Source organism: Cupressus sempervirens, chromosome 7 (genome assembly GCF_028749045.1).
Source record: "Cupressus sempervirens isolate cs-2001-9-10 chromosome 7, ASM2874904v1, whole genome shotgun sequence".
Classification (NCBI taxonomy): Eukaryota; Viridiplantae; Streptophyta; class Pinopsida; order Cupressales; family Cupressaceae; genus Cupressus; species Cupressus sempervirens.
In genome coordinates this window covers 922,421,222-922,565,400 of record NC_143124.1, presented here as the reverse complement: position 1 = coordinate 922,565,400, position 144,179 = coordinate 922,421,222, and the positions used below count along the sequence as shown (strand labels likewise).

General features: G+C 36.0%; 1 protein-coding gene across 1 annotated transcript; it reads left to right on the top strand.

Moving 5' to 3' along the window:
* Nucleotides 1-27,916: 27,916 nt before the first annotated feature.
* Nucleotides 27,917-138,601, top strand: LOC149550560 (auxin response factor 4-like). Its single transcript, XM_089793551.1, has 13 exons — nucleotides 27,917-28,571; nucleotides 29,507-29,715; nucleotides 30,288-30,344; nucleotides 31,152-31,313; nucleotides 31,642-31,726; nucleotides 31,907-31,997; nucleotides 32,105-32,269; nucleotides 79,029-79,145; nucleotides 79,249-79,324; nucleotides 136,393-136,540; nucleotides 136,658-137,646; nucleotides 137,751-137,941; nucleotides 138,143-138,601. Exons 1-13 carry the CDS (start codon nucleotides 28,457-28,459, stop codon nucleotides 138,279-138,281), a joined length of 2,544 nt encoding a protein of 847 aa, XP_089649677.1. The 5' UTR covers nucleotides 27,917-28,456; the 3' UTR covers nucleotides 138,282-138,601.
* The last annotated feature ends 5,578 nt before the right edge of the window (nucleotides 138,602-144,179 follow it).

The window sequence follows — 144,179 nt, the reverse complement described above, 5'->3', positions numbered from 1 at the left end:
CTCGGTGAGTCAACATTTTCTTCATATCTAAACATGTATACAAATATTTATATTTGAATTTGTCTTAAATGTCATTTTGAATTATTAATTTGTAATATTTATCTTTGGCTTCTACATTTACATATGGAGATGAAATGACTTAATTTAATAAATATGACATGTGTGTCGTATTTAATTTTTATTTATCCATATCATTTATTTGTCAATGCTCAACCAATTGTAAATTTGTTTGTTATTTAGTTAATATGTATCATTTCTAGATTTGAAACAATCTAAATATATCTCCATGACACACATATAAACACATACATACCTATATGCATATGCATGCATACAAATATTTATATAGTTAAATTTTTGTCTCTATTTTTTTTGTGTTTATATATTTATATCCCCTTTTAGTAATTATCATTTTTATATTTATATAGTTAAATTTGTGTCTCTATTTTTTTTATGTGTTTATATATTTATATCCCCTTTTGGTAATTATCATTTTTTCCTTTGTGAATTTTTTCCTTTCTATTTTCCTTATCTTTATATATTATTTTATTTAATAATATTTCTCCATTCTTATTTTTTTCTATTCTTATTTGTTCTTTTAATTCCTATATTTTATTTTAACTTGTTTATTATGAACAATTATTCTTTCTTTCTTTCTTATTATTTTCATTATTGTTAATAGACATGGAGATTGAAATATGAAACCAACTAGGGGTTTTCTATAATTCGATGTAATATTGACCTTGACGATTAACATGTTGCAATAAAAAAACCTTAAAGGTAGAAATTCATTTTATGATCTTGTAGAAATATTCTTGGTGTGTATTTGTGTTCGGAAACAACGTGGTTTAAAAGAAAGGAAAAATGGAAGCCTGTTAAGAATATATGAAGATTAAATCGAGAGAGAGAGAGAGAGAGAGAGAGAGAGAGAGAGAGAGAGAGAGAGAGAGAGAGAGAATGTCTAATGCCAATTGAATAGAATGTAAGTTGAGTTCTATGTATGCTATGGTTTATTCAGGTTAATGTTTATGCTAGCTATGATCTAGACACAAATTATGAGCAAGGTTCTAACAATTGAATTGATTTATTTGATACTAATTGATATTGATGTGTGAGATGTAACTTAGAGTCTTCTATGATTTATTTTTATCAAGTTATTGTGTTTGATTATTAAAGTTTCTTAGGGTGATGTTTTGAAATACATCATCTAGATAAAGAAATTGAATCTTGTAGTATGCTTGTCAATGTTTAATGTTCATATTCCTAGATTGTTGGCCTTCAAATTAGGATTTTTGGATTTTTCAAAAAGTATACACGAAAATATTTCACTCGTGGTCTCAAATAAGAAGGTACGATGCTCAGAATAAAATTAGTTGTATTGACAAATATATGACACAACTTAAAAGATTCAAATAAACTCAATAAAAACACCCAAAATGCAAAAACAAATATTAAAATTACAACATCAAGACAACTCCACAAAACAAACATAAAAACTTTAAAATAAAATTAAGAAATATTATTTTTCCCTAAAAAAGTATACAATCGTCATAAACATACCTATATCCACAAGAACGATAAGATGAATGATTTCCTGTTTTTGAAACTGGGTCGCTAAAATCTTTTTCAAAGTATTTAATCCCATACATTTTTTTTTCAATATTATGCTCAAACAGCGGACTTGGAAAACCATTTATTCGCAAACCTGATTTGTTATACATCTACAAAGATGCCCTCACTGCAAACCAATGATGGAAGACATAAAGTAATATGAAACCTTATTCAAAACAAAAACAAAAAGCGTACCCCACAAATCTTTTGAAAGCTTTTTATTTGGTTATCACGAATCATGGAAGCTGGACAACTATACTATTTTATAAAATAATAAATAATAATAAACAAGTCACATGAGTACTTATTTCCCAAAAACTTTTTAAATTACTCCCGAGTCCAACAACCACTAAATGACTTGCATTTTCTCTTAAAGAAATTAATCCATAATTAGTTGTTCTAAGAGCCGTGTACATTCCTTTGTTTTCAAGATTAAATTTAATTATGGTCCGTATGTTTAATGGTTGGTTGGGAAATCATTCATAAGCAAGTTGTCATTGGAAGGAGACAAACTACTTATATCATCCTTAGCAATATAAAGATCATTGTTTTTATATGTAACCTTCATGCCACCATGCTAGCTCACAACTCACTCATTCTTCTTTGTTTTTGCTTTTGTCTACTTCTGAGGTGGGCCTAATGTGTTACGATGAGGACATACACTAAAGGAAAATGCCAACTAGTGATGTACCTTCAAGATCTAAAACTTTGACATTAATTGTAAACCAGATTCAACCTCCATAATGGCCTCTTTTATTGGGCCCTTGAGATATCTATATGGCCAAAATTATGGTTATGTGTTGTAATTTGTGTATATTTATGGATAATAAGTTGTTAATCGCTTATCGTATTATTATATGTTAATAAAAGATCATTATTGAACTAATTTTTTAAAATTTTAAAATATTTTAATTTAAGTGATGGTGGTGATGGTATATTCTCGAGGTCTAAACTTTACAAAAGTATGAGTAACGAAATTCAATATTTTGATCATTTTGATAAATTGAATTCTTTCTTAAGATGCAACTTTATCAAAGGATGACTTTTGGTTTAGATATATGCTCTATTATATAACAACATAAGTGTGTGTGTGTGTGTGTGTGTGTGTGTGTGTGAGATGTTCCTTTTATATAACAATACTACTATATAGTACACATAAACACACAACAAATAATTTAAATGTTCAATGAAAAAATAATATAACCAATAAACAATTAGGTTTGAAGTAATATGAGTTGAGACTAATGCATGTTAAAGAAAGAGTATTTCTTAGCTATTTCAAAGTGACTATTGAATTTTCTCTTGAATCAACAAATGTATTATGAGGAGTGATATAATCTAAGGCTTGATGTTAAAATGATGTCAAATTATGGATTTATATTAAATTTTTTTAGCATCAAAGATGTATATGTATTCACATTCTATTTGCCCCAACATGATAGTGTCCTTCAAGTGTGTTCCTATTCTCAATACCTACCGAATTTGTAAAGTTGTTTGTGTTTTCTTCTATCTATATCAATAATTTATTGATCTAAATGGATATTGAAAAATGACAATTCAAATACATGATTTTGAGTTGATAGTCATTTGATAGTGTTGCACATAGAGAGAAAAACATAGAGAATGTACCATGATTCTACAAGTCTCTTAGAAAATATCATACCTACAAAAGTGTCTATTGAGATCTATAATATGTCAAGATCCAAACAAACTCTTTATTGTTTCTATCTTATCAAAAAAATATTATTGGGCATAGGTGGTGCAAGAGCACCTAGGGGTTACATGTTTTCAACCCTCAAAATTTGGTTTGTAAGATCCAATGAAGATCATGATGTGAATAAGGGCTAGTCAAGAGTCCTCTAAGTGAAGTTTGAAGGTTTAGAAGTTGGTTTTTTGTGTTTCCCAAGGTCAGGCAAATCTTGTCAATATGTTGGCAAAAAGTTGCAATGTAAGCCAAACTTGGCCTAGTGTAGAAAATGGCTCAAAATGGTCTAGAAAGCCATGATTTAGATGTAGACAGGTTTGATAGGTGTTGAGACATCATTCTGCATCATTGGAGTGCAAATGTGTTGAAGGAGACAAAAATTTACATTGATAGCAAGAATTTGTCATGATAACTTTTACATTTTGCGATGTTTTCATGACACCATTTGAGCAACATTATGCATTTAAAAAAAAATAGTAATGGGTTTGAACTAATAGTTGGGACATGATGGGATGACATATATAAGGCTTAAAAGGCATTGTACAGAGGTTGGATGACATTTTGAAGTTTGATAAATATAGTTACAAGCATTGTTTTCTGGAAATTTGGTCATAGTCTCATTGCAACTGGTGCAATTTGTGCCAAATGGATTGAATCCTCAAGTTTTGCATTGTAAATAGCTAGAGTAGGTTGTTTTCTTTTATTGTGTGCTTCGGTGTTGGATCTTGTACAATTTTGATTGACTAAATAAAAATCAAACTCCTAATCATTGTTCATTGGTCAATTGAGGGTTTGGTCTAGAATAATACCTTAAATCTCCACCACGAGAATTTCAAGGTTATTGGAGGTCTGAAAGTGGGGCCTATGTACATAATGCTCCTTTTTGTTGGAGTCCAAAAAACCATGTTTTCTATTTTTAAGCTCTTGTCTTAGGCGAGCTCTACCACAACCCGACTAGGAAAGAAGAGTAACGAAAGTTAAATACTTGCAAGAGTTGATTGGATTTATCAATCCAATGATGTTAGTAGATGTAATAGGTCCTAATGAATCCTTGGTAGAGACTAGTAAGTTGTTTGAATCCATTTGAGGAATTTTTCAACTTCAAGATTGGTTGCTAGTCTATTTCCTTTCCAAATCACCCATATTAGGGTTTGGTGTTGTACAAATAGTCTAAAAATAAAAACCTCAAAAATATCAAAGAGAATAAAAAAGGGTATCTTGAATGGTAGTTTTTATGGGGTTATTTGGCATGTTTTCAAGCTAGAGGCCAAAAATCTAAAATAGGGGCCTAATTGTTGTCCTAAAAGGGCTAGTTGACCTAAAGAGAAAAACCAAAAGATTGGTAAGGAAAAGGTTGTGGAAGAAAAATAAATGGAGTGTTTCATGTTTGAATTGGTTGATTTGGAAGCCCTAGACTCTTACAAGGTAAATGTGGAAGGGATAGTAAGTGAAGCTTAAATTTATTATAGTGAACTTGAAGAATAAGGGATTGTGTTTTGAATTGATAGAGGAGGTTTGAGAGAGCAGGGAGAAAGTAGGTCAAGCCTCCTAATCAATAAAGTGTGAGACTTAGATTGAAGCCCTAGAGGATCCTAAAAGTGACCTAGATTAAATTATCTTAGAGAGCTTAAAGAGAGAGCCTCCCTATCGAATTGGTATTAGAGCCTAAAATATTTGGGCTAAGTTGATTGCATGTTGGTTGTAGAACCAGTGGGAGAAATGAGCATGGTGACCAATGTGGAATTGGCCAAGATGGTACAAGATGAAGAAGAGGAGAATAGACTCCTAAAAGAAATGATTAGTTTGTTGGAAAGTAATCTTGGTAAAGTGGATAATAAAATAGAAAGAGTGACAATGAAGGTCACTGAGAAAGAGGAAAAAGAAAAACATAAAGTGGTTAAAATTGAGGATGAAGTGCCTGAATCAAACCCTGTATTGCAAGTAGAACCCTTCCTTAGAGTAATAAAGACCTTTGGAGGAAAAAGATTAGAGGAAATGCCCTTGTTCAATGGAAAGATGGAACCTGATATGGTCATGTAGTGGACAAGGGGTCTTGAAAACCACTTTAAATGTGAAGGTGTGAGTGAGGCACAAAAGGTGAAGGTGGAAAAATCAAGATTGAGAGGGGTTACTTTGACATCATGGAAGTTTATTCAAACAAAAAGACAAAAGGAGGGCAAGAATCTCATAGCTAATTGGGAAGGGATGGTTCCCAAGATCAAAGAAACCTACATACCCGAAGACTATGAGATTGAACTTCATAGGAAAAGACATAATTTGAGACAAAAGGATCTTGATGTTAACACATACATTGAAGAGTTTCAATGGTTGTGTTTGAGATCTAATGTAGCAGAGGATGAGAGTATCAAAGTTTTAAGATAATTGAATGGATTGAGGTGGAGTATTTAATAAGATATTAGCTTGCTAAGTCCTACCATAGTTCAATGGTGTTATCAGTTGGCACTAAAGGTATAATAAATGACTAAAAATAAGCATGAGAAAGGTAGCATGGGTAGAGGTAGAGGAAGAGATGGTAGAGGTTAGTGAGGAAGTTTGGAGGGAGAAACACAAATCAAAGATACCAAGGGGAATCCAAGTTGGTAGTACAAATGTGGGATTCTGTTAGTGGAGGAAGCTACAAAATAAGCGGATCTAACAAAAATAGCAAAGGTAGGTTCAGAGGATTGGGGAGAGGGTCCTATTTCTCCACAATGAAGTGTTATAATTACCATCAACTTGGGAACCTTGCATATGGATGTCCTGAGAAGACTTATTCATCCAAAGGAGGGGATAGGAGAGTGAATTATATCCAAGAGGACATAGCAAGTGTGAAATCACTAGAGGTGAACTTAGATTCAAAGGTTGGAGAGAACCTCATGATAAGAAGAATTTTGATAAAAGAACTTGTGAAGGAGGAGTCAATCCAAAGAAGATTCTTTTTCAGGATAAACTAAAAGATTATGGGTAAAGTGTGCAAAGTTGTGATGGACTTAGGGTCTACAGATAATATAATTTCAGAAGAGGCAGTGAGCAAGTTGAAATTGCAAAGAATTCCACATACTAACCCATATAGAGTTGCTTGGCTTAACAAAGGGTAGCATGTTTTAGTGAATGAGATATCTTAGGTGGAGTTCACCGTAGAAGGTGACAAAGATAAGATACTATGTGATATTTTACCAATAGATGCATGCCACCTACTATTGGGTAGGTCATTGCAGTATGAAAGAAAATAAATCCCTAATGGGGTGAAAAACTCTTATGCTTTCCAAAAAGATTATGTCACATATAGGATCCAATCCTTAGCAGATGGAGAAGAGGGTAAGTTCGTTGGTCCTAATGTGTTATTGCTTGAAGAAAACAAATTCTTGAACACTTTAAAAGGGGGATACGGAGTTGAATTTTCTATAGTTGTAAAACCTAAGCAAAAGAATAAAGATAAGAAGGTGAACATTCCTACAAAGGTAAAACTTTGTTGGATTAGTTTAAGGACATTATTAGTGATGGAACCCCTACCACTTTATGACTATAGAGAGCCATAAGTTATTATATTGAATTTATTCTAGGAGTTTCCTTGCCTAATAAAGTTTCTTATAAGATGACACCATAGCAGAATAAAAAGTGCCGAAACAAGTCCATGAACTCCTTGCTAGTGGATTAATCAGGAAGAGCACTAGTTGATGTACAACTCCCACAATTTTTGTATCTAAGAGTGGGGAACATGGAGGTTTTGCATTGACTCAAGGGCTATAAATAAAATCACAATAAGATATAGGTTTTTGGTTCCTAAGATTAAGGACCTAATGGACTATTTAGGGAGAGTAAAGCTTCACCAAGATAAAAGTGGCTATCACCAAATTATAATTAAAGAGGTAGCTGAGTGGAACACATCATTTAAAGCCACAAAAGGACTCTATGAATGGCTTGTTATGTCATTTGGACTCACCAATACCCCTAACACATTCATGAGACTCATGAAATATGAAATCTTTAAAGATTGCATTAGTAAATTTGTAGTTGTTTATCTAGATGACATATTAATTTTTAGTAAAACTAAAGATGAGAATATCAAGCATTTAGAAATTGTATTAAGGAAGTTGCATGATGAATAACTAACCATCAATTTGGAGAAATGTGATTTTATGAAGCAAGAGTTTATTCATCTTGGCTTTGTGGTCTCAAAAGGTGATTTGAAGATAGACCCCTCAACGTTTGAAATAATACTCAGTTGGCCCACTGCAAGGACACCCAATGAGGTAAGAAGCTTCCATGGATTAGCTCAATTTTACGAGAAATTTATAAGATACTTTAGTGAAATTTGTGTTGCAATTCTCAACACAATAAAAGGAGGTGTAAAGACCAAGCTCCAATGGATAGAGATCATAGAAAAATGCTTTGAACTATTGAGAAGAAGGTGGATACACAACCTATGTTAGTGCTACCAAGCTTTGAAAAACTCTTCAAAATAGAGTGTGATGTCAATAACATTGTAGTTGAGGCAATCTTGAGCCAATATGGTAGGCTAATAGCATTATTTAGTGAGAAGCTTAATGAGGCTAAGAAAATGATTCATCCTATGACTGAGAGTTATATACTTGTGTTCAAGCACTTAGAAAGTGGAGGCATTACCTTTTATCATAGGAATTTGTTGTTTATACAAACAATCAAGCACTTAGTTTCCTTAATGAACGAGATAAGTTGAGTCATATACATTTCAAATGGGTAGAGTATTTTCAGTCCTATACATTCACCATTAGCACAAGAAAGGCCAATGCAATAAAGTTGTTGATGCTTTGAGTAGGAGGTTATTGACAGTCCAAGAAGTTATGTTAAAGAGTATTTGGATTGATAGCTTTAAGGAACTTTATAAAGAAGATGGAGATTTTGATGTAGCCTACAAGGTATGGAAGGAATTTGAATCACTTCCATAGTGACTATGAAGATTACACATTTCAAGAGGGTTTACTATTCAAAGGAGGGTAATTTTGTGTACCAATAGGGTCAATGATAGATAATTTGATCTAAGAAAAACATAATGGTAGTTTGAGTGGATATTTTGAGCTAAACAAGACCTTTCAATTGGTACAAAGATTCTACTATTGGCTAGAAGTGCATTAGGATATAAGGAGGTATGCAGAATAATGCATTGCATGTCAAAGGGACAAAAGGCCAAAGGAACTTCTTCAAATGTTGGAATCTATTAATGCTTTCCAATTCTCAATAGGCCATGGCAATGTGTAAGTATGAATTTTATTGTTGGATTGCCTAAGAGAAAGAATGGTTTTGATAACCTCTATGTTGTAGTAGATAGATTTAGCAAAATGATGAAGTTTATTCCTTGCAAGGTGACCCAGGATGCTAGTCAAATAGCTAACTTGTTTTTCAAAGAAGTGATTAGGATTCATGGTTAACCAGTTAGCATCATGTCTAATAGAGACACAAAGTTATGGGACTTTTTTGGAAAGCCTTGTAGAAAATTTTAGGCACAAACTTGCCATTTAGCTCTTCTTACCATCCCCAAATAGATGGGCAGACGGACATTGTAAATAAGACATTGGGTAACCTCTTGAGATACCTTGAGTATGGACAAGCTTGGAATCAGGTCATTCACCAAGAAGAATTTTCTTACAATGATACATTTAACATGAAAATAGAGAAGATTCCCTTTAAAATAGTGTATGGCCTACATCCCAGAGCTGTGCTAGAGCTTAGAGACCTTGGAGGCATGGAAAGGAGAAGTGGACATGTTGGGGATTTTACATAATCCATGAAAGAGATTCATGAGCATGTTATGGAACCTCTGATAGAAAATACCAAGAAGATTAAGGACAAGGTTGATGAAAAGAAGAAGGATGTGCAATATACAATAGGAGACTTGGTAATGGTGTATTTGAATAAATAAAGACTTCCAAAAGTTGAGCCTAGAAAATCTCAGATGAGAAGAATAGGTCCTTGTGAGATACACACCAAGTATGGAAGCAATGCTTACAAAATTGAACTACCAATAGATATAGCCTTATCTCCTATCTTTAATGTAGAAGATTGGGTACCATACAGATATCCCAATACAAAGGGAGGTAAAGGAGATCTCAATGTTATAAAGATAGTCACTAACATGACATTGCCTTCCCAATCCAAGACACAAGCTAAAAAGGTATTAGACTCAAGAGTTGCAAAGAAAATAATGCATGGGATTTACATGGAACATTTGAATAAGTGGAAGAATATTCCTAAAGATAAAGCCACTTAGGTTCCTAGAAGTGATTTCAAAAAGTTTGGCATTGATCATGCACTCTCGTCACCTGATGTGACTTGACTAGTTTTCTACTAGGGGAGACTAGTGTAAGAAAACCTAGGGGTTACATGTTTTCAACCCTCAAATTTAGGTGTGTTAAATCTAATGAGTATCATGGTGTGAATAAGGGATATTCAAGAGTCCTCTAGGTTTTGAAGGTTTAGAAGATTTTTGTTTTCTTTTTCCAAGGTTGGACAAATCTTGTCAATATGTTGGCAAAAAGTTGCAATGCAAGCCAAACTTGGCTCGTGTAGAAAATGACTCAAAATGGCCTAGAAATTCATGATTTCGATGAAAATATATTTGATAGGTGTTAAGACACCATTCTACGTTATTTGAGTATAAATGTGTTGAAGTAGACAAAAAGTTGCATTGATAGCAAAAAGTCAAAAAGTTGCATTGATAGCAAAAAGTTGTCATGACAACTTTTACATTTTGTAATGTTTTCATGACAATATTTGAGCAACATTATGCATTTCAACCATAAATATTCATGGGTCTAAACTACTAGTTGGAAGATGATGGGAGGAAATATGTAATGCCTTCCAAGGAGTTGTACAAAGGTTGGATGACATTTTGAGGTTTGAGCAATATAGTTGCAAGCACAATTTTCTGGTAATTTTGTCATAGTCTCATTGTAATCGGGAAAATTCATGCCAAATAGATCAAATCCTCAAGTTTTGCATTGTAAATAGGTATAGTAGGTTATTTTATTGAATTTTGGGCTCTAGTGTTGGATCTTATACAATTTTGATTGACTAAATAAAAATCAGACTCTTGATCACTATTCATTGGTTAGTTTAGGGTTTGATCTAGAATAATGGCTCTACCTTAAATCTCCATCGTGGGAATTTCACATATATTGGAGGTCTGAAAGTGGGGCTTATGCACTATTTTTATTTTTTGTTGGAGTTTAAAAAACCATATTTACTAATTTTACGCTCTTTCCCTAGGCAATCTATGTCATAGTCTGACTAGGGAAGAAGAGTAACATAGGTTAGATACTTGTGGGAGTTGATTGGATTTATCAATCCAATGATATTAATAGATGTAATAGGTCCTAATGAAGCCCTGGTAAAGAGTAGTAAGTTGTGTGAGTCCATTTGAGGGATTTTTCAACTTCAGGATTAGTTCCTAGTCTATTTCCTTTATAAATCACCCATAGTAAGTGTTGCAAGGACAACCCGAGACTTAAAACCTCAAATATCTTAAAGAGTATAAAAAAGGTATCCTACATGTTTTTATATGGGGTTCTTTAGCATGTTTACAAGATAGAGGCCAAAAACCTAAAACAAAGGCCTAATTGTTGTCCTAAAAGGTCTAGTAGACCTAAAGAGCAAAACCAAGATATCAGTAAGGAAAATGTTGAGGAAGAAAAAAAAAGGTGTTTAATGTTTGAATTGGTTCCTACAAGGTAAATGTGGAAGGGTTAGTAAGTGATGCTTAAATTTGTCCCAATGAACTTGAAGAAATATGGATTGCTTTTTGAATTGATAGACGATTCTAAGAGACGAGGAAGAAAGTAGGTTAAGCCTCCTAATCAATAGAGCGTGATACTTAGATTGAAGCCCTAGAGGTCCTATAAGTGACCTAAAGTAAAGCTTAGAGATCTTAAAGAGAGAGCCTCCCTATTAATAGGAGTACTCTTTTTTGCCTAGAAACATATAAATATGTGGTTTTATTGCTTGTAAGAAGACATGGGATGAGAATTATGTTATTTTCTCTCTTAGAGGAGGAAAAATTTATATGTTATATCTTCTTCTTCTATCATTTCAAAGGAAAATTATATACTACATTTCCATGAAATCTAAGAGTTAACGGAAAGGACTACCGAAGATAAAGAAACTAAACAAGTTATGCAACTAATAGAACAAGGGGGAGGGGTATGATAGTCATGGTCAATGTATTAACTAATTACCATTTTCATAAACTAATTTCCTTTCTACAAGTGGTTATAGAGCTCTCTCTCTCTCTCTCTCTCTCTCTCTCTCTCTCTCTCTCACACACACACACACACACACACACACACACACACACACACACACACACACACACACACACACACACATACACACACACACGCATTATAAGTAGCATAGTATTAAAAGTACCTATACTTTTAAAAAAGTTAGATCAAATCTTGACATAGAGCACTAATATTGTTTCTAAGTACCATTAGAATGATAGGATTAAAAAAATCCCTTTTACCTTTTATAATAGTAGTCAATATCCTACTGATAATGAATAAATTAAGGGTATCTAAGATATATATGAGTAATCCATTGATAATGTGTTTGCTAAATATTCTTAAATATGGTAAGCAATATCCTACAACTACTCTTAAATATGATAGACTAGGTTCTTCATATGAGTTATTTGGCAGGTAAGTTGATGATCTATGATTAAATTATTTAAAAGGTTGAACTCAATAAGGTAGGAATGCATGGTTTGAATTATGAAGAAAAATTCATCATTATGTTTATATCGAAGAAATGAATGCATGTTGATTTTCTTTTAAATTGAGTGGAAATTTTGCAAAGAGAAATCTCAGTCCTCTTTATAAGCTAAAGGGTAAAATATGTTGGAGATAGGTTCAATAATGAGATAATTTATATATAATAAATAAGTTAAATTTTTAAAAATGATGTTTCACCCCAAATGGGGCAATCGATACTTTGGTCGACTGGATTAAATCAATAAAGTTGGACGAGTACTCAAAAAGAAGAAGTATGCATTCAGATTAAAATGGGAAAAATCAGAGCTGCTAGTTATTCTTGAATTTTATCCAATTTAGTATGTATGTTGTTGGCATAATTGATCAATGATGATGATTGTTGGCATAATTGATCAATAATGATGAGTGTTGGCATAACTATTGGAGAAATTTCATGAGAAAATTGTTGTCTATGATTGATGATGAGTTGATGAAGTTAGGAAAAGTATTTGATTAAAAGTAAATCAAATATATGGTTATCATTGATTTCAACTATTTGACTAAGTGTTTTAGCATGTTACCACATATTCATTAGAGAAAAGGATGACTTACAATGTGAATTAAGTGTTGTTATTGTACAAGAAGGTTATGATATGAGCCATGATGTTATGTCTATGATAGAACCAATTAATGTGATAAATTGAGTGAGTAATGAGTGATGGAATCAAATTTGATTATTGCTAGAATAATCAATGGAAAACAATTAAATTATTTGGATGTTACTTCAGATCAGTAATGAATAAGTTGGATTGAACATAGGATATGGTTGGTGATGATGTCAAGATGATATGACTAAACACAAAGAAATGATTCATACGGGAAAGAAATATGGTAAACATAGAGTCATAATACCTAGGAAAACTACTAAAATTGTTGAAGGAATACAAATTCATGGTAGTGTTGGAAATATTAGTAGTTTCAAGTTTGCAAGATAATCAGATGGTGATAAAAGACACTCTAGCATTTCACTTTCATAAATTTGGCAAATACCCAAGTAATCTTAAGACTCACACATCAAATGTATTACTCGATGCACTAAATGCAAGACGGGATTTTGCTCCCAACTTGAGGAGAGAATAAGAGAAAGAAATCTCATGTATACAATGCCACATATGAATGTGAAGGATGTTGATGAATCTTTGGAAAAATATAAGAAAGGTTCAATAAAAATTAGATGCAAAATTGCTTGCAGATCTACAAAAATAAGTTGATATCTACCCAATTTATGAAAGTGAAATGCTAGAGAATCTTCAATTACCTTCTTATCATTATTTGGTAATATTGCAAACCTAAAACTGCTAATGTTTCCAACAAAATCATGATTTTTTATTCCTTTAACAATTTTAGTAGTTGTCTTAGGTATTATGACTTTGTGTTTACCATATACTTTAGGCAGACTTACCAAACATACATTATTGGCAAGAGATTCTCTAGAATCACTTGAGTTGATTGAGCACCACAAGCCTATAGATTTGGAGAATATGGATGAAATAGTTGTATTAGAGGAAGCCAAATTGCATGAGAAGTCTTTGATTAAGAAGGAGAAGGGAAGAAAGTTAATAACTAGGGTAGTTAAAATATTTAGAAATATTATGCTAAACATGTAGATTAAAATTGGTAGTTCCCCTCTTGATTAGTTAGAGGAGATAATGAACAATCTTGATAATTAGTTTGAGAACTTGGAGAAGTTTGAAAAAGGTAAAGTTTGAGTTCGAAGCCAAAACATTCAAACATCTTTGTTCATTAATTACACAAGATAACACATCCTTGAATTTAGAGATTGACCTGATAAAAATGTTTATTGATGAAGGTAGTGATATTTTGAAATCTTTTATCAATACATTTGGTAAAGTACTAGAGCTAGATAAGTTGATCAAGGAAAATAAGGAAGTACTAGCAAACAAAGCAAATGGATTTTATTTACCAAAGGAGTTTGGTTCTAATTTTATGGGAGAGATTGTAAGTTTACATGACAAGATTGAGACCTTGGAGATAGAGAAGAAAAGAGTGTTTAGAAGATTTTTTGAACTAAGAAATCTAATCATTCCTAAGTTATATGTTATTTAGAGGATTCTAGAGGAGGCAATAGTTTATGCATTATTTAGAAAAATTCAAATTTTAGATAGTATAAGAGAGATTTGGATTGCAGGAATTAACTCACCAAGGAGTAGTTTTTCAAATGTTTTCAAATTTTTGTAAGATTTTGGTTAAAACTAGTGCATATATGTACATGTAAATATTATAGGATTTTGGAAGACATTTTTGGTGTTTGTCTTGCCTTTTGCATTGATGTCAAGGGGGAGAGAGTGAGTGAAAAATGATACAATCTCTTAGAGGGAGGTCCTTTTTGACTTGACATATTCTGGAATATACACTTGGTGTTTTTCACTAAGTATTGCCATCAATGCTAAAGGGGGAGATTGTTGGTGAGAGTGATAGTTGAGCATGGTATGTTTTCGTTGATGGAAACTAACTTTCATTTATCTTGGTGATTTTGGAGACTACACACTTTACAAAAGGTTTTGGTACTTATGCATTATTAGTTTGTTGAAATCAAAGTTCTAGATAGTCGATTGGATAGTTTGGTTAAATTAGATGCATAAGAGTTAGAGGATGTGATTGTAAGGCATGAGTGTAGACATGTGATTATGTCTAATTTGATTATTTTAAGGCTTGAAGTGATTACATGCAAGAGATATTCACTTTTGAATAACGGTTTGAAGTATTTTGAAGAGCAAAGTAGTTCGGTGAATATTTACTAATATGTTTGATTAATTGAAGATAAGCTTTAGTAAATAATATAGTAAGTATTATTTTGGTGATTTGGTTAAGAATACTACACATTTCATTTTTCTTGGTCAGTAATAGTTTTTAATATATTATTAAAATATCATTTTTACAACATTACATCTAGGCTTTTAAATATTAGCATGTTACATATACATGTTTTATCTCAAAAAACCACCTTTCTAAACATTCTTAAACTCACATCATCCCCCCCAAGTCCTAAAACTTTATACAAAAATCGCATACATCTTGGCATTTCTTAACTGGGCAACAAAAAAAAAATCCAAAATGAACAGATTGTCCTTCACCTATCCTGCTATTCTCTTTCCCAGTCTTCCATCTGCAACTCCAATGCTTGGCCTTTACAACTATGTGGCCTCACTTCTACATCGTGACCTTTTTGCATCTTCCTTCTCAAACCTCAAAAAACTGCTAAAAACTTCTTCTTCTATATCACTGCATTGAGTTGCAACATTTCTATAGTTTCACCAACCCTTCCTCGTGATTTTCATTGGAAATTGCATGCTTCGAAGCCCATATTAATCAGAAAAAAAATAGTCCCTTTTTCTTTCCTCTTCCTTCTTCACTCCTCCACCCTAATTGGAAATTTGACCCTGACGACCCTCCTAATCCTTCTCCCTCCTGCACTTCTCTGCTTCCTTGGGTGGGAAATGAAAAAGCCCATAACCTTTCTACCCCTACTCTCTAAAAAAACTTTAATTTCTGCCACCAACTTAGCCCAAGCCATCTTTATCTTGGCTTTATAACCTTCCTTGTCCACCCCTGTTGGCCACCACATAAAAATGACCCATCCAAGTTTCCTGCCCTCTTCATAGTTCTCATAACATTAACTATAATTGAAACCTTTCCCTAGCCATGCCCACTCTAATAGGGAATCAATTTCCACAATTAAGTCCTCTAGAAATGTATTTTTCATAACCCATTTCACTTCTTCCGTCAGGCATGCAATCTCAAACCCCCATGCCATTATTATCACTGCTATATCTACATTTATCTTCCAGTGATGGGAGGAGTTTTGAAATGGCCCCCCCACTGTCTCCTTAATGACTTCTATCACACTTGGCGTTGAGCATTTGAATAGTAGTTTCAACCTCTTGTCTTGCATCGATCTAAACAATGCCTTCTATTGTCTACTTGCTTTAAAGGCAAATTTTGCTTCCATTCTACCTTTCAATTTAGTCACTATCAATTTTGTAAATTTGTCATTCTTATTTTTGGAAAAAGCCTTTCCACCTTTACTATATAATGCCCCCAAATAGTTTCCACATTAAAGGAAACATCACATCAACCTTCCTAAAAGATCATGCCTTCCTTGCTATTGCATCTTGTCATGATGAACACATTTATTATGGATTTTCCAAAATTTGTTCATCTGACTTTTCTGACAGTCCTTTATGATGTCAGTCATCTTTGCATCACCTCTTTTTATAAAACACTCAACCAATCTCAAAAAATGACCAACTAATAAATGCATGAAACATCTTCGTCAATTCCTTCCCAATGGCTACAATTTTCAAAAACTAACCTTCCATCCTCCCAACTACCCACTTTAAAAGAGCATCCACGTCTCTATTTGCTTCTCTAAAGACATGACAAATTTGAAATTCCTCAAATTCATTTAACTCTTCAATTATACACACTAACTAATTTTCTAAGTGCCATGCAAATATCAAATTATTGCTAACAACTTGCACAACCACCATTGAAACACCTTCTAAAATAATTTTATTTCCTTCACATCTTTTTGCATATTTTAATGTTAGCAATGCTGCCTAGAACTCTACTTCATTATTTGTTCAATCCTATAACCTTAAAGCTCCAAAGGCCAAAGTCTCCCCTAAATAATCCCTGATAATGCATCATGCGCCTGATTTTCCAGAGTTTCCTTTAGATGCCCCATCAAAATTTACTTTAACCAACCTTCTCTAGGAGCTTCCCACTTCGCATCTTCCCTTTATTGGTTTTAGAAGTAGATTTTCCCTTTGCCCCTACCTTTCCTATTTTAATCCCTAGCCACATTTTCTAAATAGCTCTGTCATAATTCATGAACACACATTTTGCCATATTTTTCCTAAAAATTGCAACATTAATAACTTCTTCACTAGAATAATCATTCCTTTCTAAAAGTTGATCAATTGTCTCTATTAGTTCCTAAAAAATCCTTCTATTCCTTTCCTTCTAAACCTCCCATATAACAATTGAGGGACTCACTCTCCATATGCATTCAAATAAATTTCTCCTTCCAACTCTTGGCCATGAGATAAAGAAGGCCTTAAGAGAGGGGTCCAAGGTCCAAGCCAACCCATTTCCCTTGAAGACACCTCCAACATTGTGTTGTAATGTCACAATTTAACAACAAATGATCAACACTTTCCTCTTCCTTTCCACACATAACACATTTTGTAGGGCCTTGGAAACCCAATTTTCTTCTCCTATCCCTTGTTAGGATTCTTCCTTGTATCGTTAGCCATGAGAAAGTTCCTACCTTTGGAAGTATTTCTTTACTCCAACACAAATCCATATTGTCTAAAATTTCATATCCAAGTTTAACTGAAAACTTACCAAAAGCTACTGTAAACCAAGTAATACTATCTTCTCTATTAATTATGTAGACCTTTCTTCTAGTAAAGATCTCCCTTAGGGATTGTTGCTATCATTTGGATAGACCTTCCACTCTCCAATCTTTTCACATCCACTTTTTCCCAAAAACTCCCTCACATTCCACCATATAGTTTCTAACATTCTTACCCCACAAATCACACAATATCTATTTCATTTCTCTATCCCCTATTTCCTCATCTAAAGATTTGTTTTCATTCCATGAGTCCTCCCAAAACTTTGCCCTGTTACCATTACCAATGACCCATGAAATATGGTATTTTATGACATGCCTACACAAAAGAATAAAGTTCCATATTGTTAAACCTCTAATCGGATTTTGAATAGTTAAAATCCTTATATTTTCATTAGAGTTTGAATATTTGGCTTTGAGAATCCTAATCCACATTTTCTCTTCATCATTTTCCATCTGCCACACCAACTTTGCCCCTAGAGCAATGCTCATTGTGTTCCAGTATCTAATTCTAACACCTCCAAACTTCTTAGGTTTGCAAATTTTTTCCCATTTAAGTAATGACCACTTTTTCTCTTCCTCCACCCCACTCCAAAAGAATTTTTGCATCCATCTTTCCACAAATTTAATCACCTTCTTCAAGATTTTTAAACACATCATTGAGAAAATAAGCACCATTGAGACCACTAATTTTAGCATTAGAATCCTTCCTGTAGAAGTTAGCCATTTACCTTTCCATCCATCCATCTTCCTCAAAAAAAAATTTTTTGCCAATCCCTTCCATACTTCACTTCTATTTTTTCCTTAGAATAAAGGAATTCCCAAATACCTACTTGGAAGATTTCCCTGCTTTATGTTCAAAATTCTTCCAATATCTCTTCTCCTATTAAGAGGGTTGTTAAAAAAGAAAATTTCAGACTTTGCCCATTTTATATTTTGTCCTGACACTTTTCCATAGATTTCCAGTGTCTTTTTCATCAATCTAGCTTCCTGCTCCGAAGCTTCACCAATTAGAAAAGTGTCATACACAAACTACAAATATGAAACTAGGTCCACTCCCCTTGCCACCTTTACCCCTTTCCATAGACCTCTAAACCTTTTTTCTTTAATCAACCTCCCTAACATTTCAACCAAAATTATAAATAGGAAAGGAGATAAAGGGTCCCCTTGCCTAATCCCTTTTTCTAATTCAAAAAAACCTTGGGGATTTCCATTAACCAACATAGAGAACCTTATAGAGGTTAAACAACCCTTTACCTAGCTAATCCAATCCTCATTAAAACCAAATTTCTTTAGAACTTTGAATAGAAAATCTCTATTTAGCTCATCATAAGCTCATTTAATATCCAACTTTACCATCACTTTGCTAAGCTTGTTTGTTCTGATCGAGTGGATCATTTCATGGGCAATAATCACCCCTTCAAAATGGATCTTCCTAGAGTGAATCCACTTTGTTCCTCTGATATTACATCATTCAACACCACTTTAAGCCTATTCACAACTACCTTTGAAATGATTTTATACACAATACTGCATAAAGAAAATGGTCTAAAATCATCAAAAGATATGGACTCATCCCTTTTTGGAACTAACACAATAAAAGTATTATTCAAATCTTTTAGAATAAAACTCCCTCTTTTGGATTCCTCCACCATCCCCCAAATTTCCTCTTCTATACACTCCCAAATGAGTCTAAGAAAACTACCTGTAAAGCCATCTAGCCTTGGACTCTTGTCTTTACCTAAACCCCATAAAGCATTTTTCACCTTTGCTTTCGGGACTTTATCATTTAACATTACATTTTGCCTTTCTATAATACAATCTTGACTGCAATCCTCAACTAAAGCCTCCTCCCCATCCTCTATTCTTCCTTTGTCTTTGAAAAAATCTACTGTTGCTTTCTTTATCATCTTTGGATCACTAATCACCTCACCCTCCCCATTCTTAATAAAGACAATTTTATTATGAGCTCTTCTTATTTTAATTGAATTATGGAAGAACTTTGTGTTTCTATCCCCTTCTTTCAACCATGTTTCTCTAGATTTATGCCTCTAGAATACGTCTTCTCTTAGCAAGATTTCATGGTACTCTTTTTTTAGCCTTTTTCTTCTAGGAAATCCTCCTCGTTCATCCCCTTCTGAATTATTCTTTCATTCAAAGTTTTAATTGCTTCTTCCAGTACACCTTTTCTTTTAAATATGTTTTGGAAAGATTCTCTATTCCACACTTTCAACTTTTCCTTTATATGCTAAAGCTTCTTAAAAAATTTAAAAGCCTTATTTCCTTCCCACTCAAGTGCCTTAATCCACCATTTTTCCATCATCTCCTTAAACCCATCTTCCCTCAGCCACATAGCTTCAAATTTGGAAGGGCATTGGTTAGGAGTATATTCTTCCTGAATTCTTAGACTGATAGGGAAGTGATCTGAGCCATGAATAGGCATAATTTCAGCTTCAACAAATCAGTCAACTCTTCTCCAATCCCCCTCTAAAAGGAACCTATCCAATTTTTCTGAAATGTTAACAAACCCTTGCCTCCTATTGTTCCATGTGAAATCCCTCTGTTTAAAGGGAATATTAATTAGGCCATTTTCCAGAACAAAGGTCGAGAAGTCCTCCTGTGTAGTTGACCTCCAACCTTTACCTCCTTTTTTTCTTTTGGGTAGAGTATAGCATTGAAATCTCCCCCTAAAATATTGATTTCACCTTGTAAGATTTCTAGAACCTTTGTTAGTGTCTTCCATAGTTCTCTCTTCTCTTTGCTATGAATTGGTCCATAAACATTCAGAACATTAAATTCATATCCTAATTGTTTTGAAGACACTTTTATCCACTACCAATTCTTGCCCATCTGCATTATAGTTCCAACCACTATCTCCTGATTCCATAAAACACACATTCCCCCTAAGGCTCCCTCTGCAGCCACCCACTCACTTTTCCATCTATTAAAATTTCTCCTCATCCCCTCCACACCATCCCTCTTTATCTTTGTTTCTTGCACTAAAACCACATTCAGTTTTACTTGATCAAGGCCTCTCTTGATCAAGCACATTTTGTTAGGAGCATTACATCCCTTGACATTCCATTAGAGGATCTTCATTTTTTCTGGGAGGGGTTCTCCCCCCTTCCTGTTCTCAATTTACTTTGACCGTTTGCACTTCCTGCAAATTGGATCAATGCATTAATGGTTCTTCTTCCCCTTTTTGACTCTCCCCAGTATGTGCTTTATGTTTTTTACTTTTTTTTTTTCTCTATAGTTCATTTTTCCTTAACGGTCATAGTTTCCTCCACCCCAAAGAAACCTTCTTCTCCATCAACATCCCTTTCCTCATCATCCTCATTCAAGATTTCCTCTGAGCTCAACTCTTCTGATCTTCCTTTCAAGTTTCTTATTGGAGAAATTTCAATATACTTAAAACACTGTCCAATCCCCCCTCCATTTCTCCTTCCAACCCAGTCATATACCCTTCATTTTCCTCCCAATCCTTCTATATTTCTTCTAGCCTTTCTGACAACACTACCACTTGACACCCTACCTCTTGAAACATTTGAGGTCCTTCTATGTCCTTATATCCCCTTTTCTCACTTCCATCCAAAGTTCTATCTTCAACCCCATCCTCACTAACTGGCCCTTGCCTTTGTTCCATTCTTATTTCGACATTCTCACTCACCAACCTCCTCTATTGATCTTCATCCTTATTTTTTCCACTTTGTGGTATCTCCTTTGAGCCTTAGTAACTTTCATCATCTAAAAATTTTTCTTGAACCATTTCCAAATTCTCAAATAGCCCATACCCTTTTTCTTGGCAGTTTTTTGCTCTTGTTTTCAACACCATATCATTCTCCACCTCTGCATTATCCCTTTTCATTAGATTTTCAGTCTCATCCTTCTTCACTTATTTTATCTAGGCCATCTCTATAACCTTTTGGAGTAACCTTTCCTCTTCTTTACCCTTATGAGATCCTTCTTGTTTACAACTTTTTGACTCATGTTCCTCACAAAAGAAAAACTCACACACCTTCAACCCTTCCTCTATAGACATTGGTTATCTCCATACTACCCCTTCATTAAGATTCTCAATCATTTTAGGGATTGGATGACAATCATTCCACATTATACATATTCTTGGGAACATATGCAGAGTTTCTCTATCCACCATTTCCACCACCTTAATGAATGTTCCTAGCTTGTTCCCAATTGCTTTATAACATTATTCCTACCAGTATTCCTGGGGCAGATTTCTCAATCCTACCCATAGAGGAAGTTCCTTTATTAACTCTTTTGTTGGATCAAATTTTGGGATCCATTTCTTCATATAAAACCCATATCCTTCCATAAAATAATGGCCACTATTCAAGATCCAATCCCTATCTTGCGGGTAAAAGCACAAACCTATGTCACCTTTTATAAAGAAAAGTGATATCAGAATGTGACAATTCAACATTAATGACAAAAAAAATGGTATTTGCATTTAAAATATGAAGATGATGTAAACTGATGAAATGTGTAGAATTGTATGAATTTTATGCCTATAATTTTTATTATTTTTTTGACTAAGAATTTGTTCATTTTATTTTATTTTGAAGTCCCTTTTTTAACTGTAAAAAATATAGGATGTAGTTCCCGTCAAACAAGTATGTGCAAATCATCTTTTTTTGTTATGATTTGAAAATATTTTATAGATGACATGTATAGCTAGTGCACAAAAAAAGAAATAATTATTTTTGATGTATATTTTCTTTGTTATAAGTACTCAAGTTCGACCTTGTCAGAATCCAACAATTTTTTTCCCTATCAAATCTATACCTTCTTGAAAAAAAATTACATATTCATGAAGAGGATTCTCTCCTCTAGTGATAAATATATTTTTAAAAAATTTTTGATATGATTTACTATTTTTTTTCATTTTTTGAGAGAGCATCTTCTGAAATGTTAAAATATCAACTTATAATATTTTTAGATTATAACATATTATAACTAATCAAAACACTCAAAAATTTATATAATGATGATATTGAATCTAAAATCTATAAAAGGGTATTTTTAGTTTTTTTTTTTAAATTGAGTTTTGATAGAGAAATGAGATTTGACCAAAACAGGTTTTTGTATCACAAACGGTGACACAGATCTGTGCTTTTACCCTTGCGCTATATATATTGTAACCATAAAAAAAAATCATTTTCTAATATTTTAAAGTCTTTCATTGCACTCCATTTCTCATCACACCAGGTTTTAATCTTACCTATTGCTGGCCTTGGACCTCCCCACTTAAGAAATAATGCATTACTCTCCATAAAGTCAATCTTCTCCTTTACCAAGCCACTTTCTAGCACCACCTTCTCAACTATGCACCGAGTCAATTGCTGATCTTTTATTATTTGCTTCTCCTGGTTTTCCACTACTTGTGACTTTCTCATTTTTTTTGCTATATTTTCAAAAACCACATTCCCAACAAGATTTACTAATGTGAATCTTTGCATCAAATGTCTTCTCCAACCATTTTCATTTAGCCTCTCTCTTCCATTTTGCCATTTTTCCCCATTGTTTTGTTCCACTTTTTTCCGTTGAGAGCTTTCTTGGTAGTTTCTATTCTTATTTTGCTATCTCCCATACCTATTCCCCCAATAAAACCTTCCTTCATGTCTTCTGAATGGCTCTGTGCCCTTTCCAAACCTCCCAAACCTCTCAATATTTCTATTACTCTCTTTAAACCCTCTTTGAAAACCATTTCTCCAGTGCTCTTCCATTTTTCATATCTTGCCCTTGAATGCAATATCAAAAAATATGGCTTCATATTCTACATGTTTCATTTTGGGAGCTAATAGACTTATCTTTTTGAGTTAGGAGTTCATATATGCAATCAAGTTTGGACTTTGAAGGGTATGCATGAAATATGGCTAGCATGTATATGAAGTGTCTATGCAAATTATGTTTTTAGAGATTATATTTGATGTAGAGGAATTGTCAGAGCTTCATTGAAACTATTCAAATATTGTTGAAGCTACTAGTCAGTTTGGTACATGACAATACATCTAATGTTGTTTGCATAATTTATTTAAAAATTTGATTGAGGGTTATATCTATTTTGTATATGAGTAGTGAGCTTCAGGTGAGTGCATGAATGCAAGTGCATTCCAATATTTTTGTTCTTATGCCTTTAATAGGACACTTATTACTAAAGTACTGAGATTATTGTGTGTATTATCCCCACCAAGTTTTTTTCCCCTTAATTGGGTTATCCTTGAAAATAAAATATGGTGTTTTGAGCTCCTTGATTATTTTTGTGTTGTGTTTTATTTTACTTTCTATATTATTTATTACTTATATGGTAATTTGTGCAATTAATTTAAAGTTAATAAAAGAGCTAGAATATTGATTCATCCCCCCACCCCCTCTTAGTAGTCTCCAATCCTAACAAAGGGCCCATGTAATTATTGGAGTCCTATTGAATTTGAATGCTTGACCTAGTTGGAACACTAGAAAAAGGTGGATTTGGGATTGGATTAGTTATTAAAGGCTTGCGATGAATGAATTTTTTATAGATGTTGAAATAGACATGTCTTGATGATGTGATCTTTAGATACTTTATACTGGCATAATTATGTCTAATATATAATTTAGCTTTGGAACCTATCAAACTTGTTTAATATTTTTGTTGACACATGTTGAGAATGTTGTTTGGGTTTCTAGCATATTTGAGTAATAAACAAGAGTAAGATAATTTAGAAATAAGAAAGATAAAAGTAAAATAACATGGAGATTTAATGTGGTTTATCGAATATGAGGTACATCCACTAGAGAAATAACCATCTTATTTTACTATCTAATGAAAAGAAAATTACAATATGATAATTTCACATCACACAATCACTTATTTATCAAGCCTTTTGAAATAGGTATACATTTGGTTAACAAAATTAGCCTAACCTTAATTTTTTTTCTCAAAGGTTGTCTCCCTTATACCCCTACTCGAGGCTAGACCCAACTTGACCTAAAACCTAAATGAGGATATATGATGAATGCACAATTAGCATGATTAGTGACCATACACCAAAAAAAGTATAATGTTTTTGATTAAGTTAAGCAGCAAGAGGGTGCTGGCCCGTGGTACAAACAACTCACACTATACTGCTAAATGCGATTAACAGTCTCAAGTGCCAAATCCAAGATCACCAAGGATCTACAATTAACTTACCTCCATCAATGACAGAGGTCAGAGAATAACACACCTTGGGACAAGCCCCCAAACAACTGTGAAACAAAACCAAAAATAAGAACCAAGGACTTGGATGAGCCCTTTAAAACTTCCAACATTCATCCAAACACAAAAACCAAAGGTTTGGAAGCGCCCTTTAAAACTTCCAGCATACCTCCAAACATAGGACAACCAGGACCAGGAAGTAGTAGGTCCTTTTAACATCAGCACATGAACAACAAAACAAGGCAGCAAGCTGCTTGCCTTTTCTTCTCTGAAACAGAGATCCAGACCCATCTTGGCCCAATTCTTAGGCCAGCACCTTCAAATATCTTTCAACTCACAGCAGTCTCCTTTCCCACCTCAATAGTGAAAGGGTCCCCCACAGCAGAAGCACGGTAATGGAAGATCAAAACAACAAAGTTGGGAGGATGGAACCTCCAACCCGCCCACCTATCAACAACAGCAACCAAGAAATTGTCCCCCTCACTAGGAGTCTCCCACAACTCACACCAGATCTCCACCTCAATAGGAGATAGCTTCACCTCCATAGAAGCCATGCAAGAAGGAGCAAAGACACGAATCCAAGCCCACCACCACTGTAACAACATTTTTTTCATAATGAGAGGACAAAGGGGAGTCCTCCCACAAACGATCCAAATATCAAGGTTAGGAAGGTGGAACCACCAACCCTCCAACCTATGAGAAGTAGCAGCCTTGACAATGTCTCCCTCACTAGAAGTCACCTCCACCCCCAACAACTCACCAGATCTCTCCACCTCAATAGGAGATAGCTTCACCTCCATAGAAGCCCTGCGAGACAGAGTAGAGACAAAAAACCAAGCCCACCACCTCTGTAACCACATTTTGTTCATAGTGAGAGGACAAAGCATAGCCCTCCCAGCCAAGAACCAACCACCCACTAGTGGTGGAACCCAAGCATGGTTAAACAACATTAGGACACAAGATCCTAATGCATGAAACTGGTAGTGTCCAAGAGAAGCCAGCCACATAAGCCTCCACAACCTAAGATTGCCCCAACAGTAGCAACCTGTCCTGATATCCAACAAATGGAGGGGGAGAGGAAACCTTCCAACCCGACTATTACCAGCATAATAGCTAGGAGAGTCATGCAGATAGTAAATCTCCACACCAGCACTTGGGAAGACAAAGGATCTAAAACCCTTGATAAAAAAAGAGAGTCATTCCCAGGTAAGATGAGCCAAAGAGAATGAGAGCCTTGCACCAAGCCTTGGAACCCCAAGCTCCCACCTTTGCCAATGTTACCATCATAACCAACTACGCATATGGGGGAACACCTCTCACCCCAAAAACATAGAAGGCCAGAGCTAGCTTTCTCAAAAACCAGAAAACAACCCTCGGAAGAAAGTTGTCCCCAGCCAGGAGCAACACCCAGAAGGAACCCGTCAACATTGTCACCAGCAGGAAAGGTACCATATACCCAACCCCGATCCTTGCATATCGTTCTTAGAAAAAGGCCACAGCCAAAAGGAGTTCCACCCCAAAGGAAAAAACTCACAGCTGGACTGCACTACACATGAGCACTTTGACCCCATGTTTTTTGACCAACAACAAGAAAGCGTTGAGACAACAAGACCGCCGGATCCAACTGTAAAAAGTCCTCCAAAAGCCCACAAAACCCTATACCCTCAACCCCAAGCTTTGCATCATCCTCATCTTCATCACTCCCTTCTCCCTCTCCAATCTCAGACGTCCCTGTAGTGCATCTGCGTATACAAAAGTATAATGTTAATGAGCACCACACAAAGACTTCTACAGAAGAGGAAAACCTTGTTCACATTCCTTGAAGATAATTAGAATCCTAGGTTGATTTGACATTATTAAAATATAGAAAACTAATAGTGGTTGATGTTGATTATTGCACATAATTTAAAATGTATTTTGGTCGTGGATTAGTTCTATGTGACATTTGTGATTTATATTATGGTTATCTCTTCCCTCTTCTCAAATTATCTTGATGAATAAGATAGGGCGATACCTATAAATACACAACCTTAGGAATACATTTAATTTTTTTGTGAGTATATTAAAAATTAGTGATTGTATTCTACTATCATTGGCCTTGGAAGCATGAATTTTGAATTTTGGAAGTATGGGGCTAGATTGAACACACAATCTCACCTAGGACATGGGGCCACAAGTGCGAAATTATATTAAAAATATAGAATTAAGTAGATTAGATATCTAAGTAGTTAACTTTATTCTTGATGTAAAATTCTTTGCTTAGGCCTCAAGAATTCATTCGAAAATGACTTTGCAAAGATGATCTTAATGAATCCAAATCTTATATCATGTGTTGAAGTGATCTAAACATTATTCACCTTAATTCTTTGATTGAGGAGAGAACATATGAATATTTTAAAGACAATTTAATAATATATATAATTTTTATATGAATTAATTTCTTAGAACATTAACCAAAAGATGGTTTAAGAGCTTCTTATGTAAAAATCAAACTTAACTCAAATATTAAAAAAACAATTCTACTTATGAACATGAATACTAACACAAGAACTTATGAACATGAATACTAACACAATAATCACTTATTGCTTATTAGTTCTTGCCATGGGATACTATTGCATCCATTAGATGCAATAGTAACTTTTAAATAGCCAATCAAAGTCAATAATTTTTAAGACATGTCTATAAACTATAGTTTAATTTTTTCATCTATTTAAATGATTCAAACAAAATAATTTATCTCTTCTTGATGGAGTAAAATTAATTTTCTTCATAGAAATTTAAGATATTTTGTACACTCTACTTTTAATACATTAATTATATCTTATGTCATCTTTTCTAGAAATCTTCTTCTATCATAGAAATTCATTTTAAAAACTATTTTAAACATAAAGATCAAAAAGTAATTATATCAATGACATGTTCACTATATTCTTTATATAAGAAATAAAACATAAATCTTAATATTTTTCAATATAGTTTTATTTTATTTTTAGAATTTTATATTATATTATTATGTTGATTTTCTATTTTACTTTTTCAATTATTGATTGTAAACTAGAATATTTATATAAATTATAGTTTTAAATTTTTCACTCATTTAAATGATTTAAACAAATTAATTTATCTCTTTTCTGATTGGCTTATTAGTAATAAAATGTTATATATACATTGCTTGAAAAACAACGTAAGTACAAATAATGATATAAGCCTGAAAAGTGGGCATAAGATTTAGGAGAGATTGGTATATTGTAGCTTGCGAGAAAAAAACACAATCTGTTTTTGACATGCACAACGGATACAGACAGAAGAACATGGTATATTGAGTTGTTGGGAAGAATTGAATAAACGCAAGGGAATGTCTGTCTGCTGTATTATAATATTTTAGTAACCTTTTAGGGTATATATGTCCAAAATAGAACACCAGTATACATGGTGTAAATTACAATGCAAAATAATGTGGGAGGTGGGTTGATTTGGTGATTCCATTGGCAAATGTTGTTATCAAGCAATATGTGTACCAAACTACCTTATTTCCGGATACATAAATTTACAGTAGTAACATTGCCTGACATTAGTTGCCGTTCAGACATTTTGTCAAACATGTCTTCGACAAACTTGATGAGAAAACGAGACTTATGAAGGACGACTGCAATGCAACTTATTCTGGGCTGTTGCTGTTGTGATGGAATGGAATGCTGCATTCTCACTGATTATCTATATGTTTCGCTGATGGGTTGTATTACGCAGGCATAGTTGCTGGGCTGGCATTAATGGAGGGTGATTTGAACAATCCACATGAATTTTCTTTTGAAACTATGGGTAAGGATAAGTTGCTCAATGTTCGGCAGAATTCAACTCGGATTCCCGATAATATTCCTGGAATAGGTGCGCAGGTCATCTCTCATTCCGTGTCTGGCATTGAAATGGCCACGGCGTATTTTTTTCCCTTGGTTTTCAAATAAATGTAGTTGGTTTTTATGTTAGTTCAACAATGCAATTTATAAGTCAATTTTGTCAAAAACTAGCCATTTGGTGAATGCTTTTTAATTTTTAGATGTGCATCTTCTATTACTTGAGCATGGAAACATATAATTACATCAATCTGACAGTAAGGGTATACGAAACCTAGAAAATCTAACATTTGGATTTTGTCTCTATAGAAACAGTTAATATTAGATAGTATAATTAGCTTCGGCGTCAAAAATCTAAACTCTATCAGCTTCAGACGGAAAGGGTAGGGTATATTATGCTACTGTTAATAATAATCAAACTTTCCCCAAGTAGGAGTCCTTCCCAGGAAAGGGTAATTCTGCACATCTGAGATTAATTTTGGCAAGAACAAAACTTCTTGGCAGATGGACCTTTCCTAAAGACAACCTATCACACAGACTGAAGGCAGATTTCTTAGCGCTATCTTTCAAAGTTAGCTTTAACAACATTAAGAAATATATGTTTTTTTTTTTCTGTCGGGGATTGCTTTGTTCCCATTAATAGCTATCTCAACTCACCGTACTTTTTAATACAATGAACTACTTTGGCTATTCGGAGACAGCCTTTATGCTCTTCGAATTTCAATGTTACGTAACTCCCTCATTCATGAAATGTAGCTTATTGCAAGAAGTTGACAGAGAATGGCGTATGCAATCACACATCGCTTAGTGTAAAAATGCATGTTATTTGTTGTTGATCACATTTTTGCTAAATGGCTTTAATGTTTACTCTATTAATTGAATTCGAGGAGTGATCGACCATTTCCAGTTCTTTTACATTGAAATTCATTTGCTATTATTGGTGTAACTGTTGTTTTACCTCTCAATTAGTTGACGGGAGCTCAGTTTGCTCGGAGCTATGGCATGCTTGTGCCGGCCCTCTTATATCCTTGCCTCGGAAAGGCAGCCTGGTGGTGTATTTTCCTCAAGGACACATAGAACAGGTAGCCCCAATGATGAACTGGGATGCAGATTTTCAAATGGCTTCTTATGATCTTCCACCCCAAATTTTCTGCAGTGTGCTGAACGTGAATCTTCATGTGAGTGTTCCTGTACTCTTAATTTTTGAGCATCTTGAGTATGTATTGTCAGCCCGAGCAGTTCAATGAGACCTCCAAATCTGCGTTTCTGGTTTTAATGTTACAATCACAGTTGAAAGAGAAAATAAGTCAGATGCGGAAGGTCGTTTGGGCTCAGCCAGAAAGCTTGTGTTTTTTATTAAGTGTGAAGAGTAACATGATATGAATTCTTTTCGTTGTTTTTGATGTATACATTCTTGCTACAAAAGCTGTAATATGTAGCTATTGTCATCTCTCTTGTAGACTCATCCTCTCTCGCGGACTTGCCCTCATCTCGTTTCTAGTACTCAGCAGATGAGCTGTGATGAGGGGAGACTCTGCAGGTCTAACAGTGATGCCTGTAATACATATTACTTGATTAGGTTCTTGGATGGAAACAATTGTATGACTAGAGTTTTTAAGCTGAGTTTGTCACATCTAAGATTAATTATCATATAAATTCTGAATATTTAAGTCAAATTAAAGTTCACCTTCTGTCAAGATGATGCAGAGTTTTAGTCCATGAATAACTTATCTTAAATGTATCTATGCAGGCTGATCAGGAGACAGATGAGGTCTATGCACAGCTTACTTTAGTTCCTCTATGCGAGGTATTCTTATATTCCAATGTTGCTGTTTGTTTGCAGAGTTTGCTCATATGAGTATCAACATGAGATCAACACAGGCTCTTGTGAGCTCAACCATGAGACTGATAATAGCTCCTTTCAACTGACCACACTAGAAACCATCTATGGAAGACCAAGTCGCAACTTAAATGAGAAACCAACATATTTAGAAACCACCTCTATATAAGAAGTCAACTATGGGAGACCAAGAGTCACAACTCAGATTCCATATTAGATGTCCCATTGGGGTTTGAACTTGGGTTTTCCACATTGAGAACTCAACACTTCAACCAATTGAGCTCAAACCCTTGGACGGGTACCGTGCTCTTTCTTCTTCAAGAGAAAATACTTATTCAACAACTTAGGTATGGTAATACCTGTTGTCATGTTTTTGGCGGAGAGGTAATGTTAGAAAATTTTCTGCACCTGATCATAGGTTGTGTCAGACATTAGAACTTGGAAAGAAATGCTACGCTGTTTCATGGAGAGATTTTGAAAGCTATGGAAGGCATCCTAGGGTATATAGTCTCACATAACTGTTCATGTTTATCTAGGCAGTTCCTGATGCTTTTTGTTCTCTCTTTATAAGGAAACACTAGACTGTTCTGTGTAAATTTAATTATTTTGGTCATTGTAACATGCTCGGCAATATAGAAACCCATAGCTAAGATTCCATTATTCTCTTTCTTTTATCCTTCTTATTAAGTGCAGATTGGAATTTTCTTATTTAATTTTGCCATGACTAAACATCCATTTGGAAATGTTGACAATTGGGCCAATCTATTGTTTCAGCCAACAGAGAAGTGCATAGAGGAGGAAGAGGATGATCTAGTGCCTGCACCTGCTATTTGGACACCCCACATGTTCTGTAAAACATTGACTGCTTCTGACACAAGCATACATGGTGGGTTTTCAGTTCCACGAAGGGCTGCAGAGGACTGCTTTCCACCCTTGGTATGTTTTAATTAATCAGATGACAATTGGAACACGATGGTACATTTTTGTCAGGTTTTAGTGATTATGTGGCAGATTTGGCATTTCGGTAAATATGTTTAAAGGCTATGAGAATAAGTTCTATTGTCATTATTTTCTTAAACAATTTACCTTTTTGGAAACTAAGTCCCTTACATTTTGACTCAGACTATGATATAGGATAAACTATGAAATATTATATTGTTTTCAATATTTTATTAAAGTCTATACTTTACGTTTAAACAATTTTCAGCAATCGATTCCATCAAGATGATTACAATTTAAAAGTTTGAAAAGCACTATAATGCAGAACTACAATCTGGAACGGCCTTCGCAAGAAATCGTGGCTAAAGATTTGCATGGAGTTGAATGGAGATTTCGTCACATATACAGAGGTAAGTAAACACGTGGTCTTTTAGGATGCATTATGATAATGCATCTGTCTTTTAAAATTTCTAAGGCTTAGGAAATGTTAAACTTATCGTTGTTTATTTATGTTTTAATCATTCATGTTTAAGATATTAGATATCCATGTGCATCAGAATCATTTTACTTGACATGTGACATACATTCAGGTCAGCCACGCAGGCATTTGCTTACAACTGGTTGGAGTGTCTTTGTTTGTCAAAAAAGGCTTGTATCTGGAGATGCCGTACTATTTTTATGGTATCAGTTTCTTGTTCCACTTAAGAACATTTTGTTACTTATCTGTGCTTTATAAGATGCTTTTATCGTCCTACAAATTAACTCTATCATGACAATATCATGGCCAGTGGTAATAATGGAGAATTACAGGTAGGAATTCGAAGAGCTGTTCAGATGCAAAGGAACATTTCAGCTTCAATGCTTTCTAATCAGACAATTCATCAGGGTGTGCTTGCGGCTGCTGCTCATGCAGTTGCTACAAATAGTATATTTCATATTTTTTACAATCCAAGGTAATGCCCTTTACTCCATATGGGTTGGAAACTTTTTAGGAAAAAAGCCACATATTACTGTAGATTGTCAGTCTAAGTGTTGTCAATGTGCCAAGTTAAATTCTTTAAAAATATGAAGTATCTTTCTCTTGCAAATTTGTTAGTTTTATTACCAAAAACCATTTTACATGTGCTCATCTTATCTTTGTTACTTAACTGTTGGTCAGAATCCCTGCTTTTGGAATCAAAATGTACTCAAATTCTATTCCTGTACAAAACCCCGTGTTTTTTTTATGCATGTTATGTGATTGTCCAAATTTGATTCCTGTAGTTTTCTTTGTATTAAATATAGAACATGCGAGATACATCATATGAGTTATAATAGACCTCTAGGTCATTGCTTCAGGCTGAGAAGCCAAAATAAAAGTCATATCAGAACCGGACATAAATTACGTAGACTTCCACAATCGACTAATACAAATAACCTATATAGTATTATTACACAGGTAATTTGGTAAAAATATTGATTGAATAAATGAATGTGCAAAATACTCATTTATAGTTTACAAAGACGATATTTCTATTACGAAAAAATTGTCATTAGAAAAACTCCATCAAACAACCAGATGAAAGTAAGTCTTAAAATGTTATTGCCACAAATCTCCAACAGGAAAACATTTTCATAAATAATATTTCATTGAAGTTCATCAAAAAAATCAGAATAAAATCCAATTGCAGATACAATAACTACAGCAGGATTGGATAACATAAAAGATGAATTTGGAATACAATGTGAGACACTCGCACGATGTCTCCAATTGTCAATGGGTTTCTGTCCTCACTTGCTGAAAGCTGAAGCTTTAGAAAGTAACTCTGTAAGAGAGAAAATGAAGTCCAAATCACAAAACCAAGTATGCTGAAAATGAACTCCCTCTTTCCTTTTCTAGCACAAGCAAGGGACTCTTCACATTCCCCTTTCTGTTTTCTTTATTTCCTTTTAAAATAATACTTTTCTCCCACTTGAGGAAATTGAGTGCCCATAGATAATAAAGTGACATTAACAATACGAACTTAAGTTATAAAGTCACTTTATAATAAATCAATTAAATCTTTAGGCATTAAAATCTCAAATTAGATGGACTTAGATATGCCTGTGTGATAGCTCGCCGAAAAGGTCTTGGCAAGATGCTCCTAGTCCAACCCTGAACTGCCAAGAATGATGAGCTTGCCGACTTATTGAAAATAGTGTTCGGAAACCCCACAATGACAATCCCAATTAGGCTGCAACTGAGATCGCCTAGGCCAAAAATTGCTCTTAGCTTATAGAAAACCTGGTTTTTCCATAGGACCAAGGCAAAACAGGCTAATGGTGTAACAAACTCACTGGCCTAGAAAAGGGGACATGATAGTCCTCCCTTCCTTTAGAATGCTTGCCCCCAAATGCTTGGATCACATTTGTAAGTTGGAATCAAATGCAATACAATGTGAAACACCCAGACAATGTCTCCAATTGTCAATTGTTTTCAGTCCACTGCCTAAGATTGAGGGTTTCTATTGTCTCACTTGCTGAAAGCTGAAGCTTTCGAAAGTAACTCTTCAAGAGAGAAAATAAAATCCAAACCACAAAATCAAGTATGTGGAAAAAGAGCTCTCTTTCCTTTTTAAGCACAAAAAAGTGACTCTTTGCATTCCCCTTTTTGTTTTCTTTATTTCCTTTTTAAAATAATACTCTTCTCCCACTTAAGGAAATAAAGTGCCCATAGATAATAAAGTGACATTAACAATATGAACTTAAGTTATAAAATCACTTTATAATAAGTCAATTAAATCTTTAGGCATTAAAATCTCAATTTAGATGGACTTAGATATGCTTGTGTGATAGCTTGCCGGAAAGGTCTCGACAAGATGTTCCTAGTCCAACCTTGAATTGCCAAGAATGATGAGCTTGCCGACTTACTAAAAATAATGACAACCCCAATTAGCCCGCAGCTGAGATTGCCTAGGCCAAAAATTGCTCTTATTTTATAGAAAACTTGGTTTGCCTAAGACCAGGGCAAAACAGGCCAATGGCGCAACAAATTCATTGGCCTAGATAAGGGGACATGACAATCCTTCCTTCCCAAAGAATGCTTACCCCCAAATGAATAGATCACATACCAAATGCAATACAATGTGAGACACCCGCACAATGTCTCCAATTGTCAATGGGTCTTTGTCCACTGTCCAAGATTGAGGGTTTCTGTCCTCTCACCTGCTGAAACGTGAAGCTTTTGAAAGTAACTCTCCAAGAGATAAAATGAGTTCCAAATGCAAAACCAAGTACGCTGAAAATGATCTCCCTCATTACTTTTTAAACACAAACAAGTGACTCTTCACATTCCCCTTTCTGTTTTTGTTTATTTCCTTCTTAAAATAACATTCTTCTCCCACTTAAGGAAATACAGTGCCCATAGATAATAAAGTGACATTAACAATATGAACTTAAGTTATGAAGTCACTTTATAATAAATCAATTAAATCTTTAGGCATTAAAATATTTAATCAAATGGACTTAGATATGCTTGTGTGATAGCTCGCTGGAAAGGTCTTGACAAAACGCTCCTTGTCCAACCTTGAATTGCCAAGAATAACTTACTAAAAATAGTGTTTGGAAGCCCCACTATGACAACCTGGTTTAGCCTGCAACTGAGATTGTCTAGGCCAAAAAATTGCTATCATTTTATAGAAAACCTTGTTTTCCCATGAGACCAAGGCAAAACGGGCTAATGGCCCAAAAAATTCACTGGTTTAGAAAAGGGGACATGACAGTCCTCCCTTCCCAAAGAATGCTTGCCTCCAAATGATTGGATTACATTTGTAAGTTGGAACCAAATGCAATACAATGTGAAACACCCACACAATGTCTCCAACTGTCAATGGTTGTTTATCCACTTTTCATGATTGAGGGTTTCCGTCCTCTTGTTTGCTGAAAGCTGAAGCTGAAGCTTTTGAAAGTAACTCCCAAGAGAGAAAATGAAATCCAAATCACGAAACCAAGAATGCTGAAAATGAGCTTCTGCTTTCCTTTTTAAGCACAAGCATGTGACTCTTCACATTCCCCTTTTATTTTTTTTATTTCCTTTTTAAAATAAGAGTCTTCTCGCACTTTAGGAAATAACTGCCGATAGATAATGAAGTGACATTAACAATATGAACTTAAGTTATATAGTCACTTTGTAATAAATCAATTAAATATTTAGGCATTAAAATCTCTAATAAGATGGACTTAGATATACCCATGTGATAGCTCGTTGGAAAGGTCTCGACAAGATGCTCCTAGTCCAACTTTGAATTGCCAAGAATAATGAGCTTGCCGACTTACGAAAAACAGTAGTTGGAAACCCCACAATGACAACTCCAATTAGCCCGCAATTGAGATTGCCTAGACCAAAAATTGCTCTTATCTTATAGAAAACTTGGTTTGCCCATGGGACCAAGGCAAAATAGGCTAATGGTGCAACAAATTCATTGGCCTAGAAAAGGGGACATGACAATCCTCCCTTCCCAAAGATTGCTTGCTCCCAAGCAATTCACATCTGTAAGTTGGAACCAAATGCCCAGATCCTAGATTTGCCTCAAAGCTGACACTCTATCCAATTGCTATGCTACATTGATGTAAACATCCATAATCCCAAAGTCCTGAAGCAACACAACATGAACCAAAACACCTGTTAACTAAATGCTAAGATCCCACAACATCTTAGGTGTATACATAGTCAGGGCAACTTGCTATGCTTTGCTATCATAATAAAAAATGTTCTCCACCCAATTGAGTACCTCACTCTAACTATAATTACATACTCCTCTAATATCAAGAGGTGGGGGAAGCTCAACAATATACCAGCCTCCATCAAGAAAGGAATGCAACAAATCACTCCTCTCAGTTCCTTGATACATAACCACCCACATGAATGCTCCATCGAGATCCCAAGTGAGGACTTGTGTGATGTCCATGATATCTCTAACCAACTCTTGTATTACTCATGCTAATGAAGGGGATAATACATGCCCAACTGACAGAATCACCATGCCACCATGTTGGAAATGGCAGAATGATCTAATAATACGTGTTGAAGGGGCGAACATATTGGTAGAGAGCAACTTAGAAGGCCACCCCATCACAACTCTGTCAACTGCGCAAGGGTATAGACCATAGCAACTATCCAAAGCTCACACACATTAGGAATCCATCATAATCAAAATGGGTCTAAGAAGATTATCGAACTCTTGTCGCTCAAATTTAACTTCATCTTCACCATGCTAGAAGTGGTGGAGCTCTGCAATGGAACCCACCCAAGCTATACTGCTAACTTTGTCAATACTTGAGTCCCAAAACAAACTTCTTTCACATCCATTGGTCATAAGGACATATAAACCACTGAAGGAATCTGCAACCTCACAACTACATCCAACCTTTGCAAGACCCCTAGGATGTGTTGATTGTGCAAGTAACCCATCTGGTAGCAAGTGACACCATATCACCCTGTAAACCTGTATCCGCATGAGACCTCTGTGACATAGAAGTAACCAACCATTTCAGGTACATATCACTATAGTGGAAAACTGACTGGAGCCCCTGTAAATGATCTCCCATCATCATCATCTGATTTAGATACTTGCAACCTCTAATATCATCTTCCAAAGATGATAGACCTTTGTTACATCCCAATTTTTGACCTAACTTGAAATATAGCCGTTGAGGTTTGCATGAAGTCAATTGGCAGTTTAATTTGTTATATCTGGCGAAATGGTAAGATAGATAGTCATTATGATTTCAAATGAAGATGACATGTTAGTTGATCGTTAATCACAAATTCATGGAATTAAGAAGATGGTTAACCGTTGTGATTATTTAAATAATTTATTATAATAATATAATTTAACGGTGGCGAATTTCCTCGTAGGGAGCATGTTAGTGGGGTGGAAGCATTGTTAGAAAAGAATTAGGCAGGAACATCACCATCACTGAGCAGATGGGTAGAGGACCTAGCTACTTGGAACAAAATACATCTGTGGGACCTGCATGAGTAATTTAATAAATAATTTAATTAAAATAATTGAGTTAAAATATAAAATGTATCTTAAAGGATTTTAATTTATCTTTCATCATATTATTTTAATAAGTATTTATATACGTGCATATTAATATAATATAAAAATGATTTGGCACCATTATCATTTAATAATTTAATAGAGTGATGTTTAGTTGTACATTATAATAATGTTCGAATTATAATAATTGAATTATTATAAATTTCAAATTATAATCTTCCAATTCTTCTTTCCAACTTCTTATTTTTCTTTTATTCTTTTCTCTCTTTATAGTTGATTTAATAGTTGGAATCCGAATGGTCATATTGGGAATTTGAATGGATTTCTTTTAAACCGAAGGTAGCCGATTAGACATGGCCGACCATTTATTTAGAATACCATGTTTCGATTTGGAGACACTTCTTTTCTTTATGCTTTCTTTCTCCATTCTTTCCAAAACTGCTACGTCCTGGCATTAGGGAATAATGTTTCGGCATATAGCCATTTCTTTTTCCAAAAACCAATTCATTATTCCGATTTTTCTTCTAAGACTAGTCGTGTTAGGAACAACTCTTTTCTTGCTGCATTGCATCTACTTTTCAAGCCGAGTACAATCTTTTTCAGAAGAATGATCATTCTGACTTTCCATAAACCATTATTGCCTTGTGTTACCTTAAAACCGCCAGTGAAGGAAATCTGCAACTGAGTCTTAAGTTAATGGGTGAATAGGAGTCCTATCCAGGGCAGGAAGAGCCACAATCTTTTCGCATGTCTCAGGTCTTGTTCTATCTTTGTTCTCTTTTCAAGGATAAGTTGATTGCAGTCGGGAGTTATGTTTATCATAAAACCCAAATACTGATACCACTGAACCATGTTGTGGTTTTTGTATTGCTATGCCAGTCGTGCGTCATGTTTTATTCATAAAAACCAAATACTGATGCTAACTTATTACAGACTGAATTGGAGTAGGTATTTATATAGTTTTCTAGTTCATAGAGTCTGTTTTCATGTCACTAATGTTCTCTAACTATAAGATTGAATCAACCATGGATATGAAAGAAAGAAAATTATAATGATAACCATGAATTAATGAACCTATATGAATATAATATTTGTGGTTGTTTTCACAGTTTCTTCATTCTTATTTGTTGTCGGCTACATATTGATAGAGCCGAGAATAAATTATATATGTTTTTCAATCCTTTTCTCTTTGAATGAGTATCCAACCATAGCCGGTTAGGAATGTTTAATAGAGAACAATTTGTAATACTAGCTATTTGCATTTTGAAATGTATATGAGATCATTCACTGAGTATCTCTGAGTGTGTGTCTATGTGTATATATCATTTGTGAATTCATTTGGCAGTTGTATTAAACTTGATTGAATACTTAATTCCACATCAATGCATATGTTTTTATAAATCTTCCAAACATATTCAGAGTATTTGTAACATTGAGGAATTTATTGGCAGAGAAGCCATGAAAAAGGTGAAGAGGTAGAGTTAATCTGCAAGAACGCGGTAGAGGAATCAATTATGATTAAATTAATTAAACATTCAACTTTGAAATCTTTAAAGAACATAATTATGTAATTATAAAGTGTGATATACTGGATGTATGTAATCTTCTTGAATAATTGACAGAGTTGTCTGCTCTAAGAATTCTGAATACCTAGGTTTCACCTGGCTGTGTAGCCAAGGAGATGGGTAATGAGGTGAGAGAAAGGAATTATCAATAATATGAATCAATATCAAATATGACCGAACAACATTTATCATTTTTAATATGAATCAATTAATAGCTCATGCATATTCCTGTTATTGTGATCTCCTGCTACCAAGTCGTATGGTGAGTTAATTACCAGGAAGCCTAATGGATGGCAAGATGTCCCTTGTCTGTTCCGGGTAGGGAGGGCCTTTCTCTTAGAGATCGTGTGGGGATAAGTTGTGGTTCGAGGTTGGGTGGTTAAGCTCCTGACAATGTTTCACCTCTCCCCAAGATGTCAGTCGTGAGTCAGACAGAGATAAGCTATGTAGTCAATTGTTTAACGGAAACAGGTAATATCACTTTTATTTATGAGGAGGTAAGATTAAATTGAGTTATTTCACTGTTACTGTTATTTTACACCTAGATATAAGAGAGAGATTCATGGATTGCTTTTCATTTATATGAATATTGAATATAAGCATATTTCTAATCTTGAGATACTATCATAGTTAAGTAATCGGAAGGAAAGGAATTTGAAGTCCTAATTGATTAAGTGATAGTTGGAACTCTAAATGATACAGTAGTATCGGAAGCCCTAATTGAATCCAGTGGTATCAGAAGCCCTAATTGAATCCATGGTATTGGAAGCCCTATTTGAATCAGTGGTTTCAGAAAGCCTAATTGAATCCATGGTATTGGAAACCCTATTTGAATCAATGGTATCAGAAGCCCTAAGTGATACAACGGTATCAGAAGCCCTAAAAGACTCCAATGATAATCGATGCCCTAATGATTTCAGTAGTATGTGATGCCCTAATTTTAAATATAGTGGTATTTAATTGTGATCATTTGATTTTGAGATAGCGGTTTTAGACGATAGTCATCATGTGAAATTGTTATAGTGTATTTGTGGACTAACCTGGGTGGTTGCAGAAGCATCCTTAGTTTGATTTCGATCTTAGTTTTCCGAGGTATGTGGTTTTCAATTTCTGTAGTAATTTCATTTGATGGTATTTCAAGTTTATAGTTAAAATTTTTTATCTAATTGTTTTTAATGGTAATCTTATTCACATGAACATGAATGCTATAATTGTCTTCCTATGAAACGAAGTAATAACTATATTCTTTGAGTATGATAGATGTTAATTTAGACTCGGAAAAACGGGATGTTACAACCTTCATCCCACAATGGATGATACAATCTTTGAGTCAACCCACACTTATGCCACATCAAGTCCTCCGCATGTGGATCAAAAGAAAAATGAGCTCTCCTCACTGTACAATCATGATAAATAACCCCAACCTTTGTCAATGACTCATCATAACATACAATTTGCCTGCTGGAAGTGGATGAATCCTACTCAACCTAATCAACCCTCACTCTATCATCACTGATAACCTCCTCAATGGTCATAAATGAATGTTGGGATGGATTAAAGAGTGCCAATTCTAATTTCCAATTTAGCTCAACAATCCAATTTTCTACCTCATGAAATGCCTATTGGATGTCCTTAGCATTTGCGACCTTGCGCAAAAGGATGTCCACTTCTTCCTTATTCGTTAATGGCTTGGAATTGACCTCTGTGAGATTTAAAAGATGATTAGGATTTGAAAGATGTAAATTGTCCGATTTCATTGCTTTCATTGCTTAATCACATGCAAATGTGAGAATTCCTCTTTGAGTCCTTTTTGTCTTTTCTCTAATTGTTCCCTCCAAAAATGTTTTTCAACCATCTCAAATATGTTATCAAAATGTGATAGACTTGCAATAATTTTATTTTTAGTTACTTTCATTTGACTCTCTAAATAAGGTGAAAGAGTAGGCATATGAAATACGTCAAATGCACATGTGGTGGGAGAAAGTGTTTCATCTTACTTATTTACATCATCAATGTTATCTTTCATACTCAGTTGTGAATAAGAATTAGGGGCAGTACTGTATTCAAAAATATTTCTGGTTTGTCTTTTTCAATAAGGGCTATCTCAGTGCAGAGTTGCTATTTCTTGAAGCTTACTAATTTTAGTGAGTTGGTTGTTTGAGCTCAGGATGTTTTGATATCCTCCTTGGAGGTTCACTTTGGATATATTAGCCTTGCCAGTTGTTGTGAGGTTTTCACACCATCGCCCCAAAATTTTTTGGGGACCCCCTTTTTTTTGATTGCCTCGGCAATAGTTTTTTAAAGTTGTCCAAAAGTTTTTTTGAGTTTTGAAAATTTTGAGCCTTGGACACCTTCAGGACAAATGTGGGAGAGACTTAGCTTATTTTCACTTGGTTTCGCTTGATTTTCCAGAGCAACCAATTTCATCCTTAGGTTGGATAAAATTCAATAGGCAACATTTGGCAGGATAAAATTGTAAATTTGTACTTAGACATTTTCTTTTGAAAATTTGGATATAATTGTATAAATTTGGATAATTTTCGAAAGAATGAAATTTTTGTTAAATTTGGTCTTTTGGAAAATCTTAATTATTTTTTGGTGAAGAAAATTAATTTTTGTGATGATGAAATCAGACTGCAAAATCGATTTTAGACTATAGAGAAATAATTTTATTTGTGTTAAAATGCTAAAATTGCATAGCAAAATCGATTTGAATTAAAATTGCAAAATTTGGCTTTAAATGGATTAAATTGCCTTGAAAATTTTTTAGCCTTTAATGAAATTAATAATTTAATATTGAAAAATGGCTTTTGGCTAGCCAAAATCCAATTTTAGTGACGTATTAATTACTAAATCTTCATTAAATGGAAATATTTAACACCTCTAAGGCATTATTTATTTTCTTTTTGCAATTTTGGTCCAAATGGCAATTTAAAAAGTTAATTTTCATCATGGCAAAATTAATTTTGGTTAAGTATTTAATTGTGGTCCATAATTTAGCATTAATTATTGTTTTTCTTGTTCCCATGGTCCAAGTCGGCCAGCGAGGAGGAAATTCGAAAGTTGGGTATAAGAGGACTCTCTCCCATTTCCTCCTCACTTCTCACTTCTCCTTCTCAAGGTGTTGGTGATTTTGCAAGAGCAGATCTGCACTCTTCTTGCTTGTCGAATTTTGTGGGAGCCGAAATTTGAGGGAACTGAATTTTGTGGGAGCCGAAATTTGTAGAAGATAAAATTCTGATTTTCAAGAGGGGCTATGATTTTTGCCCTAGGTTGGGTAATTTTATTTGGAGGTGAATTACATGATAAATTTCTGATTTGCAAGTGGATTTGAAGTTCTTGAGGTCTAGTCCTAATTTCGTAAAGTCGCTGTACGATTATTGGTTAAGGTGAATTTTAATCATTTAGAGTTGAAAGGGGTCTTTAAGCTGAAATCCTTTCATTCTAGTCTAAGGATTGCTTCCCTTGGTTCTACTTGCCTTTTGGTCCACTACTCTACCATTCCGTAATATGGCGACAAGTATGGAGGATGTTAGTGCAAGTAAGAATCTCAAGCAGACAAACACTAAGAAAGATAAAGAGGATATGATGCCCAAAACTCCCTTCTTCTCGAAAATGAAGCGAATAACTTACACCAATATCGGTGCAGTGGACATGATACGGATGAAGGACAGAGTAAAGGAAGGACAATCTCCCTTGGCAAAGAAGATATATAAAAGTGAAATTGTACACGCAACAAGCAGCGTGGTGAAGTCAGCGGAACTCAGGGCGAAGCACACACCTTGTCCTCTTATGGAAGGATTTAATGAAAGGCTAGCTAAGTTCATTGCCTTAGCTAAGAAAATGAAAGAAAAGGGAAGATTTATATTAGAAGATCATTTGATGTAAGCCCAAGTGGCAAATTTCTCTTTCTTTTAGAATAGGACAAGTGTCTATTTTTGATTGGCCACCATTTTGGTGCCTTCTCATTGGTTGCCACTTTTTGCACTTTTTTCATTGGTCCATTGATGAGGTGGTAGCTTCTCATTGGTTGATGGGTGACAACCTTAATTAGGGTTTTTAGGATCCAATCTAGATCGTTGATCTTGTTTTGATCTCCACCGTCCGTTGTATTTCTAGCTCCTATATAAGGCCATTTGCTCTCATTTGTAAAGTGTTGGAGAAATTGTTGCTAAGATAATACCAAAATTGCTCTCTTTTTCATTGTTGTGACTTGCATGGTGATTAAGAACATTGGGTATTATTGCATGTTTTCTACTTCCACATAGTTAGATTTCCTTTCAAGTTGTTAAAGTTGGTTGCATTTGAAGTTGTTTAAGTGAGGTTAAAGTAGATGGATCGTTGTATGGTAGATGTTTGATAGGGATCAATACTATACCACTAGCATCCTAGTGGCTGGTTGGGAAGCCTTGTGTGGTAAACTAGTTCATTTTTCTTAGAATCCTTGCATCTTTGGAGGTGGGGCCACTGGTTAGCCTTCATTAGATTTGATTCCCGTCCATTTGCTAACTTTCCATTCACAGGAGTAGGAGTAGAATAGTGAGTAGCTGGGTAGTCGAAGCTTAGAGAAGGAAGTTAGAGAAGTAAGTCAAGTATCAGAACACATCCATTCACCTTCCACCACCACCGCTTTCCCATCAACATCATTATTGGTAGACACATCCTCCATCATCACCACCATCAACATTATTTGCCCCTGCATATTTCACAAACCAAACCACCATCACCTTCATCCTACCAAAGTCCAAGTCATCCTCGAATGAATAGCATAAGGCCGCCTATGTGATTACCAGCAAATCATATTGATAAAATTGAGTGAGTATCCACAAGAGTAAGGAACATTGGAGTTATTCTCATATCCCATGAGCAATAGCTTTTCAAGAGAGGAATTGTATGTTTGATACTCCGTATAAGATATTCAATTACTAATATGTTATGTAAGTGATACAAAACTCGCATCGACACTAGTAAAGTTTCATTGCAAGATCAAGTATATTTTGAAGATATTGAATTTGTTTGGTAGTGGTAGTAGGGTATAAAAAATTTGAACTCAGTTTTGAAGGCTTTAGAGGCTCCTAAAAGGAGTCAAATCTCAATTGACTAGAGCTTGTGCGAGTAAGTGTTGTAGAACAATTTGTGGCATTTTTGAAATGGGATCATAATAGCCAATTGGAACAACTGACAATGAGTTATGGTTTCTAGAAGTTGTGCCACCTAAAAGGACCAAAGTGAATTTCCTTCAATCTTTTTTTTGAGTTCTGAAAGTTATTGGGGCCTACTCTAATGTAATAAAATATGAATGACAATATCTTAGGTTTGGTCGACCTCAAAATTTAGGGTTAAAATTTCTAGAACCTTCTTTGGTGGTTAAAAATTGCCCTTATAAGAAAGGCTCGTAGGGTTTTCTAGGACAATTTTGGGGATGTATATGGTGGCTCTGGCTTACAAAATCTTTTAACGAGAATGCCCATGTGGCTTTGCATTTCGTATTTCTAAAGATTATTCCATTTTTGTGGAGATAATAAGAAGCCAATTTTCTATTTTTGTAATTCATTGTTATTTCTCTATTTTGTTGTATGTGTTGTGTTAATAAGAGTACCCTTCATCAAGATTTGAGTTAGGACTCCTCTAGAAACCTTAATTGGTGAGGTACTTATCAATTTTCATGTACCATGCCCAAGGAGCTTGTTTAAGGCCATAAAGTACTTTCATCAATTTAAATGCCCAGTGTTATTTACCATCAACCTTGAATCCATGAGGATGCTTGATGTAAACCTCTTCTTGTAACTCACTATTCAAGAAGGTACTCTTGACAACTATTTGATTGTAATGTCCCCGTTTTTGGCAAGTCCATACAATTGATGGAGTTAGCTCATCATAGCAACCCTCGTGAGTTGATAAGGTGTTTTGGGGTTCTCAATTGTGAACTTACTATTTTTAGTAAGTCTATTATTGGCTGTTGCTATTTTTGTAGTGTAGTGGGTACTTGGCAGTTAGTTGTCACATGCAGTAAATTAGAATAATAATTGCACGAGCTCTTATTTATTTAATAATTATTAAGTTGCATTATTATAATGATATTTATATTATTATAATAATGACATTAAGAGATTTTTCTAAAAAGTACATTGGAAAGTTTCTAGTGTTGAGTTCTTTTGGGAAACTTCCACAATTTATGAAATAGAGTTTTTTAGGAAACTTTAGCCAACGAAAGATTATAAATGAGAGCTCATTTCATTGGGAAAAACACGCTTGATTATATATTTGTTTTTTATGCCTTTGTGGCTTTTTCCTGAGTTCTGAATTGTCAGCCCATGCTGATGTATAAAGGTTAAGTCTGAGAAGTTCTTGGCAATTGTGCTGAAGTATACAATTGGCCAACATTCTCCTATTGTATCTTCTGTAGCTAAGGAGAACAATCTTGAATATTATATTTTCTCAACTTATTATCTGACTGAGGGTTTTGTGAAGTTATTCTGAAGATTGTTTGAATCTGGTGGTGGAAGCAATTTGTTGTTGAGTTGTAACAAATTGCAATTGTCTCCTGTGACTACTGTGGCTTGGAGATTTTGTGTGTTAATACTCTGAATTGTGGTGGTCTACGATTTTCTTTGCTGTAGATTTTAGATCAGTTTTGGTGGATGAATTATACTGGGAAGTCTTCAAACATTGGTTGTTGTGATTGAAGTGTGGGCAGATTACATGATGGTAGTTGACGGTAGTATCCTTTGAGTCCTAGCCCTATGTTAGGAGTGAGACAGTTCTGGTGAAGCCAACGTTAGCAATTGCTGGGCCTACGTTCTAACATAATAGTTGAGTGGTGGTAATTGGGAGGTTAGGAGTGAGACAGTTGTGGTGAAGCCAACATTAGCAATTGTTAGGCCTACATTCTAACATAACAGTTGAGTGGTGGTAATTGGGAGGCACATCTAGCTCCAACCCTTACAACGTTGTCCTTCCAACATTTTGCATTTTCAGTGGACGGCTAAAGACAACCATTACCTACGGGTGCAAGTGGAGAATCTTGGATACATGGATTGATGTTTGTTGACTACCTACAGTTTACTTGAAGCAATTCGATTGGGCATTTGAACTTGGACATGATTCCTCCATTGAACATTGCAGTCTATTTTTCAAGCCAGGTTTATTGTTATTTATTTTGGTTGTATGAGCCAATTAAAATACTGCATACTTTATAATAATTAAATAAATTTTCTACAATTGGATAGCTGGTAGAATACAAGGAAATAAGAGTAGTGTTCTTTTACATTGATTAGACAAATTCCGGTTGGCTATGTGCATTTAATTGTTATAAGAAATCAAAGGAATTTGTATGTTTCAAGGAACCAAGAAGCAAAACCATAAAAATTTAAAAAAAAATAGACGAAATTCTTTACACCCACCTAGTTATTAGATTGAGCCAGGTTGGGCTTTTTACATTGATGGACCTTCTGGAAACCCTAATTGGTTAGGTACTTATCAATTTTCATGTACGCCCAAGGAGCTTCTTTAAGGCCATAAAGTGCCTTCATCAGTTTAAATGCCTAGTGTTCTTTACCGTCAACCTTGAATCCATGATGGTGTTTGATGTAAACCTCTTCTTGTAACTCACTATTCAAGAAGGCACTCTTGGCAACTATTGATGAACCTTTCAACTACACTGAGTTGCCATGGCTAAGACTAATTTTATGGTGCTCATCTTTTCTGTAAGAGCAAAGGTTTCCTCATAATCAATTCCTTCATACTGAGAGAAGCCTTTGACAACAAGATGAGCCTTTTTCTTAAAACTAAAGTTCCATCAACCTTGTATTTGACTTTGTAGACCCATTCGCATTTGGTGGGCTTTTTTCTTAAAGATCCAATGGAAGCCAAGTGTTAATTTTCAAGAAATTATGATGCTTAGTCTTCATAGTTTCTTCCCACTCAAGTATCTCTTTTTCCTTTGTGTATGTTTGAGGTTCATGCACACTATGAATGTTGGCCACGAGAGTAAAATTTATAGAATCAAAAGATTTGCTCTTGTTTTGAGCAGTTCTATCCTTGATGAGCTTTTCATCATGAAGACCGCCAATCATCTTAGCCCAACAACATTAGAAGCAGGAGGGGCGATAGGATGATCTCTATTGAACATAAGATCAGATGAATCTTGAGGAAAATTAGGTGATGTAGCTACATGTCTAGGTGACCCTGCAGGAGAAGGAATTGATGGAGAGGGAAGAATAGGAATAGTTGGAGCCTTCTTAGCTAAAGCTCTCCCATTAGGTGAACTTGTTATGACCTCCACAAAGGAGCCGTAGTGGAACAACTGGAGGTGTGACAAATGAGGGTTTTGAAGCCCTCCAAAGACAAGTGCAAGCATTGCAAGAGGAGATTCATAAATGAATGAATATTGCAATAAGAGATGAAAGCGAGGATGAATTCAGAGAAGGGCATGTTGAATAGGAAGTAGCAAAAGCGGCCAGGGATCTTGAGGAGGATAGTTTTTTTAGAGCCATTTCTAGGATTGGAAAAAGACTCAAGATTGAAGTCCCCCACATTTTCGGAAATCTTAACCCAGAGGAGGTGATTGGATCAATGATCTAGAAGAATATTTTAAGTACGAAGAAATCGAAGATCTTGAGAGGGTCAAGTTTGTGAAGGTCAAATTGAAAGGGCATGCAAAAATTTGGTGGTAGGACATTTAGTTGGAACAAAATAGAAGAGGAAAGGAGAAAATCACAAGGTGAGATTGAATGGTGGAGAGATTGAAGAGACAATTCATTCTTGTTGATTATGAGCTTGATCCACCAAAGAAGATGCAAGGGTTAAAGCAAGAGGGAAGAATAGTTTAAGAGTATATAGAGGAGTTCAATCGAGTTTTAATCAAGACAAGTCATGCAAAAGTTTATGAGGAGAAAATTGCTTGTTACCTTAATGGGTTAAGGCTAAGTATTTAGGAGGAGTTCGGTTTGGTTAGAATGACCAGTATTGAAGAGGCATACCAGTTTGCCTTAAGGGTGGAATAAAAATTGAACAAGAAGTTTGAAAGCAAACAAGGTGGAAGAGATCGTGATAGAAGATCCAACGGATGCTCTTATGGAAGCCGAAATGAAGATTGGAAAAAGAATGATGAGGCAAGCATCGATCATAATCAAAGGGGAAAGAATTTCAATCATTTTCACAAGTAGAACAATACGAATCAAAGAGGAAGAGGAAGAGGGCAAGGACCAAGAAGAGGAGGTTTTCGTGGAACTTGTTTCCATTGTGGTGAAGAAGGGCATCAAGCCTATGAATGTCCCCAACACCAAGGAAGGACATATAGGAGTGCTAAAGGCCAGGCAAGAGTTGCACATGCAAAAGAAGCCTAGTCTGTGCACTTAGATAATGTTGAGAGGGGAGAAACCCTCATTGTCAAGGGAACCTTGATAAATGAAGAGAGTTGGATGAGAGGAATAGTTTATCTTGCACTAGGCTCAAGTGTGAGGATAAGTGTTGTGATGTGATTATTGATAATGGGAGCATTGACAATTTGGTGTCAGAGAAGATGGTCACAAAATTAAAGCTCAAGAGAGAGACACCCACGTCCATACCATATTTCCTGGGTGCAAGATGACCACAACGCCATGGTCAACGAATAGTGCTCGGTGAAGTTCAAGATTGAGAGCTACTATGATGAGGTATTATGTGACATCATATGCATGGATGGATGTCATATGTTGCTGGGAAGGCCGTGGTAGTTTGACAGGCGTGCTATACATGATGGTCGTGCAAATACCGATTCCTTGACAAAGGATGGAGTGAGACATAAGTTGAAGCCATTGATGGAAATAGAATAAAAGGTATATAATAATGCAAGAATATGTTTAGTTGATGGAAGAAAGTTCCTAGAAGGTATGAGGCATAAACATATGTGATTTGCTTTAATGCCAAGAGCTGGTAAAGAGGAAGTAGAAGATGTGCCTATAGAAGTTGTAGATTTGTTGGCGACTTTAAGTAGATTGCATCTGATAATGTGCTTGATGGGTTGCTACTTGTGAGAAAGATTAGTCATTAGATGGATTTGATTATGGGAGCTAGTTTTTCGCGTAAGGCAACTCAAAATGACTCAAGCTTTGGATCAGAGAAGGAGATGAATGGAATCCAAGCTTCATGACAAAGTAGGGCTTATATGAGTGGTTGGTCATGCTTTTTGGGCTAACCAATGTACGAAGCACATTCATGCTGCTCATCAATGAGGTACTGAAAAAATTGTGGGTAAGTTTGTCATTGTTTACCTAGATGATATTTTGATCTTCAGTAAGACATTGGAAGAGCATATTACTTGTATCGTTAGGGTACTTGAGAGGCTAAGGGAAGAGAAATTGTTGATTAATTTGAAGAAGTGCAGTTTTGTGAAGGAATTAGTATATTTGGTGAAGGCTATCCTCGAATGGCCTACTCCAAGAAGTGTGAGTGAGGTAAGATCTTTTCATGGTTTAGCTAGCTTTTGCAAAAAGTTTGTCAAGAGTTTTAATAGTGTTTGTGGAGCCTTGACTAAAACAATGAGAGGGGATAGGAAAGAGTTTAAGTGGAGTACAAGAGCAAACAAGAATTTTGGATTGTTGAAACAAAAAGTTACAAAACAACCTGTTTTAGCACTTCTAGATTTTAATAAGGCGTTTCAAGTACACTGTGATGCTAGTGGTAAATCAATCAAAGTCGTTTTGAATCAAGTTAAGATAAGATAAATTTATTAATGTTCAACAAGAGACCAACAAAGTGGTCTAAGGGATTGAAAGCATACAACCAAGGAGATAGCCAACAACGGGAACATCAAATGGTGTTCGCAAAAGAGCAAGCAAGAAAGCAAAAGAAAGATCGATTGACTCTCGAGGCAAGGACTAGGGGTCCTTCCTTGACGAGAAGAAGTCAAGCATCGAAGGTACTGTTGAGGGTGATGGAGAGCCCTTGACTGTCTCTGAGTATTGTTGGAAGAGTGAAATTGACAGATGAGCCCGCTATGAAGTCTCACAGATCTAGAGTGGTAAGTGGTAGGAGTATTGGGTGGCCTCTTCATGCCTTGAGCTGCAGACATGGGTGAGGAAAAGGTGGGGATGAGCTGATCCAAGGCATGGCTCTGGGGGAGTAAGTAATATCTCCCTATGATCTTGTAATAGATGGGGCATCAAAAAATGAAGTGGGTCTCCGTTTTTGCCTTGCCAAAGTACACAGTTGATAGATTTGGTCCTCTCTGCCTATATCATGATTAGCTTGAATCCAGAGTCGGTGCGAGCCAACCTTGAAGGAACCCAAAGAGATACGTAAGGCGTGGCTCTAGCGGCAAGGCAAGTATCCTGGGCATGCAATGATTTCGTCTTGAATATCAAAAAAGTGCTCAACATAAAATACCATCCACAAATGTAAACCCCTCGGTCGATTAATCCATGTCATGGTAATGTACTGTTTATAAATATCAAGTTTGACATGCATGTTTAGCTCCTGTTGTGAGGGAGGAGGTGAGTGGGAGCATCTTGCAAGAACTAAAAGGGAGGGAGGGACGCGGGCAATCTCGATCCCGATTGACCTCAACAAAGTAGTGGCTTGAGTGTACCGATAATAGGTCTTGGTAACAAGATCAGAACTAGCAATATCAACTGAGGAGCAATAGGCTTGATAGGAGTATCTAGGGGGACCATTCATAGAGTTTGCAAAACCACAGAGGCGGTAAAGAAACTAAATCAGATTAAAGATGGCCCCAAGTCTAAAAGGATGAGCTTCAAACTCCCCAAGGATAACACTATACAGGGTTCACCGATGACCTCTGATGATGCACTAGAGGAAAAGAGTCTAGAGCCGCTCAATCAAGGTCCAACCCGAGTCTAGGAGAGAAGGTCCCCACACCATGGAGCCCTATAGCATTGCTGGCTTGACTAAGGAGTCCAGGAAGAATAACATAGTGGAGGACTGACTGGACATTTTGGTTGAGATAAACCTATTGCTCTGGTTGATGAGAAATATTACTGGCCAAAGTTGCAGTAAGATGTCAAGAAATTTGTACAAAGTTGTAGAGTATGTCAGATGGCAAAAGTAGCAAAACAAAATATAGGGTTAATTCAGCCATTACCTATACCTGAGAAGTCGTGGGAGGATATCAGTATAGAATTTGTTTTTAGTTTATCAAGGACTCAATGAGTTCATGATTCAATTTTTGAGGTAGTTGACAAGTTTTCAAAGATCACACGTTTTATTCCTTGGAAGAAGACTAATGATGTTGTTCATATGGCAGAATTGTTTTTCAGATAAGTGGTAAGACTACATTGTCTACCAAAGAGCATAGTTTTAGATTGAGACACCGAGTTTGTTGGATACTTTTGGAGAACATTGTGGAAGAAGTTAAAGAAAGATTTAAAGTTCAGCTCATCACATTATTCACAAATTGATAGACAAACAAAAGTGGTGAATAGAAGTTTGGGAAATTTGTTACGATGCTTGGTTGGAGATAAACCAAAGTAAATCACCATTTTAAATAGTACATGGAAGTAGTCCTAGAAATGAAATCAGACAAAGGGGAGATAAGTAGTGTCGAAGTTGAAGACTTTAAAGAACACTTGAAGAACTTGCATGAGGAAGTGAGGAATCACATTACTAAAATGAATACATAGTACAAGGCTAAGGCAGATGAGAAAGAGACATAAGTAATTTCAGATTGGAGATGAAGTCATGGTTCATTTGAGGAAGGAGAGATTTCCAGTGGGAACATATAATAAGTTAAAGATGAAGAAGTTTGAACCATGCAAGATACTGAAGAAGCATGATTCAGGAAATGACTATGAAGTAGAGTTGCTCAATGAATTGAATGTTTCACTAGTGTTTAACCTTTCAGCTTTGACAGAGTGTCTTAAATGAGGTGTTGAAGATGAGGTCATAGAAGCATAGTGGAGTATTCAGCTACAAAGGAGATTGAAGATATATTGGACAATCATGTTGGCAAAAGCATAAGAAACAAGACATATGAAGAATATCTGGTCAAATGGAAAGGAAAACATGTTGAAGATCCATCATGACCGACAAGGGAGGAGGTTAAGGAGGTTAATTGTCTTGATTTTCCTCTAAACACCTAAGATGTGACAAGGTCACATCTTAAATTACCCTGGGTGTCTGATGCATGAGCATCTTGGGTGTAAGGGCAATCTTGCATCACCTAACAATATTTCTAATTCGTCATTCAATAAGGGCTATATAAGTGCAAAGTTTTTTTTGGAAGCTTACTATTTTTAGTAAGTTGGCCGTTTGAGCTTAGAATGTTTTGATTTCATCCCTAGAGGTTTAGTTTAGATATTTCAGCTTACCAATAAAGTTTCATTGCAATATTGAGTCTATTTGTGAAGTTATTGAAATTTTTTGGTATTGGCAGCATGGTATAAAAATTTTGAACTCAGTTTTGAAGGCTTTAGAAGCTCCAAAAAGGGGTCAAACCTCGACTGACTGGAGCTTGCATGAATTAGGCATTGTAGATCAGGTTGTGGCATTTCTGAAATGGGGTCATAATAGTCAATTGGAGCAATTAGTGATGAGTTTTGGTCTTCGGAAGTCGCGTCACTTGAAATGGGTAAAATGAAATTTCATTTGAGTTTTGAAAGTTGATGGGGCCTACTCTAATGTAATAAAGTGTGAAAAATAATAATTTAAGGTTGGTTGGCCTCAAGGTCTAGGGTTAAATTTCTAGAATTTTCTTGGGTGGTGAAAAATTGCCTATTTGAAAAAGCCCTGTAGGGTTGTCTTGGACAGTTTTGGGATGTTGTGGTGGCTTTGGCTTGCAGAATATTGTAAGGAAAATTCCCATGTGGCTTTGCATGTTTTTAAAAAAAATTTGTAATTCCATACTTTTGGAGATAATAAAAAACCAACCTTTTGTTTTTGCAACTTGGTGTTATTTCTCTATTTCTATTATGTGTTTGTGTTATTAAGGGGAGCACCCTTCATCATATTCTCCTTCTCTTACTATTCTCCCCCTAACTTCTTTGTCTTACTCTTTTCTTCTCAGATTATTTCTCTTGCCATTCTCCCCTTCTTGTCATCAACGACAAAGATAGTTCACAAATTGTCAAATATGTCATTGAATTCTTTCTTGGCTCTTTCCATGGATGCTTCCAATGACTTCTTCAAATATGACAGTGTGATTAACTGTTTATGTAAATATGCTGCCAGTTCTTCCATCGAGTCCAATTTAATCATATTAGGTAGACTGAGTAGTCTTTTTGCATTCTTAACACTTCGCTATATTTTCTCTAGTATAGGGGCTAATTATGGTTGTAGCTCCAATAATTTAGTCATCATTTTCTTTTCTTCAGCTTGTATCTGCTTTATCTTTAGAGTGATCACTTTTACCTTTGAGTAGTATTCCAATGTTGAGCTTGATACCAAATCAAATTGTTCAATTAATGAATCTGTCTCCTTCAGTGTTGCATGTTTGCATTTCTCCAAATCATCTATAAATTCTGATAGTTTTGATACTTTGATCACTAGTTATCCAAATTCCTTCAATATTGTCTTTGCTTCATTGACCTCTTCAGATAAAGTTACCCTGTCCTTGTCTATTGCTCCCATTATCTTTTCTGTCTTCTCCCTCTCATAGTTGTCTTCTGCCATCTTCAGTGCTGCTGTCTCCAATTCCGTAACTTGCTTTACAATTGCTTTAATCAATGTGTCCATCTGATCAATTATGCTTGCATTAATATCATAGTCAACATCAAGAATTAACTCTCCAAGAATATCTCTGGTGTCTTCTATTGTCCTAGCTTTCTTCTTCTTGGTCTTCAACCTGTCCCTTGTTGCCTTTCTCTGCAGCTTCTTAGAATACTCACATAGCTCCTCAGGTTTTAGCTTTGTAATGTCAACATTCTCAAGTTATTCATCTTCTTCATTTATGGCAACCTTGGCAATAGGTCTGCTCCTTTTCCTTTCACTTGTAGTAGTGAAGCTTAGTTTTCTCATCCTTGTCACCGAACCTTCTGCAGTCTTTACACTTTGTTCTGTCATCGATTGAATAGGTTATGCTTTAGGGGTATGATCAATTTCCTCATAGGGTATGTCCTTTATAATTATTGTGTCATCATCAATTCGTTCTACCTCATGCTTGACCTGATCTTGTCTAGGTGTATCATCCTTGACTTGTCTTATAACTTCTGATGGTATGTAAGATTGAGGTAGTATAGGTTTATCCAGCCTACTCTCGCTGATTATGTCCATTTCCGCTTTCTCTTTATCAATTTCTTCCTATGCGAGTGTCATTTGTTTCCATGCTTTGACAGTTTCATCATATACACTCTGAGTATCTTCTATCATAATTCTTGCAACTCTATTCTTTACACTGAAGCCTTGACTGCTTGCTTCTACCATTATTTCAATTTTTTCACGGCTCAACTCAGAAGTTATCTACATAAGTATTCTTTCCATGATCTTATTTAGCTTCAATGCTGTTCTTTATCTTCCATCAATTAGCTTGTAAATCTCTTTGGGTATTGATTTGCAAAGTTCACTTAATGTCTTGCAAACGTCATGCATATATCTAAAAACTGCTTCCTCTATCTTCCTCTTGTCTTTATCATCATAGAGCTCATAGTTACCTTCTATATCATTCTGTAACATGACTAAAAATCTTAAACAGACAATGGCTAGAATTACAGATAGCAATAAGTAGATTTTAAATTATAACAAGAAATTACTCTACTTACATTTAGATAAAGTCTAATCCAGTAATAAGTAGATTTTAAGTTATAACAAGAAATACTCTACTTAGCATTTAGATAAAGTCTAGTCATGTTGATAAGAAAGAATGGAACATGACATTTATAACTTCAGAATTCTGCGAATAAAGACAATTTTTTTTTGTTGGAATTAAATATTAAAATAAAATGCTTTCCTAACTTAGAAAGAAATAGAAACTTACAAGGCTTGGAATTGCAGAATGTCCTTGATGACTTGGTTGAAGTTATCCAGGAATGGGGAAAAGGTATCACTGGGGTGTTTAAACTTTATCCACCCAACCATGTTTCATGCTTGATCCCCCTTGCCCACTTCAACTCCTAAAGCAAACCTGGCCCTCTGCAAGGGATGGTGCATGGCTGTGACAAGAATCTGGGATTTAGTGTTAGATGACCTTCAATTTTAGTCAGTCGTACCAGTTAGCTCATCTACCAATTCTGTGCGACATCTGAGTACAATTGTATCTGGTGATCTTATTCTGACTAACATCTACTAGTGTACCTTGGCCAAGGTTTTGTCTTAGATTATTGAATCAGCATCTCACCCTGCCCTCTTGCACAAAATTCTGACTATTCCCTCCTTGGATTTAGATCACGAAGATATTCAAAATTCAAATAATTCCTTTTAAGTTTGGGCTCAGTTTTCCAATATGTTCGACTAGTTGATTCGAGTCTCACTATTCTTGGACTCTATTGGTTCTTTTATATGAATGAAATAAGATACAGCTGTTGCTGATTATGAATTATTCTAAGTTACCGATTCGGATGCGGATTCCGGAAGTGGATATGAGATGCGGGGATTTTTATTTTTTTTGGATGTGGATGCGGGAGGAAACGTGTGTGTATATATATATAATATGCACAAAAATGCAAGAAATATCAAATATACTAATATATGCAAAGAAATGCAAGAAATATACAAAAACAAATCATTTGATATTATGACTAGGAATCTATGATACTTAACCCTTTATCAAAATTCAAGATATTTCAAAATTCATATGATATATCAATATCAATATGTGCTTGTTCAACATTAGCGTTTAGTCTTAAACAATAAGTTCAAATAGGTCATGTTCAAGATTCCAACAAAATAAAAACATAGTTAATGGTTGAAGTCTAAAGATTCAATCAATCAGAGTTTGGCTCTGAATCATAGGGATTCGCAAGAAAATCCACATTCTCATCATCATTTCCAACTGCTGAAAGATCATTTGAACCAAGCATGGTTCCACTTATGCTAGATGCACCACGTGCCATGCTATCATCATCACCGTCTCCAACTGTAATAAGATCATGAAGTGTTGCATCCAAACCTGCACACTTAGGGGCTACATCCCAAAGCTTTGTTGCCCCTTCCTTGTAATGATCATTCTTACGTGACAAAAGACTCAAGTTGGTGTAGACAAAGACCAAGTCCTCAGCTTTCTTGGAGCCCAACCGGTTGTGCTTGACTAAATGGATAAAGGAGTATGTACTCCAATTCTTTTAAGTAGCAAAAGAACTAGCAACCTAGATAGTTGTCACAAAACATACAAATGAAAAGCAAATTAATTTTAAAGAATGTGTGAAACACTAAATTCTAGAATGCAAGTGTAAACATAAAAGTTTAAAACAAATTTACAAAACAAAATAAAAAACTTACTTGTGATAGGACCTTGATTGCAAGAGGTTGAAGATGCTTGAAAGGTTGACCATACATGTACCACCATGTGATAGCTCCCATTCTATTTTGGTCCTTTAGTGCAAATGGAGAATGCCTTAACCCCGAAGCAAACAACCCAAATTCTTCCCTCACTTTTTCATGCATTTCTTCTAGTGGGAAGAGTCTTGTAAGAGCTTTGTGGCACCCCTCAGCAACCTCCTCATCTGCAAATGGTGCAACTCTACCCGGCATACCAACTACCTCCTCAGTATAGTACCTAGGAGCTAAGGCATATGCAAGGAGATACAATGGGGTAGTCATCTTATTCCAGCTATTGTTGATAATTGCTTGCACTTGTTTGCATAAGGCTTTGCATTGTGTGGGGTCACTCTCATGTGCTTGTAGAGAATGTTTTACCTTCTCAACCATGGTGTCCATGCCATCATACACATCCCCTAAGCAAGGTGTATCTGTATCAACAAAACAGAGCATAGTCATGATCGGCTTGGTGAAATCCAATACATATGCCACATGAGCCCACCAACTCTCATTCAAGATCAAATCCTTGATCCTTTGTGTTCTTTCTGAATTTGAGATCTTCCATACGCCCCCATTGATTATCGATGACCATTTGACTTAATGCATCTTTTACCTTGAGGAGTCGTCTCATAACAATTGTATGAGATGCAAAATGGGTCTCAACAACCTAAGCAAGTTAACAATATGTCAATTGACAATATAATTATAAATTTTTAATTTTTAACTAAATTACAAAACCACAAAACTTAGTAATTTAAAAAAATTAATTTACCTTCAGCAACTCCAATTTGGAGTATGTTCTAAAAATGGATTGTGACATGTAGTGGTTAGTCACAAACATCTGTATGTCCTCCCCCTCTTCATATATTTTCTTCACCCACTCTACTTCAGTGCCAATCCTCTACATGATCAAGTTAAGGGAGTGAACAGTGCAAGGGGTCCAAAAAATATGCTCATACTGACTCTCAATTAAAGCACCCGCACCCCTGCAATTTTTGGCATTGTCTGTGACCACCAGTACCACAGTTTCACTACTCACCATCTCGATGGCCTCGATGAGAATTCCAGAAATGAATTCAAAATCCTTCACTTGCCCCTCACAATCAATAGCCTTCAAAAACATTGCCCCTTTGGGGGAAATTGCAATCGCATTAATCTTCTTGTATCCTTCCAACCATCTGACACAATAGTTAGACCAGAAGTTTTCCAAGATTTTTTGATTGGTTGAAGGTCTTTCTCTATATGTGCCTTCTCTTGTCGCAATAGAGTCGTACACACCTTTTCATACCCTGGGCTTGTGTGGTCAGCTGGTGATTCTTTGATTGCTGTCACCATTTCCTTCCAATATGGCGATCTCACCAAGTTGAAAGGAAGCCCATTTGCATAGAGGCAATGTGCAATAGCTTCATTAGCGCGGTCTCTTGCCTCCAATTTAAATGCGGTGTGCAATGGGCCTCTTTTGCGGGTTGAAATTCCCACTTCTTCCTCATCCTCTCCTGGCACAGGTACTTCCAAGAATGGGTGTTGGGAGGATGCAATTGGTTCAGTGGGTGAATGCAGCTTGCTCTTTGAGGAAGGACCTTGATAGTAGCTTTTTTTTGATCTAATGATCAATGCATCAACAGCTTTTTGTTCTCTTACAAATGAAAGTATTTCTGCACTAGTCATCCCAGTACCATTTTTGCCTTTGCACATTCCAAATCCTTTGCCAGCAGGGCCCATAAAATGAAGCTTCACTCAGGAATATGAGCTATTGAAAGGTTTTCTTATGTTACTTTGACAATAATTGCACTTCCAATAGTATGATCCACCTCCTGAAACCTGTGATATCCGTGTTGTATGTCTCCACAAAAGAGAACCAATATCAATTTTGAAATTATTAGTCCCTTCCCCTCCTTGGCCCCCCACTAAACTTTGACTAGCACTACCACTGCTATCCATTCTTGCCTAGTTTTTTGCAACATATTCTATAAGAAAATCAAAATAAATAAATTTTAATTAGGTTCTAACAACTATGAACATCATGCATACAAGTGGAAAGAAGTGAGAAAAAACTACTAAAATAGATACCCAAAGTTGCTTCTACATATCTTTCAAAAAAAATAAATTTCAAAAAATACTTTAAAAAAATCTTCAAGAACTTGAAAAAATCATGAAAAACTCTAAAAAATTCATCAAAATACTCAAGAATGGGATTGATCACTTAACTTGAATGGTTTAAACTCCTTTGAGAAAGCTATCTCTCCTCTTCAATCGATCCTCTTCGAAAATGCTGAATTTGGCTTCACAATGACAATGAAAACTAGAGACCAAATGAGAAGTGGTTGTAGGTGCAAACAAAGTTCCAAAATGAGTTGTGAATGCTTCAATATTCACCTTTAGGGTTGTTTTAGGGTTTCATAGCAAAAAAAAACCTAAAAAAGTAATTACAAAACACGTTTAATTAGCAACTTAAGTGACAACAAATGTTTTTAATTGATTTTTTTTGGCTTTGGCCCGCGAATGCTCCCGGATGTGTCCGTAAGCCTTGCGGATGCTGGCCGGAAGCCAGCCGCAGGCTCCTGGATGCATCTGGCTGGTTGCAGGGCTTCCAGATGCATCTGAGAGCCTGCAGTTGGCTTCCGGCTAGCATCCGCAAGGCTTCCGGACACATCCTGCATCCGTCTGCCTCTGATGTGGAAGCCTTTGCCTCCCAGGACGAATCGGTATCTTAGGAATTATTGCTACTGCAACTGTATAATTGATTGGTATGTTACCTCAGCATCATGACTCCTCTAGACTAGTAAATGACGATTTTTCGTCTTCATTAAGTTTACTTCTCATAATTTTTATATGAATCATTCATTATATTTTCCTTTCCCATTTCTACAAGGTTGTCAGTAATTTTGATTTAGATTTATAATGTTTTTTTAAGTTCTTTGTCCGTAGTTATGGAAGGAGGTTGCTTCATCTTTTTAGTCATTTCTCAGGCTGTAACAAACGGTTTTTCATAACAAAAACAAAGACAGTTTATAAAGAGATTCATTGAATAGATAATTGAATTCCTTTTCATATGACATTAACTGTTTTAACTATCAACAATTAACTGAAATAACCATGTTCAACTGAGATAACCATATCAATGATCAACTGAAATAACTAGTTTAACGATCAATTGAAAATATCTATATCTATGATCAATTGAAATAACTAGATTAATGATTAACTATCTTTTCTAAATACAAGTAAGTAAATGCTTATCATGGAAAGAAGAAAAAAAAGCATACAAATATCATCGGGTGGGTCTTTAGCTGTTGTGCGAGCCTCGGCTTTCGGTAAGAGGAGAAGCATTGACTTAGGCTTAACCTTCCAACCTCAGACCATACTTATCCCCACACAATCTATTGAATTAGAAAGGCCCTCCCTACCTCAGAATCGGGCTTGGGATATTCTTAGTCCAGCCACCTGAGCATCATGGTGTTTAGAATGTCCACACAGTTATGGATGGACATGTCTGCATAACTGACACCACTGACATCAAGTGATCATTAGATGGCAAACATGCCTTTAAACTACCTTGGCCAAGGTTTTTTGATGGGTTCAATGACCCGATCACCACCGCTTGATTTGACAATAGGAAATATTATTAGGGACGAGCATGAGCTATTAAATAAGATTTAATGTATCAAGTCTGGTTTCACTTTCTTTATCCTTGCAGATTTCATCTCACCTCTTCACCTTTTCTATGGCTAAACTGCTGGTGAGTCCTAGGTGTTCGGAATTTCAGAGCAACTGGCTCTTATTGATTCATGAAGATTATATACTTCCAGCATTTCACAATTTGTGATTACATGATTATGTTCTTAAAAAAATAATTGCAGAAATAACTATCATCCGATTCCAAGGTCTATTGGCAAAGATAACTTATGATTCCATGTTATAAACACTTCACTATGCTTATTGGTAAGCAACTCCCTATAGTTATTTAGTTATAAATGAGGATAATCTACAGCTGTAGCTATGGAAATCGATTTGTAAAAACATTGGAATAACATTAATTTGGAAATGATTATCACATGACCTGATATAAATCCGAAACTGTCTGAAGTCTTGCTAATCGAGTGGTAATGAGCTCTTCTTCGGTTGCTTGTAGACGTAACCACATAGTATAAATAAACACTTAAATCCTCAGTAAGGAAAGAGCATATACAACAGACTGTAATAGAATGGCATTGCTTATGAAATGAAAAAGGTCTTTAGAATGGTCTTGCAGATATTCAATGGATTTATAGCAGAGTAACGATTGTGAAGGAAGCCAAAATAAGCAAGGAAGAATGCGATATTGAAAAGAAAACGGGAATGTATGCTCTTGCGTCTTTGTCTCTCCCGACTCATGATATAAAAAGGTTTTAAAAAGACTCTCTGGCTTTCTTAACTTAAAGAATATTTGTGAATTCAAAATGCCAAGTGTTCAATCGGTTTCAAACAAGGAAAAGAATAAAAGATGGAAAAAGAGTTGGAAGGTTATAATTTGAAAATATTATGATTTATATTTATATACGTACATGTAAATATATTGGTGAGGTGGCATCTATTATAAGAAAATAATATGATGTTGTCACTTCATTTTTATATCTGTGTACATACATAGATATATATTAAAATAATATGATGAAAGATCATTTAAAACCCTTTGAGCTACGTATTACATTTTAATTAAATTATTTTATATTTCTTGAATTATTTATTTAATAGCTCATGCGGGCCCTACAGATGTATCCTGAGTTCAAGTTGTTAGGTCCTTACCAAAGAAGTTTAAGGTCATACCTGTCAATCCTGTTGACTGGACTAAGCAAGTATCCCATTCCGTTGATCTCGTTTAGCAATGCTTCCCCCCTTCATCTTCTCCTGCAATCACCTGTGAAACACTTCCACATAATAACAGTTCCATAATAATTTTCATATAAACATTTAAAAGGCTTTTAAATTATTAACCATAATTCCAAAATCAAGCAACTACTAAACATCATATAACAATAATGGTTAATGACCATCTTCATTAACAATTAATACAACAGATATAAATAACTACCCACTTCACATGATCATGAAAGAAAAATCCGTTAAATCCAATGGCTATGAGCAATTTTAAAACTAGGTCAAAATTTGGGATGTAACATAGGCTTTCTTTCCTATAAACCAAGCTCTTTCTATAATATCCAGAACTGGTCACCTGCTGTCATTCCTAATTTTGCAGTCTGATTTAGTATCTATTCATCAATATTGTCAATACATCCAAGACAATCTCATGATGGTAAGGTGGGGAGACAATTCATTCAAGAAGAACTAGAAGATGAGCAATATATATCACAAATTATAACATTGTACGTGGTTAAGTCAGATGCTCTAGAATCACAGCATAATGATACAGGACTTTCTTGGATACGATTATTCACTTGCTATTGTTATTATTACTTTTCAGCTATTTGAAAGAATCTTAAAGAAGGAACTTGTTCTTATTTCTTTAATTTCCTTGCATCAAATCTTACAACTAAGGAGCCAGAGCTTCTTTCCATTTTGAGAATGACAGGCTGTAGCTTTCAGTGATCCAAACACTATGAGATTTAAGTTTTGTATTTCCTTCTTTCATTTATCATTCTCGCAGAAATATAGTCGCTAGAACCTTTGATTCTTGATCACGGTTACTTCCAGAATTTAAAAGACAGAATTTATTGCTAGCCTGTTCCAACAGAAAGCTAAGAAAAACTCAAGAGTTAACATGCCTGGAGATCAGTCCAATTCTTCTTAGTTGAAGATGTGGTTTTGGAGTCTATTCTGCTACCATCCTCAACTTCTACCTAGCTTGCTCTGGATATCCCCCCACCTTTTATGTGAATGTTTCTTCCTAATAATTCAAGAACGCAAGTATTGCAGGCCAAAACTGTTGTGAATGTTCCAACATAAGGTGGTGAACACTAATGGATGAATCTCCTTTTCAATCCACCTTCGTAACCTAATTCTCTCCACCGCACTCGGTAGCGGAGCAGATATGGATTTCTGCTGTTGGATGAATGAGGTGGTCCTACAGATATGCCATCCTCCCATTGTGCATAACACACATGACATTTCACTGATTTCAGACTTTAGGAATTCAACACAATAATTCTTACTATGGCCAGCGATTGATTAATAAATTCCAATGGTTAAGGTATCCAGCTGACTAGGAAAGACCCATTGGTAATATAATATAAGGTAATATTGAGAGGTGTGATTCAAGAGAGTGGAAGTCAACTCCACAAGAGCTCAGTTTTAATATTCAATGAGTTTAGGTTAATAAAGTTAATATTCTAATTGCTCTAGTTTCTAAATGTGCATGAAGGCTTCCTTGCTGACAAGAAGGCCTAATAAGATAAGAGTAAATAAAAGTAGTGAAGATCCTACTAAGGCTTTGAAGAGAGTTCTATTTTAACAATTTTCTAATTTGTGTTTATTTAATATCAAACTAATTTTATCTATTTATATAATATTAAAATTTACTTAGTAATGAAGGAAAACGAGACCTATGAGAGAAGGCTTGATAAAGAATACAATGTCACGATTAAGTCCTCGATTTTGAAAGAGACAAGGTTGGTAAGGAGTAAAATATTTTGAACAAGGAGCTTCAAGTTCCCTAGGAAGGACATACTGCAACAATCCTAGGACCTTATAACCTTGGCCAGCTAGTTATACTTTTTCCATGATGACAAGTCTTACCACCCCCAATCATTCTTGGTCTCAACCATACATTATCACCGGGAAATCTTCCCTTCATAATGGCCACCATACTCCTGTGTCCAATACCAAAACTAGTAGTTAGACTAATAGAATTTAAACAAATCATATATTACTTGACAAATATCTATTAATTGGTGTGCTTAGGTTCTCTACTTGCGTCTATTGGTGTGCTTGGTTCTGCACTTCGAAATCTGTGAGACGATATGCTCATCATCCTCTGAGACTTTCTCTTGATAACTAGTTTCTTCAGCTCCATTTTGATTTTAGAAAATGCTTCCTCATAAGTTCCAAATCTTTGAGCTATGACATCTATAGGTCTAGATAACAATTTGTTAGCATATGTCCTTATTATGTCTTCATATCCGATAGATGGTAACCAGAATGTCTTGCGTTGAACTGCTTGTATTATGCATGTATTGGTGTCAACTATAGAACACATATATTCATTGTATTCTTCAACTATGTGTGCACGGATTCTTTCCCTCTTATGCATTCTTGACTGAAATTATTTAAAACAACCCCACATAATACTATTGAAGAACTCATTATTGTGCTACCACAGGTTTGTCTTTTGACCATTGAACCATGCCTTTCCTTGGAAAGAAATTTTATAGATAGAAAAAGATACATACCAGGATGGCTCCGAACCTGAACGGTTGCCTTTTGTCTCTTGCGATCTTGTCTTTGTTTGTGATAAGTTGACTCCTTAGCATCTCACTTAGATCATAAACTGCATCTTCTTTTACCATTCTGAATGCCGCATGAATTGCTCCACTGAGCATGCTATTCAATCTACTGGATTGGTAAACTCTGTAACCAACTACCATTGGTGCATACCTTACCTCTACATCTTCAATGCTATTCATCCTCATAGCTCTATAATCAGATTTGACCTTAGTTAGCCATGGGATCAAGTTTCCAGCATTCATTCCTGTGGATGGTAATTCACTGGTTGTGCATAATCCTGTAACTGCATGAATGATCTCTTTGGTTATCACATGTGGCGTGTCTAACCATAACATTTCTTCATGAAATCTACTCAATACATATCTGACCCATTCGTGTTCGAAATTATTTGGAATATCGATCGTGTACGGAAAACTTTTCGCTTCCAACTGTTTGTGCATGTTCTTTAACCAGTTGTTTGCACACAATTGTTCATAGGTCTTGTTGATATCTTCCACTCCCAGTTCTTCAATCTTACATCGGATGTATGATCTAACATCTTCTATCAACAGTACTCTAGGTGGTATTGAAGATAAGACATCTGTCATGTCGTTCTCACTTGCTGCAATGGATGTAGCTTGAAAAATGTCAATCAGAATAGGGGTATCAACTTTATGCTCCATGTTTCACTGTGATTTCAGAATTTCTAACCTTATCACTGTTCACGCGGATAATCTTGGGCTTTGCTAGTCAAGGTCTTTGTAACTGAATCCTTCTTGTAAGTCTCAAGATAACAATCATGATATCTGTAACAAACAACTTCTCAAGAGTGTTTTGAGATAGTGTGAAGAATGAACTCCTTTTGGCCTTATTTATTCTCGAAAATAGTTGCTGCACTTCTTCCAATGGCTTCTTCCAATGGTTAACTTTACTTTCCCATCAGTTAAAGCTATTAGGCATTATAACCTTTACCTTTTATCGGTTAAAGTGCTTACCTTTTAATGCCATCTCTTTGTAATGCTAAAAAATCATTCATCTTAACTTTCCAAGGTCTAGTCATTGTATTACATCTTTCTAGGTAAATTTTAAATGATTCATACTTTTTGGGATCGGTTAAGGATATTATTTTCAGTACTCCCCCTAAGTCGAGTCTTGACTTCGTTTGTTGAAGAGTCGAACACACTTAAGGTTGATGGCACTTGATTCTGTTTCTTCTTGCTATCTTCTTTCTTTTCCCACATCTTGTTTCATCTCTATCCTTACTGTTTGCACATCAATAACTTTCTTCCCTTTGTTGTCCTCTGACGGCTTGGTTGACCGGTTATTGAACCTGCAGTCTTTTGCCAAATGGCCAATCTTGTGACAAACAAAATATGCCATACCAGTTGACCTCTAAGGTCGAACGTTACCTCTCATTGTTGTCATTTTGCAGTTGATTGCCATATGTCCATAAGGTCTGCATATTGAACATGTGACATCAAATTGTCATTCTCTAGCCAGTGTAATCACCAGTTTGACCAGGGACCAAGGAACCTGTACTCTTGACCTACAATCTTCAACTTTATGACCATACTTGCTGCATGCATAACTGTAACCATCAATTCTACTTCCACTTGACTTGCGGCTTATACTTGATCTACATTCATAAGCCATATGACCATACTTTCCACACTTGTAGGAATGACCATTAAATACTTGAGGCTTAGTAATCACCAGTCTACTTCTACAAATGTTAGCAGTATGCCCAAAATTTCCACAATTGAAACAAGTAGGTTTAGTTGGTCACTTACTAGTCATGATTGATTGTACCTTCAGATCCTATAGAGTCTCATTTGGCTTTGATGATTCTCCAACTTCAAATGTTCCTTGACTAGTGTAGCCCAAACCGGCTGTGTCCTTGTGTTTCCTTTGATTGTTCAATTGTTTATCAAGCTTCTTTGTGCTCTCATTTTACCTTTTCAGTCTTTCGTTGTTTTCCTTCTCAGTTTTCAGTGAATTTTTTCAACTTTTTAACTTCATCCCTCAACTTTTCATTCTCATCCACAACTTGTTGATTTTCATCAGTGGTATCCTGCTTATGGCTTTGTACCAATGCTAATTCTTGCCTATGCTAGTTGAGTTCTGCTTCTTTTGCCTTTAATGCATCTTCAACTATCTTCTTTGCATCTGCAACATGCTTTCTTGCATCTTCTGCAACTCTCTTTGCTTCAAGATTTTCACATATATTGATAACTTGTCCTTAAAGTTCTCTTTTCAGATTCTTGACTTTCTCCTTGAGCTTTCTGTTTTTCTCCATTAGTTTTAGAGCCTGCAATCACCATAGCCGATCATCCTAAAGACATCCTTGCCTACTAGGTGACCTTTCCAGCTAGATGCTGCACTGGTGGTTCTTGTGACTGATGTATACTACCCATAGCATAGCACCACCTCGGCCAAGGTTTCAAAACGTAAAAACGCATACCTTGTGCAGTCAATGTCACCACTAGACTCATTATATGGACCTCTTGACCTGATAAATTGGATATCCCCATTTCGATGCCATTGACTTTTTGAGGTATCACATGTTATAGTAAGTATATCCTACCCATTCTAGGGCCGTACCTACAACAACTATTAGAATTATTTGTAAGAGTTGAGGAAAAGTCAATTTCACAGCTCTCAGGAATCACCTACATGCAACCTTGTCACATAAGGAGAGAAGCAAAAAGCTATGGAGGCTAAGGTTCCACGAGCCACGAAAGAGGAGAGATTTTGATATGCAAAAGCAATAATGCAATAGAATGTTCAATGTCATAATTACGAGGGAGATCAAACCTAATATAGGTGATCAAAACCCTAAAAGGAAACCTAGGTTGCATAATAGTAATTAATAAAATAAATAATTATTATATGCCTAAAGTTTAGCATAAGCAATAAAAGAGGTAATAAGTGACTTCATAATTAAATTAACATGATTTAATTAATAAGAAAAATACTTTATTACTGTAACACCCCATCTTAAGATAAACTTAGAGAGTAGCTAAAAACCTAGAAACAACTACTGAAAGCAATTGGGTCCTACAACAAAGGCTTGATCAAGTATTCGAGTACAAAAGAGAAGACTAGAGAAGGACTGAAGCAGTGTTGAAATTAGAAATGTCCTAGAAAATAGGAACAAAGGAATGATCATGAAGGACTCCACTAAAGCATGAAGAAGCTGTAAACACTATTGAAGAGTAACTGCTGATTTGAAGAACCTCCACTAAAATAGAACATGACTAGGTAGAGAAGACTATAATCTATACAAGTTCTTTCAAATGATACTACTCGAATTAGGAGGCAAACACATGCAAACAACTGAACTTGAAGATATAGATGACATCAAACACCAAAGCTTGAAGAGATGATAAATCGAACCAAGGCAGCCTTAGTACCAACAGGAGACCCCCCCCATAATATAGGCAAGGGAGAGGTGACAGGTATGTTGAAAAGGATGGTCAACAAGAATTGCATGTCAAAGAACTAGGAACATCAAGGTGCAGAAAAAATACATAATATTGTCGTGGAAGGATCATTCTCTTGACACATATCATAAGGCTAATGTTGTAGAAGGAACACTCACTTGACAAAAGTAGATGACAACTAAAGGTGCACATCAACGCACCATGACACTTTACAATTTAGTGGATGTACAATAAGGCATAGGATGTGCTAGATCCCAAGTATACAATGCATAATGAGATTTTATCTCAGTGTGTTTGCATAGAATATGCTTACAAAAGATGTCTACAATGATTAGAAGAGACAAAAGGCTGGAAATACAATGATAACAATCAAAGACGAGTCATACGACTCCAAAAAAAAAAATCCCCAGACTTCAAACATCCAAGATATTCACCAGAGTGCTGAAATGTAAAAAGTAAATAAAATATACCTGTAGCAGAATCTGGAAAAAAGTCTTATCATCAGAAAGAGCACAAAACCAAGTTTCCAATGATGTAAATTCTTCAAAAAACGAAGAGTTTGGATGCTCAAGATATGCCTCTCAGAGTGCAATAAGGAACTTCTGGCTTTGATAGCAAAACCCGTCATCAAAAAAGAGAAAATAGAAGATCAAACCTCTAGAAATGGATAGAGCTCGGACAGAGCTTTCCGACAATATAAGATTTGTTGAAAAACCCCTCTGCATGCCTAAGATACGACTGTTTTTGTGAAAACACCTCTAGAAGGAAAAAAAATACTTTTTATAGCCCTCAGTGGCTTAAAATTTTAGCCTGTCGTCCTATTGTGACTAGGGGTTGGCGGCTGAGGGGCTAAACTGTTGGTGACTTTTTTTTTTTGATAGGTAACATTTTGTATTGTATTAATTAAAATCGATGATTCTTACAACAGTGTGCCATAGTGTGAAGAGGACACTGTAAAAGCCCTCAATTTAACCCCCATTAACAACAAAAAGTTAATGCATGCCAGTTACTAAAGGCATTAACACCTTCAAACTACACCCTACCCATTACATTTTGAACAAAGAAAAACTGGCAAAACCACCAGACATGCAGTAAACTACCTTGTTGATTCAAGCCTTAAACCAGGTTGTAGCTTCCTCCTTAGTGAAGTTCGGGATGGAACGATCATCCTCCACAGAGCGTCGTTGTTTGCCAGAGCTGCTCATTTCCACCTCCCCTATAAGAGACACGTCGACCCACATCCCATCTCTTGTGGACACCCCAGTAGCCTCCTGTCTCCACTTGCTCAGCTGGTAATACAACGAATCACCAAGTGGTCTCACACTCTTCCTTGGAGTTGTCTTTATGAAACCCTGCTTCCCTTCCTCCAAAACCCAAATCTTCTCCTGCAGAAATTTGACCATTTTCTGCCATCCTTCAGTCACTTTCAACATATGTACCTCACGGGGGGTTGCAATTGACCACACAACTAGAGGCTGCAACGATGAGTCACCTCCTCCAATCTGCCTCTAAGGTTCTTGCCCCATATCTAACCCTTCCCCCAACTCGGCCCTGTCAATGATCTCATCGACTCCCAAAATCCACCGCAGGTCGATACTCACTATTATGACCCGTCAAATTTCCTCTTTGGTCTCACCAATGAGCAATGCCAAAGCGACAAAGAGTGAAACAATGTCCAGATTGGTCCTCCTCCAGTAGTCGTCCAAATACTTTGGGACAAAATTCTCCATAATGTAGCTTATGAAATCCTGGTCCTCAATGAGGAAAACGTTCTTTAGGTGCTGCACTGAAATTTTCCCTTCATAAGCCTGTGTTTGATTGTCTGACTCCAAGGCAAAATTGGCCTCCATTTTTGAATACTCTAGTCAAATGCTTGCGAAAAATGAGGCCCTTCTCTTGCTTAAAAACACTCCCACGAAGGATTTGGAAGCACACATTTCAAAATCGTCTTGCATGTGGATCTTTGTCACGCGTATTGGATTGCTTGTTCATAAATGTCCTTGATCGGGGGTTAATAATTATAAATCACTCCTTCAAAAGGAGGCAAGTGGATATAATGCCACTAAAAACAAACCATCTCTAATCAAGTTTAAGAAGACCAAAGTCTTCAAAAATTTCATGCTGGTTCCCAAAGGGGGCATTCACTCCCAGGTTGGCCAATTTATCGGCCAACACATTTGCCTCTCTGTAGACATGGGAAACTCTGAAGTCCTCAGACTTCAACAACATGCACTTAATTTGGTTAATGTGCTTGTCCAAATGCCAAGACTCCAATTTGTCTTTTTTAATCCCATTGATGATAATCTCTGAGTCTCCTTCCAAGTGCAATCGCTTGATGCCTACCTTGGCTCCTAACAAAATAGCCTCTTTTGCTACTTCACATTTTGACACGTTATTAGTCCCATCCCTTAATCTTTTCGCAACAAAAGCTATAGAATTGCCTTCATGATCTCGTGCAATTCATCTTTATCCAGAAATGCCTGGGTTACCGCAGGCATCCCCATAAAAATTAATTTTAATCTAGCCTTCCTTTGGTGGCTGCCAAAAACATCTTTCCTTCCTTTGTTGAGGATTAACCCTTGAACGTCTATTAACGAGTCACTATTGGTGACTTTTTTAACAAAAACATTTTTTTAATTAAAAAATCAATAAAAACATGATTTGTTTTAATTACTTTTGTGTTGATTTCTGTGCTAAAGGGCCGCACAACCTTAAGTTAAATGTTTTTGCCTTAGAGGTCAATTGTGGCAGAAAAAACAAATTTTATATGGAAATATGGGTTATTGGGCGCTCTGAAAATAATCGCAAGGTTAGTTTCTGCCCAAATTACCCAGAAAAAAATTCAATCCCAAATCCAACAAATAATAGTGTTAAAAACCTTTGAAATCTGAAACCCTTAGCTTCAAAATTTTTTGTTAACAAATCTAAAGAAAAAAAGAACCCAAGAAATCGCATGAATAGAATAGGAGCATGCAACTCTGATACCATGTAAGAATTGAGGAAAATTCAACTCTATAGCTCCCAAGAATCACCTGCATGTAAACCTGTCACAGATGGAGAGAAGCAAAAAGCTATGGAAGCCAAAATTCCATGATCCACGAAAAATGAGACATTTTGATATGCAAAAGAAATAATGCATTAGAATGTTTAATGTCAAAATTACAAAAGAGATCGAACTTAATATAGGTGATCAAAACCCTAAAAGAAAACCGAGGTTGCATAATATTAATTAATAAAAGAATCAATTATTATATGCCTAAAGTTTAGCTTAACCATTAAAAGAGATACTAAGTGACTTAATAATTAACATGATTTAAATCAACATGATTTAATTAATAAGAAGAACACCTTATTACTCTACATTATTCTCCCAAATTGGTTTCAAGAGTGTTTAATTTTATAAACGACTTTAAGGCTCAAAATGATTTAGTTCAGAGCTTTCAAGGACCTAGATGCAAGTTTTCTAACATAAAATTTGGATTGACTGTTTAATGAGATGTCATACAATTCACCAATGCCTAGTTGGTTTGTGTATTGTTGAAATCAGATTAAAGACGCTTTGGACCTTCTGGCTCTTTCACAAATAGAGTTTGGATTACATCTACTGTTTGCATATCATTCTTATAGATTATTCATATCTGATATAATGAATAAACAATCTCCTAGATTGAACTCAATGCAAATTCAACATAAACCAATTTTCTTTTTGGTATGCATATATATATGAATATATCCTCCTAGTTTTGTTTCTATTAATATGAGATATACATATCTATTTTCATTAGCAAATATACTTAATTGAAATAACTCAAAATCATTAAATCATTATAATCACACTTAACATGAAATAGTAATTAAAAGTTATAAAATGAAATTGTCACAAGGAAAGGATGTAACATGGGGAAATTGATACTTTTGAGTAAGAGAATATGAGCCCACAAGATGACCATTACCGAAAATGTCCTTCAAAAATTTAATGCTTGTAAGAGACCATTTTTTGACCATGCACTTGAAGCAAAGCAAGGGGCTTCTGTTTATGTTTAAGGTTCCACCATATTGACCTATGTCCAAATTTATTATTATTATTTACTTGAGAGAACTTGTTGTTAACCATTTTGCATTTAACTAATTCCCAACCTCTCCATAGGCTATGAAACACCTTTGATCTTTCAGGGGTAATGTCATAACTATTGGCAAGAAGATCACTAAGTGGAAGACCCTTCAATGTTTGGCAACTTTGGTGGAGGAAAAAATAATATTGTTCTTGGCTAAAATCTTCTATAATATCCCACTAGGATATTTTTCTCCAGATTTTTCCGAAAATACGCTAGATTGAGATTCACACGTGTGTGTGCACGCACACGCGCATACATACATACATATTTTATACCCACACAAGTATGAGTATAGACATATATTACTATACTAAGACATGATAGTATTTGCAAGATACATTGAGATCCATCCATATTATGAAGATAATATTTCTTATTTGAGTTTTTATAATGTTTTTAATTTAACTAGTTAGCTCATGGTTGTCCATGGTATATTCTTGCTTGTCTAGCCGTTTACTCTTAGCCATGGTGGTTTAGGACTCATACCTATTTGGCCAATTATAGGTACATCAACCACAAAAATGTATATATCAACAATGAATGAAAATATAGGATTAAAGAAAAATATAGTAGTAACTTATATATATTTTTCTAATAGCTAAGTCTCTTCCATAGATGTAGCTTACAACACTTCCAATTCTACGGTCTCAAATAAGATTTCTTCCTTTTCCGTTTTTCTCATCACTGTTGTTCCTTCTAGTATTCTAAGTAGATGAAGTTTAACTTCCTCAATGTTTGTAATATTGATAAAACCCTCTTTTACTTTGAAAGATGTATGCAACAATTTATTTCATACTTAAGTCTTTTCATATCTTTTTAACATTCATTTAAATATAGATCTAGGAGTCACAATATTATAAATAATACTTACTATGACTAGGTGTTGTTCACCTTGCAAGTCCTAAGCATTCTCGTAATTATTTAATTGTCATCTATCTTGATATGTTGGGTTTGTATGGAATGGGTGCCATGCATTGTGTGAATCTCACGATTCCTTGTTTGGCACACTAATGCTTCACTTCATTTGTCTTATGATAGTTGTAAGAGCTGATTGAAGAGGGGATTACTAAGTGTACGAGGAAGAGCATCTTTTACTAACCAAATATAGTTGTGTAAGAGTTTTTTAAGTATAATTAATCCTCTTACATGAAGTTCTTGGGAGTTACACTTTGTTGGTATAATTAAATAATCACTAATTACACTTACTTAAGCTTACTTAGGATAATGCATTGCATAGTAGTTTATCATTGAGATACCTAGGAGTTTGCGCAACAACTAAGCACATGTCCACCAAAGGTGGATTATCCTCCATTGTGTAATGAAGTATGTGCATGACGAGGATGATAATGTGATGTGCACTAAAGGTGGATTGAGATAACAACTATGACCACCTGGAGTGGAATTCTCCTACACCATGTGCTTACTTGAGGTGCAAACTCCTAGGTGTCTCAATGATGAACTACTATGCACTGCATTATCCTAAGTAAGCGTAATTAGTGAATATTTAATTACACCAACACCCCTCTTAAGTTCAACTTAGGGGAATGCACTTAAAACTCACAATGCAAGATCCACTCCGGCTACTAGATCATTTTAGGTACTCTTGTACAATGATGCAAAGCAATACATCAAATGCAATCTCTCATAAAGTGGAGAAAGAGAGAAAATCTCATGGGAAAAACCCTCCCAAAAACGAGAGATGAAAAAAAAGATGCATGGATGGATGGAGTACTCAAGAACCCCCAAGAACTACATACATCATGTATATAAAAGCAATGATCCCTGCATAGGAGAAAACAAGTTTCCAAGTATGCATCTCTGAAGATTGAAGAGGTCTCTTCATTCACAAATATCCCATCACACCATCAAGATGACCTATGAGATGTGACATGCTAAGTGAGGTTGAAGAGTTGGGAAATCCAATCTCCAAAGAAGGTGAAAGAGTGTAATCAGTGAATATTTAATTACACCATCACCCCTCTTAAGTGCAACTTAGGGGAATGCACTTAAATTCACAATGCAAGATGGGTTCCGACTACTAGGCCATTTTAGGTACCCTTGTACAATGATGCAAAACAGTACATGAAATGCAGTCTCTCATAAAGTGGAGAAAGAGAGAAAACCTCATGGGAAAAACCCTCTCCAAAAAAGAGAGATGAAAAACAAGATGCATGGATGGATGGAGTACTCAAGATCCCCCAAGAACTACATACATCATGTATATACAAGCAATGATCCCCTCATAGGAGAAAAAAAGTCTTCAAGTATGCATCTTTGAAGATTGAAGAGGTCTCTTCAAGCACAAAGATTCCATCACACCAAGAAGCTGAGCTATGAGATGTGACAAACCAAGTGAGGTTGAAGAGTTGGGAATTCCAATCTCCGAAGAAGGTAAAAAAGTAAACCCCCTCAAATGTATTAACCAAATCTGCATTATGAGACTCATTTGAAAGGTCATCCAAGAATTCATCCCACAACAAGATCTAAAACAATATGATTATCCTGCTGAATAGTAGAAGTCATGGATGAAGAAGCAGGAGGTGGAGCAGTAGGATCATCAACATTTGTCTGAAGAACACAATGATGCATGTGTCCAAAGTTCTCCCCACTTACAAAATTCACCATTGGTATAGGGGTGGCTATGTCATGAATATCATCATCATCATCTACAAAATGTGAAAAAGAATACAAGCATGATGCATGATCAACAACTCCCATAGCTATGGCATCTCTAGTCTCCATGTCCCAAGTGTAGACATGATCAAGAGTGAATTCAACAATTTTACCTTGTGCCCCATGAGTAATTTGGTAAATGGAAAGGAGATTAGTGGTCAAGGATGGTACACAAAGAACGGTACACAAAGAACATCATTAAATGCCTGCTCTCCCATTGGAATAGAACCTTTCCCATAAACCTTCATGTATGTGTTGTTACCCATCAATATATGTGGAGAATGACAAGGCTCAAGAGAAGAAAACATATCCATAGAAGATGTCATATGATGTGATGCACCTGAATCAAGAAGCCATTTACCTTGCTTATGTTATATGGAAACAATGAGTGCTTGTCCTCAAATGAGCCGAGACATATTTCACTACCCATCTTGAGCTGAGACATATTTCACTACCCATGTAGTGTTGTCCCATCTTGAGTTGAGAGATATTTCACTACCTATGTAATTAGTGTCTCATCTCAGAACTGATGCATAGAGGTGGCAATTGCGCACATAATTCAAATTAGACCCACAAAACATGAGAAGTGGATCAAAATAGCACCCAATCCCACTTTTTATGCGATGACTTGCTTTGGAAATGATGCTAGGCTAAAACCACATCATTTTGAGCCCCTCCTAAGAGGTAACATATGGGTTAATGGAAACCAAATAGGCCCAAGCTATGTAACATGTGGATCTGGGCACAATCTTAGGGCAACTGGGCCCTCCCAATATGGGAAACATGTGGGCCTACATGGTTTTAACTTGAACTTGATTCAGGTGGGGACCCAAATGTAAGAAATGTGTGGCCTGTTTGGGGTGCATTCTTGATAAACTCTAGGACAAAATTTGAGAGAAGGATGCAATCAAAGTGCAATATTGACACTATATTCAAGGTTGTCGAAAAGATATTGGAGTGTTATTAAGTGCAGATCTGGGCACTAAATTGGATGCAAAAGTTGTTTATTGAAGTGAAAGGGAATTAAATGCAATTTATTTTAGCTATGATTTAGTGGGCACAAACACCGTTGCAAAGCCTTTGTCAATTCAAATCTTGCATCAAGTTTAGCAATAAAGGCTTTGTATTTAATGATTATTTGTAATTGAGAAGAGGGACTGAATTAAATGGCTTAGCAGGGAATTAAATTCTCAATGCAACAGTCATCTAATGGCAAATTTGCAAGCCTCTTCTATATAAATCAAATTGCTCAATGATGTGGAAAGCAATTTCATTGCAAACAAAGGCAAATTAGAAGCTAAATTTCTAATTGCAGGTGGTAAGTGGGGATTTTTGCGATCAACACCTACAGCAGGGGTCTGATCCACTTTTTATGCACATTTGCAATAAAGTGCAACATTGAAACACATTTTAATCTTTCAACATTCAGCTACAGGCAACCTTCGTCAAGGAGACTTCATTCCAGAGCATTCAAATTCTGATTTTGAAGTCTGAGACTCTTCGAACAGAAAATTTAACTTTGTTGCAGGTATGGTAACTGTTATAATTCCACACAAATTGCATCCTAGTTCAGGCCTAAGGGCTTCATGACTTTGTATAATGTAGCTAAGTGGAAGAAGTAATGTTCTGCTTATATAGGTGAGGTGAGCTATTATGAATATAGGCTTGGAGGCATGCCAAGTATCCCCATGGAAATGATTGGTGGAATTGAGTCCAGATTCATTTGAATGTCCTTATTTGGTTGTAGATTTGACTTTTTTCATCAGTCCAAGAAGGCAATGTAATATTCTAATTGGTCCACATGGTGGTGCTTAATTTTGATGGAGTGAGCATTTAATGCTTTTAGTGGGTATTTAGGGGAAACCTAATTGGGGGTTGTAGGATTTAATCTGGGCCATTGATTCTAGTTTAATCTTTGCCATTCATTGTATTTGAGCTCTCTATATAAGGACTGCTCCTCTCATTTGTTAAGGGAGATGTTCGTGAATTGTTGGAAGAATAATGCCAAATTTGCTCTATTTATCATTCTTGTGTTTTGCATGGTGATAGATGTGATCAAGTTTGTGTTATTGCATGGTTACCTTCATCCTCATTTAGAATAGATTTCATTTCATAGTTGTTTTCCAGGTTGAGATAAATATAATAGAGTTTGATTCAAGTGATTTAGTTTAGTTCAATGAAATTAGTCGTGCATGTTCACTTGCATGACTCGAACAAATCTGGTGCACTAGCTTCTTACGGATTGTAAGAGTGCCTTGTGTGGTAAGCTGATGAATATTAATACTTAACTTCAATAAGCATTGAGTCTTTAATTTGCATCCATTTGATGGGATTGAAAGGAGATGCCAATTTAAAAACCAAAAGAGTACACTGTAGAAGCTTGCACTAGGTGAGTTGAGTTGCTGATTAAGCTCCATCTAGTAGAGTCCAAGCCATTCACAACTCCTTGCATTGAAGCCTAGGAATAGAGTCAGTAGTCAAGTTTAAGTACGTTAAATAATAAAACGACAAGTGTTGAAAACAAAACAAACAATATTTTCGTTGCACATTGTGAAGCCATATCTTTAGGAGTGCATTGTCAAATCCTGAGAAACAGCATAAGTGCCCAAGTGTTTACTAGCATTTAACATCATTTCACCAAGCAAGTATCCTTGATTAATGGAACCTTGAAGTTATCACACGATCTTAAATTGCAAACTTAGCACGAGGGATGACTTTATTCAAGAGGGGATTGGGTATTTAATGCTTCACTGCGACACTGAGTATTCAATTCTGCATGTTTTAGTGGAATAAAACTCACATCAACACTATGTTGCTATATTGATTCCAGAATCAAAGTGAAGATATTCATTGGAATCAGTTAATTCGACATTGTATTCTAACCCTCTTCGTGAGACTAATATAGTCAGTGTGCTTTAGTTTTTGAGTGTTTCTTATAAGGGTTTTACTAGGGTATATATTGTATTCTCGTGGATTTTACTTCATTGAAATTTGTATAGATTTGTTCTTTCCTGCATTGTTCCATACATAGGATAATTGTGGAACTAGTCTGGCATTTTTTCAATACTGTTGCCTCTCTTGAAATTGTGAAGGCATAGCTTATTTGACATTTAATTTTCAAATCGATGCCTTTGGTTCAGTTCTAGAATGGGTATCCTTCCCCCCTCAAGTTTATATCTATTTGTGACATAGGACATATCTTCCTGAATCCTTCTTACCATATTTAGTTAGTCATGCTTATAATATTATACATATTCACAGAAAAAGAATGGTGGATATAAAATCAGAGTCCTAAAGTTAATACAGGGCTATTGCTTGGATTGGAAAACATGGAAATAGAAACAAGCTGCTAGGTGGCAACTGCAGTGGGCGGACGGGGGGGAGGAGGGTTTCAGTCCCCCAATTGACCCCATACATCAGCAGGTTCTGGGTTATCTCAGTTTCTTAGGATTTTGCTGTGCTCTCGGAATATAGCCTGTCTGCTTGTTTGTTAAGCATCTTGATGGCAAGATATTTTCATACAATGTTTTTTAAAGTTTCCGGAAGGCTGATTGTATACATATGAAATCCGTGCTAGATGCTCATGACGGACTCTAACTGAACTAAGATGGATTAAATTCCAACAGTTAAACCTGTGGTCATGATTTAAAGATGATAGATTGTATCTTCAACAGTTTTAAATCCATAGAACAAATTTATTAACAGTATAGCTTCTATTTGAGTATCTCAGTTTCTTAGGATTTCTCTGTGCTCTTGTAATATAGCCTGTCTGCTTGTTTGCTAACCATCTTGAATGCCAAGATATTTTCATACAATCCATGTTTGCACAAGACTCTCTATGAAATCTGTGGTAGATGATCACGATGGGTTCCAGCCCAATGAAGCTGGATTTAATTCCAATAGCCATACTTTAATCTTATTGGATCCAGATGATAGTTTGCTATCTTCAACAGTTTTGCATCTGTAGGATGTTTCTTATCATGCGAGAAATAAAAGAATAGCTTTGCTCTCATGAATACCTGCTTTTCTATTATTTCAAGCACCGTGTTTCATGAACCATGTTTTCTCACAATTATATATTCCTTTTAATAAATGCTGTATGCAGTCGCTAACCATGCTAGTAAAATGTCTGAAGTTTCTTTCAGTTTAAAAAATTTGTCTCTACTCTTACAAAAATTTCTTCTCAACTATAAAATTTCAAGTGCCTTTGTCCTCCTTTTAATTGCTGTCAAGTTTGAGAGCAAATAATAGACAAGCAGGTCACCTTTTTTTATTTTGACTATAGGCAATGCTATTTGTCTTTGAAGATAGTCACATCATATTAATAGTACTATTTTGTCCAGTCACCGAATGTTGGAATTATCCCTGTCCATGTATAACAGTGGTACTTTTACATTAATGCTGTATTAATTTGCAGAGTGATATATTAATGAAATCCTTCACTATCATTGCTTGTTGAATTTAAGATCACTGTATGTCTCCAATTGTTTGATTGCTGGAACCATTACTCCTTATAACTGTTCATAAACTAAATTGGTGTGCTTATAAAGCAATATATATCTCCTTAATTTGAACCCTTCCTCTTATGCAGTCTAACATTGATTTGGCATTTAATATTTCTCTTGATATCAACGACGAAGTATCGTACTATGAACTCTCAATTGATTTATTTTTGTATATTTCTTGCATTAAATATATACATACGGCCAACACTCCCCCAAAAAAAAATATTAAGTATTTCTTTTATTTGTAACATTTGTTTTTCGGATTAACAGAGCAAAATTTTAATTTTAACTCAAAGCTTAATGTAGTGTGCTACTAACTTACTAAGCTCATTCTTCACCTCATGTAGTTTATAAATGAATTCGAATTTGGCTTCCCATAACTCTCCTGAGTTTACATTGTAGTTTTGCATTATAATTGGCATTGAGAAATTTGTTACATAAAGTATTATTTGATTGATCAGGGAAATATAGATATTGGTGTGCACGAGCTTATTCCATTTTAGTTTAAGGAGTGCTAGAATTTTCCCATTTCATCCCTTAGTACTTCTCTTCTTATTTTCCAGGACTACGGCAGAGTTTGTGATCCCTTATAGAAAGTATGTTAAAAGTATCAACCAACCGCTGTCTGCTGGAATGAGGTTCAAGTTAAGATTTGAAGGTGAAGATACAGCTGAAAGAAGGTCAAACATAATTTGTGTGTGATTCATATCCTAAATATTCTTTTGAATGCAGATGTTGCAGTGAAGTTTCAGTTATTTAACTCAATGAAAACAAATCTTATAGGTACAGTGGCACAATCACTGGAGTAGGGGTCATTGATGACATCAGATGGCCTGGCTCAAAATGGAGATCCATTCAGGTACTTCAAAATTTAATGTATGTAGTCCACAACCATTAATTTATTCAATGTGATCGTGATGTGTGCAAATTAAAACCAGAAATATAAATAAGGAGTAGTTCTCTGATCTCTAGAGGAATTATTTGTGGATTTTCTTCTGATCTCTTCCTTGAGCAAATTCATATGATATTTTTTGAAGTTTTGAGTGCAAAGTAGTTTCCTTTGGTTGTTGTTAAATTTGTAATCATCCATGAATCAGGTGTAGAACAAAATTAAATGATGCACTTCCTCATCTAATATTATGCCAATTGAAATTAGCTTACTTACCCCATGTTCCAATGCGGTTGTTTAAGTATATTTTGTGCTTCAATTTTAACAGTTGAGTGTTTCAATGGAAATTTAGAAAGTGTGAGAAAAGGATAATTTGGAATCTTTTACTATTTTAGTGGAGCGGCTTTTATTTAGGAATTCAAAAGCGGCGCGGGGTGGTGGGGGGGGGAGGGGTGCTGGAAATAAGCGGTGACTGCATATTGCCTAAACACCATGTGGCTGCACAAATGTTTGCCCCTCTTTTTTTTAAGATTTCATTTCTATTGTAGTTTCTTTCTCAAATTTTAAGTGTACAAATTATTATTAAATTTAGTAATACAAATATATCAAGTTTTCTGCTTTAAAATAAGCACAAAATACATAATTCGTGGGGCCATTAGTTCCACAAATATTGCCTCAAATAGTTGAGCAGCCACTAGTAGCCAAAATAAGCTAAGCAGTGGCATGAGAGCATGCCCTTAGTTTTAAACTAAATGAATTGAGCATTGTTGTTGGATACTTGTCCTTTGTGTGTATACATGTATATGTGTTGTAGATACTTGATATTGATATGATACTTTTTGATATGGCATGGACACTATATCTAGACATATCCATAAAAAAACCTTATATTTGAGATTTATTTAATTCACCTGTATACAACACAAGACTATTTGGTGATGTATCTAATTTAGGGTTCATGTGGAATGTCCAAAACTTCCAAGATCAAGATCGTTCACACATTTTTTAAATCACGAGAGACAACCATTATAAGAAAAAATTGCAAGCTTACATTATAAAACCCAAAATATATGTAAATAAATATTTTAAATGCTGCATCCATTTTTGAAAAAAAAACAAAAAATTTAAATGCTGTTCTATCAAGATATATAGATATTGAATATATGCATATTGAGTGTAGAGTGGTAATATCACTCAAGTTCACAGATACAAAATAGCACAATTGATATACATATGCATAGAACATAGAATGTACCAGTAATACCACAATCCAGTAGGGCAAGGAAATGATTTCTTTATTAATACTAGAAAACCCACGCTAGTACATTGACAATCATCCAAGTACTTATAGAAGGGTCCATTGGTTGGAAACCAACCGACGCACTCCCTCACCTCCTAACTACCCAACCCGACTAGCTTAGCAAGTGCTAAACACAATAGTTACTTTATTCCGACTACATCTATCCCCTCCAAAAAAAGAAGTCATCTTCCAGACGACTGCTGAACATGAAAACAACAACAAAAAAGAACTTTGACTGCAAGAAGAGGGATGAGAGGACATCCCTGTGTGCAGATTTGCTTTCTCTATCTTCCAGGCTTCCTCGATGGCCACTTTTTCTGCTTCCCATTGATGAGAGGTGGTAGCCATAACCTGCCATTGCTCTCGCTGCCCTTTGCCATCTCCCTTATCTCTTCCTTTGCTTTCAGTGCCATCTCCCTTATCTCTTCTTCAATTGCTTGTATGTGCCAGCTGTACGACCCTGAACTTCCTCCTATCTGGGAATTGATAAGTACGGCTGCTTGTACTGTAGTTGACTCTACATGTACATATGTTATATCTGCCTTCCGTACTGATTTTGCCAACTGTCTCTGCCGTATGGATGTCACAGACTACCCATGTCGTACGACTTGTGGCTGCAGTACGAAATTCTTTAGTATGGAAGTTTGCCGTACAGAAATTTATCGTACGGTTTGCCACAGTACATAATTATGTCGTACGGTCTCTCCTCTGGAATGATGCCATACATAAGGATGCTGGAAGTGATGTTTCCATATGAGATGTTGCCGTACGGGATGATGTTGCCGTACTGGAAGTTGCCTTGCAGGATGTTGCTGTATGGTGTTGTCAAATGAAATTTGGAACTGCCAATGCTGTACGCTTGGTCCGTACGGTGGTTTGCCTGTTGGTCTGCCGTACAGTGGTCCTCTTTGTGCTACTCGACCGTACAAGTTCTTCTCGGATGACTGTACAAGTTCTCCGATGACGAGGTGTGGTCCTCTCTGTACAACTATTTTCCTGACTACTTCGTCCACCCTTCCCTCCTGTTGTACAACTGTCCGTACGACCACCCTTTCCTCTCCTATGGTGGCCATCACTTCGACTGCCTTTGCACTTTCCTGTTTGTCACTTCCTTCCCGGTAATTCCTTCTTTGTCACTCCGAGTAATTTTTTGGGTAATCTTTTGTGATTCCGTATCTTTATAAGGACTTGGTTCAGTTTTTTCTCTTTTTGCTTTTCATCCTTTTTCCTCTCTTATATTTATAAAATAGCTACTTGCCAATTTATTCCATCTCTCATATGCTTTTAACTTAGACCCATTTACGAGGTCTCGACCCATTTACAAGGTCTCTGATAGGTTTGTTATCCCAAGTAGATAACTTTACTGCCCCATTCTCTTTATGCTTCGTGTACTCCTTCGGGTCCCTTCCTTCTGACTGAGTCTTGTACTTGTAACATATTACATTCTACGTGGGAAACTTCATAGTCTCCCATTTGCTAGTGGAATAATCCATTAAGGGAATTTGTGTTGTCGTCTGAGCATTCCCCTAGTCTGAGCACCCCTTCCTCATCTAGTTCCATCCCTTCATAGTTTTCTCCTTCAGAATCTGATGCCAAGTCCTGACTTACTGACTGGTTCTTGAGATCTATAGTGTACTTCCTTCTGATTCAATAAAGAGGGTGTTTCGTTTCCAGTTGTGATTGGCCTTTGCTACTACTAGCCATTCTCTCCCTAATAAAGCATCATATCCTTTCTTCTCTAAGGTAATAACCACAAAGTCAAACAAATTGTTGGGTTCCTATTATTACCTTTTGCTCTATCAAGGTGCCAGTCGGTTTGATGCCATGCTGATTTGCTCCTACGAGCTAGAATTTGGGCGGCCACAAGGTAGGTTTCCCAATAGCCTTCCAAGTATCTTCTGATAGAACATTCACCTTGGTGCCTCCATCAATTATTGTGTTTCAGAGTTTGTACCCCATGATCTCCATCTCTACCACTGCTGGCGCTCTCCCTAGACCTATTGTAAATAAGGTGTTTTCTTCCTTTTCGACTAAAGTTTCTTCTTTTCCTACCCGCTCTACTGCTTTTGGTTCCACTTGTTCTACTGTTTCTGGTTCCCCTTGGGGATCCTGTTGAGTTGGCAGCGTTCCTTGTGTCAATGCGACTTGTAACTGGGGTAGTGTATCTAATACTTTTCTCATGATGTTAGGTATGCCCTTGTCCCTACAGGTCTTGGCTGGCTTAGCTGTTGTTTCCCCTCTCAACTCATGTTGGATGTTCTGCTTTGCCTCCTCAAATCTTTCTTTTTCCATGGTCACCTTCGGGTACATGGCTTTCTTGGCTTGCATCCTTGTTATTGCAAGTACCTCACTTTCTGATCCTGTAATATCCAACATGTTCACACCTTTTTGGCTTGGGTTATTCGCATCCTCATGGTTGCTAGGCCCACACCATTTGCAGAGCATTCCTCCATTCTGTCCCCCTCCGTTTTGACATTCTCGAGCAAAATGGCCCCATTCGTTGCATCTTCGGCATTGGATCATAGGCCATCCTGGAGAATCATATTGGATTGCCCGTCAGGGTGTGTTCGCGTTGCTATTGTTATTACTACTATTGGCATTGCCTCTTCAGTTATTCCTGTACCCCCCTGGTGAAGCTTCTGTATTATTGTTCTTTGGGGGAGTTACTGGTGGTGTAGATTGTTCTCTAGTAAACAGTATCTGGGTGTTCCTTGTTTTTAGGTTATAAGGGCAGTCTTTGATTGCATGACCCCCTATTTGGCAAATCTCGCAAAACATCTTTCTTGGGCATGCTCCTTTGGTATGACCCTCTTTTTCGCAGTCTGTACACTATAGGTCTTTACCTTCCTTCTTCTCATCCTTAGTTTGGCTACTTCCTTCATTAGCCGTTTGAGGTCCTTCCTCAAGGCTTGGATCGTTTTCGACTCTTCCTCACTCTCCTCCGAACTCTCACTAGAACTTCCGTGCCGTCTACTCTTTGAGGTTTTAATTTCACTTTCAATGTCCATGGCACGTGTACAAGCATCTCCAAAAGTGGATGGTGGGACTATCTTCCTTTTTTTTTTTTAAGGACGGGGTGAGTTCTTCAATAAACCATCTTTTCTTTAACCTGTCCATAGGCTTATTGTCCAATTTGCTGATGAGTTCCTTCAGTCGCCTGGTATAAGCCTTCATCGATTCCTTCTTGTCTTGCCTGGTGTTATAGATTTCTGTGACAATTTCATCATCATCTCTTAACAATTTGAATTCCTCCTCAAATGTTCGACGTAGGTTATCCCAATTGTTCTTCTTACCAGCATCCAAGTCTGCATACCAATCTATGGTGATCTTGCTGAATGTGGCAAGAAATGCCTTCAACCATTCATTACTATCATTCTCCCTGTTCGCTTGCCATATAGTTATATAGGTTTATCTAATCCATCCCCTGTAAATTTAGGCAATTTTTGTTTATCTAATGCCATTCTCTTTCCTTGTTGCCTCCTTCCCAATGGAACCCCTCCTCCCGAGGGAACACCACCACCGGATGGAACCTCACTTCTTGATGGAACACCACTTCCCGATGGAACACCACTTCCCACTGGAACTCCACTTCCCGATAGAACTTTACTTCCCGACGGAACACCACTTCCTGATGGAACTGCACTTCCTGATGGAACACTACTTTCGGATGGAACCCCACTTCCCGATGGAACACCACTTCTTGATGGAACTTTACTTCCCGATGGGACACCACTTCCCGATGGAACACCACTTCCCGATGGAACAGACTCTTGACTCTTTATCTCCTCTTGATGGAATTCTTGTCATGCAGGGGTTTTTGGGTCTCTGCATCCGAACTGCCTTCTTGGTGTTTATGAAATAACCAAATTGGCTAGTTCCTCAATGGTATGTTTAGTCCAACCTTCTTGACTTCAATGGGAATCCCCTTGTGTTCTCAAGTTACGGTGTCTCTCTTCTTGCTTTTGGAGACATAAGGTTCTTAGGACGACTTCCTCCTCAGTTTCATCCTGTGGTATTTATTTGGAATTAGGGGCATGAAGTAATTCCGTGCCTATCTTGCTTTCTTGAGTTATTGGGTTCCTCTAATTTGTGATCTCGTGTCCTCTCGATAAATTGTTGAACTTGTTGCCTTCTTCGTTCCCTCTTGATCTGTGCTCTTTCGTCCTTAGTATGTACCAAGTTCCTTGCTAAAAGCCGAGGAATTTGTTCTAGGAGATTATGCATTGCCGGTGGCACAAAGAGTTCGTTGCGTACCGTGCTCTTAGGAATCGTCCTCTCATGGGCTTCCCTTTGCATGTATTGTTCGACTACAACTTCCCACGTTGTCACCAGGTTGCATGTCAACTGATCCTCCCTAGTTATTTCCTCCTCTCCATCGCTGTTAGTAATTTGGATGCAAGGTATGAATGGTCTTCCCATTAGCTCATCTTGTTTGGTAAAATACCTCTAGATCTGAACTTAGGCAACAACGCCAAAAATGTAGAGTGGTAATATCACTCAAGTTCACAGATACAAAATAACACAATTGATATACACATGCATAGAACATAGAATGTACCAGTAATACCACAATCTAGTAGGCAAGGAAATGATTTCTTTATTAATACTAGAAAACCCATCCAAGTACTTATAGAAGGTTTCGTTGGTTGGAAACCAATTGACGCACTCCCTCATCGCCTAACTACCCAGCCTGACTAGCTTAACAAGTGCTAAACACAATAGTTACTTTATTCTGACTACATTGAGTTGCACAAAAAACTGTGTGGCATCAGATAAAGATGTGATGAAATTTCAAGACCTTTTGATATAGATATGGCTAGAGAAAATAGTTATAGAAGTATACATATATATTATATAAGGGATAGAAGGCATAACATTAATATTTATTTATAGATATTGTGTGTAATGTCCCTGTTTTATGCCATTTTGTTCTGTGAGTGTTGGCCAATTTTGTGAGCTTTCTATAAGTTTCTTGGTGATTTGGTAGAGTTCCAATGCTCTAGGAGAGCTTGGTTTCAATTTTCAATTTCTTTTGGAATCCAGTGATGGTTTGGAGTTCGATTGGCTTTTAGGGTTGCGATAATGCTTTTTTTAGTAAGTGTTCATTTTGGCACTTGGTATCATTCTTAAACATTAGTTCGCTCTTGACATGTTCAATTTCAATTTTCAATGGCTTGGTGGTGCTTTCCACAAATGGTTGGATTATTAAATTATGTAATGTCCAAATGTTTTATTGTTCTCAAATTTGGAAAAATAGATTCACAAATATTACACAAAATTTCATCAAAAATTTGGACTCGGCAAGGCCAACTCAACTTGTGGCTCAGGTACAACTCTGCAACAACTCCTTGAAATTATATATTTTCATAATTTAATGTATTATACATCATATTCCATGACCTAGGTCAAGTCATATAAACTTGGGAAGGCCTGCTCGGCTCGGTGACTTAGACTACTCACACGACTCATATTCCATAAGCCAAGCTGAGTCATTAAATTCTATCCAACCGAGTACCTCACTCCAGCTATAAGTACATACACCTCTAATGCCAAGAGGTGGTGAAAGATCAACAATATACCAACCTCCATGAAGAAAGGATTGCAACAAATCGCTCCTCCCAACTCCCTGATCCATAACCAACCAAGTGAATGCTCTACCTGGATCCCAAGCGAAGACCTGTATGATGTCCTTGATATTACTAACACCTGTAATCCATATGACAATGAAGATGATATGCCTGCCCAATTAACACAATCACCATGCTACCATGTTGGAAATGGTGTAGTAATCCAATAATACATGTGGCAGTAGTGGACATCTCAGTAGAGAGCAACTCAAAAGGCCAACCCGTCACACCTCCCTCAACTGTGCAAGAATATATACTATATCAACTATCCGAATCTCCCACACACGAGGAATCCATCTAAATCATTGTAGGTCCAAGAAGATCATCGAACCCTTGTCGCTTGACTCAGATCTCATCTTCACCAAGCCAGGAATGGCTAAATCCATCAATGGAACCCACCCAAGCTTTATTGCTAACTCTGTCAGTACTTGGGTCCCAAAGAAAATTGCTCTCACATCCATCAGCCATAAGGAGATACAGAGTTACAAACCATTGAAAGAATCTGCAACCCTAGAACTACAGCCAACCTCTGCAAGACCCCCATGGATGTGCTGATTTTGCAAGTTATCCATCTTGTGGTAACTGACACCATAATCACTGTGTAACCATGTATTTGCATTAGATCTCTGTGATATAGAAGTAGCTAACCCTCTCGGATACTTATCACTATGATGGAGAACTAGTTGGTGGCCTTGTAAGTAATCTTCTAGAATCATTTGGGTCAGATACTTAGTGCCTCTATTCACATATTTTGGAGATGGATGACCTCCATCCCACAATGGATGATACAATCTCTGAGACAATCCACACCTGTGTCTCATCAAGTCCTCTACGTGTGGAACAAAAGAAAAATGATGAGCACTATTACTCCATAGTCATGATAAATAACTCCAACCTTAGTAAATGGCTCATCACTAAGTACCATCTGCCCACTGAATGTAGATGAATCATGCTCATCTTCATCAACTCTCGTGCTACCATCACCGACAACCTCCACATTTCTCGAATCTGAATGTTGAGCTAAGGTAGAACATGCCAAATTTAATTTCTGATTAGTGAACAATCTGACTTTCTGCTCCATGAAATGCCACTAGGGCAACCTCTAGGGTGTCCTTAGTATTCGAGAGCTCGCAACTAAGGGTGTCCACTTCTTCCTTCTTCCTTGATGCTTCAGAATAGATCTCCATGAGATTGAGAAGATGATCACGATGTGAAATAAGATGTAGATAATTTTATTTCATTTTCCTCATTCCTTAATTACCTACAAATGCGAGAACTCCTCTTTGAGTTCTTTTTGTCTTTTTCCTAATTGTTCACTCCAAAAATGCTTTGCAACCATCTCATATATGTTATCAAAATGTGACAGATCTACAACAATTTTATTTTCAGTTACTTTCATTTGGCTCTCCAAATAAGGTGAACTAATAGATGCATGAGAAGTCAAATGCCCATGAGGTGGGAGAATGTGTTCGTTATACATATCCACGTGATCTTCCATACCCAACTGTATAAAGAATTAGGGGCAGCATTATGTAAAAAACAGTTTCATCACAAGAAGAATCCATACCATATGTAGAGATTGCGATGTTCCCAGATTTTATTGTAATAATTAAATTAATTAATTAACTGGTACAAGAATTTAAATTATATAATAGAAAAAATGGATCTGTAATCAATTACTTTAATGAATAAATGTGGGGCTGAAATTAATGAAATAACAGTTGTATTTGGGGTTCTGATTGGTTTATGTATATCTCAGGCCCATCTTTTATTTTGGTCATAGGTGTTTGTTGTTGTGCACCTTTAAATTTTTCCTCCGATGGGTATTTATGACTAACGGGTAGGATATTTGTGGCATGCAATTTGGATTATTTCTTTATATTGCGAATTCTTGTTGGAGCTCAGTATTGTTCGCCATTTTGGAAGTGGAAGCCTACTTGGCTAGTTTGGTTTCAGTGGGATTCAACCCTCACTCGATTCCGATTCTCTGTATTACTTTGTTTTGGATCTTGCACATCTAGAACACCATCTTTGTTTGAAAATATATGTTTTTGGATTAGATTGCAAATACTTTTGCTAACATTAATTTGTGTGTTTTGGCAAAAATATTTTATGTTATTGTCTCAGCTTACATATAGTCTGACATCACAAATTGTAGTTCAAACCGTGGCAAAGGAACATCTCCATTCGTACGAGTACTAGCGGCATTCATCTTCCTTTATCCTACCGTATATCCACCCCTCACTCATACCTCTGTACGATCACCGTGCAAGTCTCCAATCACACCGTAAGGCCACACCCATTCTCCTACCATACAATGTACGACACCCCTTCGGCACTTGATTCCACTTCCCTTTGTACACGCCATTTTCCCATACAACGTATGCCTATGACTGGATCACTATACGGATCCTTCATTCCACTTGCACCATTGCCTACCGTACGGTGTAGGACACCTTCAATCTACCTTCATCGTATGGACAACTTCCACTGTACAGACATAAATCACCTCTGGACAAGAATCACTTTCGGACAGAAATCAGCTCCGGACAGAGATTACCTCTAGACAGAGATCACCTCCAGACAAAGATTGCCTTTGGGAACATTACAGAGATCATTAAGACTGGATTGAAATCAGCATCAACACTTACAAAAGATTTGGATTCATCATCATTGGCTGATTTGACAATCCTCTCCAACACATTATCAATACGTCCATCATGAGTACTAGTGTAGGCAGCCCCACAAGAAACCTCTACCTCCATGCTACCTATCAAAATACCTGTGCCATAGTTAACATCCTTTACATGATCATGAGAAGGCTGAAAATAACTAATAGTTAGTTGCTCTTCTTTTTCAAGATCACCTCAAAGCTAGTTTTTGACTGCTGAAATCCCCTATGCAACTCTTTGCAAACTCCTTGTGCTAGAAATTCATGAGCTAGCTTGTGGTATTGTTTCTTTGCCATATTATTCTTGTTTTGTAGACTTGGATGAAAGTCCATGTAATCAGTGAAAGGTAAATCATTCTAAACCTATGGAGGGATTGTGTTATATTCATCTTACTTCTTGATTGCCTCTTTTCTTTTATCCAACTGCCAATTCTGAGCTAACTGTTGTGTACCTCAATAAGTTCTTTCCTGACTTTTTCCATCCCTGTATCTTCCCCATAGATAGATACTACTTGTCTGTAGTTATGGACAAAACGTTGTAGTAACCCCTGTCCTATCCGGCCTTAGAAGTTCTAAGTTTTCTGATTTTTGTGCATTGTTAATTTGCCAAACACTTGACTGCAAAGACAATCAGAATTCTTCATAGAATATGCATAGACATTATGACAAACAGTTTTCTTGCATTCCACTGGTTTAACATAGATCCTTGTTTTAGTTTGATCCTATGATTGTTTGTTTCTCACCAGATGTAAAGTTCATAGCATCAAACCATCTATATTTCCATGCATACACAAAAAAGCTTTCATGTTGATACATGCATATAAGTAAACTCTCACTACTAAGTTAATATTATGGTGGTCTTCAACAGAAATACAATTCTTGAAACAATCCTTTTTTTAAGAGATTTAGATTTAGTTTTCTTGATAGGAAGATTATCTAGGGGTAGGACAATCTTCCTTCTCTTCATAGTGATCTTGCCCAACCATGCAGGCAAAATAAAACCTTTATTTGCCGAATCAGGTACACTGACAACCATTGAAATTGATCCTGATTGTATTTCCGTTGTGATTGAGCATGCTTCAGTTTGCACGGCTGTACCGAGAGGTGCCTGATGAGAAGATTCTGTTATGAATGCTTTAAAATCAGTCATCGAAGTATCAAGTTGGGAAACTTGACCTTCTGTGAGTGTTGGGAAATCTTCAAACACATTTCCTAAATTCTCACACTGCTCAACTGTGAGAATAGGAGCTGCTGAAGAGATAGTAAGTGCTAATGTGTGTACTTCAGATACGAATGGTAGGTGTGAAAACAGTGGAGAATGAATCCACACAATCATTTATGACACCCAGAAAAGGTGTTCCCTGAATGGATGGACCTTGATGGTATTACGAAGTAATTGGTAAAATACTTGCTTGATATTAACAAAGACCGAGAGGTCTATATACACAAAAGAATAAAGTGATGTTTCTTTAGGAAACAATCGTAAAGAACAGAAACATTTTATTCTAGCTAAAAGAAAGCTAAAAAAACTACAACTAATTAAAGCTAACTAGATATTTACAATAGATTACCACTAACTAATAATAGACGATTATCCATTGTCTTAATACCCTCCCTTAATGGTTAATCTATCTAGAACGCCAAGCTGTCCTTTGAATTTGACAAACTTATTAGGACCAAGAGGCTTGGTGAAAATGTCTATAGTCCAATTTGTGGTAGGAACATACAGCAAATCTATTGTTTCATCTTCAACCAGCTTGTTAGTTATCAAAATCACCGGTTAGAAATCTACGAGCCTTGCCTGTTCGATGTTGGGTATCTAACTGATTTTGGCCAACTTGACAGGATTGATTCCAATCCTCTGCACTTTTGGTTCTGCTGGACCAAGGCCTGTTTACCTAAATCTTGGATGGCAAAACTCAATTCCAAGATGATTTATAGCGGATTACAACAATCAAATAAACTCCTCAATTGGCAAGCATCAAGGAAACGTTCTGAATTATAATTAATAATTATTTATCTTCGAACTTCAATCACTTTATTTAAGATTTTATGTGTCGCTGAAAAGAAAAAGGTTTAAAACAAATTACTATTATGAATATGATCTAATTTCCTTCAAAAGAAAATTTTTAAAAAATTGCCAGCATATAAGTCTTAAGGATTTATGAACGGATTAATGATTAGTGCCAAATCTTAATGGGTAATAGAGTCAAACGTATATTCCTTATATACAACTTGATGATATTAATGATATTGTATATGTTAATAACTTAATTATTACGATGCCAGGAACTGATTCAGCTTTGCATATTCAGATCAGTCTATAATAATTTAACCTTAATTTGGATAAAACATATACAAATAGAGGAAAGATAATATATCCTGCAATATTCGTATTGATCATATCTGAAGAACAATTCAATGCACTAATCGAAATATCAAATTATAAACATACAATCATCAAAATCATAAAGGACAAGACATATACCCTCCAACTCTAAAACAAAATAAGTTTCTTACTGATTTTATTGCTGCAGTAGTTCGTATTGAAGACTCTTAGAATTTGTTAGAGCTCTATCCAATACAAATCAACCACAGGCAATCTTAAAAATTAAGTTCAGTAATCCTCAACCTCTATCTACTTTGCTCAATATTTCAACACTTTCTCATTGAAGAGATTAAAAACGTATGCTTAAAGTATGAAAGGAATTCTTAACAATATGTGGTGTCCTCAAAAAATTGTATCTTTTACATCCTCCCATGCCTTATATTTATAAATGACGAAAGGGTGCTTGCTGAAACAATACATCTTTTTATTGCACCTAATCGCCATTTAACAACAAACTGAAAAATAATTGAAACTAATCGCCAACTAATTGCAGTTTCTCATGTTTTATTGACAACTAGTTTTGAATTTTGAAAAACCTGATAAGACAAACCATTTCTCTTGTTGCGGACTGGGAACAACGACGTTTGCTTTAGTTTCTCCTTCCAAACGCAAAATTCCTTTGGGATTATATTATTAGGAGTTGCTGAAGACATTGCGGTGAGATGGTTGGTGAAACTCCTGAATAACAACAGTCCAACATACCATCGTTTACAGTTCTGGATAATTTTAGAAAATCATTTCCGCCTCTGATCACTTTCATTGCTCGATTTTGCACTGACTCTGGCTTTTGCTGGCATTTCTTCCTACAGCAAGCGTGATATATCTGTAGATGATCGTTCTCAAATTGGAAGACCAGGAATGTTCGCATGTCAAACTTCCAGGCTGCTATCATATGCCTCCATTCAACACGTATGCATCTCATGTCCAGTGCTTCCGCTGCTTCGTGTATCATTTTTGACGTTCCTCCACGCGATGATTCCCTTATCGGAATGTACTCATAATATATATATCTGCTGTAATGGTTAAAACGCCTTGATGGAGCTCAAAATTTTTAGAGTCTCCATTTAAGAAATGATGGTGGAGAAGATTGTTTATTGATTATGATATATACGTTTCAATAATATACAAAACAAAGATGGGAATCTTCAGCACCTAAGAAGGGACAAAAGAACATGTATTGGATAGCCAACCTGCACCATATTAAGATACATCAGAGATATCATATGATAGTAAAGTGCGGCTGTATCATAAATATCAATAAACAAATGACAGGTTCTCAATGGTTTGAAAAACAGAGATGATCCGAAAGAAGCAATGACTGTCCCAATTGGAATTATTCCTACAGGCTCTGATAACTCCCTTGTTTGGACAATGTTGGGGGTTAGGGATCCTATCTCTTCTGCATTAGCTATTGTAAGGGGCGGTCTAGTAGCGACAGATGTTTTTGCAGTTGGGTGGGTCCAAGCTGGTGACATTCACGCAGGTCTTACAGTTGCATATTATGGTTTCGTGAGTGATGTTCTAGAGCTTTCAGAAAAGTACCAAAAGCATTTTGGTCAATTTCGGTACTTTGTAGCTGGTGCTCTTAAATTCTTTTGCTTGCCAAAGTACAACTATGAAGTTGAATATCTCCCTGTACCAGAACCAATGACAAGCAATGGTACTACTGGTGGAAATCATGGGTTTGCAATTGATGTATTAGAGAATCAATCTGATATGTTTGGAAGAAAATCACATATTGAAGGATTGCCAAGAGCCTCAAGTTTATCAAGTATAGATTCAATCCTGATGACACCAAGCCGAATGTCAACAGATCTTGATAACAGGTATTACCTATGCAAGTAGTGAACCTTTTGAATATGTTAGGGCTTTAGACGTAAAAACAAAGCACTTATCCTCTGGTAGGAATTATTTGCCACCTGAGCCTGAAGAAGTAGTTCACCCTTCAGTGCAAGGATCTGCAACTCCCACTAGACCCCGAAGACTGAAGTCCCGAACAGATAAAGGATGGACAGGACAAAGCACAACAAATGATTCTTCAAAATGTTCATGGGGAAATCCAGTAACTCTTAATCGGAGAAGCCGTCAAAGTCTTAGGAAAAATCACGTCACACTAGGTGCACGTAACATATGCGGATGAGTTGATGCTGTGGAAGCATTCTGTTTACTTTAGAACATCTAATATAAGTTGCCTCTAATCGAATGCATGAGGATCTATGCGTTTTCATTTTTGAAGTAATTTTCCTCTATGAATGATATGATTTCTGTATCATATGATGCAAGAAGAATTAGGACACGAATATATATCCAGTGCCGAGGGTGATGGCAATAACGTGTATGCGGTAAAGGCACGGGAGCGATCAAAATCAATTGAATATGGCTTCGAAATGTTATGGATATACTTGGCAATTGGGAACATCAACAAATATTGTATTCGGTCCCACAAATTGGTTAAGTGATTCTACAGTATTAATCTTGGCGTCTCTACAAAATTTCTAGGTGTTACATCTGCCATTGGACGGATGCTTTCGTTAAGAATGTAGTCTTATAATTCTGCATATTGTTACCGCAAGTCTGGGCATTATGTTAATCAGTCTTTAACAAATAATGAAATTGTTAATGCAATTAAAACAATGCCTTATCGATGTTTTAAATGAAATAATGAGAAGGTTCAATTTAATAAAAGATACAATGTTTCATATTGAACCATTACACCTATTTGTGAAGGATATAAAAGAGGAGCAGAAAGATACAATTCAGAGAGACAGATCCGAACATTCACACATTCATATTGAGAAGAGGCATTTTATATTTATTGTAAGGAGGAATAAGGGTTCAGTATGATTTTATATTGAAGTTCCATTATTTTATTATTTTATTTTAATAATAAAATAAAAATGTTCTTTGTTTATTATTAATGGCATAGAGATTTAAACTGAGGGGAATCGTCCTTCATAATTATATTTTTAAAATTCTGTATATGATTTTGTTATTAGATAAGTGGACATGGTCAGTTAAGCATTTTAAATTTGATCATCATAGGTGTTGTGAAATATTTAATTGTTTCCCCAGCTGTGTCCAGTTTGTCTTAGTGGAGTTAAAATTCAATCTGGACTAATTTAAGATTGCATTATAATTGGTCTGTCGCATCTGGATTATCAAAATTGTTGGCAGTACAAATGCATTGAACATTATGAAGTTGTATGTAAAAATTCTCTGAAGTTGACTCTATCGCCGGATGAGCAAAGGCACTGGTCTTTTTGTTGAAGTTAGAAAATCAATATATTCCTCCTGCAAGCATCAAATCACTTATTTAAAACCTTATACAAAAACATTCACTTAACAAATATTCAGCATCCAATTCCATTTTAATTGAGTTCGAGGACCTTGCCAGCCGAAGAACTCTAGAAGTTTAAATTCGCTATAGAAAAAACCTTGAACTGAGCAGTCAGTGTTCAAGGTGAAGGTTAACCCACCTAGGTGTAGCGGAGCCCGAAGTGCAGGGGAATGTAAGCGATTTTCGTTCGTTGGCCAGAATTGATTAAGAAGTCCTACAGGAGAAGTGGCAAGCTCTTGGATTTCTAATCTGCGGTTTTGGGAACCAACACGCCCTGTGCTTGACCTCCTTTTATTTCGCATCTTGTGCCTGCAACAACAAAACAAAGAGATAGTAAGTATCCATGCGAATGCAAAACGTAATGCATAATGTTTTGCTTATTAATGCAAATGCTTAGGGCGGGAGAATCTCAGCCCGTTAATAACACTTTTCCTGCATGAGCCTCCAATAAGTGGCACATCTTCTTTTGATCTCCTACACTTCCAACATCCATCAACAGTGATTGTCTCTAAGCAGCACTGACATACAGAGCATCCGAAATCCGCTTCATTTAAACTGCTGTTGCGTTCAAGATGAAGGAATAAATCTTAGACATTTGTTTAACACCCCTCATAACTATATTTCCAAGGCAACTCACCAGTGTAGTCTCAACAATAATTGAATATATGATACTCTCGAAACTCAATTCCCAATAATGCATACTAGCACTACCAAACACATGTTTGCCCAATATCTTCAGAGAGGGGGGCAAACCTCCACACTTCTTTACGAAGCTTTCAACCAAATCTTCATATCCACTGGTTGGATACGGTTGGTTGAAATCGTACCAACAAAAGAGCTCTATGACTTGCTGAACATTCATTTCTTTCATCTTATAATGACATTTAATAACTGCCTCTGTTAGAACTCTCTGATCATGGGTTGTCACAGTTATTAGGCTACCGGAGCTATCGAGCAAAAGATCCCTGACTAGCAAGGCATTCAACTGATCCTCATCATCGACATCATCCATAACAACTCGCAGAAGGGTTCATACAAGATGAGATCTGAGATGGCTATATCCCTCAAGAATACTTTCAGACTTCTGATTTTCCTGCTCCAAATTCTTGCGAAGCTTTGCTTGATAAGACATTAAAGAAAACCTCTCCACAACATTGTTCACATAAATAGAATGATGAATTTCTGGGCTCCATCAGTGGCTCTTGTTGGAGACGTATACCCCTTGCAGGTATAGAGAGATCTCAGCTATCTCTGGAAGAGCAAACTTGCCAACAAATTAAAGGGAATCATTTTACGGACTTGCATATAAAAATCTGAAAAATGAAATAAAATAAAAGAAAGAAAGAACAATAAGAATAAAGAAAATAAAGAAAAGCAGAATAACTTCCCTTTCAAGCTTATTGAAAAAATGGTTTGAGATACTATCCATGAACTGGAAAATCTTGTATACGACCCTCCATATCCTGCAAAAAGTAAGATTATTCTCCTGCTTTATCAAAAATAATAAATGGTCCGAGCCATAGGGCTTCAAACTTACCCTGCTTCCCTTTGTCTTGATCCTTAGCATTCCATTTCAAAACTCAATCACCTACTTTAAAAGATCGTTTGGAAGATTTTTTGTCATGAAGGAACTTCACTCGTTGCTACTTACTTATGTTTTGCTCCTGTGCTAATCTTCTCACTTCATCTAGCTCAATCAATGTATTCAGCCTATTTTCCATAAAATTGATATCTTTTAATTGTTCTTTGGTAACAAATTTGTATACAGGAAAGGAAGCTTGGCCTCTTTGCCATAAACGAAATTGAAAGGAGAGAAACCTATTGACCTTTTTACCGTGATGCTGTCTGCTCATAGCGCCAAATTCAGCTTTGAATCCCAAGCACGTTTGTTGTTAGCTAGCATTCTTCTGATGATCTTTAGGATGTTTTTGTTGCTAGACTCCGCTTGCCCATTACCCTAGGGGTGATAAGGAGACGAATATGAAACTGTAATGCCATATTTCCTACAAAACTCAATAAATTCGTTAGACCTAAAACACATTCCATTATTTGCTATGATCTTTTGAGGAACTCCGACTCTAGTCAAGATGTTCTTAGTAAGAAACTTAATAACCATTTTACTTGTTGACTGCCGAGTGGGTATAGCTTCTACCCATTTGGTAAAGTAATTGGTGGCTACTAAAATCTAGCTATGTCCACCACTTGACTTTTCACTAATCTCTCCTATAAAATTAATTCTCCACATTTGGAAAGATTCCTCTGCTTGTAACGTCTTTAATGAGAGTGCGCCATCATACTTCAACTTACTAGAAAATTTCTGACAAGCTTTGCACTTTCAAACATAGGCATGGCAATCCTTGAAAAGTTGAGGCCAATAGTAACCTGCTCGTAATATCTTATGTGCTATAGTCCTAGCTGAAAAATGACCACCACAAACCCCTTCATGCATTTCCTTGAGAATAACCTCTGATTGGGCAATATCTAAATAAAATAATAGAATCCCATCCTGATTTAACCAATACAAATCACCCTGAATTAAAACATATTTCGTAGCTTGTAACTTAATAGTTCTTTTTTGATTTTCATTCAAATTATCTCTACATTTAGTATGCTGCAAATAATTTACTATATCTTGTATACCAAGGGCATCTTCCAATACTAACTTTAGTGTGTTCATCATCAATTTGGTTAACTTGTACGACCTCCAAATTTGACTCTGCCATAAGCTTAGCTAGACCCTGCCCTCTAACCAATTTCGTGGTTTGAATATCTATATTGAACTCCTGGATTTGATTAATCCAATGACATTGCCGTCCACTAGTTTCAGATTGCCTAAATATATCCTTGATGGCAGCATTTGGCACATAGGCTATAACCTCAGCTCCTACTAAATAAGGTCGAAAAGATTTCACCGCCTTAACAAGAGCATAAGCCTGTTTTTCATTTATGTCATAATTTAATTCAGCTGCTTGTAAACTCTTGCTAAAGAACGCAATGGGTTGTTCATGTCCCTCCTCATTCTTTTGTAACATAACTGCGGCTATGGTATGGTAAGAGGCAAACGAAAATAATTGGAATGGCTTCTTAAAATCAGGAGATTTTAGAACCGGGGCTTCTTTTATAGCTTGCTTTATCTTAGCAAAGGCTCCTATAGCTTCACTATCCCAAGCAATCTTTGCATCTTTCTTAAGCATCTTGGCGATAGGTTTAACGATTTCAGCAAAGTTAGAAACAAATCTTCTCACGAAGTTAATTTGTCCAAAGAAAGATTGGATTCCCTTAGTCATTTTAGGTATCTGAATATTGTCAATAGCTGCTACCCTTTCAGGATCAATCCTTACCCCCTCCTTAGAGACGATATGGCCTAACAATTTTCCTTCAGTTACCCCAAATTGACAATTTTTAGGATTCAAAGAGATTTCAAATTCAAGGGCTCTTATAAATTTTCTCTCTAAATGCTTACAATGCTCTTCTGCTTTCTTTTGAATAAGTGGTAAGGTCATCTTGGTAAACAACCATAATTAAGTCAATTCATCCATCGAAAGCAACATCCATTGCCCTTTGAAAGGTAGCTCCCACATTTGTTAGCCCAAAAGGCATTCTAGCATAAACATGGGTACCCCAAGGTGTCATAAAAGCAGTCTTATATTGTTCGGATTCTTTAACTTTGACTTGATTATAACCTGAGAATCCGTCCATCATAGATAGTAATTCGTTACCAGTTACCTTTTGTAATAAAATTTCCATGTTAGGTAATGCATAGTTGTCTTTAAGAGACGATATATTCAAATTCTTGTAATCTATACATAACCGTATATCTCCGTTCTTTTTTCTTACTGGAACTAAATTCGAAACCCATGTAGAGTGTCTTATAGGTTTTATAATTCCAGCATCTCTTAATTTAATGAGTTCATCTTTCGTTTTTGGAGCTAAGTTTGGATTTATTGGACGTTGTCTTTGTCTAAATGGTTTGGCATCAGGTTTTAGAGGTATTTCATGCTGAAACAAATCTTCCCTATATGCTTTAAGCTTGTCATAACTCCAAGCGAAGACGTGCCTATATTTTTTTAATAAGGCAATTAGGTCAGCCCTTATTTTTGATGAGAATTTCTTTCCTATGTCAACCTTTTTGGGAGAACTTTCACTTCCCAAATTTATTTCTTCAATTTCATTTTGGATCTTAGTAGATTTGCTATTTTTTGGACTTAACTTTTCATCAAAAATTTGTTCTAAAGCAACTAGACCCTTCGGTATTTTATTAGTTTATATTGCATTGTCTCTTTTCCAAACAATGTTTCCTTACCGTCTTTTTCTTCTACACACCCATTCCAATCGATGAATTGATTTTCAAAATCTTCCTGGCAAGTTAAAAATTTAATAATATCCTTATCATCTTCAAAAACTTGCCAGTTTTGCACATTGTCTGGTATTGAAGGTCTGTTTTTCATTTCAACCTGAATAACTTCATCAAATGGGATATCTATTTGTCTAATTGCGAGGTTAGCCATTATATCAGCTAGGTAATTAGTTGATCTATCAACCCATTTGATTGAAAAGGCATCAAAGAATTCTAATAAATCCCATACATAATTTTGGTATTGTTTTAACCTTGGGTTCCTAGTTGAAAATTTATGTCTAATTTGGGAAACAATTAAATCCGAATCTCCTAAGACAACAAGCATTTTAATCCCATATGCTTTTGCAATACCAAGACCAATAATTAATGCCTCATATTTAGCAATATTATTAGTACATTCAAAATTTAGTAAGAAAGAAAATTTAAAAGTTTTACTCGGCGGCGAAACAAAAATAACGCCAACCCCATTTCCTTCCTTACTATAGGTGCCATCAAAAAATATTTGCCAAATATCATTACAATTTTCCTTTACATAAATTGAAATTGGATCAACAATCTTAGAAGTAGGTTTAGCTATACTTACCTGGAAATTGTCCATATCCGAATGGCAAAAGTTAACCTTAGGATCCGGAATATAATCCTCAACCAAATAGTATGACTGGGGTTCCCTTTCAATTCGGAATTCCTTGCCTCCCACAGGTATGGTAGCGTAAGACAGATCTAATTGCACATTACCTCAAACCAAATTCGACCATTGCCTAGATAACAACATACCATAACTTGTTGATATTTCAACTACCGTAATGTCAGTTCTATATGATATATCTGGAAATGATGGAAAACGAAATTTGACATTTTTAATGATTCCAACTACAGGTACAGATCTATTATCCATGGCATAACATTTTCCAAAAGGAGTATCAACTTTAAGACCTATTTCGTTCATTACATCAGCAGACATGATATTGATTGCTGCGCCAGAATTAATCATACAATTTTTTACCAATTTATTGTTTATCAATAGTGTTAAATAGAATGAGTCTACTTGATTTGACCTTTTATTTAATGTTGTTCCTAAATATACAATAGGTGTTTCTTTATTATTTTTAACATCATCCTTATAGATAATATCTTGCACACTAGATAATATCTTCATAGTCTCATCCCTGTAATCAGAAAATTTCATCATCTCCATTAGAGGCACAACAATTTTCAGCTAAGATAAAACATGACTCATAAAACTATGACAATCAGATATTTTCTTACCATTAGTTTGCACGACTAGTTGCTTGGTCATCCTATAAGATTGATTACCTTCCTTTTGTTTGGTTTGGGTTTGATTACCAGGCCTTTTAGATGCTTCAGTCCATTGCTGATTTCTCGCAAATATACCAGCTGGACTTCCTTGATCAGCATTATTGTCTTTCTTCCTTCTTTGATAAGTATGCTTAGTGTGCTCAACTGCTGCAATAGTACAGGCTCTTCTTTCTTCTGGTGTTAGTCTGCGAAAGGTAGGATTGTCTTCCTCATCTGAAAACACTTGTTGAGCACATCGCTGCTGGTTAGAACCCCTATAATAACAATCAGTGTTTTGGTCTTCATCCGTAGAGTTGTCTTCATCTCTCCCCCATAATGGTTCGGATGATATTGTGTTGACTATGGGTTTTTCTTCACTTTTCTGATTTTCTTCTTAAAAAATAGCTTGCGCAACAATACAATGATTAGGGTCGTGGAGCAGCCTACAAGCATCACACCATGGGCCATCATCAACAATATTGACTTTTTTTAAAGGATCAGGTGTATCTTTAGCATGAGTCGGTCTTTCTGGTTTTCCATCTTTCCAATTCGTGTTGTAAGGCATATCATGCAATCTTACCCTATCATTTCTATTAAAGGGTGGCCTCTCATTTCTGTTTTGTTTGACTTTTATCTCCTTCAACATATCCATTATTTCTTTAAGTTCGTCTTTCTTAGAGTTTTTTGGATTATATAGTTTTGGATCATCCCTCTTATTAACTCTTCCTGCTGCCTTCCTATCATTTTCAATAGTCATGGCAATTTTGAAAGCTTGAGGCAGCGAAGGTGGTCTTTGAGATCTTATTTCATAGTGAGTTTTACTGTCAAAAGCACTTAAGTAAAAATCAATCAAGAATGAATCTACCGGCGTAGTTTCCTGTGGAATCTTGTTGAGAACCTTATTAAACCTTTTGTTGAATTCTGACACCGATTCATTTGAATTCTTTTTAATGCTTGTTAATTCATGTGACGCAAAAGATGTATCAGTGTGATCTCCAAATTGCTTGATAAACTGATCTGCGAAATTACACTATCTAGATATGGATCCGTCTGACAAACTTCTATACCATTCCGCAGCATCCTCGGTTAATGATTGAACAAACAATTTCATGAATACATCTTCATGATCTTCCTCCAAATCTTCAATCACATTTTTTAGGTTAATAACATGTCTTTCAGCTGATTCAGTTCCATTTCCTGAAAATTTTGGGATGGCATTCCTTAAGTCATTTGAAATAGGATTCAAATATCCTTGAATCCCATTGAAATCAAGTTGTCTGTAGCGTTCAATTGCCATAGGTTGCCTCATCATTTGATTTCTATTGCCTTGATTTTGCGTCACATGTCCTTGGATGTTTTGATTATTGTTATTCTGATTCAGCCCATAAGGTTGCCTAGTATTCTCACCATTTTGCTGAATTCCTCTATTATGTTGTCCATTGTTCCATGCTCGTTGATTATTATGTCTATTAAAATTATTATCTTGATTTCTATCTCTTCTGTTCTCATGGAGCGGATTATCATGACTAGTAGCATATTGTGCTTCCAAATTCTTTCTGTGAGGCGGGTTGTACTTAGGCGGGGTATTTTGATCTAACTTTTCCTCCCTCCATCTATCTAATCTTTGTTCATTACAAGCTTTAGGTGGGGAAGTAATAAGATCTTTTGATATTCCTATTTTTGCTAGGATATCATCTGGTTGCATTTTTAATGTTTTTGCCAATATTGCGCTATTACCATTCGTAGTTTCAGCCATTTTCTTTATTATCATGTGCCATTGCATTATTTGTTCCTGTTCGTCATCATCCTCTATATAAGTTATTTCACATTGAGGCTCTTCATCAATCCTAGGAATGTGAAAGAATGGATTTTTCTTATCTTTTTCCGGGCTATTATGACTTGATTCACATACTTTAGGTTGTTTGTTGGCTCTTTCCTGAAAATTTCTATGCCCTGTGTAAAACATGTTTGCCTTTTGATTTTTTCCTTTCTTATTTCTTGGTTTCTTATCAAAAGTTAATTGTTTGAGTCATTTGGGTTGGGGATTTACTGATCTTCTACCCCACATACACTTCAAAATTAAACAAATACTGATTAAAATATATTATAGAGTCACCACTTTCTTTTCAATAGAAATAAATAAAGATTTAGGTTCTTTATCCAACAGAGTTAATGCCAATAACTTGAAAACAATTTGCTGAAAATAAGAGAAGAAATCTCACTTTAGTTGCTGATTAGTGTTTATGCGAAATATATACAACTTAGATTCAAGCCAAAACTTTAAGTTTTTTGAACACTTGAAATTTTTAGAAAAGATTTGTAAATTTTATCCAAATGTTGATTAGAGATCTAAATGTCAGAATCTGAAAATTATAAACAGCAAATGGAAAAAAAAAGCTCACTAATGTGTTTACGTTTGTATTGAAAGAATTTTTTTTTAGAGAATTCACCTTAAGGCTTATGCTTAAATGAAACTCTAGACTGGTCCTGGAGTAAGTAAACTTTACTTGCGACTTCCCCAGTAGAGTCGCCAATCTGTTGGTTATCAAAATCACTGGTTAGAAACCTATGAGCCTTGCCTGCTCGATGCTGGGTATCTAATTGATTTTGGCCAACTTAACAGGATTGATTCCAATCCTTTGCGCTTTTGGTTCTGCTAGACCAAGGCCTGTTTCCTTAAATCTTGGATGGCAAAATTCAATTCCAAGATGATTTATAGCGGATTACAACAATCAAATAAACTCCTCAATTGGCAAGCATCAAGGAAACGTTCTAAATTGTAATTAATAATTATTTATCTTCGAACTTCAATCACTTTATTTAAGATTTTATGTGTTGCTGGAAAGAAAAAGGTTTAAAACAAATTACTATTATTAATATGATCTAATTTCCTTCAAAAGAAAATTTTAAAAAATTGCCAGCATATAAGTCTAAGGATTTATGATTGGATTAATGATCAGTGCCAAATCTTAATGGGTAATAGAGTCAAACGTATATTCCTTATATACAACTTGATGATACTAATGATATTGTATATGTTAATAACTTAATTATTTTGATGCCACGAACTGATTCAGCTTTGCATATTCAAATCAGTCTGTAATAATTTAACCTTATTGGATAAAACAGATACAAATAGAGGAAAGATAATATATCCTGCAATATTCGTATTGATCAAATCTGAATAGCTGAACAATTCAATGCACTAAAAGAAATATCAAATTATAAACATACAATCATCAAAATCATAAAGGACAAGACATATACCTTCCAACTCTAAAACAAAATAAGTTTCTTACTGATTTTATTGCTGTAGTAGTTTGTATTGAAGACTCATAATTGGTTGGAGCTCTATCCAATACAAATCAACCACAGACAATCTTAAAAATTAAGTTCAGTAATCCTCAACCTCTATCTTCTTTGTTCAATATTTCAACACTTTCTCATTGAAGAGATTAAAAACGTATGCTCAAAGTATGAAAGGAATTCTTAACAATATGTGCTGTCCTCAAAAAATCGTATCTTTTACATCCTCCCATGCCTTATATTTATAAATGACGAAAGGGTGCTTGTTGAAACAATACATCTTTTTATTGCACCTAATTGCCATTTAACAACAAACTGAAAAATAATTGAAACTAATCGCCAACTAATTGCAGTTTCTCATGTTTTATTGACAACTAGTTTTGAATTTTGAAAAACCTGATAAGGCAAACCATTTCGCTTGCTGTGGACTGGGAACAATGACGTTTGCTTTAATATCTCCTTCCACATGCAAAATTTCTTTGGGATGATTTTATTAGGAGCTGCTGAAGCCATTGCGGTGAGATGGTTAGTGAAACTCCTGAATAACAACAATCCAACAGACCATCGTTTACAGTTCTGGATAATTTTGGAAAATCACTTCCGCCTCTGATCACTTTCATTGCTCGATTTTGCATTGACTCTGGCTTTTGTTGGCATTTCTTCCTACAACAAGCGTGATGTATCTGTAAATGATCGTTCTCAAATTGGAAGACCAGTAACGTCCGCATGTCAAACTTCCAGGCTGCTATCATACGCCTCCATTCAACACGTATGCATCTCATGTCCAGTGCTTCTGCTGCTTCATGTATCATTTTTGACGTTCCTCCACGCGATGATTTCCTCATCAGAATGTACTCATAATCTATATATCTGCTGTAATGGATAAAACACCCCGTGCTTGACCTCCTTTTATTTCGCATTCTGTGCCTGCAACAACAAAACAAAGAGATAGTAAGTATCCATGCGAATGCAAAACGTAATGCATAATGTTTCACTTATTAATTCAAATGCATAGGGCGGGAGAATCTCAGCCCATTAATAACTCTTTTACTGCTTGAGCCTCCAATTAGTGGCGCATCTTCTTTTGATCTCCTGCACTTCCAACATCCATCAATGGTGATTGTCTCTAAGCAGCATTGACATGCAGAGCATCTGAAATCCACTTCATTTAAACTGCTGTTGCATTCAAGATGAAGGAATTTAAGACTGGGAAGACATTGTCCGCTGGTTGAAATCTTAGACATTTGTTTAACACCCCTCATATCTATATTTCCAAGGCAGCTCACTACTGTAGTCTCAGCAATAATTGAATATATTATACTCTCGAAACTCAATTCCCAATAATGCATACTAGCACTACCAAACACATGTTTGCCCAATACCTTCAGAGAGAGTGGCAAACCTCCACACTTCTTTACAAAGCTTTCAACCAAATCTTCATATCTGCTGGTTGGATACGGTTGGTTGAAATCGTGCCAACAGAAGAGCTCTGTAACCTGCTGAACATTCATTTCTTTCATCTTATAATGACATTTAATAACTGCCTCTGTTAGAACTCTCTGATCACGGGTTGTCACAGTTATTAGGCTACCAGAGCCATCAAGCAAAAGATCCCTGACTAGCAAGGCATTCAACTGATCCTCATCATCTACATCATCCATAACAACTCACAGAAAGGTTCATACAAGACGAGATCTGAGATGGCTATATCCTTCAAGAATATTGTCAAACTTTTGATTTTCCTGCTCCAAATTCTTGCGAAGCTTTGCTTGATAAGACATCAAAGAAAACCTCTCCACCACATTGTTCACATACATAGAATGACGAATTTTTGGGCTCCATCACAGCTATTGTATGTAATGATAGTGAACATCCACATGCTTGGTTCGTTCATGGAAGACTAGATTTCGTGCTAACTTGATAATGCCTTTGTTATCAACAAACATAGTAGTCGGTCTTACTGGTGACATCTGCATATCGCTAAAGCATTTGGTGAAGCCAAATAACTTCACGTGCTTCCTTAACAGTCCCTTTGTATTACCTCTATAGAGGAGAGAGAAACTGCCTGGTACTTCTTACTGGTCCATGTGACTACACCGAATTCCAAACTAAACACATATCCAAAAGTTGACTTTTTATCATCAACAAAGCCTTCTTAATTTGAATCTATGAACCCATTGAGTTAAGGATTAGAACTTCGAGAGTACAAAAGTCTTTAATCGGAAGTGCCCTTCACATAACGAAGCACACGCTTTGCTGCCATCCAATGATCAGCTTTGGGAGCTGCCATAAAGTGTGAGATATAGCTGACTGCAAAGCTGATATCAAGCTTAGTAGCAAATAGGTAGATGAGTCTGTGTACTATTTGCCTGTATGTAGTATCATCAACGGAAGGAGAATCAAAGTTTGTGGATAACTTGAGACTTTTCTCCATGGGTGTAGATGCAAGCTTGCAATCCTGCATACATAATTTGTTTAATAGAGCCCTGGCATATTTGGACTGAGAAATGAATATACCAGAAGACTGCTGCCAAACTTCAACACTTAGGCAATAATGCATGAGCCCAAGGTCAGTCATATCAAAAGACTGGCATAAATTTTGCTTGATTCCCTGAATCAAAGATGCCGAACTGCCAATGGTGATCAAATCATCCACATAAATAACCATACAAATGATGTCACCGTCAGTAGTTTTGATGTACAAATTTGAGTCTGGAGAACTCCTCTTGAAGCCTTGATAATTGAGATACTTATCAATTTTTATGTACCATGCCCAAGGGGCATGCTTCAAGCCATAGAGAGCTTTTACCAATCTGAGAACTTGATGGTCTTTACCAGCAACTTTGAAACCAATAGGATGTGACATGTAGACGTCTTCATGGAGATCACCATTCAGGAAAGCACTTTTGACGTCCATCTGATGGACCTTCTAGCCAAACTGTGCTGCCGTGGTTAGGACTAATCTAATGTTTCTCATCTTTGCAGTAGGAGCAAAGGTCTCCTCATAATCAATGCCCTGATGTTGAGAAAAGCCCTTCGAAACTAAATGAGCTTTATACTTATCCAAAGTACCATCTGATTTGTATTTGATTTTGTAAACCCATTTGCAACCAATGGGTTTCTTTCATGGTGGAAGATCAGAAAGGACCCAAGTGTTATTCTTCAGTAGGCTTAGGTGTTTATATGTCATGGCCTGTTCCCACTTTGGAATTCTTTTAGCCTTAGAATATGTTTGAGGTTCAAACACATTGTGAATGTTGGCCATGAGAGAAAAGTTAACAAACTCTATAGGTTTGTTTTTTTTTTTTTCTGAGCAGTTCTCCCATCAATGAGATGAGCATCATGAAGATCAACTAGTGTCTTAGCTCACCACTTAGGCCGAAAAGGAGAATGACCAACATTAGTATCAGGAGATGCTTGGTGATCAAGTTCCTCGTTAGAAGAATCTGGATGAAACTCAGGTGAAGCATCTTCAAATCGAGGGAATCCTGCAGGAGAAGTTGGAGGTGTCTCTACAGGCATCACTGGTATAACTGTAGCTGCAGGAGCTACTGGAGCCCTCCCATCAGGTGGACCTAATGGAAGCCGAACTCCCAAATCATGAGCCTTCATAGGCTAGTTTGCTATATTAGGAACGAGAGAAACAAGCATGAAAGGTCCTTGCTGCTCATCAAAGACTACATCACGACTGTAGATGAGATGAGATGTCTCAACATCGATTAGGCAGTAGGCTTTGTGAAGACTAATGTATCTAGCAAACATGAGTTTCTGACTCTTGGCATCCAACTTGGTGTGTGACGCATTAGGGATCCAAACAAAAGAAAGGGAGCCAAAAGCCTTCAGGTTACTGATTCTGGGCTTACAACCTGACTAGGCCTCTTCTAGAATATTATTTTTGACTGCCATTGTGGGTGACTAGTTCAATAGATAAATTGCAGTGTTAACTGCTTCTTCCCAAAACTTCTTCGGAACATGTCTCTGTTCAAGCATGGATCGAGCCATCTCAGTGATTGTTCTGTTCCGATGTTCAACTACACTATTCTGTTGTGGTGTGTGGGGTGTTGTTAATTGGCTTTTGATGCCATGAGTATCCAAGAAGCTAGAGAAAACATTAGAACAAACCCCTCCCATTGTCTGATCTAAGAGTAATAATAGATTTCCCAGACACTTTTTCAACCGAAGGTTTAAACTTTTGAGATACTAAAAATGCATCTAATTTCTTTTAAAGAAAATACACCCACATTTTTCTACTGAAATAATCAACAAACAATAGAAAATATCTGAACCCAATAATAAGAGTGGCCATAGGGCCATAGATATCGGCATGAACAAGCTGAAGTACTTGAGAAGCTCGCCATGAATTGCCACTGGTGAAAGGTGTGCGATGTTGCTTTTGACTTGGCATGCATCACAAACTCCAAGCTGTTGAGTTTGAATCTCTGGCAATTCAAGAACAAGCTCATTCCAAGCAAGCTGTGAGAGATAATGCACATTTAAGTGCCTATATCATTGATGCCAAAGTGTACTAATAAAAGATTGTCGAGCAACCATAGCTAAGTCTCAAGAATCACCAAAATCAATAAGTCTGAAAAGACCATGATCCTCAAGACCCACTGCAACAGTGGACTGAGTCGCCTGATTAGTGATGGTGCACTGATGTGAGCTGAAGGTGACATCCAAGTGTGGATATTGTGGCAATAACTGACTGACTGAGAGTAGATTTAGTTCCATACCTGGAACATAGTACACATCGAGGAAAATGAGATTCCTTCGAGTAGACTAAAACTGAATGTTGCTTTTGCCGACAACAATGTACTCTTCTCTGCCACCAAAAATAACATAATCTGTTTAAGGCTGGTAATCAGTGAACTAGTCTTTATGGTAGGTGAAGTGACAAGAGGCACTTGAATCAATGTACCAGGCAGACGACTTGACTTGATCTGCAGGTCTTTTAGCCATGAAGGCGTAAAGGGTAGATTCGGTCTACCCAGTGTGCTCTGCACTATTTGCTTTGGGTTGCAAACCTAGATTGTGCGGCTAAGCGTCTTCAACATTCAACCTTCACGTGTCCAAACTTGTGGCAGTAGTTGCATTGAATGTTCTTTCGGGAGCCATCTGATGCTAGAGCAGAAGACTTTTGTTGAGATGACTGCTGAAACTTGCCTTTATCCTTCTGAAAGGATTTAGTAGCAAAGCTTGTTCTGTGGAGGTGGAGCTAGAACTACTACTGAACTATTGTTTCTGCCGATCTTGCTGAAGCAAAAGTGTGCAAAGATCAGTGAACTTCAAGTCAACACCAGAAGACATGATGTTGAGTCTCGATAAAATGCTCATAGGACTTTGGTAAACTCCGAAGAGTGATAACCTCAATGTCCTCTTCCTCCATCTTGCGACCGATGGCAAGCAACTGATCACTAATTTCCTAAATCTGATTCAGGTGTGCCTGGAGCGAGGTTCGCTCATCCATGACAATAGAAAATAGAGTGTTCTTCAAAAAGAAAGCTTTGCTTTTGTTAGAAGTCTCATGAAGACCTTTGAGATGTGTCCAGATCTCGACAGCTGTCTTGCCGAATGGAATCTGAGCGCTGATCATCAGTCACGGATAACTTGAGAATCGTCATCGCCTCCCGATTATTCAGATCCCATGTATCTTGATTAGGACTAGGAGAAGTCAGATGCTTTGTAACACCCAAAACAAGTTGATCGATGTTCCTATATTCAAAAATTGCGATGATTTGCTGCTTTCAAGTGCCATAATTTTGACCATTGAATTTGGAGTTGTGCTCAAGCAGAATGTTTCTCAGAGATGCCATGGCACGTTTGTGAATGAAAAAAACATAAAAATATGTGAAGACATGTTCTTCGAGGCAAAAAACGGAAGACCTAAAAAATTTAGAGAGACCCAGATAAGACAAGATAAGATAATGATATTATTGTCCAACAAAAGACCAAAAAGAGGTCTATGGGACTGAAAGATTACAATAGTGAGGCTGACACTAGCAGGAGCACACAAAGGTGTCCGAAAATAAGTGAAAACAACCAAAGAAATAGCAACAAAGAACAGAGACAGAGAAAGCACTAGGAGGCTTTTTTGGGTGAAAAGCAATCAGTCACGAATGATACACATGGCGATATGTAGAGGTATTGCACTGTCTTTGGCTAGTTAGGTCGAATAGAGCTAGATGGCCTTTTCACACCACGCAAAGGGGATAATGGTGTAAAAAAGGCAGTAATGAGCTGAGTAGACGAGTGCCGGTGTGGAATTAATGTCTAGATTGTGCTATCATGGAGCGTGGTGGCCTCACGAAGATACAGTGCAAGGCATCTCTGATCATAATAGCTGAAGAAGTCATAGAGAGAGAAGCACTCCCGGAAAAGACAAAAAGAATCTCCCTCTAATCTCATAATAAATAGGGCATTGAAAAAGAAAATGAGCCTCATTCTCAGCCTCCCCTAAAGTACAGAGTGTACAGATCCACTCCCCACTATCAATATGATGATCATTCTGAGCCCAAAGACGGTGAGAACCAACTTTGAAAGAACCTAAAGAGATCCACAGGGCATGAGACCAATGCCCTGAGAGATAGCTAGGACGGGTAATAATCCCATCAGAAATCTCCAAAAAATGTGCTGCATAAAAAGACATCCGTGGGCATAACCCGCCAGGTGGGTTAACCTAGGTAGTAGTAATATAACGTCTATAAATATCAAGACAAACATGCTCATTTAACTCCTACCGAGAAGGGAGAAGATGAGCCGGGGCATCTAATGAAAATTGAAAAGGGGGGAGACGATCAATGTCAATCCCAATCGAACTCAGCAAAGAAGAAACCTGTGCATACCAACATCGCATGCAGGAACCAAACTTAGCAGCCACAGTGGAAATAGAAGAGCAATAAGCTAAATAGGAGTAGCGGTCTTGGTCCCTAGCATTATCCACAAACCCATGAAGGCGATGAAGGAACCAAACTAAGTCAGAAATAGCTGCAAGTCTGAAAGGATGAGCATCGAACTTAGCAAGAATGATACTATGAGGAGTGAACCTGTGACATTTGATAATGTGCCTCAAGAACAAAGTCTGAACCAGCTCAATCGAGGCCCAATCAGATAACCATAGAACCATAAAGAGCAATCGGTTGAACAAGAGCATCTAAGAGAGAGATAGCTTAGACGAGGTATCTTGGAAGTGATGTTTGAAGCACTGTTTCTCAAGCAAAGCAAGAGAACCCACACCCTTATTAAGTCTGGGTTGAATAGCTGGTCTCATACTAAATTGCAGACCGAAAAACATAACCCCGAGATATGTGTAGGATGAAGTGATCTCAATCTCCTGATCCTAAAATATGAAGTGAAGATGAGAAGTCTTTAAACAATTAAAGATCATGACCTGAGTCTTACCCAAATTAACCACAAGCTGTCTCTCATCACAAAATAAAGCCAAGCCATTGAGAAGTCTCTGTAACCTATTTGGAGAGGAAGCAAGGAGAACAACATAATCCGCAAAAAGAAGGATAGAGATCAAAACTTGATGAAGATAACAACCATCTCTTGGGAGCGAAGACTTCAAGAGGAAGTCTTTAAGCTCATCAATATATAACCCAAATAAAGTAGGAGAGAGAGGACACCCCTGCTTAACCCCAATGGTGTTATGGATCGGATCCGAGAAGCCCTTAGGAGTTTGGAATCTGCCAACCATAGTCTCATACAATCTCATAATAGCGATACGTAGCATCTCAGAAATACCAATCTCCCTAAGTCTCTCAAATAGAGCCACCCTAGGAATAGAATCAAAAGCTTTGCGAAAATCAACAAAGCAACAATAGACCTTCTCCGATTTGTGTTTGGCCTCCTCAATAATAGCCCATAGTGTGAAGATGTGATCCATAGTCTAATGGTCTGCCCGAAAACCAGCCTGCCCTCTAGCCCTACAACCATTCCTGTCGAGCTCTGCATATAGCATAGTATTACGAGTTGTTGCATACAGTTTGGCAAAAGTGTGCCCATTCTGTAGTTCCTTGGATCAAAGACAGGGCCGGTCTTGTGAATGGAATAAATCAAATGCCTAGACCAAGAGGTTGGAAACCCAGTGTGAATCACTTTATTAAAAAGAATAGAGAGATAAGGGCCTAGAATTGAGGCACCGAACTTGAAAAGCTCAACTTGGAAACCCTCCTCATCAGCAGCTCTACTACACTTTATGGATCTGATTGCCTCAAAAATATGGGAAGGGGTGAAAAGGAAGATGAAAGAAGGTGAGGAGGGGTGGATGGAAGGCTGCCTAGGAATGTCATAAAGAGCCATAGTGTGCAAGGTAAGGGAGCGAAAGTCAAGGGTGGAAGGTGGAGGGGAATTATGGAGAAGAGAACTTGAAAAACCCAAAAATAATGTTGTCAATTTTTGGATCAGTTGGCTTGTAAATTGAGGCACGAAAATCGAGGCACCCAAAAAAAGGGACCACAACCCAGTTGAGCTCTTGAAAAACCCACCATGAATTTGAATAATTTTTCGAGCTCAATATTTAGGGTTTTGAAGAAAATCCTAGTCGGCAGCAATGGAGGCAAAAAATTGCAGTTTAAGATGATTTTAGACAAAAAAATGGTTGATTTCTTCTACAAAGATTGGTTTCCTACCAAAATGTCACAGATTATGAAGAAATTGACACCAAAAAGTGGTGTTACAGGCACTTTTTGAAGAAAAGTGACAGAGAAACGTGGCTGAAGAAAACGTCTTAAAAAATGCAGGAGTTTGCTTTAGATCATGACCATGGAAAAATGACAACCTTTGCTGTGTATAGGTGTGATTTGTTCTTCAAAGACAAAACTAGACAAACCCTAGTTCGAAGCAAATATTCTAGACAAATAATTTCGAAAATAGCTTATAATTTCGGAAAGGAAATTATTATTTTTGAAAAAATTTAAAAACGCTTCCTTTGATACTATATTAGGAAGTAATAGGTAAAATACTTGCTTGGTATTAACAAAGACCGAGAGGTCTATATATACAAAAGAATAAAGCCATGTTTCCTTAGGAAACAATTGTAAAGAATAGAATCATTCTATTCTAGTTGAAAGAAAGCTAAAAAAGCTATAGCTAACTAAAATTAACTAGATATTTACAATAGATTACCATTAACTAATAATAGAAAATTATCTTTTATTGTAATAGATGGTTTATCGGCCGTGGAAGGGAAATGATCATAACCTTGTTGGTTAACAGTTTGTTTTCCTATTAGATTTTATAATCCTAACTCTTTAGTACCCAATGTTTTGGAGATACAAAAGGATGTTACCAACAAATGGGTTAGTGTATATACTCTATCATTGCCCTCTGAATTACAAGGTACAACTCCCTTAAGACTTGCAATGATGCGCAATGAATATGTCTTTCTTAGATCAAAAGTTTTGACAGAATAAGCTCTTAACCTGAGAGTAGTAAAGGATAACCAAATTGTTTGTAGACAAACAATTCAGGCAAAATGTATTTGGACAACCTGTCACATCCAGTGGATTAAATGTAATAGATTATCTTGAGATTTTCTGACTCTAACCCATATTCTAAATGCAGATTAATTGTCTAAATGCAAAAGAGGAAAAGAAGAAGAAATGCAGATGAGGGCAAATGGAATTGCTTTATGTCATGTCCCCTTCTCAATTCTAGTACCTGGCGACAGGATTAATCTATCTCCACATCTGGATAGATTAATGGTATGAATTAATAGGATGTCTACCAGTCATGTCGGAGGGTTATTTCATATATTCTAGTATTTTATTAAAGTTACTTTATGATTATTAAGTCATTTACTTTATAAAGTGACTTAAGTGACTACAGGATGAAAATGTGTTTAATCCCACATTCCTTGTACGTAGTGCTTGGGACGAAATTCGAGGTTATAAAAAGGGAGCTGCATTGGGATTTACAACACACAAGAATTTATGAAAAGTTATAGTGTGAGTCCTGGTTGCTTAAATGTGACTGGCTTGAAACTGGAGGACGAAAACCCTCAAGTTTTGGAGTTCCAAGGAAGTTGGACGTCACCCCAATCTTCCTACATTCAGTATAATACAAGTTTGGGCAGGAAGTCAGCAAATAAGAAGTTTAGGAAATCGAAGTTGAAGAAGGTATGAGCTTTGGATAACTGGCAACCTTAGAGTTTTGACTTTTTTTTTTAATAGCTACGTTTTTACAGTGGTAGCCAGTGGTTTCGGAATGAGCTCAGATCACAGGAAGTAGTGGTGCAGATAGTTTATGCAATAGGAGGTATTGCCCAGGCCAAGTGTTGACTGTTGCACATTGAATTGCTTTGAAGGGCACCTCACAAGTTGAACCCAACCAATACTTCCAGGCACGGGTAGGAAATTGTGAGTCATGGAAAACTGAAGTGTGCCGCACCAGTTGGAAAAAAAATGTGTCTATCTTTCATGTCAGTGAGTGGCCTTCAAATAGGGAGGCTGAGGTTTTTATGTGCTGCCAACAACAAGCATTCAACGTTTGGATATCACACAGCAGTTACGGGTCGGGTGTTAGAATTGTGAGGAAGAAACTGTTTGGGGTGGAGGTATTATTACCCAACATGCATTACAGAGACCTTCCAATACAGGTCAGGCGTGGAAATCAGTAATCTATCCCTGTCATTCGCGGGTGCCAGTCAACTCCACTGAAAGTTCGAACTCAACTCCCAACTCGGCATTAAGAAATACAGGTCTGTACTTCTCTAGTTCCATTAGAGAATTTCTTATTGTCGTTAACCTGTGTATGCTATGCATTAAATCTGAGACACTCCATTTCTACACTAGTAGCAGATTGAGACATTTTATATTGACTGGATCATCACTTGATAGAAATCTGGGTGGGGTTAATATTATTTCTTCATACATTTGTTGAATACAAACAAGAAATGTTTATTCAATCACTGATGGAAAAGTATTTAAATGCATGACACGCTTTTGGTGCAAAGTCTAAACTCATTTATAGTGATATTAAACACACTAAGATTGCCTCAAAACTGTTTGACGAAATTCCCCACAGCCATACAGTCAGCATCTTACTCTAAATTTTGAGCCTCAGAATATTACACTTAAACTATTAGTCCTGAATGAAATGGAATCCAACAAGTTATTAATAGATTCATTCACACTTATTCTTCAATTCACAATGAGACTATCTAACATGCCATGAAACCAGCAAGAGGAGAAGCAAAATTACATATGAAAAAGCAAATGGGATTACGTACACTGTAAATACCATAATGAAATTGAATCCACATAGTTATGACAGGATCACATATAATTGTCCTTCAACTCTTAATGCAAAACTAAACTATGAATGGGCAACAAAACATGACAAGCAAATAGGGTAAATGGAATTAGAGAGCCAATTCACCATCAAGTTTGCTGACCTTTGTATTATCAAAAGGAATTACATTTATAGCTTTCTATCATTTTCTCAGTTCTAGTAGAGCAATAGTCATTCATTAGGAAGAAAATAAGAATAAAACATGAAAATATCTAATTTGCAGCATGGCAGGAACATGTGGCATGTTTTCCATTGATGATTTTGGTTTCATGAAACTTCTAAAAACACAAAATGATTGTCCATCTTCAAGTAACCTCAGGAATCTTGTAGAAATCTTTATTTTCTTCATATTTTGTTGTTTGGCGCCAAATCCATATAATTCATATTCCAACGGTCACTGTGCTTTTGAATGCTCACCATCGATCTGATATTCAACGATCATGATTAAAACATAACAAACTGTCTCATCTTTACCTTGTCACTCCTATATCTTTATTCAATGCAATGGATGCGACGATCGATTCTCATTGTTTCACTGCACTGACTCAAGATTACACTTAACCCTTTGCGAACATGTGAACGCCCAGGTCTTTAATTGCTGTGGTTAACTCTTTATCGAAAGAACAAAATGCTACTTCTTTCGATACCCTTACTCGATACAATGATACGATTAACCTTTATCATTTTCGTTGGATCGCAACTTAACATGTCTCCCTTCTACTAACTGCAACAACTTAGCGACAACTGCACATTAACTGTGATTGTGATTTCGCAACATTAAACATAACTGTTACTTCTGACCTACGACAATGTGACCTTAAGCGTTTTGTTGTATTGCAACCTTAACCATAGGTTACTCTTAACCTCCTGTGATGATGCGATTCCTTGGTTTTTGTTTTGTTGCTGCCCTAACTCTAGGTTACCTTCAACTACTAGCGATCATGCGGTGGTCATTGATCTTTAGGATCTGATGGTTGAGATTAGAAGACTTAATTCCCTGATTTGCTCTGCAGTGCGGGTTCATCTGTTCCATGTGTCAAGCTCTCGTATTCCCGCATTGGTTATCCTTCATACATCTTTGGAAAATGGGAATACGAGCATCGTCGATCTTTCAAAATTTGACGGTTGAATGTATCTCTTCATTCATGTTGCACCTTCGCAACTGTCTTTCATACGATGTCTTCTTCCGATGTGATGATGCGATGATTGCTTACTAACATGATCGCGCCTTCGCAACATTAAAACTAATTGTTATATCACACTTGCGATGTTGCGGCAATTGTTTGAATTCAACTGTTTCTTCATTCGCGGGTTCGCAACTAAGATCTTCAACTCATTATTTAACCCTGCGATGGTGCGGATACATGCTTTCGCCTTATCGCTACCTTAACTCTGGGTTACTTCTAACCACCTGCAACCATGCAACTGTTCAATATTTGAATGCCTTGGGTTACTTTTCGCAGCTTCACCACTCTAAGTCTAGGTTAACTTTAATTGCTTGCGATGTTGCGACAGTTTAAACTTTAACCGTTATGTTAACCTTTCGCATCATCGCAACTTGAATTCCTTTAGACTAGAACTGGGTCGCGATCATGCGATCTTTAGCATTCATGGCTTCACAACTTGCAAACCGTAAACTACATGATTACCTGCGAAGATGTGATCATTGGCTAGAAGACTATTTTTGCTTTGTCGCAACCCCAACTCATGGTCAACTTAAATTGGCAGCGATGATGCGATAAGCATTGATCCTTAAGATCTGACGGCTGTGATTAAAGGTAATTAACTCTCTTGTTTACTTTGTGGTGCGGGTCCACTTTCCACATGTCGAGCTCTCGTATTCCCGCATTGGTTATCCTTCATGCATCTTTGAAAAGCAGGAATACGAGCGTCATTGATCTACTTAGATTTGACGGCTAAGAAGACGCATCATTGGACACTTATAATTCCATCTTAAAACACACCATCTGTCGATTTGGTCTTCATTTGACGATCCAGACTTAATCTCTGAGCCATTTGACTGGTCAATTTTGCAATGTAGATGCGTGGATTAAATATAAGCCGTTAGTTGAATTTCAAAGAGAGTCATACCACCTTTGATCGGGTTATTTCACCATTTGTGAGATTTTATCTGCTTCTCCTGCATTCAATTCGTCTTCTCTAATTTTTATGATGTTCCTGTGATTTGCACCTTGGTCTTGAGCCTCGATCCAAATGTCTGAATGTAATGTGATCTCTCCCTTTAGATGTATCAAGCCTTCAATGAGATACTTGATTAAACATTAGGATTTCAGAACAAATCTCTTCTCATTTGGGAAAAGCGTAAACTTACCCTCCCTAACTTAATTACCTAGCCTTGGACTATTGCATTGCTCGCATGATTTCCCACTTCAGGTTCCCTCAAAGCAGTGATGAGAAGAGAGGCCATCCTATGGGCATTCTAGACTCAGACTCAAGACATTAACACTTTGATTTGACTTAAACCTAAAGCAAAAAGGGATGAACCAAAATTTGGGCAACAAACCTCTCCTTTTCATCCTTCTCATCGGGTTCTTCTCCAGATTCCTCCTCATTAGGTTCTTGAGCTTGCACAGATGCTTGTGAGGGTTCTTGAGGTGATTTAGACCCCTTTCCACCTTTCAACTTAAAATTGAGGGATTTAGCTGAAATGGAGGAAGATGCCCCATCTTTGCTTGAAATTTTGAGTTGGGATTTCCTTCTAGGCAGTCCAAAACTACCACAGTCTACCCCGAGCTTAGGATTCACCCTTTTAGGCCTTTGATTTTTAACCACTTGTTGGTATTTGCCAATATAGACTGAAATCTATCTAAGATAGATACGCCTTCTTTCTGCTTCCACTGTATGGGAAAAGGGAACTGCTTGTCAAAACCAGCACGATCGTATTCTGGATCGAGAATATTGCTATTATGTTCAATCTGGAGATTGGATGGGATTTTGAGCATGTTAAGATCAATGATCTGTTGCAATGTGAGTCTGCAGTAGTCCATCCTCATGATGTCCAGTTCCGCGCATAGGTCAATCCATATGTCCTCTATGTGATGAACATGGGTGAATGCTTTTTTGATCATTGAGTGCATTTTGCAATAATCAAAATCTTACCTAGCTTTGAACTTCTTCAGTATGATAAGGTTGAAGTTCTGCCTCCATATTTTTTGCCTTGTGGACTAAATTGATCATATATTGATCAATTACCAAGGGTTTGGCTGTAGTGATACCAAATCTTGGCCTATGTTGAGTATTTTGATACGATTGCACTTTTGTGAGTTGTCTGTTTAATTCCATTAGTATGATTTTTTCAGTAGCATATCTTGACAGAGTATATGCTTCTCCTTTGAAATAGCCAACTCTCAAAGAAGTGAAAGTTGGAAACTGCAAAAAGATTGCAACAAATTGATTTACCCTATTCCAAGCTTTATCTGATACTCTCTTGATTACTAGCTGTTTATTAAACCGACACCAAAAATGTCCAAAAAATGCATCTTGGACTCTCCTATAGTGGTATTTGCTATGCGCCAAGGTGATTTGATCATAATATTCCCAAATAGGAACTTGGAGTCGATCTCCTTTTCTTGAAAGCCTTGAGAAAGATCTTATGGATGCAGAAATTTAGACAAAGTAGGAGTTTATGTAAACTGGTGATAAGGCTCCCACATTGAGCAATTGTTCACAAAGTGCGGTACCAATAAGCTCTCCCCAGAAGATAGGTTCTTCATTATCAAAGATCTTGAAAATGAATTTGTATACCCATGGCTCGAAGTTAGTGGAATCTTTGAGGCCGCATACCTTGCTAAGGAGAGTTATCAAGTCCTTACATTCTAGATTGAAGTTAGATTTGTGAATGGTTTTTGGCCATCTTGAAAAATTGTTTCTTCTGAGCTTCAACCAATATGCATTTATATACTTCAGATAATTTGCCGCCTTCTCATTCCATAACTCCAAAGATGTCTCCTTTGACAAATCTACAGACTCTGCATTCTGAAGAACTTTAAAGATTTATTCAATAACCTCTGGGTCAAGGCTACTAATGACCTTTCCATCTGCATCTTTGATTGTCTTGGTCTTTGGATTGAAATGCTGTGCACATCCTAAGACGAATTTAGGTTCCAAGGCAGCCATAGGTAAAGTAGACACCAAATGAATATTACTTTTCTTGATGCATCTCATTTCTTGATTTGAAGGAGCTTCGACCCTTTGTATGAAATCAGCTGTGTCAACATGCTTGATCTCTGTGTTAGAACATTATCTAGAGGAAATGAAGCCTGAGATTGAGTCACATGAGCTAACTCTTTGTCAAATTGGTACTTCGCCTTTCCTTTGGATTTCGTAGATGAGGGCATAGCTTGTGCCGCAACATGAAAATTCCAAAATGTGAACACATCATCAGAGGATATTGATTCCATAAAGATGTTGATTCGTGATTGGCAACAATGGATCTATGAGGGGCAATATGCTGAGTATCAATTCAAAAGGTCTTATGCAATGACTTTGAATGGAAATGGTAAGCATATGCAAAGGGCTGAAATGAGATTCAGAGAGATGGAATACATGTGGGTGAAGGATGAGTTCTTATATAATTTTTTTGAGAAATGAAGGCTAGGCACATGGGAATGCATGCAAATGAAGACTTTTGGCTTTTAAAGAGTGACCTTTAGCCAAAATTGGGTTCTTTGGATGCAATTACAAGTAAAGTGATTTACATCTAATCGCTGTTTTTATGCAAACATGCAATTAGGTTCGGAGGATGGAAATGCATGTAAATGAGAATGAAGAATACATGTAAATGCATATGGAGAATGAGATGCAATGTGCTATGACATGTAATGATGGATGTGGAATGAAACGATGCACTTGCATGAAAAGGTAAAGAATGGAATGAAGGGAAATGATCTCACGTTCTTGGGAAAGAACTTGCAGCTTCTTCGAAAGAAAGAGAAACAAAATAGACAGCAAACAACCAACAAACTAAGCACAAAACAAAAACATACCTTTGTTTTTTGACTCAAACATGACAAGAACAAACTTGCTTTCTTATGCAAATTTGAATTTAGAATTTGGGGAAATTCTTAACACTAAAAAATGAAAGTTCTTATCTTGTTTAAACAAAAAATGAACTTTACATTTCACATCTTGAGACAAACATACAAGGATGAATGAAAAGATGCACTGAAATAGTAAGGAATTGAAAACATCAACTTACTTGGTAATCAAAGAGCCAAATGTGGAGGATTGATAGGTTTGGAGATAAGTTCTCAAAATTCGAATCCATAAACAACCTATTTTGACTCCTTCAACTTTGCAATTGATGGACATAAATGAGCAATGAATGGACATTTTTGCATGGATATGCCAAAAACATTCTCTTACCTCCAATAACAAACTGTTTTTGCTAACAACCGAGTTTCAAGCCGTTTTTTTTATAAAAATGTGGTCTCAAGATGCTTGACATGAATAGTTTTTGGCTTTGAAAGACAAAAGCGTGTTAATGAAAAGAAATATCAAGGATTAAAACCCCAAAAAGACTCCATCTTGGTCAAAAACGTGATCTAAAAACTCCAAATTTGGACTTCATTTGCAAAAAATATGGCTTCAAAATACCATGAAATGTAATGTTTTTTGCACGAGATTCAATATCTAGGACATGAGAATGCATAAAAAGGAAAAAACGACCTTGGTCATGAATTTCAAGCCATACAATGAGCAAATCTTGAGTTCCTTAGCAGAAATGTGTTCTTGGAGTGCAAGAACATGAACAAATTTGCCCTCTTTTGGAAATTTGTGGTCTTAAGATACATTTGCATGTGTTTCAAAGGAAAATTGCTCTCTACAACGGAGCTTGCATGTTTTAACAAGGCCTTTAGATGCAAATCAAATTCTAGGAGACCCATTACGTGTTTTAAATTACATGCATTTAGAGTCTAGATGGAAACCACATTCTAGGAGGGTCATTACATGTTTTAAAATTTGTCCAAACAATGCATGTAGTTCAAAATTGCACTTTTGGAGGGTCACTGCATGTTCTAAAAAGGCCTTTAGATGCAAATCACATTCTATGAAACCCATTACATGTTATAAATTACATGCATTTACATTATTTCAAAATGCCTTTTTAGTGCAAAATCGTAGTCTCTAGAGGCATTTACACGTAAACATGTAAATAGGTTGAAAAACATGTATATGCACAACTTACATGATCAATTAAGCACATGTCTAATTGATTCTTGAGGAAATATCATTTAATTGGGTAAAAAATAACATTTACACTATATAGTTTAATTACTATGTGCATATATCATTTCAAAAAGTAATATTTAACTTAGATGTTTTAAATAAAACATTAAGTCACTCAAAAATAAATCAAACTATATAGTTAAGAAGTTAATTAAGTGAAAAATTAAAAAAGCAGCTCAACATGAAAATATAACATTAAGTGCACTGTAGTCACTTGAGTGATAAATAAACATTAAGTGCACTGTAGTCACTTGAGTGATAAACTAACTTAACAACATAACATAAAGTGAATTTATGTTATATTTTTCAAAAAGTGAATGTAATATGAAAATATAACATGATTTTTTAAATCATGCAATTGCATCTGGAGAGTCCACTTTTTGGGCACTTATTTGGTCATATCTTTGATTGCCAAGTCTGATTAAGCCCTAAGATAGACTGCATCGAAGGGAAAACTGAAAGCAATGATTTGAGCAAAAGCCAAAAGAAAACAAACACACTTAAAAATAGGAAAAATGACTTTAAAGGCTTTAAAAATCAAACATGGGCTCAACAAACAAAAAAACTAAAAGGACTTAATGAAAACCTTCAGTAAAAGGAATCATTATATCAATTGGGGTCAGTTGGTTGATGTAACATCACGATTTCCCAGGTCTAAATCAACAACTAACGTCTCCAAGAAATATAGTTATTATTTCATTTTCATAGGAAGGCAGTTAAATCAGTTTTGTTCATATGAAGGGGATTGACGGTTAAAAATCAGTTAAACAAAATTTCTTAATGAAGAGCGGAAAAACACCATCAATGAAAATTACTATAGAAGTTAAAAATCACATACTAGGAAATTTGAGATCGAAATCAAAACTAGGGATGCTTCTGCAACCACCCGGGTCAGTCCACAAATACCACTATAACAATATCACATAACGACTACCATCTAAAAACCACTATCTCAAAAACAAATGATGATTACGATTAAATACCACTATATTTAAAATTAGGGCTTTTGATACCACTGATTCAATTAGGGCTTCCGATACCGCTGATTCAATTAGGGCTTTCGATACCACTGTATCATTTAGGGTTCCAGTTACCACTAAATCAAATTAGGGCTTCAAATACCATTGTAACATTCATTTCCTTCCAATTACTTAACTGTGGCAATAACTCAAGATTAGAAAAAATGCTCATATTCAATATTCATAAATGATAAACAATTTATAAATCTATCTCTTGCATCCAAATGTAAAATAACTATAACGATGAATTAACTCAATTAATCTTACCTTCTTGCACATACATCATAAAAGCGATAATACCTGTTTTTCGACAAACAATTGAATGTATAGCTTATCTCTGTCTAACGCACATCTGACATCTTGGGGTGAGGTGAAACATTGCCAGGGGCTTAATAGCCCAACCTTGGACCACAACTTTATCTCTACACAATATCTAACGAGAAAGGCCCTCCCTACCCAAAATAGACAGGGGTCATCTTGCCATCCACTGGGCATCCTGGTATTTAACACACTGTTAGTGAACAGATTGTCTTCTGGAGAAATAAACACAAATTAACTCTAAATGCCTAGATAGGAAGATAGAATCAGCACTAATAGTTGGATAGGTTATCATTGAATTGATAAACTTTCTCTGAATTTTATTGGGTACAAGTTCTCGTACATGATTTACAATGAATTCAAATATGGATGCTTTTAACCAGAAAGCATGAAAGGTTTACAAACATCCAATCATAAACACGAAATAGATGTGAAAGATTAACTAACTAAAAGAAATTGAACAACAAATAACACAAATTTCATTTGCCAAGATGCTGCATTACAAAGCGAAAACGAAGAATGTATCTTCCATCCTCTTGAGAAAATGGAAAATTAGAACTTTTAAAGATATCTTGAAATGATAACGTAATCAGAAAATAGTGACATTAAAATGTATTTTAGAGAAAACTGAAAACAATACAAAGATCGTGATCAGTGGAAAGAAACTGCCTCATAATCAAAGTTTTGATGCAATTATCCTCCAGTCTCCCTTCTCTAAAGTGTAAAAGACAAAAAAGATCCTCTTACACATTTACAGTCAAGTCACTATCTAAAGAAAACTGAAGCTCTTCTCTTGCATTACGTAAAACAAATCAAAATTTATCCCTTTCTCTAACACACAGCTCAGAAAACACAAGCTTTGCCCTCTCTTCCTCACAAGAACTGGAATAAATTTGAAAAAACTCTTTCCCCTCCTGCTGTAGCACACACTCTGCAGTCTCGGGAAGAAAATAAGTGGAACCCCTTCCCTTTGGCTCTCTCTCCCTTATATAAGTTCTCATCTTTTTGACAGGTCTTATCAATTATAATAACTGATTCTTGAAAGAAAACCATCTCCCTCTTTTCGCTTATACTTCTATATGTGCGTAATGTTTAATTTATAATTAAACATTTTATTATGATTCACTTTTAGCATTACATTAGCTTCTTTTGTATGGAATGGATAGTCATCTTCAGATTTGTATTTGGTTAGGAAATAAGCAATAACACCTGCTTAAAGGAATCTCTACACTTTGCATATTAACCTCCACATGTCATTGTTTATTGACACCACATCTTCCCTTCACCACATCCCTCGGATTTCCATAGTTTCTAATTCGTGACAGTCATCTTTTGATGAGCAATACAAGGCTCAACTTTGGTGAGGGTGAATTCTATTCTTATCTTGTTCCATAGATCATGATTCCTTTGAATCTTTTAACAACTTGACCTGTCAACATCAAAGCCTCCTATCTAAATGCCATGGCTTTGAGTTTTTATGTGTTGGCTCGGTATTCAAGCGTCTTGACTAATAATTCATATGTGTGTTCTGCATATCGAATTCAAGAAGGCTTGACTGGTTTTAGCCTAGGTGAACATCCTATACCTTCTTCTATCGTGGCTTGAATACCTTCCTGCTTTACATGTTTACATTCACAATGAAATTCGGTCTCCATTTATTCCAAAGCTTCCATATCTGCACACGTTCTTATTATTTTGCTCGCAGGTTAGAGTCTTCATCTTGTTTATGCAAGGCTCGATCCAATTCCATCAAGGAAGAGTGTACGCTGCTGATATTTGAAAGAAGAATCATCATAATCATTCTTTGCCAAAGTTCGATTTAATGATCTTTTTCTGCACTTAGGTTACTGGCTTTGTTTTTAAACCTGTGGCCTTATTTTCTAAGAACGGGTTATGATTTCATTGTTCACCACCATCTTACGGGAGTGGTCGATACATTAGGGGAATCACTCCAAGTGTACAAAGCACCAATATCCCATTACCATCATGTTTGGCTCTTTGATATTTAAGGATTTTGTCGAGCCATTATCATATATCTCCTGCATGTTCTATCAAACAACTTCTCAATTGGCATTAGACTTGCCTCTTTATATTTTGCGGGTCTCTGTGTCTCCCTTGCATTTGTAGGCTGACAGAGCTTGAGCCAACACCTTCAACATTAGCATTAAGATGCTTTTATCAACAACGTTGCCAATGATCAGAATACCGTTACAGATCACTATGTTACACCACCATAATGCCATGCGGGTTCTATGATCTATCTGCTTATTGATGTGAATGGCTTCGTTCCTTTCGTAACCGACCCTTATCTCATGTGTACATCCTTTCGTGTCATTGTAGAAGACCCAAGGATGCAATTGGGTCTTATTATGGGGGGGCCCGATCTGTTTTTGAACATTGGGATTTGATGAAACTTGCCAAATCTCCCTTTCTCAGATTTTTTAAGAATGAGGGTAAATTGAGGAATAAGTAAATGCAACAAATAGTCTCTCACCACATGCTATCTGGATGCAGACTTGGAGTCTTCTATAAGTGTTGAAGAGGCATTCGAGAGTTTTCACAATCATCTCTTTTACTGAACCCACCTACATTCAAAGCGTCGTGCCCAACTCTAGCTTTTGCAATTCTTTGAGATTGACATTCCTTATTGTCTGCAACCCACGAATAATAGCTTTAGTTTCCACAATAATTGCATTATTAATGGGATTGTCATCATTTGAATCCTTGATCTTTTCAATTATAAGATTGTCCTCTACTTCCACTTTGGTTAATCTACCAATTGAGTTCCCATTATTTAAACCATCATTGAACTCGACCCAAGTGGTAATGGATAATGTTGGAGCAGAGAGAAGGAATGGCTTAAGAGCAACTTCATTTTGCAGCTATGCCTTGACATAATCATTTAATTAATCTTTTGTCATTGCATGTGTTGGTGCAGTTTCCTCTTCTTTGTAGCCAAGAGAAACAGAGTCAACAAACAACAATGGATCATCCGTAACAGATGAAGATATGCGGACAGTGGTGCCAAGAAACTTTGATTCCTGCCATGGTTGTGATATAGACATGTCCAAAGATAAAATATTTTGCATCTGCAGGTTATTAATAGTTACTCTGATGTATAATGTGTGGCTTCGAATGTTGGATCTTCCATTAGCAACCAGAATGTACAATATGAAAGACCTTTTGAACACGAACCAGAAATTTTCATGTAACTTGAACTGCGAACCTGAATGCTGACTGCACTTCCATCTTGGATATCTAAACCCTTGAGATTCAATTGATCACTTACACCTCAAAATCTGCATTTGGAGTTACTAGTTTGAATTTGAGAAATTTGAAACTGCATTTCAAAATCTGATTTGGATCTGCATCTGAATTTTGAAGTGTTGAACCATATTGAATTAATGAATCCATTTCAAAAGGCTTATTGAACCAATTTGAACCATCAAACCACTTCGAACTACTTTGAACCTTAGTTCAAAGCGGTTCGAAACCATAAATTAAATTTTTTGAAACTGTGTCCATATTGGGTACCAATAGGGGCTCTAACTGTGGGACTGTTTTTGACCGCAAAAACAGAGAACTCCAGCAATCTTTGGCAAAGGACAAGTGCCTTATCCATTGGGCAAATAGAGTCACCAAGAATAGATAACTAGGAGCTACTTGCAGAGAGGGCGGAGGGAAGTAGGGCAAAGCCAACTAACCAAAACACCTAAACTAAACACAAAACAGCAGCAAGCTAAAACAAGAAAAGCTAAACTACGCACCACAAAAACTTATTTACAAAAAGACAGGCTAGCAGCCCGTACCTTTGAGAATGTGCCCATCCACTCATGCAAAGCCATCAACAGGCTGTGAAAAATATCTTCCGGCTCGAAAGAGTGGCTGATATGCACGTATAACCACTCCAAATAAATAGAGTATGACTGGTGCGAAGAGAAACCCATTAGTTACATTTTCAAGAAGCCTCATAGGTGACATGTCAATACCAAGAAAACCATCAGCATATCTTTGTGTAGGCCAGCTCTTGTTAAAATCTGATTTTCCCTTTTTTGAAAATCCGCATTCTAAGAAGTCACAATTGACATCTGTTTCTAAACAAAGGAGTTTCAGCATAGGATCACTTTTAATCAACTCATTTCCATCATCAAACATAAATACTTCAAAATTATCAAAGTGAGTGTATGGTATCCACATAGAGATCTTTATTCCATCTTTCTCATAGAATGTATGAAGCCTGATTTCTAACTCATCTATCAGCATATTACGGCCAACTTTAGGATCAGCAAAGTAGATATCTACATCATTAGTTGCAGAAATCAAAGGTACTAAACTGAAACTATGTTTTACCTCAGCCACACTTGTATGGTTTTCATCATGTATCTTTGTAGTCTCTTGGAAATCACTAACCATCCTTCCTTCAATTTCTTTGAAGAGTCGAGAGTCATTTATAAGGGAAGGTTTTAATGGACTGTCATTTGTTGAACACAGTTCCTTGCTGAAATCTTCCATGATTTCTACGGGTGAGCATAATATACTCCCACTGTCTTGCATACACTCATCATTTACATCCTCTAATTGATTCCCTACCACTGCAATGTTGTCCACATTTTCATTTTCATTTTGGCACATAAGAGAGAAATCAGACCTTTTACTCACTTCTTGGGTATCAAAAGATGAACTATCCTCATGACATGAAATCATAGACAAAGACTTGATACAAGTCTTCATAGTCATAGAAGCCAATTGAAAAGAGACATCATCCTCTTTCTGAATACACTCAAAATTTTCATTAGAGGAAAATAATGATGGGCAATCTAAAGTCTTTACCTCAACTTCAGGACTTACTAGAGGTGATGTGGAGACAGGAATCGTGTGTGGCTGATAGGCGTCTAAATATTCATCTTTTGGTCGGCTCCTAGCTCCTTCTTCAGGATCTTTCTCCTACTTGTATTCCACTTTAGCCGTTTCTTCTTTTTAACATGCATGTCCTTCTTTATCTAGATCTTGCATTTGGGATCTCTTCTTTATGAGGATGACACCATAAAAAGATTTCAGCTAGCCTATTTGTGTTGCAACTTCTTCGGTAACCTCTCTGACAGGACTACCTTTGAATGATGGGATAAAGATAGACTTCAGAGGTATCTTCATCTCTTGTCAGAATCTAGTCTTTAAGATTTCTTTATATATAATGAAGGATACTGGGTATCCTTCTTCAACAAAGCCACCAACCTCCATTCTTGGGGAGGTATCTCAAATTCTGAAAATGAAAACACTGGACTCTTTAACCACGAATTCTGAAAGTTTATAATAGAGTTGCCAATCCCTACTTGGAGAGATAACAAATTTAACTGAGGAAAGAAAAACATTGATCCATCATTTCCGATTCCCCAGCAGAGTCGCCAAAATCTGTTAGTGAATAGATTGTCTTCAGAAGAAATAAACACAAATTAACTCTAAATGCCCAGATAGGAAGATTGGATCAGCACTAACAGATGGATAGGTTATCATTGGATTGATAACCTTCTTTTGAATTTTATTGAGTACAGCTCCCTGTACATGATTTACAATGAATTCAAATATGGATGCTTTTAACCAGAAAGCACGAAAGGTTTACAAACATCCAATCGTAAACACGAAATAGATGCGAAAGATTAACTAACTGAAAGAAATTGAACAACAAATAACACAAAGTTTATTTGCCAAGATGCTGCATTACAAAGCGAAAACGAAGAATGTATCTTCCATCCTGTTGAGAAAATGAAAAATCAGAGCTTTTAAAGATATCTTGAAATAATAACGTAATTAGAAAGCAATGACATTAAAATGTATTTTAGAGAAAACTGAAAATAATACAAAGATCGTGATCAGTGGAAAGAAATTGCCTCATAGTCAAAGTTTTGATGCAATTATCCTCCAGTCTCCCTTCTCTAAAGTGTAAAAGACAACAAAGATCCTCTTACACATTTACAGTGAAGTCACTATCTAAAGAAAACTGTAACTATTCCCTTGAATTACGTAAAACAAATCAAAATTTATCTCTTTCTCTAACACAATTCAGAAAACACAAGCTTTGCCCTCTCTTCCTCACAAGAACTAGAATAAATCTGGAAAAATTCTTTCCCCTCCTGCTGTAGCACACAGTCTGCAATCTTGGGAAGAAAAGAAGTGGAACCCCTTCCCTTTGGCTCTCTACCCCTTATATAAGTTCTCATCTTTTTGACGGGTCTTATCAGTTATAATAACTGATTCTTGAAAGAAAACCATCTCCCTCTTTTCTCTTATACTTCTATATGTGCGTAATGTTTAATTTATAATTAAACATTTTATAATGATTCACTTTTAGCATTACATTAGCTTCTTTTGTATGGAATGGATAGTCATCTTCAGATTTGTATTTGGTTAGGAAATAAGCAATAACACCTATTTAAAGGAATCTTTGCACTTTGCATATTAACCTCCACATGTCATTGTTTACCAACACCACATCTTCCCTTCACCACATCCCTCGGGTTTCCACAGTTTCTAATTCGTGATAGTCATCTTATGATGAGCAATACAAGGCTTGACTTTTTGAGGGTGAATTCTATTCTTATCATGTTCCATAGATCATGATTCCTTCAAATCTTTTAACAACTTGATCTGTCAGCTTCAAAGCCTCCTATCTGAATGCCACGGCTTTGAGTTTTTATGTGTTGGCTCAGTATTCAAGCGTCTTGACTAATAATTCATATGTGTGTTCTGCATATCGAATTCAAGAAGGCTTGACTAGTTTTAGCCTAAGTGAACATCCTATACCTTCTTCTATCGTGGCTTGAATACATTCCTGCTTTACATGTTTACATTCACAATGAAATTCGGTCTCCATACATTCCAAAGCTTCCATATCTGCACACGTTCTTTTTATTTTGTTCGCGGGTTAGAGTCTTCATCTTGTTTATGCAAGGCTCGATCCAATTCCATCAAGGAAGAGTGTACGCTGCTGATATTTGAAAGAAGAATCATCGTAATCATTCTTTGCCAAGGTTCAATTTAATGATCTTTTTTTGCACTCGGGTTATTGGCTTTGTTTTTAAACCTGCGGCTTTATTTTCTAAGAATTGCTTATGATTTCATTGTTCACCACCATCTCACCGGAGCGTTCAATACACTATGGGAATCACTCCAAGTGCACCACCAATATCTCGTTACCATCATGTTCGGTTCTCTGATATTTGAGGATTCTGTCGAGCCGTTATCATATATCTCCCGCGTGTTTTGTCAAACAACTTCTCAATTGGCATTAGACTTGCCTCTTTATATTTTGCGGGTCTCTGTGTCTCCCTTGCATTTGCAAGTGGACAAAGCTTGAGCCAACAACTTCAACACTAGCATTAAGATGCTTTTATCAACGATGTTGCCGATGATCAGAATACCGTTACAGATCATTATGTTACACCACCATGATGCCTTGCAGGTTCTATGATCTATCTGCTTATTGATGTGAATGGCTTTGTTCCTTTCATAACCGACCCTTATCTCACGTGTACATCCTTTTGTGTCATTGTAGAAGACCCAAGGACGCGATCGGGTCTTATTATGGGGGAGCCCGATCTGTTTTTGAACATTGGGATTTGATGAAACCCGCCAGATCTCCCTTTCTCAGATTTTTTAAGAATGAGGGTAAATTGAGGAATAAGCAAATGTAGCAAATAGTCTCTTAGCACATGCTATCTTAATGCCGCAGACTTGGAGTCTTCTATAAGTGTTAAAGAGGCATTCGAGAGTTTTCACAATCATCTCTTTTACCGAACCCACCTACATTCAAAGTGTCGTGCCCAACTCTAGCTTTTGCAATTCTTCGAGATCGGCATTCCTTATTGAATGCAACCCATGAATAATAGCTTCAGTTTCCACAATAATTGCATTATTAATGGGATTGTCATTATCTGAATCCTTGATCTTTTCAATTATAAGATTTGATATGAAGATGCGCATTCTGGATTCGATTGTGTGCCATTTTTTTGCATCAATTATAAGATTGTCCTCTATTTCCACTTCGGTTACTTTAACAATTGTGTTCCCATTATTTAAACCATCATTGAACTCGGCCCAAGTGGTAATGGATAATGTTGGAGCAGAGAGAAGGGATGGCTTAAGAGCAATTTCATTTTGCAGCTATGCCTTGACATAATCATTTAATTAATCTTTTTTCATTGCATGTGTTGGTGCAGTTTCCTCTTCTTTGTAGCCAAGAGAAACAAAGTCAACAGACAACAATGGATCATCCATAACAGAGGAATATATGCACACAGTGGTGCCAAGAAACTTTGATTCCTACCATGGTTGTGATGTAGACATGTCCAATGATAAAATATTTTGCATTTGTAGGTTATTGATACATACTCTGATGTATAATGTGTGGCTTTGAATGCTGGATCTTCTTTTAACAACCGGAATGTACAATATGAAAGACCTTTTGAACACGAACCAGAAATTTTCATGTAACTTGAACTGCGAACTTGAATGTTGACCGCACTTCCATCTTGGATATCTAAACCCTTGAGATTCAATTGATCACTTACACCTCAAAATCTGCATTTGGAGTTACCAGTTTGAATTCGAGAAATTGAAACTGTATTTCAGAATCTGATTTGGATCTGCATCTGAACTTTGAATTGTTGAACCATATTGAATTAATGAATGCATTTCAAAAGGCTTATTGAACCCATTTGAACCATCGAACCACTTCGAACTACTTTGAACCTTAGTTCAATGCTGTTCGAAACCATAAATTAAAATTTTTGAAATTGTGTCCATATTGGGTACCAACACACACCATACAACTTGACAGCAGGAGATTACAAAAATAGGATTATGCATGAGCTATTAAGGTTTTTCATTACATAGTTACTCATATCTGATCTCATTCTTGGTTCTTGCAGTTTAACTCCACCTCTTCACCATTTGTGGCTTCTTTGCCAGTGAATTCTTCGGTGTTAGTGGATACAATAAGTATTCTGATTATAAAAACATGATCATTGATATTGGTTCATTCATACATTTAAGTTTTACAGTTATCATGAGGTTAATTAATGAAAAACTTCAATGAATTCTATATTAAGCCGAAAACCAACAGCAAGGTGTTATACTCTAGTCTCATTTTATTAATGTATAGCCAGCTATGGTTTTTAACATTCAGATCAGGAAAGAAAAGGTTATCAATATGCAAACCCCTTTGCATTATTTTCAGCTCTATCAATATGTACCTGATAGTAAGCAAATAAAGAGGAACTATGAATCACAAACGCATATAACATATTTCTTATAGTTTCCATCGTCCATATCCATATCCAAGACATTCTCATGGTTATTTGGTAGTAGGTAAGTGACATGATATTGGTTCTTTATGAAATTCTGACTAAGGAAGCTACATTTAATATATTGTAAATTACATTCAAATCAATATACAAATCCGACTGCAGTATTTACATTGACAAGAACAGATGTACCAAACAGAGCCTATACTTGGTGTAACATTAAGAATAGAAGAAAAGGATAGAGCAGGGAACAACGGAATTGAAATTAACATGACTCATGTGACCCGCAGCTGGATACTTCTTCCTCCCGCGGCCGGAATTATTGAACTTCCATGGCTTCCTAATCTCTGTACTCATGGATGGATGGAAAAGAAATGAAGGATTCAATTTGGAATGATATGATATAAATTTGATGTCGTTCTGGAATTAACTCGGCTTGCTAAGCATCAGGCAGATGTAAGGGTAGAGGTAATGTAGTAAGAAGGGAGTTGTCTCAAATACGATCAATGGTATTCTATTAAATGGACGGCCTTGACTCTTCGGCTTCCTACGGTTATCAAGAAGGCCATTCGAATGTATCTCAAAATCAAAATATAAAAGAAAGAAATAAAGAGGGAAAAAGAATAAGGAGGTGAAGAGTTTTTAATTTTTAATTTATTATTATTATACGCTCTTATATACGTTCACGTGTATATATTGGTGAAATGACATCATTAGATTATTAAATTATAAGTTATTGGTGTCACTTCATTTTTATATATATGTGTTCATATTTAAGGGTTTATAATAATGATAAGATAAAATTTAATAAACAATCTTTAAAGGTATGCATTATATTTTAATTTAAATTATTTTATGTTTTTATTATATTGTTTCCTTAATAGCTTATGCGGGTCCCATAGATGTATCCTATTTTTGAGTTGCTAGGTTCTCAACCCATTTGCTCAGTGATGGTGATGTGCCTGCCTAATTCTTTTTTGACAATGCTTCCACCCCTTCGACATGCTTCCTACAAGGAAATTCTCCATAGTTAAATTATATTATCATAATAAATTATTTAATTATAAATAATCACAATGGTTAACCATCTTCTTAATTCCATGAATTCGTGATTAACGATCAACTAGCATGTTATCTTCAAATGACTAACTATCTTACCATTTCGCCATATTAAATCAAATTAAACTGCCAACTGACTTCGTGTGAACATCAATGGCTATATTTCAAATTAGGTCAAAAAATGGGATGTAACAGTTGATCAATGTTGGCCAATTAAATAATGAACTGAACCTAGAGAAAAACAAAACTAAGTTGAAAAAGTTTCATATTGTTACCTACATTTTGTGGTCACAAAATGCAGGACAACAGGTCTCTTACGTTGTTATGATGACAATGTGAGTTTCTATTTTTGCATATTGCTCTGTCATTCTTGTTGTGAGCATTTACAAGCTGTCTCATTGACAAAAACACTCTATTCCGCCATTTTGATCTTCAAATCATCTGTTGAGTAATTTATTGTATCTATTCCTTACACTAGGTCTTAGTTATTGATGTTTGAAAAATTTGACATATTAAACTCTTGCATGATTGAGTGTAATTTTTTGTTAGATCTAACAAGAATTATCTTGACTTGCAAGATATGTGTCATGAATCCATAATGATATATGAATAATGTAAATACAGATACTATTTTAAATATAAATATATTCAATTCATTCTAAATAAATTAGTGTGACCCATTAATAATTATTGTGTCAACTATTTACATAATATGATATTGTATTGATTTAGTATCAATACTTTATAATAGAAAATACATATAATAACAAACATATTCAATATGATAAGAAAATAATAATCATACTACATATAATAATAATTCTTATAACTCTTATAATAATCCTAGTTATTTTCCACTTATAAATGACTTACTCATAATAGTGGGTCAAGTGTCGGGACCCCACAACCATTAAGATTATTAATCAAAGAAGGGGCATCAAATTATGGATGACCTCTTTCACATCAAGCAAAAAAGGTTGGAAGTTAAGTGCTCTGTCAGGAGTATTGTAGGAATGTGACAAGAATATATTGCAAACATCCACGTGGATAGCAGACTAGATGGGGAGTACGAACCGAACCACATCGGGTTTCAGGAAGGAGGCGTGGATTGTATGCATAGTCAACACTATACCAAACACTCCAATTAAATAATGTGACTTGCAATGAAACATTGATGCGTGTAAGACAAGCCCACCATCCATGTGTGTCCATAGGGAATGATAACGGAATAGTGCGATCGGAGCAAGGCATCATTTAAGAAGAATTAACGGATCCTTACTAATATTAAAGGCATCAGATCCTATATAAGGGTGTGCATATGTTTTGTGTTTTGAAATCAATTCATTAAGAAACTAACACACATGTGATATATAATGAAATTAATAGATAAATTTCTCCGTTCTAATGAGATGATGAATGTTATACATACATACATACATACATATATCAAATCAATGATTAAAAGAAGTAATGTTAGAATGAATTTAATATCTTTGTCTTTGATCCAAGTATAACTTGGTGGAGGGCGTTCATTTTGAATGTCATAACACGATCCAATTTAAATTGGTGGAGGGCATTTGTTATGAATGTCATGATATGATCCAAGTGCACTTGGTGGAGAATGATCCAAGTTTAACTTGGTGGAGGGCATTCATTGCCAGTGTCATGGAATGATCAAGGGGCATTCTTTATGAATGTCATGGAATGATCCAAGTATAATCTTGGTGGAGGGCATTCATTATGAATGCCATTGATGGAGAACATTTACTACAAATGTTTATTATTTCAAGTTAGACAACTTATTAAAGATTTGAAATATTCAATTAGATCTATTATGAACTTACTAATTTCTTGCAGTCATTATGGTCCCAAAACTAACCCTAGTAGTGGGGACATTACAATATGGAAGGAGTTTTTGCTATTTAGACAAGTATTTGTTGCTTCCCATGCTGAAAATTAAATTTCCTCTTCTAGAAATATTGTGTATAGCTATTTGGATAATGGATCACTAAAGCAAAATTTTGGTATGAGTGGTGGCAGGTTTAACAAGGGCCAGCTTATTTTGAATTTTTGTTTTATTTGCATGCAGTTTCTATAATTTTTCATGTAAAAACCCTCATTTCTAGTTAGACTTTATTAGCAGAAAACAATTAAAAAATCCTTGTGTTCTTTGATTAAAATGTCTAATATTTGGAGGAGAGGATGGGCCTCTTGCCTCCAAGTTAATGATTTGCTTGATAACTAAACTTCACCAGCTCCTGTGTAGTCAATTTTTCCTTCTCTTTGTTATGGCTTATCTGCAATTCTTTTTGTTGGCAAGCTCGTGATGGTTGAGATCTTGTGTGACTTTGTATCATTCTTTAGATGGCTTAGTGTTAAAAGTACTTCCTATATTGGTTGACATGGCTGATTCTGGATAGTAGGTGTTGATACTAGATAGGCTTTGCCTCTGTACCCTGCCATAGCTTAGTCTGGATTGTTTCTCTTTCAAATTATCTGTGTTTTTGTGGCTCATGTCAGTATTTAAATTTTTAAACACACAGAGCTATATATGAATAAAATGCAGTATACGGCTATTCTATTAATGCCTTAACTGATTTTCCAGGAAGCTTTGTATTGGACTGAAAGGAATACCATTTTTGTTTATGTTCTGTATTTGTTACTACTTATGGCTAGTTAGCTGAAATATTTAGATTGGCATCTGGTTTGGCTGATGCAGGAAGCAAATGTATTCAACTGCAGGAAAATGCAGCTGGCTTGAAATTGCTGGTTTTTGGATTTCTTATGTTAATTCATTTGATTTTTAGAGTTGGGATACCAATTGTAAGCCTCAGTTAACTGATCAAATAAATGTGATGAATGTGTAGATCTATTAGTACTCATTGCTCTCTTTTCAAAATTTTGTTTGTCCTTGGCTTTCGGACTTGGATGGAAAAGTCTCTACTTCTATCATCATATCATACAAGTGATAATCTTTTTATTTTAAAATATTTTTTCCAGTTTCTGACACTGATTATATTTGCTCGTGTATAATTTTTCATGGTTGTCCATTAGAAGGAAAGTGAGCTTGGAATAATTTGTAGTTTGTTACTCAATTAAGAAAACAGAAAGATAAGTTTTTCATATTTAATTGTGTTGTGTTAGATAATGGATCCTTCACAGCTGTTTACCCTATATGGCCTTTCGAAAAACCTTTTTCATCTTGCCTCTTTGGAAAACATTCTAGGTTTCAAATTCTCATTGTAAATATATTGCAAGCCTGGATGTCTGGAAGATACTTTTTAGCCATTTATAACAGCTAAAGGAATCTTAAACATATGCCAATTTATTTGATAACTAATCTGCTTGTATTGAATGTTAGTGTAAGTATCATTTATGTTTCTTTACAGTGGACAAGTTAATGAATTTTCCATATTATTTGTGTGATGATTGAGTAATATTTTTTCTTAAATTTGCCTAATATCATATAATCAATCATAAATTAACCAATGACCTATGTACTCTGTTCCTTTTATGTAGGTTAAGTGGGATGAGAATGCTGGAAATGAAAGCCTAGAAAGGGTATCGCCGTGGGAAATTGAGCTATTCGTTTCAGCTACTGGACTAAATATTCTTGCTCGCCCAAGGATAAAAAGGCCCAGGAAAAGTCTTCCGCCTACACCTATAGGTTTGTCTGCCTAATATACTAGAGCAACTTTACGGATAACTTCAAATTTTTTAATGGCAAAAGTTATCTGAATTTTGTATTACTTTTAATGCTTCATCTTTTCTAATAAAAATGCAGATAGGGGAAAATTGTTACATTTAGGAGAATCTTTAAGATCGCAAGGGGTCTTGCAAGGTCAAGAAATGGTGTTTTCAAATGCACCTTTAGAAAGAGATGGAGTTGATTTGATGTTGTGCCATGTGCAGCCCTGTAAGGGCCATGGTGCTATTGGTGAAGTAATTGGAAGGAGGACTGGCATTGAAAGTTCTTCGCCAATTTATTCTCGATCAGTTTTATTTGGCAGCAATGCAGAATTTAGGACATTGCGCAGTCCTGCAGCACAAACTTCATTTGAAATATCATCTGGAACATGTTCAGATGCCAATGAAAAGCAGAAAACTCCTCTATCAAAACTACAGGTTAGAGATAATACAAATCCTCTTTCTGGTACCTCTGGATTTGAGTCACCAACTTCATGGTCTTCTATGGTGCCTTGTCTTTCTAAGTCACAGAAGATAAAGAATTCTGAAATTAAGTTGCCCCTATCGTCTTCAGTGCCCATTGCTACTCATTCTCATCAAAGTGCTCTAGATTGCAATTACAGGCAGCTTTTTGCTTCACATGATACAGCAGAGAATGACTCGCCTGTAGTCACATCCAACTGGCATGCCTGTTCAGAATCTCCTTTCCCTTTGGGGAATAGCACACAAGATGCCTATGATGAGCTTTGCCACATTGCTTTGAAAACCTCTTCCTCTGAGAAGCATGTTAAAGCCAAAGGAGTGCGTACTTTCAAACTTTTTGGGTTCTCTTTAATTTTGGACTCTGATTGCACCGATGATTTTACTAGTAATCCAATTCCAAAAGGTGATGTTAGCTCAGGGGAGCCACACGTTACATTTAGTTGTGGGGCTTCCTGGTCTTCCATTTCTGAAAGCCAGCAACAGTTAGAGAATGATTCCGATAAACATCATGCTCTCCTACCATCTACAGAGAAAGAGAGTGTTTTCAAACCGGTTCCCATTGATCGAATTCTGATTCCAGCTTCTGGACAGATTCTTAAGAAGGTAAATTTATATCTACAGTGAACTGAACAATGGTACCATCTGGTCTCTGAGATTTTTTGAAGTTGAAAGTGATATTTTGAACTAGGTTTATGGTCTTTGCATAGGTTCATAAGCAGGGGATCGCAGTAGGAAGAACAATTGATCTATCAAAACTTTATGGTTATGAAGAACTGATCAGTGAACTGGAGCGTCTTTTTAATATGGAAGGTTTACTTTGTGATCCTGATAAAGGATGGCAAGTTGCATATACAGATAGTGAAGGTGATATGATGCTGGTTGGGGATGATCCTTGGCAGTAAGTAACTTAAATCTTATTGGAAATTTGAATTTAACATGTCGAACATAAGATTGAAATCATATCTGAGTTGTGTCAGCACTGCCTTTTGAAAGCATCTATTCAAGCACTCTCTATCCTTCGACAACCTTTGCAGTTTCTATATTTCTTGCTAAATATTATTGTGTTTGCAACTTATTTTACCTGCTTCATAATGTGCAGGGATTTTTGTAGCATCGTACACAAGATTTTAATATACACCAAAGAGCAACTGGGTAAGACAGTACCAGGTGTGTTTAGTAAAGACATTATAAGCTCTTCTCCAGAGTTTTCTGCTACCACAGAAGCATGCAAATGCTAAGTTGACAGACAGGATTCATCGTTGCCAGAAAATGAGCACAGTTTGTTTTACAAAATACTCTCTAGTAGTAAGGATACAGTAATTGATAAACTTGGAGGACATGAGTCTGGATATAATGGTTTAGCATCACATTGACTATAACTTTCCTGGTTTTTTCCCCTTGGTTGTCATCAGTATACTGAATGAGGGGTTTTTCCATGCACGAAATAATTTGACATCACATATATAGTGTGTTGATAGCAAGTTTAGTTTGAAGTTTGCTAGTTTTGTTACTAGTGTCACTACCATCAATCAATTTTAAGTCTACTTTAGTTCCACAATGTGGGTTCTGCAATTGTTTGTTCTTTTGCTTCAATGTTTCCTTGTTTGCTCGTGTTGACTCCTTTGGAAACTAGTATTTAATATTGATCCAAATTAGTTTATATGATATGAAAGTCATTTCTTAGTAAATAAAACTAGGACTGAAAGGTGGCATCCAAATCATATTAATAAAATTTTATGAGCATGTGTAGAATATGAAAAGCTCAATCAATCCCTCTATTGTAGACCCTTTATCGGAGATGGGCATTTTAAGACCTCAACTCAGTTATTAAATCAATCAAAACTGCTCCCTTGCATAATATATTTTGATCAATTGTGATTTGTAATTTTCTTTATAATTATCTAAATAGTGTGTTTATTATAGTAATGAAACACAAGTATGGAGTACTTGATAAAGGGGATGGGAAAAGTAGAAATTTGTGTGGGAGCGGTTTATGGCTGCCGTTATAACAATAAGCTTTTTTTTAAACCACTTAATACCATATTTAAAAATTGATCAATGATAATAGAATCATTTGCTCAACATCAGTAATCATGTGCATGAGAAAAACATAAAACACATGATATTTGCGGGGAAACCCTCATGGGAGAAACTACGGCTGATTGCCTGTTTATATAATAATCTATTTAAAACTTCATAAGCTCCAACCTACTAGAAGCATCAACCCCTTATTGAATTTGTGGGGACTAGACCACGAGAGGCGCTGACACCTCATTCACTTAGAGGCACCAACCCCTCATTCACATTGTCTTCACAAGAGCCATAACTCTCTACTTCAATCTGTTATTATTCCCTTCTCAAATCTTCCATAAACTGATCCTAAAATTCCCATATTTTGATGGCAATCTTCTTATGAAAATCTGCTATAAACCTTTAATAATCTTCATTTATTCACTTCATCATTGCTGCACTTAAGAATCTGCTATTTGCTCTGCTCCAAGTCTCATATAACTCTTCACTAACCCATTCAGACCTTTTCCGTCAAATATGCTTCACAAGATGTTCATATATCTGTTCAAGCCTTTTGTCATGTCTGCTCACTAATCCTTCATATATTCATATATTTCCATTTTAATGTCTCCACAAAGTCTGTCATTTTCATATGATATTACATTGAGGAACATTCTTATATTTCTTTATACTCCTTTATCACACCTCTTCACCCAAGAGGTGCTTCTTTTGCAATTCTGGCTTTGAATGGTTTGTTATCTTTATAAACACATCGATCTAGTATGTTAGATCTTGACATATCATGCTTGTCTGTCTTCTCAAGTCTGGGCTTACATATATTCAAATTTGCATATTATATTCTTTTTTCACCACTCATTCTTTCCCCGCATTCACCATGTTTATTTATACCTTCCGATCTTTATGAAGAGATACATCTCTTAAAGAGAGTGACGTCTTTATTCGAAAGATATAACTTTTAGCCTACTAACTAATTCCTGCCTTTATGAACATAAAACTTTCCAACAAAAGAAAGAGTTTGAAGAAGAGCCTCGAATGTCACTGTTGCAACAAGGCAGGTCACTATGCAAAGGACTGCTGGAAGAAGCAATAGATCATGTAGTAGCAAACCTCACAAATCCACTAGTAAATGTGGAAAAATAATGAACTAAAGAGATTAATCTGTTCATAGCGGTGTTGACGACCCTTGGAAGTGATCAAAACCTCTTTTATATCGATTTAGGCTCCTCATGACGTGTGACAGCATGCATAGATTCATGTGTCACATACAAACTTGTTGAAAATTCGCAAGGTGGATATATGGCATCAAGGATTTAAGCTTATCAACATGTATAATCTAGAACTTATTGATGACAAGAGACTTGTTTGGGGTTTGGTTCGAGATCATGCTGCAAGCCATGCGAAACATGCATGTTGGGCAAGCATCAGCGGACAAAGTTTCCATAGGAAGGAGACACTTGAGCAAAGGGCTGTTGGAGCTTGTACTCTCTGACATATGCAGGCTGATGTAGACCATGTCAGTTGGAGGAGAAAAGTATTTTGCAACCTTCCAATGTAAACTGAAGTATACTTGTGGAGAAGTATGATTTTTTGGTAAGTTTCACTGCTTCAAGAATCTTGTCAAGAAACAAATGTAAAAATGCTTAAACAATCTTAGGGGTGGCAATGGTATGGATTTTTGATAAAGTTTTAATGCTTAAAGAGTGATAAAGCATCCCATATCAAAGTATAGAGGACAACATCATGTACACAATGATTGCACAATATTTAACATTGCATGTGTAGTGGGAGTTGAGTCAATACTCATCAAATCTTGGAGCATCAGTTTGCATTTCTATCAAGAGAATGTATAGTAACTTGAAGGGTGGAGATTTTTAGGGAATTTATTTTCAAGGAAAAAATGAAGTTACAAAGTTTTCTATAACAAGGTATTGTGACTATTGGTTGGGTAGGTGATGTTGATAGTAAAACACCAATAATTAGGTATTGAATTAGTTTTTGGAAATGACACTACCATCACGGAAGTCAAGACAATTAATGTTTTTATTCTTTAGTAAAAAGGTTGAATATTGGAAAAGCAATGAAGTAGTTTGGCTAAGCATGTTGCTTAAAGAATTCAAATATGAGCAAAAAGCTATTATCATATATTGTAAGATGATATTAACAAGTGATCCACTTTCAATGTGAGAACAAAAGATATAAAAATTTGGCACTAACTTGTTTGTGAGAAAACTAAAGATGAAGTGGTTAAAGTATTTGAGGCATCAAAGGTATGTACATTAACATGTTCGCCTAAGGTCTAGAAAGTTCAATCAAGAATCACACCTTGAGAATATTCTAGTCGTGTCAAACAAACCAATAGATGTTTCTGGTTAATAAAGTAGGGAAGAGTCCTAAAATAATATAAACAAACATTAAAGTCAAGCAAATTAACAAACAAGGTTGTTGAGCCAAACAACAAAGAACCCCAAAGGCAAAGGCCAAAAATAGACCACATACAACGGGTCAAGAATAGACCACCAACATAAAAGGGCTAGTTATTCATACAAAAAGAACCCATGATCAAGATTGGGTACACAAATTATTGACAACTCAGGGAATAGAAAGAATGAATTTTCAGTGACTAACACCAATCCAAGCGATATAATCATCTAGAATACCATTAAAATGGGAAGCAAGAGGGGAGGTCCCCTTAGAAGGTTTGTTAGCCCAAGAGGGGTTTGTTGAGAAGGCACAACATCATATTACCTAAGGTTAGAGCTAAATAGGAGCTATATGCATAGAAGGATCTGCAAGGACAATGGAGGCTACACCAGCAACAAGACGCTCAACACCACTTAGAGGATTCATCATCCTAATATTCATTAAGTGATCACCATTAGCATCCTTACACCAAGTAGAAGCACCTTATGATGTGAGAGAGGGTAACCTATGGCCAAGTGGCTAGTTTAGAAGCAATGATGACATCGAAAAGGGAGGACTTCATAATCCAACGATTGATTCCATGACCTGTCCCACAACATCAAATCCACAACACCATGAAGAGGTTTGGAGGTTTTAATATCAAAAAAAATGCACAAAGAATTAAAATGCCCTAGAGTAGAATCAACCTTCAAGAAGTAATTGATGAAGTTTACAATAGCCTTGTGACATGGAACCACCCAAATTTGGAAGTGATGTTTACAACAACAAACCCACACCAAACTGTTATTGAGTGGTTTGGTAAGGGGATCAAAATTTGTCCAAGGTTTGATCAAGAGGGAATGTGTACCCTAAGTCCACAACTTGTTGAGTAGTAAATTTCTATCATTAGGAGACGCAAAATAATCAACAAAAAAACCTTTAGCACAAGGGAAGAGCTCAATCCTATCCAAAAGTAAAGACACCCAAGATTCCAAAACTCAACCAAGGAGATCTAGAAGGGAAGACAAAGGACTTGAGAATCTATAGGCCATGCTACAATGTTGGTAGAAACCCTCATTCTCCACTATATTTTGACTACACCATAAACAAAGAGGCTTTGGTACATGGTTAAAAGGGGAAGCTTCCAAATGATAGCAAGACCATTAGTGACACTTGCCACATCAACAAAACTTTGATCTCTTATAGAAAAAATTAGCCTCCTAGGGGAAACACCAATAGTAACCCCCATAGAACCAAAGAGAGGACATAAAACATGGTCACCAAGACCACCTATTTTACTACAAAGGCAGAGGCTCCAAAGGAGCATGTATAGGTAATAAAGAATCCAATGGAAGCCCTAGAGTCAATGAGTTAGACCGCAAAGGTGCAACGGGCAAAGGGGGCATCTAAAAGGGCATCAACATTTGCAAGTTTTATAACGTGCATGAGTTACATTGGTTATGATAGCTGAAGTAGGAACATTAGAATAATTAATTATCATTAGTGCCTTAGTGCAACCTACATTGTGTAGTCATTTAATAGGTGCTAAGATAGTACATTCAATCTTATTTTAACTAATAAATACCTAATACATGACATGATTAGAATAACTTTTCTTTATATGCATCAAATATTTTTTTAATAACAAATGGTTTCATGTACTTATGTACTTTCGTAGTCTTGACTTTTCAATTTATATTATGTTGTTGCTACAATGATTTCTTGTATGATTACATTCCTTGTCAGTAGTGCGTATGATCATATTGGATTACTAACTTTGTTAATTATGCTTATAATCAATCAAATGCCTTTGATAAATGAAAGTCTTTATTGTGTTGGAACATGAATTATATCTTTGGTTATTCCTTTTTTGTTGTGTTGGAATTCCTGCAAATATTGAATAGGCTCTTTAGACTCTAAAATCCTTTGATATATGAAATTCTTAATTTTGTTGAAATCTGAATGATATCTTTGGTAATTCCCCTCGTGTTGTGATGATTGAAGTCTTCTAAATATGAAAAAGTCTATTTACATTGTAAGAAATGATTTTGTAGTTTTGGTTGGATTTTTTTTTTTAAACATTTGGATGGTACATTATTTAGGAATGATTTGGAATATAAAATTCAATTCTTTATTGTTGCATTTGATATTTTCATTACATCGTCCTTTTGTTTCTCAGTATTATCCAAACAAATATTGTTTGTGACAAGGAAAAAAACACCTTCTTCCTCAAGTATTAGCAAATATGGATTGGGTTTGGTGGAGTTTGTTGTGCTTTCAGAACCACATAGATGGTGTTTTCCTAGCAACTAAGTCTCTTTGAAACTTGTTTCTTCTTATTGCTATATGGATATGACACAAGAATGCATTTCTTCTCTCTACATTGTTATTGGGTGGTTTTGGCTCCAATGCATGTAAGATGTGGTGTCTCTTACATTGCTCTTTAACTATTTTTTTCCCTGCCCTCTTCATGTGGCTTGTTACACTATGTTTAGAGGACAAATGAATTTTTTTATGTTGCTCGTCTTGAATTAAAGTAGAATTATCTCTATCTTTCCCTTGTGTTTCAAAGGTTTTGTTTTAGTCATTTTAATGACTAGCAAAAAACCATACTAGCTAACACATTGGGTACACAAATCACTACATTCATACTTGTATACATAAAATACATGCAAAGAGTCAATTACACAATTTAATTAGATTGT

Excerpts from the sequence above, each read along its gene's own strand:
- LOC149550560 (XM_089793551.1), top strand. The coding sequence starts at position 28,457 with ATGGAGGGTGATTTGAACAATCCACATGAATTTTCTTTTGAAACTATG. Across the intron at positions 28,572-29,506 it reads CGATAATATTCCTGGAATAG|TTGACGGGAGCTCAGTTTGC; the intron begins GTGCGCAGGTCA and ends CCTCTCAATTAG. Across the intron at positions 30,345-31,151 it reads CTTTAGTTCCTCTATGCGAG|CCAACAGAGAAGTGCATAGA; the intron begins GTATTCTTATAT and ends CTATTGTTTCAG.